This window comes from Puma concolor, chromosome E2 (assembly GCF_028749965.1).
Source record: "Puma concolor isolate L17-30 chromosome E2, mPumCon1.1.hap2, whole genome shotgun sequence".
Taxonomy (NCBI): domain Eukaryota; kingdom Metazoa; phylum Chordata; class Mammalia; order Carnivora; family Felidae; genus Puma; species Puma concolor.
Genome location: NC_141681.1, coordinates 53,702,209 through 53,820,769, shown reverse-complemented (window position 1 = coordinate 53,820,769; position 118,561 = coordinate 53,702,209). Strand labels below are relative to the sequence as shown.

At 59.0% G+C, this 118,561-nt stretch overlaps 6 protein-coding genes and 1 long non-coding RNA gene across 15 annotated transcripts; 3 read left to right on the top strand and 4 right to left on the bottom strand.

The window, feature by feature from the left end:
* The first annotated feature begins 19,294 nt into the window (after positions 1-19,294).
* LMTK3 (lemur tail kinase 3) lies at positions 19,295-37,030 on the top strand. Its single transcript, XM_086690286.1, is given in 18 exon segments — positions 19,295-19,391; positions 19,514-19,626; positions 20,578-20,711; positions 20,967-21,117; positions 21,638-21,714; positions 22,186-22,304; positions 24,641-24,728; positions 25,070-25,218; positions 25,695-25,779; positions 25,867-25,988; positions 26,145-26,294; positions 26,871-27,903; positions 27,905-27,976; positions 27,978-29,382; positions 32,011-32,426; positions 33,700-33,835; positions 34,204-34,341; positions 36,891-37,030. Coding segments are annotated over 17 exon segments (4,368 nt in total). The 5' UTR covers positions 19,295-19,391; positions 19,514-19,550; the 3' UTR covers positions 36,908-37,030.
* Positions 37,031-42,147: 5,117 nt separating this feature from the next.
* CYTH2 (cytohesin 2) lies at positions 42,148-49,816 on the bottom strand. Of its 2 annotated transcripts, none has more exons than XM_086690284.1 (12): positions 49,602-49,816; positions 48,638-48,785; positions 48,482-48,548; positions 47,906-48,024; positions 46,865-46,945; positions 46,260-46,372; positions 46,014-46,162; positions 45,429-45,540; positions 43,179-43,255; positions 42,791-42,862; positions 42,520-42,674; positions 42,148-42,424 (listed from the first exon to the last, which is right to left on the bottom strand). In XM_086690284.1, exons 1-12 carry the CDS (start codon positions 49,618-49,620, stop codon positions 42,337-42,339), a joined length of 1,200 nt encoding a protein of 399 aa, XP_086546410.1. In that variant the 5' UTR covers positions 49,621-49,816; the 3' UTR covers positions 42,148-42,336. The 2 variants fall into 2 exon arrangements, with proteins under 2 accessions (XP_086546410.1, XP_086546411.1); XM_086690285.1 differs by lacking the exon at positions 49,602-49,816 and adding an exon at positions 49,064-49,157.
* A 1,662-nt stretch (positions 49,817-51,478) lies between these two features.
* On the bottom strand, positions 51,479-60,978 carry KCNJ14 (potassium inwardly rectifying channel subfamily J member 14). The gene is made up of 3 exons (XM_086690281.1): positions 60,489-60,978; positions 55,377-56,130; positions 51,479-53,934 (listed from the first exon to the last, which is right to left on the bottom strand). The coding sequence occupies exons 2-3, from the start codon at positions 56,076-56,078 to the stop codon at positions 53,338-53,340; spliced, it is 1,299 nt and encodes a 432-aa protein (XP_086546407.1). The 5' UTR covers positions 56,079-56,130; positions 60,489-60,978; the 3' UTR covers positions 51,479-53,337.
* Positions 60,979-61,096: 118 nt separating this feature from the next.
* Positions 61,097-67,220, bottom strand: GRWD1 (glutamate rich WD repeat containing 1). The gene is made up of 7 exons (XM_086690280.1): positions 66,954-67,220; positions 66,629-66,746; positions 66,313-66,475; positions 64,129-64,342; positions 63,843-63,985; positions 63,182-63,379; positions 61,097-62,066 (listed from the first exon to the last, which is right to left on the bottom strand). The coding sequence occupies exons 1-7, from the start codon at positions 67,138-67,140 to the stop codon at positions 61,749-61,751; spliced, it is 1,341 nt and encodes a 446-aa protein (XP_086546406.1). The 5' UTR covers positions 67,141-67,220; the 3' UTR covers positions 61,097-61,748.
* A 1,751-nt stretch (positions 67,221-68,971) lies between these two features.
* Positions 68,972-107,384, bottom strand: GRIN2D (glutamate ionotropic receptor NMDA type subunit 2D). Of its 3 annotated transcripts, XM_086690278.1 has the most exons (14): positions 107,201-107,384; positions 106,061-106,348; positions 102,621-103,111; positions 98,123-98,742; positions 94,094-94,208; positions 93,496-93,707; positions 93,071-93,239; positions 92,438-92,591; positions 89,929-90,054; positions 89,495-89,724; positions 87,981-88,141; positions 71,279-71,466; positions 70,828-71,060; positions 68,972-70,621 (listed from the first exon to the last, which is right to left on the bottom strand). In XM_086690278.1, the coding sequence occupies exons 3-14, from the start codon at positions 103,083-103,085 to the stop codon at positions 69,287-69,289; spliced, it is 4,008 nt and encodes a 1,335-aa protein (XP_086546404.1). In that variant the 5' UTR covers positions 103,086-103,111; positions 106,061-106,348; positions 107,201-107,384; the 3' UTR covers positions 68,972-69,286. The 3 variants fall into 3 exon arrangements, with proteins under 3 accessions (XP_086546404.1, XP_086546403.1, XP_086546405.1); XM_086690277.1 differs by lacking the exon at positions 107,201-107,384 and having other exon boundaries at positions 106,061-106,437; XM_086690279.1 differs by lacking the exons at positions 106,061-106,348; positions 107,201-107,384 and having other exon boundaries at positions 102,621-103,282.
* On the top strand, positions 92,967-97,839 carry LOC147573716 (uncharacterized). 6 transcript variants are annotated; one of them, XR_015244991.1, is made up of 4 exons: positions 93,922-95,424; positions 95,543-95,590; positions 95,994-96,238; positions 96,517-97,839. It is a non-coding gene; the product is annotated as an uncharacterized LOC147573716 (long non-coding RNA). The 6 variants fall into 6 exon arrangements; XR_015244990.1 differs by having other exon boundaries at positions 95,539-95,590; XR_015244989.1 differs by lacking the exons at positions 93,922-95,424; positions 95,543-95,590 and adding an exon at positions 92,967-93,133.
* A 1,596-nt stretch (positions 107,385-108,980) lies between the features above and the next one.
* KDELR1 (KDEL endoplasmic reticulum protein retention receptor 1) lies at positions 108,981-116,242 on the top strand. The gene is made up of 5 exons (XM_086690282.1): positions 108,981-109,311; positions 110,019-110,119; positions 110,414-110,572; positions 114,102-114,354; positions 115,459-116,242. The coding sequence occupies exons 1-5, from the start codon at positions 109,221-109,223 to the stop codon at positions 115,491-115,493; spliced, it is 639 nt and encodes a 212-aa protein (XP_086546408.1). The 5' UTR covers positions 108,981-109,220; the 3' UTR covers positions 115,494-116,242.
* The last annotated feature ends 2,319 nt before the right edge of the window (positions 116,243-118,561 follow it).

The following is a 118,561-nucleotide window of genomic DNA, read 5'->3' as shown; positions in this document are numbered from 1 at the left end:
GGTCTGTCTCTGTCTCTCTCTCAAAAATAAAGATAAACATTAAAAAAAATTAGAAAAAGAAAGAAAGAAAGAAAGAAAGAAAGAAAGAAAGAAAGAAAGGTATCCAGAAGGTGGTCTGTCCCATTTGGGACAATACACCAGCCTCTCGGGCTCTTCAGCTCGGGGAACAGCAAAATAGAAGGGCCACGTAGCTTATGCATTTCACAAAACTCTCTAAATTAAGGTTTTTGCATTTCACACTATGTAAATTTCACCCCGTTTGAAAAAAAAGATGCGACTGTGGACCAGCCCCGAACTCGAGGGAAGCCTATGCTTGTTGAAGGGTTGGGGTGAAATGTACTGATTTCTGCAACTCACTTTTAAATGAATCAAAAGATTAGATGCATGTTGTGATATTGTGATCTATTGATTCATTCATTTAAGGAGGGGGGGCAGACAGAGAGAGAGAGAGAGAGAGAGAGAGAATTTTCAGCAGGCTCCACGCTCCCTGACTTGGGGCTCGATTCCACAACCCTGGGATCATGACCTGAGCTGAAATCAAGAGTCACACGCTACCCTGACTGAGCCAGCCATCCTCTAGCGTGGGATTTATAATAAGAAATATTCATGGGGCGCCTCGCTGGCTCAGTCGGTGGGGCGTGTGACTCTTGATCTCAGAGTTGTGAGTCCGAGCCCCACGTTGGGTGTAGAGATTCCTAAAAAAAAAAAAATTAAGGGGCACCTGGGTGGCTCAGTCGGTTGAGCGTCCGACTTCGGCTCAGGTCGTGATCTCGCGGTCCGTGAGTTCGAGCCCTGCGTCGGGCTCTGTGCTGACAGCTCAGAGCCTGGAGCCTGTTTCAGATTCTGTGTCTCCCTCTCTCTGACCCTCCCCCGTTCATGCTCTGTCTCTCTCTGTCTCAAAAATAAATAAACGTTAAAAAATTTAAAAAAAAATTAAAAACTTAAAAAAAAAAAAAAGACATTTGTATTTAGTCCCTGTTCCTGGCACAGCTCCCAAAAGCCTTGGGATTCCCTAAGCAATACCCAAATGAAGGCGTTTCAATACTCATCATAAGCGGCTTTCGACCACACTAGCATATGCTAATGAAGTGACTTCTGGAAAGGGCCTAAGGATGGGGCATGGTTGCCGGGGAGATTCATGGGAGGAACTTGTGTCCCACCCCCTCACCTCTGGGGAAGAGAGAGAGGGGGGCTGGAGGTAGGATCAGTGGCCAAGGGTCACCAAGGAGCTCATCAATCATTCGTACGTAACGAAGCGTCCGTAAAACCCCCAAAGTTGGTGAACACACGGAGACTGGGGAGAGAATCTGGCCTGGAGAGATCATGGAAAGGCCCGCACCCTTTCCCCACGCCCGGCCCTACGCGTCTTTTCCATCTGCTGTTACTGAATTATACCCTTTTATAAAAAACCGGCGACCTAGTGAGTAAAATGCTTCTGTGGGTTCCGTGAGCTGCTCTACCAAAATAATCCAGCGCAAGGAGGAATCATTGGAACCTCCGATCAGCGAGTCAGAAACGTAGGTGACATTGACCTGGACCGTTAGTGTCTGAAGTTGGGGGAGGGGCAGTCGGCCTTGCAGGACTGAGCCCTTAACCCGAGGGTTCTGACTGTGTCCAGGTAGATAGTGTCCGAATTGAAATTGGAATTGATGTCAGAAGATCGCATACCCACTAGAATAGCTACAATTTAAAAGACCAATGCTGGCAAGGATCTGAGGCAATCAGAGCTCTCTTGTACCGTCGAGGGGGTACAAAGTGGTCCAGCAACATCGAAAAACAGATTGTCAGAGCGCCTGGGTGGCCTAGTTAAGTGTCCGACTTTGGCTCAGGTCATGATCTCGCGGTCTGTGAGTTCGAGCCCCGCGTCGGGCTCTGTGCTGACAGCTCGGAGCCTGGAGCCTGCTTCGGATTCTGTGTCTCCCTCTCTCTGCTCCTCCCCCACTTGCGTTCTGTCTCTATCTCTCTCTCAAAAATCAATAAACATTAAGAAGATTTTAAAAAAGAAAGGAAAACAGTTTGTTGGTGTCTTACCTAGGCAAACATACACTTCTATGACCCAACAGTGCCAGTATTTACCCAAGAAAAGTGAAAGCAAGTGTCCACACCAAGACTTGGACCCAAATGTGCATGGCAATCGTGTTTGTTATAACCAAACACTGGAAACAACATAAACGTCCATCAACAGGTGCATGGGTCAGACCGACTGGCCCATCCAGACCACAGAATATGCCTCCATACTGAACAAACTACTTATACGTGAAATAATGTGGACAAATCTCAAAATAATCCTGCTGAGCAAAAGAAGCCAGACCAAAAAAAAAAAAAAAAGAATATTCCGTATGATTCCGTTTATATAAAAGTCTAGAAAATGCAGACTGATCTCTGGTGACAGAAAGCAGATGGGTGGGCGCCTGGGGACACAGATTGGGTAGGAAGGGATAGGAAGAAGGAATTACAAAAGGGCAGAGGATACTTCTCGGGGTGACAGATGTGTTCGCTGTCTGGAGTGTGGCCATGGCTTCACAGGGGTGGATGTGATGTTAAAACTGACCAAGTTGCGGGGCGCCTGGGTGGCTCAGTCGGTTGAGCGGCTGACTTCGGCTCAGGTCATGATCTCGCGGTCCGTGAGTTCGAGCCCCACGTCGGGCTCTGTGCTGACAGCTCAGAGCCTGGAGCCTGTTTCAGATTCTGTGTCTTCCTCTCTCTGACCCTCCCCCGTTCATGCTCTGTCTCTCTCTGTCTCAAAAATAAATAAATGTTAAAAAAAAAATTAAAGAAAAAAAAAAAAAGAGGCTCTGCCTCTTTAGAAAAAAAAAAAAAAAACTGACCAAGTAGCACGCTTTCCAGTGTGCACAGTTTATTGCACGCTAATTATACCTCAGTAAAGCTGTAAATCAATAAATGAAAACCAACTCATTGAACTGTGTACTTTAGAAGCTGAGCCATGTACTTTTTTATCGTCCGGGATTGTGTGGTTGCAGGTACCTGGTGCCTGAATCAACCTGACTTGCACAAAAAAGACCAACACACAAACTTGCAGCCAACAGAAAAGTCCTGGAAGTCGAGTGCGCCCGGCACAGTGATGAAAGACGACTCTACTGTCTTACCAACTTCAAAGTTGCTAAGAGACTAGATCTTTACTGTTCCCATCACACACACACACACACACACACACACACACACACACACACACATACGCGCGCGCGCGAAAAAGAAATGATAATAATGTGACGCGATAAAGCTGTTAGCTAACGCAATGGTGGAAATCACGTTGCAACATAAAAATGTAGCAAATCAACACGTGGGTCCGCCTGAAACTTACACAATGTAATGTAAATTACATGTCAGTTGCATCTCGGCTTAAAAACTGGACGGAGAGATAGGTCATAAAGCAAACAGAGTGAAACATTCTATACTGAATCGAAGGGGGGGGTGTGGGGTGAGTATCCCTTTGATTTTTCTGCATGTTTTAAATACTTTATATTAAAATGGGGGTGAGGACGCCTGGCTGGCTCAGTAGGTTATAAAATATCCGACTCTTGATTTCTGCTCAGGTCATGATCTCAGGGTCTGCGGGATCAGGCTCCCTGCTGACACCTCGGGATTCTCTCTCTCCCTCTCTCTCTGCCCCTCCCCCACTCGCTCGGGCGTGCTCTCCCGTGCTCTCTCTCAAAATATATAAATAAACATGTAAGAAATGGGAGGAAGGGAAAACTGTTTCTCCACCCATAACACCCTGACACCAAAGGTGTTGGGCGTCCCCCCTCCCCCACCCCCTGCACCAACCAATTCTCCATCTCTCTGGACACTAGCTGGGTGTCCAACACTCCAATTCGATTCTGACACTACCCAGAGTCACCGCGGACCCCACGGGTTAAGGGCTCAGTCCCACGAGACTGGCCCCCACTTCAGATGCCAGTCCCAGGTCCCGGGCTGTCACCCGCACTTCTGCCCCACCAGGTATAAAGAGCAGGTTCCCTCGACCTCCTCCTCAGGTTGGGCAATTTGCTATGGCAGCTCGCAGGACTCAGGGAAACATTTTTCTTAGGTTTATCAGTTTATTGTAAAGGATTTTATAAAGGATACAGACGAAGAGGAGCACAGGGCAATGTCCAGAGGGTCCGGAGTGTGGGAGCTTCTGGGCTGTGAGGTTGGGATGTGCCACGCTCTCCCGGGGTGTGGATGCATGCATCAACCCAGAAGCTTCTCGACCGGCTGTGTTCAGGGTTCTGTGGAGGTTCTGCTACAGAGGCATGATTGGTTAAAGCATTGGCCACTGGTAATTAAGGTGGTTTCTCTTCCCGGAGATTGAAAGTTCCAATCTTCTGATCCCAGGGTTGTCTCCTCTGGCCTCCATCACTCAGGAAATCCCATGGGCTTTAGAAGCTCTTATGTCAGGAAACGGGCCAAAGAGCAAATACGTATTTCTTATAGCTCAGTCTCACAGCGGGACTTCCCAAGGGAGAAGAATCTGAAAAGATTGAGCAACCAGACATAACAGGTGACCTTTGCTAAGCGCCTGGTTCATTTATTTATTTTCTTTCCTCTTTCTTTCTTTCTTTCTTTCTTTCTTTCTTTCTTTCTTTCTTCCTTTTAATGTTTATTTATTTTTGAGAGAGAAAGACAGAGACAGAGCTTAAGTGGGGGAGGGGCAGAGAGCGAGGGAGACACAGAATCCAAAGCGGGCTCCAGGCTCCGAGCTGTCAGCACAGAGCCCGACGTGGGGCTGGAACCCATGAACCGTGAAATCATGACCTGAGCCAAAGTATGACGCTTAACCAACTGAGCCACCCAGGCGCACCTCTCTCTCTCTCTCTCTCTCTCTCTCTCTCTCTTTTTAGGGAAACCTCTCTAGGCGCCTGGGTGGCTCAGTCAGTTAAGGGTTGACTCTTGATTTCTGCCCAGGACATGACATCACAGTTTGTGGCTTTGAACCCCGCATTGGACTCTGTGCTGACAGCTCAGAGCCTGCTTTGGATTCTGTGTCTTCCTCTCTCTCTGCCCCTTCCCCTTCCCAAAGATAAATAAATAAGCATTAAAAACAAAAAAAAAAAATCTCTACTCCCAACATGGGGCTGGAACTCACGACACTGAAATGAAGAAAGCCAGGCACCCCTGGGGTCCTGGTTCAAACAAACCAGCTTGAAAGACCAGTGGGGACACTTGAATATGAAGCAGGAACTCAATGTTAAGGAACTACTATCCTGCTTTGTGGGTACCCCGGGGGCGGGGGTGGGGGTGGGGCTGTCTTTGTGTTTTAGGGTCACACACGGAAGTATTGAGGGGTGAGAGGTCATCGTCTGGGGTTTGCTTTAAGACACCTCAGCACTCAGGCTACAATAATGCAGGATTTCATAAATCACGTTGACTGGGAGAAGCCGGGTACCAAAGAGCACACACTGTGTGATTCCATTTATAGAAAGTTCTAGAAGGAGTGGGGCTTCTGGGTGGCTCAGTCAGTTGAGCGTCTGGCTTCAGCTCAGGTCACGATCCTGTGGTTCGTGAGTTCAAGCCCCGAATCGGGCTCTCTTGTCAGCACAGAGGCTGCTTTGGATCCTTCTTCCCCCCGACTCTCTCTGCCCTTCCCCTGCTTGTGCTCTCTCTCTCTCTCTCTCAAACACACACACACAAACATATAACTGGGGGGAGGTGGCAGTGCCCAGGGACGGGGGATGTACAGCTGTGACCCTTCAGTACAGGATTCCAGGCAAACCCGTGGAGAGGCACCAGGTTTGGTCAAGGGACGGAAGCAGGTGCAGCAGGAAGCCTGAACCACAGTCTCTCTACTTACTGGGGGTTTTTGCAGGCAGGCCCGTTTAGGATGGGCTGGTTCCTATAACTCCGGTGGGCTTTGGGGTCCAGGGATGGTCTCCAGCCCCCTGGTACGGTCCTGGGTGATTTGGGGCATGGGCAACAGTGGTTCGGTATGAGGGGTGGATAATAGGGGTGTCTGGGGGGCTACGGGCTCGGGATTGGTTGGTTCGCATCCCAAAGGCGGGCTAGTAGGCACATTGTTGTCTTTAAGGATCAGCTAGCTCGGACGGGGGACAGTCTCCCCTGGTCTGTAAGGCACCCCAAAATGTCAACCAGTCACGAGACATAGGAAAACGTTTCGACGATTAGTTCGCCTGTACGTGTGGTGGCTCGCATTGCAAAAGGGACTTGGTGGGTGTCATTAAATTAAGGATCTTGAGATGGGGCGATTATCCTGGATTCTCCAGAGGGGTGGGCCCAACACGATCACAAGGGTCCCTGTGAGAGGGAGGCACAGGGCGATCTGACACACACAGAGGAGGACGTGGTGTAGTGAAGAGGGAGGCAGAGACTGGAGTGACGTGGACAAAGACGTAGACCCTTCCCTGGGGTCTCCAGGAGGAACCGGCCTGCCTTGATTTAACCCCGTAACACTTGTTTCTGACTCCCGGCCTCCAGAAAACAGAGCTTGTGCGTGTTTCGTGTTCAGTTATTTATTCTGAGCGAGAGCGAGAGCCAGATTGAGATTCCCAGGCGGGCTCCGCGCTTTCAGCGCAGAGCCCCGCTCAGGGCTCGAACTGAAGGACTGAGAGACCGTGCCCTGAGCCCAAACCAAGAGTCAGATGCTCGGCCACCCAGGTGCCTGGGATAAGTGTGCGTTTTCAGTCACCGGGGTCTGTGGTGCTTTGTTGTAGCAGGTGTAGGAAACTAACACGGTCTATTTCAGGGTTGAAAGAGAAATGGGGACCCCCCCCCCGGGGAGCCAAGGTTAATTGTGATGCTCCCAGCCTCTGGCATCAGGGACCCTGTCATCTGCACTGGGGTCAAGGGGCTCACAGCCTCTTCCTGTGTAAAGTCACTGGCAGGATGGGGGGAACAGGGCATCTGTGACCTGTATCCCCTTCCTCAGACTGGAGCAGGGGTGGGTGGGGGGGAGGTGAGAATCTGGACACCAGGCCAGGTCACCCTTAACACACTGGGGACTCACCAGAGGGGGATACAGGCATTTTTTTCCCCCCATCGGACCAGAGGTGTCTCGACGGGGTTTCCGGAAAACGGGGTGCAAGCTGTGTTTTTTCGATTTTCATGAAAACACGGGCTCAAAACGGAACACCTGTCAGTGACGAAGGAGGAAGACAGCGCCCGCCTCATGGAGGACCCACGTGGCGGGGTCTACGGAGGACAGGTGGACACCAGCCCTCTTCCTTCGGAATTTCTGCCTCCCCGGATCTCCCTAGAGAAGCCCATGAACGTGAACCCAAGGCAGGACTGGCAAGGATGCCCATCGCCGTGTTGTTATCACGGCAAGGGAACTGGCCACACCCGGGGGCCGCCGGGAAGAAAAGAATTAAATGAGCCCAGACTTTGCGAACGAACGGGGCCCTGCCTGTGGCTCAAGTTGCAAACCGGTTCTAGCGACAGACTCAGCCCTTGGAGGCGTGTAAACTGACAATGGGACGAGACGTTAGGGAACAACTCATACAGCACCGTGTGCAACGCTTAGGTGAAAACCCTCTACGGAAGCATATATTTTTAAAATTTTTTTAAAAAGATTTTTTGAATGTTTATTTATTTTTGAGAGAGAGACAGAGCATGAGCAGGGGAGGGTCAGAGAGAGAGGGAGACACAGAATCTGAAACAGGCTCCAGGCTCTGAGCTGTTAGCACACAGCCCGACGCGGGGCTCGAACTCACGGACCGCGAGATCGTGACCTGAGCCGAAGTCAGATGCTTCATCAGACCAGTGAAACATCATCGATACTCACACTTCTTTCTTCCTTTATGCTAAATGTACAATAAACCCTCACCTTCCGAGTCCTGCATTCAGACTGTAGGCTCTGTCTTCCGCGGTTGCGCGAGCACAGAGCCAGAAGGTGACCTGGGGACGCCTGGATGGATGTATAAATGGCACCAAGATCGCCGGGAACAGAACAATGTGGTCCTCCAGAGGCTGTCAGAGATGTGCCATCAGCCAGCGGGGAACATTTCAGCCGCAGCTTTGAAAGCTAGGTCGAGTGTCACAAACAGTCAGTCATTTTAATTGTTTTAAAGCCAGCTCCACACTCAGCGTGGGGCTTGAACTCACGGCCCCAAGATCGCCGGCTGAGCCAGCCAGGTGCCCCTGACATTTAGTTACTTTAGTTTAGTTTAGTTTGACTTATTTATTTTGAGAGAGAGAAAGCGAAAGTCGGGGAGGGGCTGGGAGGGAGGGAGGGAGAGAGAGAATCCCAGGCAGGCCCCGCACCGTCAGCACAGAGCCCCACACGGGGCTCGAACTCACGAACCGCGACATCATGACCTGAGCCGAAGTCGGACACTCAACCGACTGAGCCCCCCCTCCCCCGGCGCCCCAACATTCAGCTATTTGAAACCCTTGTGATAGGAGTCCCAGATTGCAACAGACAACCTCCAAGGACACCCCCAATGATAAGGAAGTGACTGGTGGTCTAGGGCACTTAACAAGCCCACCTAAGCGTCATCAACCCCCACTCAACTATTTATTATTATTATTTTTTTATTTTTGAGAGAGAGAGAGAAAGAGAGTGGGGGAGGAGCAGAGAAAGAGGGAGACCCAGAATCAGGCTCTAGTCTCTGAGCCATCAGCACAGAGCCCGACGTGGGGCTCGAGCGCACAAGCCGGGAGATCATGACCGGAGCCGAAGTCGGACAGTCAACCGACTAAGCCACCCAGGCGCCCCTAAATGCGCAGGATTGTAAAAGAAACCAACCAATAAGACGGTTATCAAACTATTTAAAAGATGCGGTCTCCACTAACAGGTGAGGTAGGAGAACCAGCAGCAACTCTAAATTTCAAAGTGGTGAAGAGGGTAAACAGCGTTTCAAATATCGGTGGCAGCTGGGATGTGATTTGGAAACATCTGTGATTTCTCCTCGCTGGAAGAACAGATTCCCGAATCAACAAAGTCACAGGTGATCGCCAGTGCTGCTGTGACCTGTCCCCTACATCTGTAATTGTACGAGTTATCTGCCCCGTAACAAAACACTGCAAAACTCAGTGTCTCGAGACGATAGCCGTCACTGAGTTTGCTCCTGAATCTGCAATTTGGGTGGGGCTCCATCGGTGGAGACAGCTCAGCCTTGAACCCTGGGGCAAGTCCTCTGGGAACTGGGGGTGGGGGGGGGGGAGGAAGAGCCCTCTTTGAAGCCGGCTCCCTCACTTGGCCGGCAAATTGGTGCTGGCTCTTGGCTGGCCAACTCAGCTGGGGGTGGAGGTTGGGGGTCCTCACGTCCTCTCCGTGCCGGGCCTTCCTCATGGATTCTTGGGCTTCCTCCCGGCATGGAGGCTGAATTCTAAGCAAATCCGTCCCCAGAGAGCAAGGCGGAAGCACACGGCGTCCTTCATGGAGTCTCAGCACTCACATGACATCGCTTCCTTCCAGCCCTATTGTCTGAGGTCGTCACCCAGGTTCAAGGGGGTAGGACACAGCTTTCATCTCCCCGTGGGGAAAAGCATGTGAAATGGGAGGTGCTGGGGAGGTCATCTTTGGGAAATACGATCTACCGCCCAAATCGGGCAAAATGCTAGATTTCAGTGGGAGGTCCCTGCCAAGAAGGACGTGATTCTTTTTTCTTACCCAAGGTCAGGGGCTCCATGAATTTGATCTACGAGCCTGTCACGGGTCCCCGGACCCCACGCTAAGAACCCCTGAGCCAGAGTTAGGTGAGTTCGGGCCGACAACTTCTAGGAGGGTGGTTGAGGCATGATCTTATAAACATCAGCTCTAGAGAAGGTTGTTCCTTTGTTCAACAAATATTTATTGAGCTGACTGACAGCTAGGAGCCTGGGGCCTGCTTCAGATTCTGTGTCTCCCTCTCTGTGTCCCTCCCCTGCTTGCACTTGGTCTCTCTCTCTCTCTCAAAAATAAATTAACAGTAAAAAAATTAAAAAGATCTCTCATGATTGGCCTCCCTTAAGATACAGAGACTTCATATTGTTACCAACGTCAATTCTCTCCTTCCTTAGTCATAGAACTCCAATTTTATCGGAGACAGAAATATGCCCACTTAAAAAGACAGCCTTCCCCAAGCCTCCCTTGCAACCGGTGGTCAATGAGATATAAGCGAAAGCTGCAGGGTGGAACTTCTGCGCAAAGTCCTTAAGAAGGACACGGGCAGCTGGCATGTTCCCTTTTGCCCTGCTCTCTCCCAACACCACCACCTCCTTCCTCCTGCCTGGAATATGGGCATGAAGGTTGGCGCTGCAGCAGCCATCTTGGACCACGAAGCAACCTTGACGATGGCAGCCTCATCCATAAGGTTGGTGCAGAAAGTTGGAAGAAGCTGGTCCTGGTGGCTCTGTGGACTCCTCCGTGTCACCTCCAGACGGCTGCTTTCCAGACTTCTTTAATACGAGTGAGAAAGAAGCACCCATCTTACTTAAGCCGCTGCTACTTCTGGACTAACAGTAGCTACACAATTCCTAACCAATGCGCCTGTCGCACTGTCCCATTTGATGTACGAATACTTTCTTCCCGTAAAGGCTCCAGAGATCTGTTGTACAACACAGTACCTACAGTCGACACTACAGTATTGTGGGGCGCCTGGGGGCTTAGCTGGGGAAGCGTTCGACTCTTTGTTTCGACTCAGGTCGTGATCTCAGGGTTCCTGAGTTCAAGCCCCGCGTCAGGCTCCGCGCTGACAGTGCGGAGCCTGCTTGGGATTCTCGCTCTCCCTCTCTCTCTCTCTCTCTCTCTCTCTCTCTGCGCCCCTCCCCTGTGCTCGCTCTCTCTCAAAATAAATAAATAAATTCAAAAGGTAAATCCATACAATTTCAAAACAATACGGTCTTGTGGACTTAGGACTTTGATCGTGGGGCACCTGGGTGGCTCAGTAGGTTAAGTTAACCGACTTCGACCCACGAACCGTGAGATCATGACCTGAGCCACAGTCGGATGCTTAACTGACTGAGCCACCCAGGTGCCCCCGGCCTTCCAAGGCTAAAACGGAGGAGCAGGCTGTATGCCCCGACCCTGGTCACCCCGGTCAAGGGCCCCTCCCCGTCCCATAGATGCTCAGCTCCTTGGCTCAGCAGAGAAGACTTGCTGGGAAACTTACCCCTGGCCCTCCTTGGGCCCTTCTCCCCTGTCACCCCAGCCTCACCCCTCCAGTCACTACCCACACGATTCCTGAGTGCCCGCTGTGCACAGGCACCAGGGAGAGAGCCGGAAACAAGATAAGCCAAGAGCCTGCCCTAATGGGCCGCCTAAAGTCAGGCAGGGCTAAACACAGTGAAGAAATGGGCTAAGGGCCAGGGGAAGGCGAGAATTGGGTCTGCAGCTTTGGAGGCCTGGGAAGGGCACATGTGGGCGGAGGCCTGATTGGAGCAAGGAGGTCAGCCAGGTGGAGATTTAGGGGAAGGGCATTCCCTAGAGGAAAAGAGCCCGTGCAAGGGCCCTGGGGCAGTCTCCTACTTACACTGTGTGATTCAAGGAATAAGAATGACACCTGTGTGGCCGGAGGTGGGTGAGGGAGGGGAAGAGGGCCAGAGATGAGGGCAGAGAAATATTTAAAGGCAGGCCATTTAGGGCCTTGTGGGCCATGGGAAGGAGCCAAAGGGCTTTTACTCTGAGTGGGATGGGAGCCACAGAAGAACTGGGAACAGAGGGGGATGTGAGCTTAGGCGTTGGCAGGCTTTCCTGGCTGCCGTGGCAAGAAGAGACTGCGTGTTTGTGTGTGGGGGGGGGGGGGCAGGAGGGAGGGAAGGCTACTGTAATAGTCCGAGCGAACCTTTGCTGGTGGGGGCAGAGACGGTGAGAGGTGGTCAGGCTCTGGGAATTTTTTTTTTTTTTTGATGTTTATTTATTCTTTGAGAAAGAGAGAGAGAGAGCATGAGCAAGGGGGGGGGGGGGGGCAGAGAGAAGGAGACACAGAATCCGGAGCAGGTTCCAGGCTCCGAGCTGTCAGCACAGAGCCCGACGCGGGGCTCGAACTCACGGACCGCGAGGTCATGACCTGAGCCGAAGTCGGCCGCCCAACCGACCGAGCCACCCAGGCGCCCCTCTGGGAATCTTTTGAAAGCAGAGCCAGCTGACAGATCAGGTGTGGGGGTGTGAGAAGAGACAGGACCTGACAAGGACTATGAGGCTTTGGGTGCAAGCCACCGACACGGGGAGGCAGTGGGTGGGAGGGGTCGATGTCTCCCGAACGTCCCAAGCTGTCTCACGCCTCGGGGCCTTTGTGTGCCCCCTCCCCCTGGCCTGGCATGCCCTCCCTTCTGCACTCCCCACCCCCACCCTCAGCCTCACCCCTGCTTCTGTTACAGCTGAGCTCAAATGCCAACCTCTCCTGAAGCTTCTCTTTAAGACTCTGGCTCAGCACCGAGTGAGGTGACTGGGGAGGGGCCGTGGCCTTAATCCAGCAGCAAACGCATCAACAGGAAATGACCTTGAATTCTTTTCTTCCTTCAGCAGATATGTTCTGGGCCAGAAACTCCGGCAGGCACCGGGAAAAGATCAGGGAACAGGAGAGACAGATCCCTGCCCTCGTGGGGGCTCTACGGGGAGAGAAGACACTAACCGAAGTAAAGAAGGGAAAGATCTAGTGTGTCACATGGTGATGGAGACAACAGAGGGATTCTGTTGGGGGGGGGGGATGCAGTTAGTCATAAGGCAATCAGGGAGGGCTTCACTGAGGAGGTGACATTGGAGCGTAAACCGAAAGGCGGTGAGGGAGGAGACAAGTGGATACGGAGGAAGCGAGGGCGGCAAGTGCAAAGGCCCTGTGGTAGGACTGAGCTTAGGACATGGAAGGAACCTGGAAGTTTGTACGGCCAGAGCACATGAGTAGGGGAGGCAGAGTAGGAGCGGAGGTTCAGAGGGAATGGAGGGGGCTGGGACAGCCTTCAGGGCGTTGAGGGCCACTTTGACCCTGAGTGAGTGGGAGTCACGGAAGAGTTCTGAGCAGAGGAGGGATGGGATCTGATTCCAGTTTCAGCAGGATCACCAGAATCCCAGCAATAAAAATGGACGTCTGTCGAGCAGTTCCCATTAACCAAGAAACGTGTGACCAGCTTTGCACAAATGATGTCAGCGGAAGACCCACTCGGTCTGTCCAGCTGTTCGACGCCCCCCCCCCCCCCCCCCCGCTCCCCGCCCGCCGTGAGCATTCTAGACGCTTCCCTCTCCCTCAGCCCCCGTGCCCAAGCCATCACCAACATCGGTACAGTCGCCTGCCCAGACAATTTTAAATGTTTCTTTATTTGTATCTAGAGAGAGAGAGAGAGAGAGAGAGAAAGAGGGCACAAGCAGGGGAGGGGCGGAGGGAAAGAGAAAATCTCAAGCAGGCCCCACGGGCTCGACCTCGCGACCCCCGGGGACCACGACCCGAGCCGAAATCAAGAGTGGGGCGCTCCCCGACCCAAACACCGTTCAAAGGCGCTACTGAGACAGAACTCAGACGCCACACAATTGGCCCACTTGAATGGTACAAGTCAGTGTTTTGTGAGTAATTCACCGAGCTGTGTAAACACCACCAGAATCCATCTGAGCGCATTTGCATCGCCCCCCCCCCCCCCCCCCCCCGTGAGAAATCCCTGATCTCTACCCCCCCCAACCCCGCCCCCCAGCCCATCCCAAGGGAACCACTCACTTACTTTCTCTCTGATTGGCCTCTTCAGGACCTTTCCTGTAAAGGGAGGCCCACAATACGCGGCCCTTTGGGTCTGGCCCCTTGCCCTCAGCACCGTGTTTTCAATGTTCATTCGTGTTGTCAGCGCCCGTCGCTAATCCACTCCCCTTTGTGTGGCCGAATAGTCCTCCATTGTCTGGATCTGTCACACTTTGTTCCCCCCCCCCCCCCCCCCCCCCCCCGGTCCTCCGCGGGCTGGCGGACATTTGGGTGGCTCCCACATTTGGGCTGTTCTGGATAATGCTGCTGGGAACGTTCGGGAACAGGTGTTTGGGTGGACAGGTGCCAGTCCTCAGGGGTCATTACCTAGCAGCGGGACGGCCGGACCGGGAAGGGATTCTGTTTTCACTCCGGAGGAACCGTCAGAGGGTCCTCGGAGGCGGCTGCACGGTTTCCCCCCAGCCGGGCGGGGGGGGGGGGGGGTGGTGAGGGCCCCGATGTCTCCGCATCGTCGCGGACGCTGGTGGTTGTCCTCAAGCCCCTTGCCCCTCTGCACTCCCAGCGCCGGTAGCGCGCGAAGCACCTGCCCCTTGACGTCCCCCGGTCCCCCCGGGGTTCCCGGTTTCCACCCTGTCTTTCCCCCGCGCCACCGGCAGGGGGAGCCCGCAAGCCCTCCCCTCCTCCCCTCCCAGGTCAGATCCCGTCCCTCCTTCTCTCAGAACTCTTCCATAACTCCTCGCTGGCCGAGGATAAACCCAGACTCCTCGCCGTGCACACTCCTCTGACATGACTCCCGTCCCCACTTGCCTACCCACTCAGGCCCAGCCGCCTTTCACTTCTCCATGCCCCAAGGACTCTCCAGCCTCACAGCCACCCTCCGTGCTATTCCCTCTTTGCCCTGCTCTCTTCCTACCTCTTTCTTTTCCCTCTCCGGCCCGGACTTCACTGTCACCTTCCTAGAAAAGCCTCCCCTGACTCCTTCCCAGCCTGGATCGCACTCCGTCATCCTCACCCTCAACGCATTCAGCACCGTTTGGACTTGCTAGGCCATCTGAGTGACCGTTCGCCCCGTGGCCACCGCCACCCAGGGTGGGTTTCCACGAGGATGGGCGGGCATCAGTGCCTGGCCCGCGAGGAGAACAAACTATCTGTTCCCACCTCACCCCCCCTCAACAACCCCCTCCTACCTTCCTCTCAGCATGTACGGTTCCCTCTGCCCAAACACACCATTCCCTCTACCTTTTCTCTGGCTGACTCCCACGGGGCCTCAGTTTCATGTGACTTTCTCTCAGGGAGTATCTATCTCAAAGGTTTATTTCTTTGAATGTTTCATTGTGTATTTGGAAGGGGGGGAGGGGCAGAGAGAGCGAGAGGAAGAGAGAGAGAAGCCGAAGCAGGCTATATCTATCAATATTTACCATATTAGAAGTTGAAGCCAATAGGCGAGTCGGTTGAGCGTGGACTTGGGCTCAGATCACGATCTCAGGGTTTGTGAGTTCGAGCCCTGCACTGGGCTTTCTGCTGTCAGCACGGAGCTTGCTTAGGATTCTCTGTCTCCCTCTCTCTCTGCCTTTCCCCCGGTTTGATCTCTCTCTCTCTCTCAAAAATAAACAAACTTAAAAAAAAAAGAAAGAAATTAAAGCCGGTAAGTGATTTAAATGGAGTATTATTGCATTTTATTTATTTATTTTTTTTTTTAATTTTTTTTTCAACGTTTATTTATTTTTGGGACAGAGAGAGACAGAGCATGAACGGGCGAGGGGCAGAGAGAGAGGGAGACACAGAATCGGAAACCGGCTCCAGGCTCTGAGCCATCAGCCCAGAGCCTGACGCGGGGCTCGAACTCACGGACCGCGAGATCGTGACCTGGCTGAAGTCGGACGCTTAACCGACTGCGCCACCCAGGCGCCCCAATATTATTGCATTTTAAAATAACAATAACAGAGGCGCCTGGGTGGTTCGGTCAGCTAAACATCCAACTTCAGCTCAGGTCATGATCTCGCGGTTCGTGAGTTCAAGTCCTACTTCCGGCTCTGTGCGGACAGCTCAGAGCCTGGAGCCTCCTTCGGATCTGTGTCTCTCTCTCTCTCTCTCTCTCTCTCTCTCTCTCTCTGCCTCCCCCCCCCCCCCATGCTCTGTCTCTCTCTCAAAAATAAATGAACATTAAAAAAATTCTTTTAAAGAACAGTAACAATAATCAACTCTTTGCAGTTACCACCTAAACCCATGTTAATAAAAATAGTAACTTTTCCACACAAACAAAAGCATGAGTGAGAAAAGCGGCACTGTTTTGACCATTCTGCAGACATCTGTAATGTCTGGCTCAACAGAAGACTCGTCCCTTGCGTTTAGTCACGATATTGCACACGGTGTGGCTTCCGGAAAACTCTAGCACACACTCACGAAGGATTGAGCGAGAAAGGCAGGCGATGTGTCAGTGTCAGTGTGAAAATAATTTGGGGGACAGCCGGCTGGCTCAGCCGGTTAAAGCACGCGCCTCTCGGGGTTATGGGTTCCAGCCCCACGTTGGGTGTAGAGCTTACCTAAAAAAATAAACTTAAAAAAAGAAAGGAAGGAAGGAAGGAAAGAATTTTGAACTCTCCGGTCCCCTGACAGGGTCTCGGGGACCCCGAAGCACACTTTGAGACCCGTTGGCCTGCTGGTCCATGGTTTTGACATCAATAAACCTCCCAAAGCAGAAACTTGGATCTTCAGTTTGGAGGCAGAATTCGGCCTAAACAGACACACAATCTTAAGTTACTTCTCCCTGGTAATGGCACCGTCCGTAGATTTCACCACGGAAAAAGGGACGGCAGCCAGACTACCCCAGACCACAACGGGACCGTTCAGGAGGGACAGTGTGTGGATTCCCACGGCCTTATTAAAATCTAAAAATTCCCAAATCCAGGATCACCTGGCCCCAGGGCTTCAGGTGAGGGATCCGTCAGAAATAGAAGTTCCGTGCATGGATGTTCCCCCCCGCCCCCCAACCCCCAGCGATCAGACACTCTGCTATGTTCTAGCTTATTCTGTTTTATGTTCCCATAGACCTCTGGAGGTCACCCCCCCACCCCACCCCCAAAGCTCACAGCTCACAGCTTGGAAAACTCTAGCGGAACTTCCAGAAGCCCCTGTGCCAAGCCCCCTCTGCAGGGCTGGGAACGGGTTTGACTTGCTCCTTGCTTGCAAGCCCGAATTCTGGCGTAGGGCCTGGCTCTGTACCCAGTAGGCATTTAATAAATGTTTGCTGGGTGAGCAAAACAACACATATCGAGCCAGGGACAGGGTTGGGACGGCAGCCCCGTCTGTGCCGCTCCCTAGGACTCAAGAACCCTGTCCTCGTCGTTCCCAAAGACCCAGGCAGCGGACCGCCGGCTCCCGCTACGGCTTTCTCTCCGGGAGGCGATTAACCCGAGCCGCCCTTCTGGATGAAACCGGAACTACATTTCCCACAAGCCTCGGGGCGGGGACTACGCTTCCCATAAGCCTCTGCTCTCGCCAGGTTCTGTGCCCTTCAGCCACCGGGGCAGTTAATTGCCTCTTTTTAGAGCTTCCCCCAACCCCCTCCCCCCCAGCGCCAATGTCGTTCTCTCTCCCCGCGTAATGATTAGTTCACCGTCCAGCCGTGGTTCCGGGGCCCTCTAACCCCCACGCCTCCTCGCGCGATGAACGTGCCTCAGTTTCCCCAGGGAGACAACCCCCCGCCCCCGGCCCCCCGAGAGGCAGCCTCTCTCCCCCCACTCCCCACCCCCCCAATCCCGGACCCCTGATGGGGAGGGCTGTGCGCGGCGGGGTTCGTGAGCCGCGAGTCCCTGCTGCTCCCCTGGGGGGGGGGTCTTGGGTCCCCGCTGGGAGGGGGGGCGGCGGGGACGGGGGCGGGCGCGCAGGGGAGGGGGGTGTCTGGGTCGCCTCCGCGGTGCGCTGCGAGGCTGCGTCTGGGCTGCGCAGCTCCCGTCCGGCCTCACGCGGGAGGGACGCGTCGCAGGTGCTCCCGGACGGCGGGGACGTCCGCGCGCGGGGTGGGAGTCCGTGCTTCCGGGGTGTCTGCAGCTCGAGGGGGTGTGAGCCCCCCGACGACGCCTTGGCCTGGCACGCGATGTGTGCGTCCTTGTCTGTTTTGGCTGCGGACCGAGTTCCAGTACCCAACTCGGCCACTTCCCGGCTGGGCGCCTTGGGGCTAGGGGACCGCACCTCGCTTGGCCTCAGTTTCCGCATCTGTACGATGGGGACGATAAAAGCACCCGTCTCAGAGGGCTGGCGTTGAGGATGAAAACGTCATACGTGTAAAGCGCCGAGAACAGTGCCTGGCGCAGCGTAAACGCTCAGACGAATAAATAAATAAAACAAAACTCTGATTATGTGTCCTTGGTGCGAGGCAAGTGTCTCTGGTTACGTGATGGCTGCGTAACCTCACAGGAGACGTGGGTATCTGTGAGGTGCGCGTCTGTGTATATGTAAGCGCGTGTCTGCATCCTGGTACGCGTTATGCGTCTGTGTGTGTGTTTATGTGTGTGCTGTGTGGACAGGACGGGGTAAGGTGTCCTTGTAACCTTGTGTGAAATACAGCGTGTATATGTGTGATGAGTCCGCGTGTTCAGGGAGGCGACCCTGTATTTGATGTGTGCCCACGTTGTGTGTCCGTGCGTTTATGCAGAAAGTGTGTGTGACTGAGCACGTTGGGCTATGTATGATACGCGCCCGGAGGCGTCAGCGAATGATGGACCGGACTCGCGTGGCTTTGTATACCTGTGTGATGCTTTGGATGCGTTGTGTCTCCAGCCGTGTCCGAGTTGCGACTGTCGGCGTGTTTCGGGGTGTGTGCCACGTGGGTCTGTGTGAGAGCCGTGTGTCCCTTTCGTGTAGCTGTGAGGATGTGTGTGGTGTGCGTTTTTGTGCCTGGGACACACAGGTCCCTCCGCGCACCTGCTGCGTGTCTGTGCGTATTCGCGCGTGTGATACGTGCATCCATGTTAGCGTGCGGCATCTGTGTGTCCACGGGTCTCTGGGAGAGTGATGTCTGTGTGTGTGTGTGTGTGCGCGTGAGAGATGTGCGTGGCTGTGTGTCTGTGTGCGTGACGCCGGTGTCTACGGGTGTTCTTTGTTGCCCGTTTGTGGGACGTCTGTGTGTTGTGGCCGTGTGCCTCGGCATGTCACCGTGGCGTCCGCGTGGATCTTTGTCTGTGGCGTACTTGGTGGCGCGTGCGGGTCTTGGCGATGCCCTGCTGTTCCCGTGTGGCAGGGCGCATCTGTGCCGGGGGCCGGCCTGCCTGTGCCTTCCCCGTGCAGCCCGTCGTCCCTGCGTCTTTGTGTGTGACGTGTACGTGTCCCCGTCTGCCGATGGCTGTCCACCTTTGTATGGGATGTGCTTGTCTAGGAGGGTCTCTGCGACGAGTGGCAGGCGTGTGTGGGCTGCGTGTACCTGCCTGACAGCTGCATCTTGGCGTGGAGCACACGTGTCCGTGCTGGTGGCGGTCCCGGCGGTGTCCCGGCCAGGCACTGTGGGCCCTGCGCCCCCCGCAAGGGTCTGCTGGTCCCTGTCTGTCCCTCCTCCTCCCCTCCCTCCTGGCAGCCAATGCAACTGGGGAGCCAGTTGCCATGACGACGCTCCATCCTCCCTCCAACCTCCCTCCTCCCACCCTTCCTCTGACAGGCTCTCTGCTCCCCCAATCCTGGCTGCCCTCGGGGGCGGGGCCCTCATTCTTCCCCCCCCCATCCTACCCTCTCCCCCCCCCACCCCAGCAACCCCGGCTCCCCAGCTCCTCTCCTCTGTCCGCCTCTCCATCCCTTCATCTGTCTGTCCCTTCAAAGAGGGGGAGGGGGGTACCTGAGCCAGTAAGCAGCCCCTCCCTCCCCCTGTCCTGCGTCTCCTGCCCCTCTCCTGGGCCGGGGGGAGGCCAGGGTCGCGCGGGTCCCCATGGCTGGGGGCTGAGGGCCCGCCCCCCCCTCCTCCCCAGCCGCCACCACCTCCACCTCCCTTCCATCCTCGACAAGATGCCTGCCCCCGGCGCCCTCATCCTCCTCGCGGCCGTCTCCGCCTCCGGCTGCCTGGCGTCCCCGGCCCACCCCGGTGAGTCTGTCTGGTCTGTCTGGCCATCCGGCTGTCCGGCGGCCCCCACCCCCACCCCCACCCCGGCCTGCCCGGCGGGGTGGGGGGTGGGGGGGGGCTCTGTCCGCGGCGCTCCGGCTCCGTCACCTGCCTGCGCGTCTCCCCGCAGCCGAGCCGGGGCCTGGGGAGCCGCGGGGACGGTGCGTCCGTCAGCAGGGCCTGTGGGAGGAAGGCTGGGGGCTGGGTGGGGAGGGGGTCCGTTTGGGCAACATGTGTGTGTGCACACGCATGTGTGTGTGCAGGTGTGTGCCGGGAGCCGGGGAGGACGGGGCCGCTGGGGAGAATTGGGGGCAGCGGGGAGGCATTTCTAAGGGGGACACGGCATAGGAGGCTGGCTCTAGCTTTGGGGGAGACCCGGGGCTGGCGGGGTTCCCTTCTCAGGGGCTTAGGCTGGGGGCAGAGGACATGTGTGCGCCCCGCGAGTGCCTGGAAGAGACAGGCCTCAACGCCCGGAACTAGGGGGTTCCAGCGTGGGACAAGAATCTTCTCCCAGCCTGCAGTTGGGGGCTCGTCTTCTTGCCCAAATAGGGGGGTAACGAGACTGGAGCGTATTTTAAATTCTGAGCGCTCCAGACTCCACTGTTAGACGTCTTTCCCTCAGTCCTCACTGGAATCCATCCAAGCCTGCGGTGAGGTGATTGGGGCGGCGGGGCGGGGGGGGGGGGGGTCCCAGCTTGGGGCTAGAGGAGGGACCCCACCCCCAACCCAACCACCTGAGAAGGCCTCAAACTACAACTCCCACAATGCCCTGGGCCATCCGGCTCCTCTGCCAAGGAGCCCCTGGTTGCGGAGCATTATGGGAGTTGTAGTCAATGCCGGCCAGGCTGGAGGTGGTGGGGGCGGGGGGGGGGCATGGAGGCTGGGAGCTTGGGGCTTGAAGCCGGGACCCCAGCCCAGCCCTGATGCCCACAGATGGATTCGCCCTGGGCCGGGCCCCTCTGGCTCCTCCCTACGCCGTGGTCCTCATTTCCTGCTCCGGCTTGCTGGCCTTCATCTTCCTCCTCCTCACCTGTCTGTGTTGCAAACGGGGTGATGTCGGCTTCAAGGTGAGGTGCATGCGGGGGATTCACGTGGGCAGGAAGACCCCAGCGAGGCCTTGTCCCCCCAGGCCCAGTCGTTGGTGGGGGAGAGGGGCAGTAAGTCTGGGAGCACCTTCTGGCCTGGAGTTACGGCAAGAACCGGAGCCTTGGGAAGAAAATCGAGGGACAGCTCCAAGAAAGATGGGAAGGCATCCTGACCAGAAGGATGATGGCGTGTCTCAGCCCCGTGTTCTCCCCACCCCTCACCTCTCCCGGCCCCAGGAGTTTGAGAACCCTGAAGGGGAGGACTGCTCCGGGGAGTACACTCCCCCGGCGGAGGAGACCTCCTCCTCACAGTCGCTGCCTGATGTCTACATTCTCCCGCTGGCTGAGGTCTCCCTGCCGATGCCTGCGCCGCAGCCTTCACACTCAGGTACGCTCCGCTCTCCACACCTTGACTAGGGTCCCGTGGTCCCAGGGGACAGGGTGGAAAGCCCTGAGGGTCTCCCCTCAGGGGCCAGGGAGCTGAGGTCCCAGGCAGCCAAGGGGAAAGGCAGAGGTGGGAGCCGCAGGATCTTGGAAGCAGCCTCCAGGGAGTCAGAGACCATCTTGGTGGAAGCCATCGATTAACCCCAAGCCGGATGTGGGGATTCTTGTGGGGCCATCGCTGGTGAGGTCAGCCTAGATCTCAGTCTCAGAGGCAGCCAACGGCAGGCTGAAGCCACGTCATAGGATCTTGAAAGGCCAAGGGGAAGGACTGATTGGATGCTGGGAGCTCGTGGGCAGCCAATGAGGAGGCTGAGCTCCCAACAAGGAATGTTGGGGCAGCCAATGAAAAGAGATTGGTATCTGCTTTGACCTCGGTCCACACTGAGTTGGGGGAGGGGTGTCAGTGGCACTTAGGAGGGGAGAGAGACTAAGGGGGGCTCCCCTTTTTGCACCCCGCCCCCCAGACATGACCACCCCCCTGGGCCTTAGCCGCCAACACCTCAGCTACTTACAAGAGATTGGGAGTGGCTGGTTTGGGAAGGTGAGTGGGGCTGGGGGTGGGAGGCCGGGGGGGTCCGTACAATTCAGGGCTGTGCTCCTGTTCTGTGTCCATCCCCCCTGCTCCCACCACTTGTCATCTGTCCCCTGCCCCTCAGCCCACCCGGTGCCCTCACCTCTGTCCGCCTCTCACCTGCTCCCACCTACCCCATCGCCCCCACATCTGTCAGTCGGCGCCTCCCTCCTCACTCCATTGACCACTCTGCCTCGCCACCTGGCTCTCCACGCGTCCGTCTGTCCATCTTTCCATCCGTCCCTGCATCCATCGGACTCTGGGCCCGTGAGTCTCTCACCGTGCGTCTGATGGGGGACACGGGTGGTGGGATCTGAAGGGAGAGGCTGGAACGGAGGTGGGGGCGGGGGGACACTTGGAGCCAGGCACTGGGCTGGAGGCGGCCCTGGGGACGGGGCTGGGGAAGCTGCAGGCACTGACCCCCGGGTCCCCCTTGACCAGGTGATCCTGGGAGAGATTTTCTCCGACTACACCCCAGCCCAGGTGGTGGTGAAGGAGCTCCGAGCCAGCGCGGGGCCCCTGGAGCAGCGCAAGTTCATCTCGGAAGCACAGCCATACAGGTATTGGGGGCTTTTCTGGGGACGTGGGCCCGGGAGGCCCACAGATACGGGTCTGGTAGCGTTTGGGAGCGGGCGGAGTATGGCTCGGGGTCAAACCTGGCTTGAATCCCGGAGGTACTTCTTCCTGGCTGTGCGACTTGGCGGACAGGATCGCCCTCTCTGAGCCTCAGTATCTTCATCCAGAAAGTGAGTCCAGGAAGCCCACACATTCTCAGGGGGGCCTTGAGGAGCTCTGTTGCGCCACCCCCCACCCCTGCTGTATGGTTAGGTCTGGAAAGGCAGGACCCTGTCTGACCCGCCCTTGCTTGGTCTCCCCTCCACTCTAAGGGCTTCTAGAAAAAGCACTAGATAAACATTTGCTACATAAATGCTTTGCGAGGTAGCAGTTGCCCTGTCATGGAAAGGATATGTATACAGAGGCCCTTCATCAGACCGTTGTAAAAGCGGGGTGTACCCTGAGAGATTCAGACACTGGACTTTATCACCTTCATGTTCTAAACCTCTCATGGCTCCCTATTGCCTGCAGGACAAAGTCCCACTCCTCTGTCCAGCCCACAGGCCTTGCAAGGCCTGCCCCTGTCCCCTTCCAGCCCCTGGCCCCCCTTGCCCCAGCCGCCCCGACCTCTTACTGATCCTTTCCCAGATCAGTCTCTTTCCTGCCTCAGGACCTTTGTTTTTGCTGTTCTCTCTGTCTAGAATATCATTCCTGGCTCACCCACCCGCAGCCCCAGATGGTGGGCTCTTTTCCCGTCCTCAGGTCTCTGGTCAGAAAGACCTTCCCTCACACACACACACACACACACACACACACACACACACACACTCCCACATCAGGAGCCCCCCCCCCCCAAATGATCCCTCACGTTGATTCATCCGTTTCCTTCATAACACGTATCCTAGTTTGTCATTGGTTTCTTCCGTTTGCTTGCTTGTGTGGCTGCCTCTCCCCAGACCCATGCTGGCAACCACTAGCCACATATGGCTGTTTACATTTATCTTAAATAAAATGAAATCAAGTTAAAAATTCATTTCCTCAGCTACACTCACCACACATCTCCAAGGGCTCCGTAGCCGCACGTGGCCAGGGGCTCCCCTGTTGGGCAGCTCGGATCTAGAACCTTCCCGCCTTCACGGAGGGTTCAGTTGGCGAGGGCAGGGCAACACGGGACAGCTCCGGGGTCCATCGGCCCTTTGTAGACGTTGGCGGAGGGAGCCAGAGTCCTGAGATCAAATCCCAGCTCAGCCACCGTTACTAGCTGTGGGACCCTGTGCGAGTCGCTTCCCTCTCTGGGCCTCCATTTCCTCTTGGATTAGATGGGAAAAATTATCCTGCCCCGCAGGGTTCCGGGGGTGGGGGGTGGATTTGATCGCAGAAGTGGCCCGCCTTGTCCCGGATTAGCAGGTCTGCGCGTCCGTCAACATCCGCCATCCTGAACCTCGCATTCAGGCCTCCAGCCGTTTTTCAAGTCCCCGGCACGGGCCCTCTATGAACACGTTTGTCTCCCGATTCCCCGCCAGACCCCCGTGGGAAAATAACCCAGCACACACCTACCCGGAGCCAGGCCCTGGGCTGCAAGCCCGGAATGTTTTAATCTCCCTGCGGACCACCCCCCACCACCCCACCCCACCCCGGCCCCCGCCCCGGCGGAGGAGCGGGGTCAAACCCTTCACTGCGCACCTTGTTACGCAGCCCCTGTCTAGGCACTGGGGACACGGCCACGTGAACAAAAAGCCCCCAAGTGTCTTGTCCTAGTGGAGCGCACCCCCTAGTGGAGGAGAGAGGCAATTAACAAAGGAAGAAAGAAATTTTCAGAAGAAAATGTCAGAGGCTGACAAGTGCCACCAGGAAAGAAGGCAGCGCGTGACAAGAGAGGGGGGCTATGGATGGTCACGGGAAGGGGGGTGATCTAGTCAGTCTAGGAGGACTCAGTCCCGCAAGCCTTGGGGGAAGCATGTTCCGGGCAGAGGGACGAGCCCGCTGCAAAGGTGGTGAGGCCCGTCCGAGAATCAAACCAGAGAAGGGGCTGGGGGAAGGGGCTGGGGGTGGGGGGGGAGGGTAAGGTGAAGAGGAAGGAGGGCCAGGAGGCACCTGGGGGTCTGGCCTGGGAACTGGGGGGGATAGTGGGGCAGCCCTGAGATGGGCCCCTGGGGAAGGAGGGTGCGTGCGGAGGGGGGTGTGAGTGTGGGTGTGTGGCCGGAGACCCGAGGTGAAGCAGCCGAGACCAAAGAGGTCGAAGCAACGTGTTGGTTCAGGGGAGGCCGGGGTGGGACAGAGGTCGGCGGTGGGGGGGAAGGGGCTGTTTCCTGACCCTGCCCCCTCCCCGCCCTGGCCCCAGGAGCCTGCAGCACCCCAACGTCCTCCAGTGCCTGGGCGTCTGTGTGGAGACACTGCCCTTTCTGCTGATCATGGAGTTCTGTCAACTGGTGAGGGTCTGCGGAGGGTGGGCAGAGGGGAGGCGGGGGGGGGGGGGTCTGGACGCGCTGGGGGCTGCGAGCCAGCCTAGGGTCCTAGGAATCTTTCCCAATAACATGGCTTGAAGGCTTACTGTAGACGAGCACCCCCTCAGACGGCCTGCGGCCAACTAGCATGCGAGCTGGGTTCTGTGGCTAGGCCCTCTTAAGTAGCGGGGGAAACTGAGGCTCAGAGGGGCCGCCCACTGAGTGCAGAGGTCGCCCCCCTCCTCGCCTCGAATCGGCTGGATGTGTGGGGGTCCTGGAAGGGGGTGGTGGTGGTGGTACTGACTCCACCCACCCCTTCCTCCCAGGGGGACCTGAAGCGTTACCTCCGGGCCCAGCGGCCCCCTGAGGGCCTGTCCCCTGAGCTGCCCCCACGGGACCTGCGGACACTGCAGAGGATGGGCCTGGAGATCGCCCGCGGGCTGGCACATCTCCACTCCCACAACTACGTGCACAGGTGGCTGCCGGGGAGGGGAGCCGCGGGGAAGAGTGTGCAGGGGTACTACTTAGGGGAAGGAGGGGAGGCTACGGGGGTGGGAGGGAGGGCCAGGGCGAAGGGGCTCAACGACCGGAGAAAGCGTGGTGGGGTCGGGAGGGGAGGAGCTACGGAGGGGAGGAGTCAGGAGAGGGGCGGGGCCATAGAGGCCAGGGGGAGGAGCCATGGAGGGGAGGGGTGAGAGGAGGAGAGGGGGCGGTATCGGGAGGGGAGGAGTCATGGAGGAGAGGGGGAGGAGTCAGGAGAGGGGAGGAGTCCTAGAGGAGAAGGAGGAGTCAGGAGGGGAGGGGGCCTGGGGAGGAGGCGGAATCAGGCGAAGAGGTGGGAGGAAAAGCGGCAGGGGGCGGAGCCTGGAAAGGGGGCGGAGTGTGGGCGAGGCGGACGGTCTGGCCCAGGCGCCCTCCCCTTCTCACCTCCCGTCCCGGCCCCGCCCCCAGCGACCTGGCCCTGCGCAACTGCCTACTGACCTCCGACCTCACCGTGCGCATCGGAGACTACGGGCTAGCCCACAGCAACTACAAGGTGCGGGCTGCCGTCCATCGGGGCGGGGGGCGGGGGGCGCGCCCCCCTCCCCCACGCCTGACCCCGCTCCGGCCCGCCCCCCCCCAGGAGGACTACTACCTGACCCCCGAGCGCCTGTGGATCCCGCTGCGCTGGGCGGCGCCCGAGCTCCTTGGGGAGCTGCACGGGACCTTCATGGTGGTGGACCAGAGCCGCGAGAGCAACATCTGGTGAGGGGGCCCCGGGCCGCGCGGAGCCGAGGGCGGCAAGGAGGGTGGGAGGGTCACGGGGGGGGGGGGGGGCGCTAGGGCTGTGGAACCCCCCAACCCCCCGCCAGGCGGGGCTGGGCAGGGCTCTGACCTCCCTCTGCCCTCGGCTCCCCGCAGGTCCCTGGGGGTGACCCTGTGGGAGCTCTTCGAGTTTGGGGCCCAGCCCTACCGCCACCTGTCAGACGAGGAGGTCCTCGCCTTCGTGGTCCGCCAGCAGCACGTCAAGCTGGCCCGGCCCAGGCTCAAGCTGCCCTATGGGGACTACTGGTGAGGGCAGGGCCTGACCCCGGGCCCATGACCCCCATCCCCCCCCCGCCCCCTCCCCGCCCCCGATGTCCCGGAGCCCCTCACCTCCGTGCACACCGCCCGCGGTCTCACTCGTGACTCGCTACATACGCCCCCACCCGAGGAGCGGGGACACCCCCACACCTTTTGCCGGCATCTGCTGCTTGGAGGGGGTGAAACTGAGGCGGGCAGGGGCTGAGCTGGTGCTTGAAGCCTAGTTTCTCCACTCCTGTTTGCTTGGCTCCGATTCCAGGACCCACGGCCCAAACAGGAAGGCCGCCTATCACTTTCTCACATCCCCTGCTGTCTCCTCTTCTGGTTCTCTGTCCCCCCTGGTCGCACCCCCATCTCTATCACACACACGCGCGCGCGCACACACACACACACACACACACACACACACACACACACACCGGGTCTCTGTCCCCCTCTCTCTAGATCTCAATTCTCTTCTCCAGTCTCTCCCTGCGCCCCCCCCCCCCCCCGCCCACCCGGAGCCCTCCACCCTCTCGCCGGGACTCCTCCCCACTCCCCTGTGCCTCCTTCCCTCTCCCCCAGGTACGACATCCTTCAGTCCTGCTGGCGGCCACCTGCCCAGCGCCCTTCGGCCTCTGACCTCCAACTGCAGCTCACTTACCTGCTCTCTGAGCGCCCCCCACGGCCCCCGCCCCCCCCACCCCCACCCCGAGACGGTCCCTTCCCTTGGCCCTGGCCCCCGCAGCACAGCGCGCCCCGCCCGGGGACCCTCTCCTCACCGTTCCCCCTTCTGGATGGCTTCCCTGGGGCCGACCCCGACGACGTGCTCACGGTAACTGAGAGCAGCCGTGGCCTCAACCTTGAGTGCCTGTGGGAGAAGGCGCGGCGGGGGGCCGGCCGGGGAGGGGGGGCGCCGCCCTGGCAGCCGGCGTCCGCGCCCCCAGCGCCCCATGCCAACCCCTCCAACCCTTTCTATGAGGCGCTGTCCACGCCCAGCGTGCTGCCCGTCATCAGCGCCCGCAGCCCCTCTGTGAGCAGCGAATACTACATTCGCCTGGAGGAGCACGGCTCCCCCCCAGAGCCCCTCTTCCCCAATGACTGGGACCCCCTGGACCCAGGAGTGCCTGCCCCCCAGGCCTCCCAGGCCCCTTCCGAGGTCCCCCAGCTGGTGTCCGAGACCTGGGCCTCCCCCCTCTTCCCTGCAGCTCGGCCCTTCCCGGCCCAGTCCTCAGCATCAGGCAGCTTCCTCCTGAGTGGCTGGGACCCCGAGGGCCGAGGCGCCGGGGAGACCCTGGCGGGAGACCCTGCCGAGGTGCTGGGGGAGCGGGGTACCGCCCCGTGGGCAGAAGAGGAGGAGGAGGAGGAGGAGGGCAGCTCCCCGGGGGAGGACAGCAGCAGCCTTGGGGGTGGCCCCAGCCGCCGGGGTCCCCTACCCTGTCCCCTGTGCAGCCGGGAGGGGGCCTGCTCCTGCCTGCCTCTGGAGCGTGGGGATGCCGTTGCGGGCTGGGGGGGCCACCCCGCTCTTGGCTGCCCCCATCCCCCAGAGGACGACTCGTCCCTGCGGGCAGAGCGGGGCTCCCTAGCCGACTTGCCCCTGGCCCCCCCCGCCTCGGCCCCCCCCCGAGTTTCTGGACCCCCTCATGGGGGCGGCGGCGCCCCAGTACCCCGGGCGGGGGCCACCTCCCGCTCCCCCCCCCCCCGCCGCCACCTCCCCGGGCCCCCGCGGACCCGGCCGTGTCCCCCGACCCTCCCTCGGCCGTGGCCAGTCCCGGCTCAGGCCTGTCGTCTCCGGGCCCCAAGCCGGGGGACAGCGGCTACGAGACCGAGACCCCTTTTTCCCCCGAGGGAGCCTTCCCAGGCGGGGGGGCAGCCGAGGAGGAAGGGGTCCCTCGACCGCGGGCTCCCCCCGAGCCCCCCGACCCGGGAGCGCCCCGGCCACCCCCAGACCCGGGTCCCCTCCCGCTGCCGGGGACCCGGGAGAAGCCGACCTTCGTAGTTCAAGTGAGCACCGAGCAGCTGCTGATGTCCCTGCGGGAGGACGTGACAAGGAACCTCCTGGGGGAGAAGGGGGCAAACCCCCGCGAGACGGGACCCAGGAAGGTGGGGAGAGGTCCCGGGAACAGAGAGAAAGCCCCGGGCCCGAGCAGGGACCCCACAGTCCTGGGCAGCGGGAAGAAAGCCCCAAGCCCGACCGAGGACCCGAGCCTACCCGTGAACGGGGTGACAGTGTCGGAGAACGGGGGACAGAGAGCCCCAGGCATCGAGGAGAAGGTGGCGGAGAACGGGGCCCCAGGGACCCCCGAGAGAGAAGAGAAAGCGCTGGAGAAGGTGCTGGAGAATGGGGAGGTGACACCACCAAGGAGGGAGGAGAAAGTACTGGAGAATGGGGAGCTGAGGTCCCCCGAGAGAGAAGAGAAAGTGCTGGCGAATGGGGGCCTGACACCCCCAAAGATCGAGGAGAAGGTGTCAGAGAATGGGGGCCCGAGACTGCCCAGGAACACGGAGAGGCTGCCGGAGACTGGGCCTCGGAGAGCCCCAGGGCCCTGGGAGAAGGGGCCCGAGAGTGGGGTGTCAGCCCCAGAGACCTCGCTGGAGAGAGCCCCCGAGCCCGGCGCGGTGGCCTTGTCCCGGAACGGCGGGGCGACAGCCCCTGGCCCCACTGGCCCAGCCCCCAGGAGCGGGGTGCTGGAACCCGGGACCGAGAGGAGAGCCCCCGAGACTGGGGGGGCACCGAGAGCCCCCGGGGTTGGGAGGCTGGACCTCGGGAGTGGGGGCCGAGCCCCAGTGGGCATGGGGACGGCCCCCGGCGGCGGCCTCGGAAGCGGCGCGGACGCAAAGGCCGGATGGGTAGACAGCACGAGGCCACCGCCGCCACCGCCGGAAGCACAGCCGAGGAGGCCGGAGCCAGCGCCCCAGAGAGCCAGGCCGGAGGTGGCCTCCGAGGGAGAGCCCGGGGTCCCAGACAGCAGGGCCGGCGGAGACACAGCACCCAGCACAGACGGGGACCCCCCCAAACCCGAGAGGAAGGGCCCCGAGATGCCACGACTGTTCTTGGACTTGGGACCTCCTCAGGGGAACAGCGAGCAGATCAAAGGTGAGGAGGCTGCTGGGAGCAGGGGAGCGAGGTTGGGGGCCGAGGCCCGGCTCCTTCCAAGATGTACAGCGGGGCTGAGACCCTCAGGCGCCTGGGTGGCAGACAGGTCAGGCTGGCACTAATGGGAGGAGACCTTGGAGCCACGCCGCCCGGGCTCCAGTCCCTCTCCAGCCCCGTGGCCTTGGACAAACCACCTTCCTTCTCTGTGCCTCAGTTTCCCTGCAAAAGTGCATGACGAGGATAGCGTCCACCTGATAGGGCCGGGAGGCTTAACTGTTAGGCCTTCTGAAGACGTTAGCTCAGCGCCAGCCCTAAGTTCCTCTGCTTTATTATTGCGATTCACTTAGACCCCGGGGTCTCAAGCTCAGATGCCCACGGGGGCCAGGCAGGATGGGGGGGGGGGAGTGGAAGGAGTCGTCTGGGAGAGGTGGGGTGGGAGCCGGGGGGCGGGTCGAAAGGCGGCCCCTTCTCAGCTCCCCCTCGGGAACGCCCACCTGGTGTGGCCAAATCTGCCCCTTTCCCCTTTTAAACCAGAGCCCCGGGTGTTGTAATGGCCGACACCAATTCCAGCGAAGCCCATCCTCGCGCTGGGTTGCCAGCGTGTGATTCCCTGGTTTAAACTTTCCACCAAGGGGAGGCATCTATCCCGGGTGCCGGGCCCTGAGCTGCCCAAAGCTGGGACCCGGGGAGCTTCACACCCTGCCCTGTCTCCCCCACCCCACCGTGCTACGGGTGCCCTAAAAGCAATAGACGTGCCTTTTCTGGAAACGGAGTCGGGGTAGGAACGCAGAAAATGCTTGGTCACCGAGGGGGACTGATTTAAGAGAAAGATAAACCGCCCCTGTTTAGATATGAACAAAGGGACTGTGGTTCCACCGGGATCACCCGCAGGACTGATTTCCTTAAATAGCGCTGTGCAGGTTATACATGATGGGACCCTGTGGCAATCTCACGGCCACACTTGGGGATAAGGTTATCATCTGTTTACCAGAGGAGGCTGCTTCCTGTTTATCGGGAGGGAAAGGTCAGGGAGGGAGCTGGGCACGGAACTTTGCCTTCCTCGAAGCCCGCGGTATTAGAATGACACGACTTCCTTGAGATTGTTGTGGGCAATTTGCAGCCAGCTGTGGCAGGAAAGACCCCCCCCTCCCACCCCCAGGCAGCATGAAAATGTCAGGAGCTGGGCACCTAAGACGCCTCAGAAGATCGGTGGGGGACGGTGTTGCTGGGTGGGAAGATGCTGGGAATAGCTTGCCTTTTTTTTTTTTTTTTTTTAAACTGTACTCATCCTTCAAGACCCCACTCAAATTTCCCCTTCCCTGGGAAGCCTTCCTGATTTCCAAAGGCTATCACCCTGTCCTTCCTGAGAGCTCCTTGAGAGCTCCCTCACAGCCCCCAACCCCATCGCCCTGAGATGGATGGTCAAGGAAGGCCTCAAGGAGGTGACTTTTGAGCAGATGTGAAGGAAGTAAGCTGGGTGGACATCTGGGGGAAGGGTGCTTCGGGTGGAGGGCACTGAGCTGGGCACTGACTTGGCATGCTCGGGGAACAGCAAAAGGCCAGTGAAGCCGAATGGAGGGCACGGAGGGTGGAGAGTGACCCGATTCACGTCCAGCCTTTCTCCCTGCTCTGCCCTGACCCTCCTCTCATCCCCGCCGCTGCCCGCACGGGGCCCGTCACATCATTTACTTCTGCATTAATGGACGAACGGGTGGCCCCTGCCCATTTACCAGTGCGGAGACAGAGGCCCAGAGAGGTGAATCTGCTTGCCCTGGGGCACACAGCAAGCGACCCGGGACCTGAAAAGTCCTTGCCTTCCAGCAGGCTGAGATGAGGGAGTCTTAGGGCAGAGCAAAAACCTGGATGGAGATGGTTAGACACCCCAGTTTTTTGGTCTGGTACTTGAGGGCCAGAGAGGGAAAGTACCTTGGTCAACATCACGTAGCAGGGAACATTCATTCATTGATCCCACAGATACTGGCTGAGTACCTCTATATGCTTGGGGATGCAGCCAGAATGAGCCCAGTTCAAGTCTCTGTTCTATGGCAAGGCGCACACGAATCACAACACCGCAGAAATAGTCACATGCTGAGATAATCTGCTTGGAAGCAGCGGTGCTTGGTGCTATGGGGTGCGGAGCGGACAGCCTTGCCTGACCTCCTGGGAGAGCTCTGAAGGCTTGAAAGCCCAGCCTGAGCTGGAGGAGGAATGGGACTTGAATTAGACAAGGAAGTGCCGGGCAGAAGGAACAGCCTATGCAAAGGCTCAGAGGTGGGAGGAATGGGGTGGGGGGAGGGGTGGCCCAAGGGGCGGGATGGAGGCCGAGTCAGAATGAGGTGTGGACGGAGGAGCCCGGAGAGGGCAACAGGGCCAGGGCACTCGGGCCTGGTGGGAGGCGCAGCGAAGTTGGGGCTGTGTGATGTGAACACTGACTGGGGAGTCAAGGAGAGGGTTAACCCCTGGAGGAGGGCGTGGAGAAAGGCCCCAGAGCCGCAGCCTTTCGGTTCACAAGAGGGGAAACCGAGGCTCCTAGCGTGGCTCGAGATTGCCTGAGGATACACAGCTAGGCAGGAGGGCATGCCTCAGTTTCCCCGGGAGCAGCGGCTCACCGGGTCTCTCCCCTCGCAGCCAAGCTCTCGCGGCTCTCTCTGGCGCTGCCGCCGCTCACGCTCACGCCGTTCCCGGGGCCGGGCCCGCGGCGACCCCCGTGGGAGGGCGCGGACGCCGGGGCGGCTGGCGGGGAGGCCGGCGGGGCGGGGGCGCCGGGGCCGGCGGAGGAGGACGGGGAGGACGAGGACGAGGACGAGGAGGAGGACGAGGAGGCGGCGGCGGCGGGCGCGGCGGCGGGGCCGCGGGGCCCCGGGAGGGCGCGGGCAGCCCCGGTGCCCGTCGTGGTGAGCAGCGCCGACGCGGACGCGGCCCGCCCGTTGCGGGGGCTGCTCAAGTCTCCGCGCGGGGCCGACGAGCCCGAGGACAGCGAACTGGAGAGGAAGCGCAAGATGGTCTCCTTCCACGGGGACGTGACCGTCTACCTCTTCGACCAGGTGCGCGGCCCCGGGAAGGGCAGGGCCTGGGGGCGGGGCCGGGGCGGGGCCATCGGGGTGAGGGCGGGGCTGGGGAAGAGAGTGGCCCAGGGAACGGGGCTGGACTTGGAGGACGGGGTAAGGCCTTGGGTGTGGAGACGGGGCCTGGGAATGGGGCGGAGCCCGGAGGATGGGCCCAGCCCAGGGCGGGGTTGAGGCCTGGAATGAGGAGGGCGGGGAGGCCTGTGATGGGGGAGAGCGCGGGAGGGCCGGGGTTGGGGGGGGGGGTGTGGGTTGGAGAGTGAGAAGGGATCTAGAAGGAAGGCGGGGGAGATGCCTGGTAGTCAGGGCAGGGCCCGGAGAAGCTGTAGGGAGAAGGCCCGGAGAGGATTGGGGCGTGGTCTGGACGACGGGGGCGGAGCCAGGTGAAGTTTGGGTCTGGGGTGGTCCACCCGCGCGCGCTAGTGGTCGAGGCAAAGGGGCCGGCTCAGGATGAAGCGGATTTTACCCACGAGGGGCGGGCCGTGGCGAGGCTGCAGGTAGGGCTGAGGAGAGGCGGCTTGCAGTGTTGAGATACTAAGCGCAGGAGGGGTGGGTTCAGAGACGGACGGGGCTAGAGAACGGGGGCGGGGCTTGGATTGGTGGCCTGAAAATTGTAAGGCTGGGAGGATATTGGAGAAAAGAAAAAAGAGCGGGATGGCGCTTATGGACTGGGGCCTAGATGGGTCTGGATGGGTCTGGGTGAGCCTGGAGCGGGGCACACCGGGCTGCGGTCCTGAGATGAGAGTCAGGAGCGTGCGCCTGGGCCTCAGAAGAGAAGGGTGGGGCTCGGAGGGCTGGAGCGGGGCCACTTCAGGGGGCGAGACTTAGAGGCTCGAGGGAGGGTCGGGGTGTGCAGGATACGGTAGGGGTTCGGAGCAAGGTCCCGAACTTGGACGCCTGTGGCCGAGATGTCGGAAGTAGTTAGGGGTCATGGAGACGAGGCAGCATTTATGGAGGCAATATTGGTTTAGGGGGCTCCCAGGGAATCATTGAGTTAAGGAGAGAATACCCGTGGTGGGGTGCTTAGCTGTAGGCCGGGGAGGGGCCTGCGGCCGGGGGGGGGGTTTAAGGCTGACCTGAGGCTTTGAAGGCAGAGTAGGGGCTCCAGCCACCTCCAAAGAGGGTGGGTGCGACTGTAAATTGGGACACCTGAAGCCCCAGAGATGTTAGCAGGCTTTGTTGCTCCTTGGGAATGCAGTGGGTGGGATGCGACGGTTCGCCCCCTCTCCCCTCCCCTAATCTACCTCCACAGGAGACGCCAACCAACGAGCTGAGCGTCCAGGGCCCCCCCGAGGGGGACACGGACCCGTCAACGCCCCCAGCGCCCCCGACGCCTCCCCACCCCGCCACCCCCGGAGATGGGTTTCCCAGCAACGACAGCGGCTTTGGTGAGGGGCTGCGTGGGACCTGGAGTGGGCGGAGCAGGGGCGGGGCCTGGAAGGGGGCAGAGCGGGGGCGGGGCCTGGAGGCGGGGCAGAGCGGGGGCGGGGCCTGGAGGCGGGGCAGAGCTGGGGCGGGCCTGGAAGGGGGCCGAGCTGGGGCGGGGCCGAGCTGGGGCGGGGCCTGGAGGCGGGGCAGAGCTGGGGCGGGGCCGAGCTGAGTCTGGGCCGCAGGGACGCACTGCTGGAGGCAGGTGCCTGAGGACCCGCTGGGTTGGAGGACTGGAGCTGAAGTTGAGGGGCTCCAAAAGCGCCCGAGGGTCTGACCGCATCCTCTCCTCTTCTCCCTAACCCCCCCCCCCCCACCCCGCTGCTAGGAGGCAGTTTCGAATGGGCGGAGGATTTCCCCCTCCTCCCCCCGCCAGGCCCCCCCCTGTGCTTCTCCCGCTTCTCCGTCTCGCCTGCGCTGGAGACCCCGGGGCCCCCCGCCCGGGCCCCCGACGCCCGGCCCGCAGGTACAGTGCTTCAGACCCTCTGGCCTGCTCCTCCCTCTGCTGGTCTCTCTCCCCATCTGTTTACCCACTTTCTCGTCCCCATGTCTGAATTTCCCTCTTTGCCCCCAGTCTCTCTCCTCCCCTCGCAGTCGACCCTGGCTATTCGGACCTGAGACCCCACCCAACTCTGGTACCAGCTCAGACCAGGCAGTGGTCATCAGATGGGCTGGGGTAGTCGCGCCCCTTCCCTGAGCCTCAGTTTCCCCTTCTGTAAGGATCCCTTCACAGACTTGCTCCTCTTTGCCCCGTCTCTTGCCTGGCACCTGTCAGATCTTGATCCCACATCCGTTTGGGGACGTGGGTTGATCAGAAGCAGACAAGGAGAGAGAGGAAACCAGTGTGCTTCAGAGCTGCTTAGTTGAACCGAAGCGGAGAGAACATGGGGTAGATTCTAGTCTCACCCCCATTTTACAAATGAGAAAACTGAGGCACAGAAGAATGCGGAGCCAGGATCCAAACCCTGCTACCTGCCCTGAGTCAGTTTCCTTTTTTTTTTTTTAAGTTTATTTTATATTTTAAAATTTATTTATTTAAGTCACCTCTTCACCCAGCGTGGGGCTCGACCTCACGACGCCCGAGATCAAGAGTCATAGTTATGTTCCACCGACTGAGCCAGCCAAACACCCCTGAGTCAGTGTTCCTTTCCTGTATTTCACATACGCCAAAGAGCTAATCCTCACCCTCATCTTGGGAGAGGGCCACCACACCCTTAGTTTCTGACGGTCCCCAAGCTAAGGCCTATTTTACAGAGGAGGGCACAGCAATGTCTCTCCCGTCCGAACTGGGTCTGGAGAGATCAGACTCCGGCTCTCTGCCGCCCCCTGCTGCCGCTCCTGAGAATAGCCCTGGATGCCGAGCTCACACCGCTCTGGGCAGGTGCAGGTGTTCCCAGAGGAGAGAGCGAGAAGGTAGTAGGTGCAACCTTCCCCTTTCAGGGAGGGTGACAGTCCTGCTCCCCTAGATCGTGCCTGAGTCCAGCTGTTGGCCCTGCTACTCCTCGGCTGTATAACCTAGAGGCAGTCACTCTCCTTCTCTGTGCCTCAGTTTTCTCATCTGCAGAATGGGGACGATCACAGCTCTAACTCTGAGGGTTCTCGAGGGGATTCAATGGTTTAACCCTACGCGCGCGCGCGCACACACACACACACACAGCACAGCCTGGTCAAGCAGCAGGGGTCTCTCCCTGCGCTTAATGAAGTCGAAGTTCACCGAGCATTTGCTAAGCACAGGTGCCGCGCTGGGCACGGGGTGGGGGTGGGGGCACTGATTCCATGCTGAGCAAGATACATGAGCCCCACTCCGCCCTACCCAACCCAGAGACACTGACCCGCCCCCCCGGGGCCACATGGTGGCGACTGGAGGCTGGGAGGCTAGACAGGAGGCCAGGGCGAGCGTCCAGGCGGGAGAGGAGAGAACAGACAGGGTTTGGGGCGGGAAGGACGGGGCTGAGGGCAGACTCCAGGTGCCACCTCAAATGTCACTTCCTCCCAGAGGTCTTCATGGGGACGGGGCGAGGTGGGTTCCAGACATGGGGACACTGCCAAGTGGTGAGTCAGGGCTGAGGCCAGCAGGGCCAGGATGCCAAGATGACTTCACCTTTAATCACCGGGAGAGGGGAGGGAGGGCCCAGTTGTGTGAAACCCTAAGTCCCTTCACTGTGGTGGGCCTGGCAGGCAAGCTGCGGAACCTGTTTCCCAAGGCCGCGGTGTGGGGTCCAGGCCTGGCCCCCTTTCCGCCCCCCCCTCCCGCCCGCAGACCCCCCTCCCCACCCCCCTGTGCTCCGCGTGGCTCTGCCCACTTAACCGGCGTGCCCTGAGTGATGCCACCTGCCCCAGCGTCTCTCCGCTCCTTCGAAAAGGACACGAGGGTCATGCTCCCCTTTTAAAGAGAGGGGAAACCGAGGCTCAGGGACAGGAGTGAGGGCCATAGCTTGACCCTCGGGTCACTCAGGTAAGAACTGCGGGGTGGAGAGCGAGGGCACACCCTGCGTGGCCCTGGGTGAGAGCCACCACCCCCCCCCCACCTTGGTTTGCCAGATCTGTGGAATGGGTGGGGGGCTTCCGCGGGGACAGGAGGGGCCATGCAACAGTTAGGTGGGAAGGCACTTTGCGTCAGGCCCTGTGCTGGGCCCTGGGGCTGTCTGGAGAGCTTACGTTCTAGGGAGGCAAACAGACGGACAGGAAGCTAGCAGAGGATGACTGGGATCCAGATAGAATGACTGGGGGGAGGGGTGGGGTCACGAGGGGGGTGACTGCTTGACCCAGAAGGGCCTCAGAGGAGGGGGTCTGCCTTACCTGGGAAGGGATAAGGAAAGGGCATTCGGGGGGGGGGGGGGCAGCCATGCAAAGGCCCTGGGGTAGGATTGTACTTGGAGCCGAGGAGCCAGGAGGCCAGCGTAAGGACAGAAATGGGACCCAGTGCGGATCTTGCTTTCCACTCGGAGAGAGACAGAAGCCTTGGGCCCGTCTGCCCGATAATTCGCTTTCGGTCTCCACTCCCTCCGTCCTCAGGCCCCGTGGAGAACTGACTCCCCGAAGACCCCACCCCCCCGCACCCCCGGAAGAGGGGCTGAGGGTAGAATCCTCTGTGGACGACGGAGCCACTGCCACCGCCGCAGACGCCGCCTCCGGGGAGGCTCCTGAGGCTGGGCCCTCCCCCTCCCCCACCATGTGCCAAACGGGAGGCCCCGGCCCCCCACCCCCTAGCCCCCCGGACGGCTCCCCCGAGCCCCCCGACCCCCTCGGTGCCAAATGAGGCAGGCAGCCCCTCGCCCCTCCCTGGAGAGCCGCCTTTCTTGGAACTGAACTGAACTCTTTCGGGCCTGGAGCCCCTCGGCACAGCGGAGGCCCCTCCTCACCCACTCCTGGCCCCAGAGAGGCGCTGCAGGCTTCGGGGACCTGGACCCCCCCCCCCCCCCATCTCGCGTCTCCCCTCCCCCTCCCCCCCCAGCCCGGCCCCTGGAGGGGCCTCTGGTTCAAACCTTCGCGTGGCATTTTCACATTATTTAAAAAAGACAAAAACAACTTTTTGGAGGAACGGCGGGCCTGTGTGTCTTGCGGGGCAGGGCGCGCGGGGGAGGGCCCGGGAGAAGGCGCCTTCCGCCCGCCCCCTTCACAGACGGGAATGTTGAGGCCCAGGAAGGCGGAAGCGCCCTGCGGTGCTGAGGCTGTGGCTTTGCTTCTCTGGACCCCGGCTCTGCCTGGTGCTGGCCGCACTGACCTGGGCGGCAGCCTCCGCGTGACACGAGCCGCGTTGACACAAGGTGGCTGGGGTGGGGGGGTGCTGGAGAGGGGGTGCTCGGGAACGACCTGCCGGCACCCACACGGCCCCTGGCCGCACATCTCAGAAGCCTCCGAGGCCAGGCACTACCTCCCTGCCCACCGTGGCCTTGCCTAAGTTTACCTGTGTCTCCGTGTGGCCGCCCACCTCCCATGAGACGTTCCCGTCTCTCCACCTGGGCCCTTCTTCCTAATTCTGTTGGAGTTTCTCCGGCTGTACTGTTTTCTCCTCCTCTGTGCCTCCCCGTCGCCTGCCTGTCTCTATTATGTCTTTCTCTGCCTTTGTGTTTACCCCGATTCCTTTTCCTCCGTTTCTCCTGGGCTCTTGGACTGATTCTGCCTCCCCGGGGTCTGCCTGTGCCTCTCTAATCTCCTGGCTTCAACCTGTCCCCCGTCACCTCCCTACTGCAGCCATTGGCATATTTGAGGGACTCACTTGAGACCCGAGGGAAGGGCCCAGGGGTGGGGGTCCAGCTGGGAGGCTGTGGGCTCCTGGCTTAGGAGTTAAGATGATGAAGGCGTTAGGGTCACTTGTAAGTCTGGGGGATGGAGAAAGGGAGGGGGGGGGGCCCAGGATCTGAGGGAGGAGGGGCTGGGGGCCTGATTCCTGGGTCTGAGGGAGGAGGGGCTAGGGGTCTGGACTCCTGGGTCTGAGGGAAGAGGGGGCTGGGGGTCAGGACTTCAGGGTCTGAGGGAGGAGGGGCTGGGGGCCTGGACTCCCGGGTCTGAGGGAGGAGGGGCTGGGGGCAGGACCCCTGGGTCTGAGGGAGGAGGGGCTGGGGGCCTGATTCCTGGGTCTGAGGGAGGAGGGCCTGGGGTCTGGACTCCTGGGTCTGAGGGAGGAGGGGCTGGGGGTCAAAACTCCTGGGTCTGAGGGAGGAGGGGCCGGGGGCCAGGACTCCTGGGTCTGAGGGAGGAGGGGCTGGGGGCAGGACCCCTGGGTCTGAAGGAGGAGGGGCTGGGGGCCTGATTCCTGGGTCTGAGGGAGGAGGGGCTGGGGGTCTGGACTCCTGGGTCTGAGGGAGGAGGGGCTGGGGGCCAGGACTCCTGGGTCTGAGGGAGGAGGGGCTGGGGGCAGGACCCCTGGGTCTGAGGGAGGAGGGGCTGGGGGCCTGATTCCTGGGTCTGAGGGAGGAGGGGCTGGGGGTCTGGACTCCTGGGTCTGAGGGAGGAGGGGCCTGGGGGTCAGGACTTCAGGGTCTGAGGGAGGAGGGGCTGGGGGCAGGACTCCTGGGTCTGAGGGAGGAGGGCCTGGGGTCTGGACTCCTGGGTCTGAGGGAGGAGGGGCTGGGGGCCTGATTCCTGGGTCTGAGGGAGGAGGGGCTGGGGGCAGGACCCCTGGGTCTGAAGGAGGAGGGGCTGGGGGCCTGATTCCTGGGTCTGAGGGAGGAGGGGCTGGGGGTCTGGACTCCTGGGTCTGAGGGAGGAGGGGCTGGGGGCAGGACCCCTGGGTCTGAGGGAGGAGGGGCTGGGGGCCTGATTCCTGGGTCTGAGGGAGGAGGGGCTGGGGGTCTGGACTCCTGGGTCTGAGGGAGGAGGGGCCTGGGGGTCAGGACTTCAGGGTCTGAGGGAGGAGGGGCTGGGGGCAGGACTCCTGGGTCTGAGGGAGGAGGGGCTGGGGGCCCGGACTCCCGGGTCTGAGGGAGGAGGGCCGTATTAGCTCACTAGGGCTGCTGTAACCACGTGCCACAAATCGGGTGGCTGAAACCACAGACACTCTCTCAGTTCTGGAGGCTAGAATCCAAGATTAAGGGCTCCGCGGGGGTCCTCAGGATCAGTTCCTTCTGAGGGTGTGAGGGACAATCCGTTAATGACTCCCCTAGCTTCCGGTGCTCTCCTGGCAATCTCTGGTGCTCCCCGGTGTGTAGGAGCCTCACTCGAATCTCTGCCTTCACCTTCCTGTGCGTTCTCCCCGTGTGTGTGTAGTTCCAAAATTTCTCTTTGCGTAAGGACACTCGTCATACTGGATTCGTGCCGGCGTTAATGACCTAATCTTAACTGATTGCATCTACAATGACCCCATGTTCAACTAAGACCACATTCTGCGTTACTGCGGGGTTAGGACTTCAACATCCTGATTCCAAGGGGGATAGAATTCAACCTGTAACGAGGGGGTTGGGAACTTGGGGTCTGGGGAGAGGTGGGAGCCGGAAACCAGAATTCTGTCTTTGGGGAGGAGATGGCCTTGGGGCAAAAGCGGACGATTTTGAGCTGATGGGTCTGGTTTGGATGGTCCACGGGTGATTCCAGCTTAAGTTGGCCAAACCGGAACCCCGGATCCCCACCCCCCACCCCCACAACTCCCTCTCCGACCATCTCAGGAAACGGCATTGGGGTTCGCCAGTGGCTCAACCCAGAATCCCTCAGTAAATCCTGCGGGCTCCTGTTCCCAACTCTCCGCCTCCGCAGCCACACCCCCTTGCCCCAGGGGAACCGCACAGCTTCCTAACTTCCCTCCCCACCGCTGCCCCTACTTACCTCCAAATTATTCTCTTGCAGCAGCCAGCCTCAAGCCAAACACATGGCTTGCCTGCTTCATACCCTCGAGTGGCTTCCATTAGCTAAAAATACACCCAGAGTCCCTACCGTGGCTGACTGGGCACCAAATGATCAAGCCTGGGTCCCCTCTGAATGCGTCTCTTATTCACTCCCCCCCTCAGTCACGTCATACAGGGACACCTGCTGTCGGGGACTCCCAACACACCGTGCCTTTTCCTGCTCCTGCTCCTGCCGTTCCCTCTGCCTGTAAAGCCCTTTCAGGGCCTCTCCTCCGAGTCAACTACTTTCCCGACTAGTAGACAGTACCTATGGGTTCATTGCCTGGAGGAGGTCGTGGTGGCACCCTCCATTCACCCCAAGACCTCATTTCTCTTCTCCTTGGGCTGCTGACTCCCATTTCCCTGGAGCCTTCGGGAGGAATTGGGAACCCCATTTCCCATCAGTTCCTGGGGGCTGAAGCCCCTTTACCTCTTTACCCAACTTGTACAAGGGTAGCGACGAGGCTAAAGTAAACCCCACATTGGAGCCTTGGGAAACTACAACTCCCAGGAGACCTCGAGACTGGCTCTCCCGCTGGGGGGGGGGGGGGCGCCGCACAGCTTGCTGGGAATTGTAGTCCGAGGGTCTCGCAGGAAGGAAATAAGTCCCATGGGGGGGGGGGGGGTTGGCCGAGCGGTTTTACTGCTATGGGGGTGGGGCTCCGAGCAGGTGAATGCCTGTGGCCAAGGGCAGAGCCAGGCCCAAGTCCTAACACTGGGGGTGCTTCCCATGTCACCTGGAGCGCTGCTAGGGGTTTGACGCTTCAAGGACACGGCATACCAGAGGGAGGAACTGCAACTTGGACACCCCTGGGGGCCAGACTTCCCTCACCCGACCTGGTCCTGGGGCCTGCCCCAAGTTGTAGTTTCTGGCTCATCAGTCTCAACTGCACTTCTGGGCTTAGGAGAGTGTCCCAACCTGCCAACTCACCCCCTCCCCCACTCGGGATCTATATGCCTTTGTTCTTTGGGGACACCCCACCCCTCAAGGCCGACAGACCTTGCACTTGAGGGGCTGTTGGGAGTCCCAGGGAAGGAGATAAAATGCAGATTCCCTGCACTATCCTGGCTTGGTGCAAAATGTCCTCCAGCAGGTGCTTCTCCAATGGCTGAGAACCTGGCTCGGTGGGGCCACAGTCTTGCCCTCTTGGTCCCAGGGTCCCCCAGCCCAACCGCCACTCTCACCCAGGCCTCTTGCTGAGCCCCAGGGACAGCCCACCAGCAAGGTCTTCCTCCTTCTCTTTTCTGGACTCATCCGTCCCACGTGCTCCCGGTGTAGGTGGGCCCCATAGGTCGGCCAGGTCTCTAGGGTTCCTTCCGGAAGCACTGGCCCAGCTCCGGGCCCCAGCAGATACTATACGCCGCCCTTCCAGGACCACAAGCCTGGCAACAGCAAAGGTAAGGACCAGCACCTGCCTGGCTCCCGGTTGTCCAGTAATGTCCAGAATGAATGAACGTCAGGCCTTGCCCCCCCTAGAGCCTCCACTGGCCCGCGTGCCAAACGCAGTACAGTTCTGGGGCGCCCGGATGGCCCGGTCAGCTGAGCTTCCGGCTTCACCTCAGGTCACGATCTCCTGGTTCATGAGTTCGACTCCCACATTGGGCTCTCTGCTATCCATGAGAGCCCGCTTCACGGATCCTCTGTCCCCCTCTCTCTGCCCCTCCCCGGCTTGCGTGCGCTCTCTCGAAAAAATAAAACGTTAAGAAAATTATAAATGCCACGCAATCCTAACTCAGCACTAACTGCCACCAGTTAAACTTCTGCCTTACTCCAGCCCCACAGGCTTGGAGTGAAACCGGAAGGGACTGATGGGGCCTCCCACCCTCCGTTAGTATCCCCGCCTCACTCACGCGGGGTGGGGGGGAGGGCTCCTGGCCCCGGTCACCCGTGGGCGACCCCCAGCACCCCGGCTGTTAACCCCTCCGTGAAATGAGGGGTCCGAGGCCGCGAGTGGTTAAATAATTAATAAGATTACCAACGGTGTGTTAATTACAAAGAACGAGAGTGGAGCTAGAGGTGGTGCATTTTCCAAACGGAGAACCAGGATTGGAGAACCAGGATCCGCGGCCCCGGGGCCCAGGGGTCCGGCCACCCGGGCGGGGGCAGCTCCGTAATAAATAGTGGGGGTGGGGGCGGGGGGTCAGGGCTGCTCTGGCTTCTTCTTGACAGAAATCCGCTTCTTCCTCGCCGCCAGCATCTCGTAGAAGGGGTCCACGCTCACAGCGGCCCTGCGGACGGCGTGGGGGGAGGGGGTCCCGGGGTGAGGGCCGAGGGGTCCCGGCCCCGGCCCTCCCTGCCCGGGGACCCCGGAGCCCGGACTCACTGGATGGACTTGATCCACTCCTCCTTCTCCTCCTGTGTCGGGGCTGAGATCCGGTACACCACGTGGTTGCCCTCCACCACTCGGCCGTCGGCCTCCGTTTTGCAGGCTTTGATGAGCTGCCCCTTGTTGTTGGGGATGTAGAGCTCGAAGCAGTTCTGCGGGGACCCGAGAGCGGACGAAGGGCAGGTAGGAGCCGGCCCCAGGCCCAGAGGAGCACCCCCCCCTCCCCCCCCCCCCCCCCCGGAAGGGGTGCGGGGCCGATCGACCTTACCGGTTTCCGGGGGTCATCCACTTCGCGGATGCTCAGATTCTCCAGGGGGATGATACCTCGGGGCTCCTTGTCCTGAAGGCACAGGTCGGGGGGGGGGGGCTCACACCCCCAATCCTCGCCCCAGCCCCTCCTCCAGAACCGAGTTTCATTAGTGGCACTTTGTTAACGGCGGCCCTAGGGCGCTGATAGAGCCCCTCCCCCCTCAGACCGGGAGTCCCGTCCCCCAGCCCCCTCCTCCCTCAGACCCAAGAATCCAGGCCCCCAGCCCCACCCCGCACCCAGACTCAGGAGATCAGACCCCCACCCCTTCCTCCCTCAGCCCCGTGAGTCCAGACCCCCCCAGCCGCTCCTCCTAGGACCCCGGAGCGGAGCCCGGCTCTGCCCTCACCGTAGTGTACTCAAAATAGTAGAGGCAGTTGTCTGTGAGGATAAACCAGCGCCGCTTCCACGTCTTCACCCGGCCCCCTGAAAGGGAAGGGGTGGGAGGGGGCCTGGGCTCAGCGGGGGGCGGGGCCTCTGGGAGGGCAGGGCGGGGACTGAGGCGGAGCGAGCGCAGGGAAGGCGGGGCCTGGCGCAAAGCGTTGCGTGGGAAGAGAGGCGAGCAGGGACGGGCGGTTAGGGCCCCCAGGACCCCCGCCCGCCCCCGGCGTGGGGCGCCACACTTTCTAAGCCTGTCTGTCGGCCCAGGGCCCAGGAATCCAGGTCCCCAGCCCCCTGCTTCGGGGCCCCGAGGCCGGGGCGGCCCCCTCCCCGATGTCATGTCTGTGGGGAGCAAGGACGGGCTGCGTACCTACCTCCTGGGGCAGACAGCGAGAAAGCAGGCAGGACCAGGCGAAGAGGAGGGAAGGCAGAAGAATGGGGTGCCCCCAAAAGCCGCAGGCGACAGAAATGGGGGGAGCGAGGGAAGGAACGCATGGGGAGTAGGAGACAGGAACAGCAGAGAGAAACACGCAGAGATGGAGGGAGGGAGGGAGGAAGGGGGGAAAGAGAGGGAAGAAAACCAGTTACATCGACATGACCCGCTCCCTCCCAGGGGGCCTTAGATCCTGAGCCCCACCGTGAGCGAGCACCTCCTGGCATCGGGCCTGGCTCCAGCCCACCCCTCCCCCCCCAAAACAGGTCCCAGGCCAGGAGGGCCCTCCCCGAGGAGGTCATCCCCCGCGAAAGGGAGAAGACAAAACCCCCAGTCCTTGGCCTGAGGCGGGTGGGGGCGCTCAGGTGAGCTGTAGGACCAACTGGCTGTGTGACCTTAGGACAACCTCCTGCCCTCTCTGGACTGCAGTCCGCAGACCCACTTGGGCCCACACCTTCCGGCTTCACGGAGACCTGTCTCCGAGTGCCTTGTCGTCCCCAAAGGGTGAGGAACAGCAGTAATGGCTCTCATCGGGCATCTTGGTGAACACAAACCACCACAGGCCCCCTTTGCTGCACACGCTTTAGCTTCTGAGGGAAGAGAGGCCTCTCTCTAACCGCCACAAAGGGAAAAAGTGCACTCAGGTAGGAGATCTGGGGCCGAGGCCAGTCCTGTCCTGTGGCTGTCGGATGGCGGCTGAGCCTCAGTGTCCTCATCCGGGAAACGGGAAGCTTCCCCGCTGCCGGGGTGGGGCTGGAGGGGGGCTAGTCGCTGGGGAACCTCCGGCTTGCCTCTCTCCTGGCCTCTCAAGGCCAGGGGCACCAGGTGGCCTCTGAGGAGTCTAACCTCCCCCCCACCCCATCGGCCTCTCCTGGAGCTGAATCCGGAATCCATCTACCCACTGGTGGCGGGAGAGACTGGTCTGCCCTTTTTATGTGGACCAGGACACCTGGGCACCCAGTCAGGGACCTGCTTGCTGTTGGAGAAGCGAGGTCTTGGCTTAGGAGCACAATCCCACGTTTGGGGGAGCGGGAGGAAAGCCCTGCTGTGCCCCCCACCCCCACCCTATGCTGGGCCCTCCAGAGGCCCCAGCTTCTCCACTATCCCTGCTGGAGCGGCCATTCACCGCCTCTCCACTAAAAAGCCACAGCTAGCGCTCCCGCGGCGCCCATCATTACCAGCCGGGGCTCCCAGCCAGCGGCTCGCAACCTTGACTCTGCACTGACAGCACCCGGGGGAGCTTTTAATGTGACTGACAGCCCATCCTGCCCCGGAAATCCTGCTTTCATGAGGCTGTGGCTTGGCTGGCGGGGTTTTAAAAGCCCCCAGGGAAAGCTCCCGTGAAGCCATGGCGGAGAAACCACTCCAATCCTCAGATAACCCGACGCGAGGGGCACCCGGCTGACCCCTAACTTACCCTGAGTCTGCTGGCGCTGTGTGTGTTTCCAGGTGGACTGGCCCCACCCCGCCCGTTCCGTCCCAGCCGGGGACTCTTTCGTTCATGAGCACAGAGCCCAGCATTTTATTCGGTGCTCCCTAACCCCTACCCAGCCCCCTAAGTATTTCTGGGCCCCCTCCTCTCTGCCAGTCCCTGTGCTTGGGCCCAGCACACAGGCCTAATCTTATTTTCAGCCCCATTTTTCAGATGTGGAAACTGAGGCTCAGAGAGGTCAAATCGTTTGCCTAAGATCACACAGCAGGTCCACAGGGAGGTCAAGTCCAGAGCCAGGGGCCCCCTAACTTCTCCCTGCAGAGACGGCCAAGCGGGGTCAGTAGGGGACGTACCCAGCTTAAGGAGCCAGCCCTCCCGATCCGGGTTGAAGAAGGTGTGGGTCAGGTCATTCCCATCATCCTCAGGAATCTTGAAGGGCTCGTTTCGGATGCTGTCGTAGAGGTTCTGAGGGGCGAACGGGGGCAGTCGGCAACTCCAGGCCCCGGAGCCCCTCCCGGGGCTGCCTGGCCATGGGGGGGGGGGGCTCCGACAGCTAGGGAGGAAACGGGGACCACAGGGGGAGCGGCTCAGGGAAGAAGGAACGGGTGGGTCAGATGGGTGGAGGGGGTCCTGGAGCAAAGGAAGTTGGAGAGGGAGAAGAGACGCTGAGCTGCTGCAAAGGCCCGCAAAGTTCTCGAGAGACACAGAGACTCCGAATGAGCCGGAGGGCCAGAGAGAGACAGCAGAGAGAACCAGAGAGACAAAGACCAAGGGAGCCAGGGAGAGACGAAGAGAAAGGAAATGGACAGGTTGACGTGATCCCGCTGGACGGCTCAGGCACCAGGGGACCCGTAGGGGTGAGGGGGGAGGGGGGGTCAGTGGTGGGGAAAGGGACAGCAAAGAGGGGCTGCAGGGAGGGGGGGTAGAGGGGGCCTGACCCTGAGCAGCTCCTCAGGCAGGTCCCCACCCTCGTTGATGCCCCGGTTCATGGCCACAAAGCGCTCCAGGCCTGGCTTGTCCCGGACGTTGGGGTTGTGGAGGCTGGTGTTCAGCATGATCACGGCGAAGGACAGCACGTAGCACGTGTCTGTACCACAGACAGTCAGGTGGTGACGACACGGGTAGGTGCCCCCACCCTCCCCGCCGGCCCCTCCTTCCCAGGCCCCAGGAGTCTGGGCCCCAACCTGTGGACTGGAAGACCCCAGGGTTGCACAGGCAGTATCGCTGGGCAAACGCTTCCATCATCCGGTCAATCTTCTGGGCCTCCCCGGGGAGGCGAAAGCTCCAGAGAAACTGCCTGGGTTGGAGAGGAGCCGGGTGTGGATGCTGGCCGGGAACTGGCAGAACCCCCCGCCCTGCTCTCAGTCCCTGTGTTAGGAACCAGCCAAAAACAGCCCTGCGGCCTCAGCAGCTGTCTCAGGTATGGATCCAAGCTGGCCCATGAGCACTGATTGGCCTGGGGCTTCTGGTGGATTCACATGGAAGAAACCCTTCCTTTCCGCAAAGCTTGCGGTCACCAGAGGCTTCTGCTGCCCTGTGAGAGGAGGGCCTACAGACAGCAATGCCAACACAGGGGAAGCACAACCAAAAGACAGAGAAGGTTGGCCTTCTGGCAGCATAGGAGTCCCTGGATACAGCTATGCCTGAAGGAGGCCCTACTGTGGACTTCGGTGTTACGGGAGACCATCGCTTCAATTTTTGTTTCTGTCTTCGTTTTGAGCAGGGCTCGTCGTGTGTAAAGAAAGCCCTGACAGGTACGCTCCTGCCCTTCCGACCCCATCCCTCTCACCTGAGGGCCTGCACCAGGTTGAGGTCAGTAAACTCGTGCAGATCCACGAAGGCATGGAGCACTGCCAGGTTCAGCTCTTCCCTGGGAGGACAGGGACAGAGTCACGCACAGGAAGGGGACTGGGGAGTCTGAGCCACCTCGTCTGCGCCGTGGCTGCCTCTGGAGCGGGTGACAGTTTTAGCCTGGCCCCATCACAGGCCTGACACCAGGGCAGGAATACTCAGAACATGCCCTTGGGAGGACCATCTTTTGTGATATCATCCTGGATTAGCCGAACCTTTGCACAGTTAAGAGAGACACGGCAAAAGTGTGCTCCACCTAGGTGATCCCCCAGCTTCTGGAGACGTCCAGAAATGGTCCCCACATCTCCCAGGTGTCCACAGATGGTCCCCATGCACCCCAGACGTCCACAGAGGGTCCCTAGACATCCCCAGAGGGCTACCATGTCCCCCAGATGTCCGGATGGTCCCCACATCCCCCAGATGTCCGTGAAACAATCTCCATGCACCCCAGATGCCCACAGACGGTCCCCAGACACCTCCAGATGGCCCCACACCCCCCCAGGTGTCCACACAATCCTCAGACAACCAGACACGCAGATGGCCCTGTGCACCTCAGACGTTCAGGTGGTCTCTATGTGCCCCAGGTGTCCACAAATCCCTAGGTACCCCAAACATCGCAGATGATCCTCATGGCCCAGATGCCCAGGGGTCCCTGTGCTCCCTAGATATTCACAGATGACCCCAATGCCCCCTGGCTGTCCCTGTAGGGTCCCACACAAGCCAGCTGTCTACACGTGCCCACGATACCCACAGATGTTTTTCACGGTCCCCAACATTCCAGACATTCAGAAGATTCCCATGCCCCTCCCCGGGTTCCCCCAGGTGGTCCCCAGGCTTCCACAGACCCCTGTGTCAGTCCGTTCTGTCCCGGCGCGGGGAGAAGGCTGGTCTATCAGGGCCCTTCCTTGGGAGAGGAAGTGGGCGGTGAAAGGGCAGGAGCTGGGCGTGGGGGACCATGGGAGCCCCGCGGGGGTCTCACCTCTCCCCCAGGTAGTCCCCGATGGCTGTCTTGTTCAGGCCCTCGCCCTTGTACAGGAAGCGGGCGATCTCCTCGGGTGTATTCTGCAGAAGTTCGTTCTCCACCAAAAACTGGATCCCCTGGTGGGTGGGGGCGGGTGGTCTCAGCACAGGGGGCCGGCGGAGAGCCACTCCCCACCCCCTCCCCGGCATCCACCCCCGCCTCTGCCCTCCACAGAACCGGGCCAGCTTTCGTTTTCAGGCTTGGCGCAGGTCCTCAAATACCCCCGCCTCAGCCGAGCCTCTGCGCCTACTGTTCCCTCCGCCTTTGCCTGGTGAATCAAGCACCAAGAGCAGGGTCTGCTTCCCCTTGAGCCTCCCAGGCAGAGGGCACAGCACGCGCGAAGGTCAGGAGGCGGCAAACGCCCGGTTAGTGTTCGGAGAACCAACGGACGGCCCAGATCTGAACTCCGGGGATCAGGACCACGTCTGTCCGCCTCAGGCAGACCTTTAACTATGGCGCTTCTGGAACCTGAAGGTGCCAGAACCTTCGGCCCGGGTGTCTGCCTGGCTGATCCCAGCCCTGTGGCCCAAGCACCTTCTTGGGATCCATGTTGAACTTCTTCCTGCCCATTGCCATCTTCCGGTTCCGTTGCAAAGTCTTACTGCAGAACAGAGCAGGGGATGGAAGGTCAAAGCCTGGGCATTCCTGGCCGGGCCTCGTGACCCCCAAGTTCCCCACCCCAGCCCTCACCTGCCCTCATTGGCCTCCAGACCCTCCACCTCGCTCATGGCTTCACTGAGCTCCTCCCGAAGGCGCTGGATCTCCACCAGCAGCTCCTGCTTCCGCCGCCGGATGTTCTCCAGCTCCATCCGCTCCTCCGGAGTCAGGTCTGGGGGCTCTACGGGTCAGAGTCAGGGATTGGCGGTCAGTTCTGGGACTGGGAGCCTGGGTTCCTACAATCTGGGGGAGGACAGGGCTGGGGCCGGCAGGATTCCCAGGTTGGAGAGGACGAGGATGAGGGTAGGGCCTCCTCTGTCTGCTGGAAGAAGGGGCTGGAGGTCTAGACAGGGGGATCTAGACTTTCAAGTCCTCGGGGAGGAGGAGGCTAGGTAGGGGTCAGCACTCCTGAGTCTGAGGGAGAAGGGGGCTGGGAGCCCGAATTGCTGGGCCCATTACTTGGAAGGGGGGTGAGGCCTTGGTTTCCTGCCTCCATTCTTGGCGAGGTAACTGGGAGCTTGGGTGTCCGGACTCCTGGGTCCATGAAAAGTAACTATGGCAGGGAGAGCTGTTGACAGCTTGTAAGAGTTGCGGCAGGGGGGCGGGGCATCGAAGGCTCCCGCCCCCGCCTTAGCGGGATCTCTGCAGCCCCCAAGATTTCTCCCCACCCAACCGCCCCAGAAGCCCCCCTCCCGGCTCCCAGCAGGCACTGGGCTCGCCCGGCCCTTCCAGCAGGAATGGTTCCACCCCGGCCTCGCCTCCGCCGCTCCATCCCGCCCCCTCCCGCCGCCACCGGAAACAGGCTCGGCCCAAACAATGGCCTGGAACGCCCTGCTCTCGGGGCCCGCCGGAAGCCCGTCCCGCGCCCCGCAAGAACGAGGCGACGACGGGGCCGAACGGCTCCGCGCAGCGCGCGCCGGGAGGGATTTTCGCTGCGGAACGTTCGGGTCGAAAGGCTCCATCCGCTCCCGGCCGGCCCCGCCCCTCCCCGACCTACCATAGACACCGTCCTCCATGGCGGCTAGGAAGGCCCGCGGGGAGTCCGGGGCGGTCCCGCCGGTCGGGCCTGGATCCGCGTTGGCCCGCGGGCTCGGGTGAGCCCGCTCAAACGCCCCGGGAGCCACCGCCGCCTCCTCAGCGCCAGTCCTCAGCGCTGAAAAGACTCTCCCTTCGCCTCCCAACCGCCCCGCCAATAGAGACCGCCCCTCGTTTTGACACCGCCCAATCCACGGCGGGCCCTCTCGTCTGCCCCGCCCCCGACCCCGAAGGACCGTCCTCCAGGGCCAATAGGCACAAAAGGAGACGACGTAGCACGGTCCGGCCGGAGGTAGACGGTCTGTGGGACCAATCGGAGTGCGGGCAGGGAGCCGGGTGCCGCCTCCGAAACAAAAGAAGGCACTTGGCTGGTTTGCCCGCCAATGAGAAGGCTCGGAAAGGAGTTGCATGGAGGTGGGACTATGGGCCAGCACAGAGAACTGCGCCTGCGCCAGGGCTCCGGGCGCTAGGATGCTAGTCCAACGGAGGCCGGCCTCTAGTAATAGGTTGCTGGGGAGCGGCACAGTGTTAGTCTCGTTGCTAGGGGGCGGGGCCACAAGTGTCGGCTGTTCTGTTCCCGTGAGCCACACCTCCTTGGCTGGCTTAGCAGGTTTTTGACCGCAGCGGTTGCCAGGCAACTGGGAGCAGCTTGGGCCCATCTTTTGGCCTCCAGTCTCCTGGTACTGGCCGCTCCGATCTCCAGATCGGACACCCTTCACCCTTCTCAGGACCTTCCCGTCCATTTAAGTCTCTTGAGAGTCCCGGAGTGCTGAAACAAAAGACTTATTCTTTCTTCCAAACGAAAACGCTATCGGGTATCTGTCACGGAGAATGGGACAACAGGGGAAGGCCAAGTATAGTGAAGGCTCCGCCTTCCTGGCGCCTTCTGCCTCTCGGGCTCCTCCCTCTCGCCCTCAAACTCCTCCCCTTATTTTAGCGTCCTCTCCCCCCCCCCCCCAAACAACCCATTTTCCTCAACATCCTCCCATTTCTCTGGTTCCTTCCCCGCTCTGACTCCCCTCACTTCAGGCCCCACCTCTTCTTAAACTCCTCCCTCCTCTCGGAGTGTCCCCCCCCTACACACACACACACACACACACACACACACACGATGCCCTCCCCCCGCCCCCTCCAGCCTCTCATTTCCATTCCTTGTAGAAAAAGCAAGGGCAGGCAGCTGGCCGGGATGGAATAGTCTGGGCATCCCTGTCATGGGCGGATCCCTAACTGCGTCTGAGGTGGTGTCTGCGCCTTGTCCTCATTCGCCGTCCCTGGGCTAGGCAGGTGGGGATAGATTCAGGGCCAGGACCTGGTTAAGCTGACAGATTAGACACGGAGCCTCTTAATCCCCTCACTGACCTTTATGAGCGGCCCACACCTTGTCCTCCCCAGTGGAAACCCAGGCTGTGCCGGCCGGGCCCCGTTCTCTTTCCTTCCAAACAGAACCCTCCTCCTGTCCCTTCACCCTCAATTTAACACCCTTCTCCGTGCCTGTGTTCCCATTACCCCCCGTCCCTACCCCCAGACACCCTGCACTGGGAGAACAGCTAGCTAATTAATCCCATCCGGTTTTTAAGTGGGGATTTTGAAGGATAAAGGGAGGTGGGGAAGCCAGAAGCGGGGACCTGGGTTGGTGCAGCACTTGGGCAAGCTAATGGGCAATGACAGTGCCTGCCCTCAGTCCTGGGACACGGGCAGGAAGGTGTCCTCCTCCCTGGCGCTGGATCCTTCTGCAGCTGGCTCGCAGCCTGCTGGGCACTTAGGTAGATGGCAGTATGGTGGGGGTTGGAGGACAGGAGCGAGGAACCACACCCCAGAAGCACACTCACAGACACGCCACCAGGGCTCCCAGTGATTTAATCTGGGGTACAATTCTCCCCCGAAACACACACTTTCTCTCGGCATTCAGAGCGACCTTCTCCTTCCCCAGCCCCGAGCTGGACCAGAGGGAGGAGATTCTGGCCCTCAGCCACAGCCTGCCCTGTCATTCACACATCCAAGTTCAGAGCTGACCTCCAAGAGCATCTCCCCTCCCAGTCGCCCCTGGAAGGCCATGCGTTCCAGCAGCAGGGGGAGCTGGGAAATCTACAGGACGCTCACCCCCACCCCTAGCCGTCCCCTTCAGTGAAGTGAGGAATCATCCGGTGGAAAGGTCCTTTGAGAATTTCAAGTTCCAATGCCCCATTTTTACAGATGGGGAAACTGAGGCGGGGAGCGGGGAGTGATTTGCCCAAAGTCACACGGTACATGGTGGCAGAGTTGGGATTTAGAGCAAAGCTTCCTGGATCCTTGTAAAGGACTCTATTCCAATTAGCTTAAGCTCAATTTCTAACCCTCTTGTAGGAACCATGGGAAAATATAGATAGATATCTGTATTTATATTATATATATAATACACATATTTATAACGTCTTTAAGAAATAGACACACATCACTAGGTGCAGGATTCCAGAGCACTGTAGACTCATCAGCCTTGGGCCTCTCCTCTCTGCCCAACAAGCAGCCCTGTTATCCACAGGGTCTCGTCTGGGTCCTCCCTTTCTCGGTCAGCCCAGAAATGCTGTCTATCAAATCCCGAGTCCACTTCCTAGAATGGCCAAGTTCTAGGAGCTGACTAGAACTTTCCAGGTTTTAATAATGGACAACTCTGGCTCCCCAGAGCTTTGATTCCCTTTGGCATTAACAGAACCACAAAGAATCATCAAGATTCTCAACTGCATTGGGCAAACTGGAACCAACAAATCTCAGACATCCAGAATCGCCAGTCCTTCCTTGACTCTGTGATCAACCTAGAGACACAGAATCCTGATTCCTTTGGACATTCTAGAATGGCACTTAAAAAAAAAAAAAAAAAAAAAAACAACCTGTGGATCATTAAGAAGCATTGATTATCTCCTTGGTTGGATGTTCTACAGCAGGGGGTCTGGAGTTATCTAATATCAAGGACTCCCAGTCTGTCACGTTAGCCCTTCCAGACCCACAGACACTCTGTTGTTTTGTGCATTCTAGAAACAGAACTCTTGAGTTTCCTCAGCATTCTAGGTCAAACCTATTCTAGAACCACCAGCGCTTGCCTCTGCGGTCAATCTAGATTCACAGAATCTTAACTCTTGGGCCTTCTGGAACCACAAGGTCTTCTCTTGACTTGCAGTCAACTTTCTGTCATTGGCTAATCAAGACGGTCTTGAATTCTTGGGGCATTCCGTAACCCTCCCTCCTTAACGTGGTCTAGGAAAAAGTGATTTGCTGCTTGGTTAACTGAGTCTAGAAGCAACAGTCCCTTGAATCTTAAGTCAATCCAGACCGACAAACTCTTCATCTGTTGCTGTCCCTGGAGGAGGTATATACCGCTGATTCCTGACCCTGCTCACCAACCAAACCCAGCCATGTAGAGGAATCTAGAACCACCGGTCTTTGCCACTTAGGTGGTCCAGAATTCTGGATCCCTCAGCTCTGGGGAGACTCGGGAATCAGGCTGATAAAGGGGTCTCGAGAGGGAGCATGGAACGCAGAGGAATTAAGATCCAGTATGTCTGGGGTGGGCCCACTAGGCATGGGAGACCTTCACCAGCTAATAATTTACCCAGCAGGCCTGTCGGTCTTGGGAAACACCTGCCCCCATCCCAGGAGAGGACCCTCGCTCTCTCCACCTTGCTATTTCCGGGAAGGGGGTACAAATCGGGAGACACCAGCTGGCATCACGGGGGCAGGGTCAGTGCCAGGGTCGGTGTGAGTACTTGGGGGCTGGCAATGCCATCTTCTGCCTCCGCTCCGTCCTCCTCCTTGGCCTCCTCCTCCTCCTCTTCCTCCTGGCAGCAGCTCAGTGCAAGTTCATTCTCGTAACAAAATGCAGCCAGAGAGCCGGGGAAGCTGGACTTGGGGCTGTGTGAAGCCCGCTCTGCCTGTTCATCCAACTCCTTGGCGCTGCAGACTGGTGTCCCTGGGACCTCGTAAGTGCGGTGGAAATGGCGGTAGTCGACCTCGTACTGGGAGCCACGCTGGAAGAGGACCGGCTCAAAACGATGGCCCCAGAGCAGCTCACCAGGGAGGTAGGAGGAGCGACACTGTGTGGTCATGGCCGTGGCCTCAACCATGCCCTCAAGAATGACCACCAGCTCAAAGTCAGCCCGGGCCAGCTCGGCACGTCCTAGTTCATACAGAGGACTGGCGGAGTCGATCTCGTGCACGATGGTGATGGGAGACACGAGGAAGATTCGATCAGTGCCGCCATCAAAGCCCACGTCCACATCCTGGTGATCCAGGGGAATGTACTCACCCTCCGGGGTCACTCGAGGCTGCAGCGAGAAGAGAGGGGCCGAAGACAGATGGCGGGGAGCGCAGGGATGAGTGGAGACAGAGATGGCGAGATTAAAGGAACGGAGGAAGGGGAGGAGAAACAGGCAGGGGTGGGGGGGAGAGGGGAACATGGACCCAGAGAATAAAGAGAGACGGAGAGAGACTCAAGGGGTTTGGGGATGGAAACCCGAGAGAGAAAAAGAGAGGGGACAGAGGGACAGAATGATATTGGCATAGAGCCGCAGGACCAGCCCCCGAGCAATCTGGGGCTATCTGTCCCCGCAACCCAACTACAAGCCTCTCCATACCAGTGTGTGTGTGTGTGTGTGTGTGTGTGTGTGTGTGGAGGGGCAATGCAGTCCCCAAACCAGGTATTGGTAGTTTCACCCCACCTACCCTGACTAGTTCCATACCCAACCTCCTATGTCAGCACCCCACAGACTTCGGGGAGAGAGAGTATCCCTCCTAGTCCTGAATCGTAGTCTCAAACAATGGAGAAGGAGCCCCCAGAGGCTGCTGGGAGTTGTAGTTCCCACCGTCATTCCGTCCTCCCTCTGACCGAAGTCCAACCTTACCCCAGGCTTCTTAAGTGTCTTTACTCGGGCAAGGACAACTACTGCCCTAGAATTTGGGCAGTCTGACCACACTTGTAGAAACAGTAAGACGCCTTCTTCAGGGCACCAGAGGGAGCCGCTACCCCAGGGGGCCAAGGGGGATTGTAGTTGTTGTTTTGGTGATAAGGTGTTTTCCAGCCCTTTACTCCTCTGAGCAGGAGGCTGGGGGCCAGACTGAGCCACTGAGATACGGAATGAAACCTCTCACAAATGCTGCAGGACCCCAGGCCCAGAGACCACGGAGTATTGTGTTCCGTGGCTCTGCAGTCCCTTGGGCCTACACCTGCCACAATCCCACGGGGGCCTGGTCTCAACACAGGCTACTCTCGGTACCACTGTGTCGGCTGGTTATTGTTAACCTGAACCACGGTTGACGCCACCCACAAAACGCCATCACCTGCTCAGACCGTCCTTTCTGGGCACCTCCCCTGCCCACAGACGCTTCTGGGAATTGTAGTTGAGAGCCTTTACGGCCCAGGTGTGGCTCTCTCAGGTCTAGACACCCCACAACCCCACTGGGGGCCCATCCTCAACCCACGGTGAGCTCTTCGCGTCTCAAGATCTGTTTCCAGTCCAGGTCGCCAGTTAGAACTGGTCACCGACCTCCCTCTGGGGTTTACATCGCCTACAACCGGTCCGGGAAGGAGCCTCAGTCCACAAAGAGGGGGAAGCAGGGTCCCCGCCCGTGAGACTGCTGGGAATTGTAGTCCACGCGCCCTCCGGGCCCGACGTACGCCCCGCCCCCGAGCCTACGTCTCCCACCCCCCACCCCCCACCCACCCCCGCGCAGGGCCCCGCCCCCGCGCCCCCGGCCTTGGCCTTCCCACCTGCAGCAGCTGGGCCCGCACGTGGGCCTCGACCAGGTGGCTGCGGCGCAGGTTGCCGACGCGCCACATGAGGCAGAGGCGGCGGTCGCGCAGCGCCACGACGGCGTTCTCGCTGAACACGAGCGTCTCGTTGCGCTTCTTGGGCTTGGCCATCTTGGCCATGACGGCGCCCACGACGAAGGCGTCGAGCACGCAGCCGGCGATGCACTGCAGCACGACGGCGGCCACGGCGGCCGGGCACTCCTCGGTGACGCTGCGCACGCCGTAGCCGATGGACGTCTGCGTCTCCAGCGCGAAGAGGAAGGCGGCCAGGAAGCTGGCCACGTGCGAGAAGCAGGGCGCGGGCGGCGGCGGCGCGGCCAGGTCGCCGTGCAGCGAGGCGATGAGCCAGAAGGCCAGGCCGAAGAGCAGCCAGGAGGCGAGGAAGGAGCAGGAGAAGAGCAGGCACATCCAGCGCCAGCGCACGTCCACGCACGTGGTGAACAGGTCGCTCAGGTAGCGCGCGCCCTGGCCGCCCAGGTTCACGAAGCGCACGTTGCAGTGCCCGTCCTTCTTGACGAAGCGCCCGCGGCGCCGCCCCGCCGGCGACGCCACCCACCCGTTGCGGCACAGCCCCGGCCCGGCCTCCTCCTCGTCGCCGGCCCGGCCCTCTCCTGGCTCCAGGGCGCCGCTAAGGCGGCGCAGGGCCCTGGCCAGGCCCATTGGGCGGGGACACCCCCTCCACTTGGCCTAGTAGGGGGCGGGCGCCCCGAACCTGCGGAGAGAGACACGGGAGGCGAGGTCAGGGGCGCCAGGAATGGGTGGGCTCATCGGCCGGGCGTGCTCCCTGCGCCTCGGCGGCCTCGTCTGACAGATGGGGGGGGGGGGGGGGGCACATCATTCACCTGGAAAGCCAGAACGGGACAGCATCAACGACAATATTAATAGGAGATGCTTGTGGGGCGACCCCGGCAACAGAACCGCAGGCGTGACGGCGTTCGAGCAAGCGCCCCGATGATTGGCGCAGACGCCTGGACAGTGCTCGCCGGACCCCGTGGTGAGCACTTGACACGAATCGACATACTTGAGCCTTAGGCCAGTGTGGACGTTACCGTCCCCATTTTATAGATGAGGAAACTGAGGCACAGAACGTTTAACTTGCCCACGGCCACAGTGGAGCGAACCAGGATTTGAGCGTTAGCAAATCCAGAGTCCACAAAGTGGTAGCCGCTTCTCAACGTGGAGTCCGCAGGGAGAGATGAGCCCCCGGCTCCGAGGTCACCGATGGTTCCCAACCACGCTCAGAAAGCTGAGGCAGGGAAAGGAAAAACGGTGGATGAACGGAAGTTCCATCAAAATTAAGGGGCACCTGGGTGGCTCAGTTGGTTGAGCGTCTGACTCTTGGTTTTGGCTCAGGTCATGATCTCGTGGTCTGTGGGTTCGAGCCCCGTGTCGGGCTCTGTGCTGACAGCTTGGAGCCTGGAGCCTGCTTCGGATTCTGTCTCCCCCTCTCTCTGAACCTCCCTTGCTCATGCTCTGTCTCTATCTCAAAAAAAAAAAAAAAAAAAAAAAAAAAAAAAAAAACTTAAAAAAAAGAATTTAAAACTTTTGTGCTTCAAAGGACACTATTGGGACAGTGGAAAGACAAACCGCCATGGGGAGAAAATAATTGCAAATCCTGTATTTAAGAAATGTGTATTTGAAATATACAAAGACCCGTTACAATTCAATCGTAAAAAGATAACGCGATTTAAAAATAGGCAAAGTATCTGAGTGGACATTTGTCTAAGAAAGATCTACAAAGAGCCAATAAGATAAGCACAAAAAGCACAAAAAAAAAGGTGCTCAAGGTCATTAGCCTTCAGGGAAATGCAAACCAGAACCGCAATGAGACACTGTCGCCACCTTCTTGGGAACATGACAGATACTGGCAAGGACGTGAAGTGGGCCCCCTCCTACCTACTGGTGAATGGAAAATGGAGTCACTCCTGTGAAAAACAGCCTGGCGGTCCCCTAAATGGTTAAACAGTCGTGCCTGGGTGGCTGGGTCAGTTGAGCGTCCCACACGGGCTCAGGTCATGATCTCGCGGTTCACGGGGTCGAGCCCCACGTCGGACTCTGTGCTGACAATGCAGAGCCTGGAACCTGCCTCGGGTTCTGTGTCTCCCTCGCTCTCTGCCCCTCCCCCGCTCATGCTCTGTCTCTCTCTGTCTCTCAAAAATAAATCAACATTAAAAACAAAACAAAACCCGAAGCACGGACACACTGGGGCACGGATGAACCTCGAAAACATCATGCTAAGTGAAACCAGCCGGGTGCAGGAGACCACGTGTCGCATACTTTCGTTTATATGTCTCGATGGACAAATCTGTACCTTGCAGACTAGTGATAACTAGGGCTGGGGCGATGGGGATGGGATTGGGGCGTGACGGCCAGAGGCCACGGGTTTTCCTGTTGGGGTGCTGAAGCTGTCCTCCATTTGACTGTGGTGATAGTGGCACAACTCCATGAAAACACTAAAGAAACACTGAGTTATACATTGAACGTGTGCACTGTGTTTTTATCTGAATTCTATTTTTATTTCTCGAATCTTATTTTTGAGTAATCTCTCCACCCAACGTGGGGCTTGAACTCACGACCTCGAGATTAAGAGTCACGCGCCCTACCACCTGAGCCGGCCGGGCGCCCCGTATCTGGATTGCATTTCAATGAAGCTGTTGCAAACAAAACAAAACAAAACCAAACCAAAAAACAAACCCACGCTCAGCCCTGACCCTCAGATCTTGGGCAAGTCCTTCTGAGCAGTTTCCTCAACTGTGACATGGGGGAAGTTGGACTTTTTCCAGGTCAGGAAGGGCCTTCTAGTCATCACAGACCAAGGGCCCAATCCTGGTTCAGTTGCCGACCCACTGTGTGCCCTGGGACCACTGGCCTCCTTTCAGGAGCCTCATCTGTGGAAAGACCCTGGGCTCCCGAGTCAGGCGGTTCTAGGCTGAATCCCGGCTCAGCTACTTACTGACTCCAGAACTGGGGGGCAGGTCGCATACTTTCCCCAGCCTCCGCTCCCTCATCTGGGAAGTGGAGTCTCAGGGGCTCAATAGGGTGAAGGAGAGAGGAGGGAAGGAGCGGGACAGGGACCTGGAGGCCTCGTCACCCCACCCCCAGCAGCTGCGGAGGAGGGACTTCTAGAACCCGTCTGGGCTGGGGGCTAAACACTTTGGTATCGGTACCGGCAGTATTTACCAAGCACCTATGTACCGTGTGCCCCCTGGGCCAGGCTCCGATAGCCTCATGGGCTTCTCGGAAGGTCAATGTTAAGTTCGACACCACCCTCCCACACCTCACTAAGCTCTGCACCTGCTGTCCATGACCACCTGGACGGCTCTGCCACGTCCAGTGGTTAGCATACCCATTCTGCGGAGGTCGGATAGAGCGGACCGGGCCTGGCTGCGTCAGGCATCCATGATGTAGCCCAACCCTGACTCTTTCTCGCTCTCGACAACCCTGGGAGTTGGAGGTCGTCCTTCTGAAGAGGGGAAACTGAGGCTAGCCGCTCAAGGGGCCAGGTTTGAAGCCAGGCTCTGACGTTTGCGTTTGTGGCCCTCTCTGGCCCAGAAGTCCCTACTAGGCACTGGTTCCATCAGGGGCCACCGAAGTCAGGGGAGGGAAGGTGGACCCCAGACTGGGTCCCCTCATACCCAGCCACCCACCTGTGACCACAACCCTGGGGCACGGGAGGCTTTGCTTTTCACAGTGAAGCAAACAGAGGCACTGAGGTCCCTCCTGTGTCTCGGGTCCCTCAGCTGGTGAGTGGAAACCCCGGACTGCCATCCAGGTTTCTCAGCTGCCAAACCCTGAGCGACGAACCACGGACAACCTCAGCAAGGGCACGCTTATTGCCCAAGCACTTACTATGTCCTTGGCCTTGCAGGAGAGCAGGGGATGTCTGCAGCCCGCCCACTGGACTCCACCTGACCCCGCCGCTCACCTCACCTGGACTCTTCTGGAAGCTGGGAAGTCCAAATCATTGCCCCGCTTCACAGGTTTGGGGACTAGGCCCGGGGACCTGGCCAGACCCCCGCGGTGCCGAAGGAGGGGTGCCCGTTTGGGTCCGGAGCCTTTCCGAGCCGGGACTCTGCCTCCTAAATCCCACCCTCGGCCCCGTGCGGCAGGGGTGACCGTGCCCGGTTCACAAAGTCGACGGGGGCCTTCACCTGCAGAGGGCCCTGTCTGCACCCAACGTGGCCCAGCTCAGAGGGTGGATGGGACACAAGGCTCAACGTCCCCCCCCCCCCGCCCACCCCCCACCCCGCAGAGGCAGGACAGGAGGGAAAGGATCCAGAGCCTGTAGTCCCCTCCCCCCATCCTCCCCCTGACCTGCCAGAGCAGCTTAACGTTTCCATATAAAGGAGACGCAGGGCTTAAGGTGTGTTAATTTGGTGTCAAAGTCACTGTTTAATCTGGGGCCAACGAGCTCCGCCCCCTCCACCCCAACCTCCCTCCCCCTCAAAAGAGAAGCATTTTCACACTCTGCCCAAGACCCTGGGTGGTCCCCCTCCACCCCCTCCACCCCAACAGGGTCTGGACAGCAGGCTGGAGGGCAGAGATTGACGGGGCGGGGCGGGGCGGGGCGGGGTGTGTGGAGACAGAGAGCGAACCAAGGCAGAGGCTCAGAGTGGACAAGGAGGGGTGCTGAGAGGGAGCCCAGAAAGAGGGGAAGACAGGCCCCACAGGGGGTACAGGGACCCAGAGAGAGAGGGACAGACACCTAGAGGGAAGGGGACAGAGACACGGTGGGAGGGACAGGCAGACTAGGAGCAGCTGGGCAGGGAAGAGGTCTCAGGAAACGGGGAGCTGGGGAGCCAGGCTCGCGGACAGGGACAGGGCAAGAGAGGGTGGGGGTGAGGGGGAGAAGGCAGAAAGCGGAGATGGGGTCAGAGACGGAGGCGCCGAACTGGGAGTGGGGTGGTGGGGAAGAGGTCGTTCCGGGGCTGGAATCGGTCACCGAGGGTGAGGCAGGACCTTCCCGGGGGAACAGCGAGGACGGGGAACGTGGGGCGGAAGGGCCTGGGCGAGGAGGGGTGGGGAGGCGGGATGGTCTCAGCCCCGGGGCCTCTGCGCCGAGGCACGTACCTGGTGGGGCAGCCCACCCCCATGCCCTCCGCCGGGGGATCCTCTGCCAGGGCCGCGGGGAGGCCTCTGTGGGTGCTGAGGGGCAGCGGTGTGTCCTGGGCCCCAGGGGCCTCGTGCCGGGCGCCCGACCTCTGTGTCTACAGGCGGATCAGAGGCCCGGCCGAGGGGGGGCAGGGGGTGGGGCCAGCTCAGAGCCGCAGAGGGGGAGCCAGGGAGGACGGCCAGGCAGGGCGCCTGGGCCGCAGCCCAAGCAGGCTGGAGAGGAGACGCGGTGGCAGACACAGAAGGGGGAGGGGGCGGGGAGACACGGGGAGATGGGGACACAGATGAGGGACCAGCGGGGGCAGGACAGAGATGAAGGGGGGCTCCTGGAGATGAAGCCTTAAGAAGTTGGGGGACGCAGGGGAGGGAGCCCCCCAGAGACCCGGACCAAGTTCCACACGGAATCAGACTGGGGGCAGGCAGGTCCGAACGGCACCCGATGGGCTAAGAGACCCGAAGCGGGGATTCCCAGTGGCCTCGCCCAGCGCGGTGGCCTCCGGACAGCTGGGTGACAGATTCCCGCCTCCTCCTCCAGCTTCTTCGTAGGGAGGAGCCAGCAGGATGAGTCTCATTCTGGTCCTTTATTGCCTCAGGAGCCCCTGACCTTCCTTCCTGCATAGCGCCCGCCTTGGATGCAGGAGGGAGGGAGGACCCACACAGTCCCCTGCTGGGACGTCCTGGCCGAACTCTGATGGCAGGAAAACAAAGAGCCAGACCGGATTCTGCTAGAGGAACCCACCCCTCAGATGTGGCCCACCCATCGTAAAGTGCCCGAGCTCCCCCGGGGGAGACCCGCGGCCGAGACCGGGTCCGCGGCTTACGGCGTCCACAGCAACACGAGGCCACACCAGGCTCACCTGGGCAACAGGCCAGAGTCCTCCGACAGCTGGGGGACGGAGGGGGTCACAGGGCAAAACCAAGTCTTCCGGTGGGAGGGGTCACCAGTCAAAACCGAGTCTTTTGCCCCAAGGGTCACCGGAGCAAACCAAGTGGTTATTTTGAGAGTCACGGGTCAAAGCACAGCCTTTGGCAAGAGGGGTCACGGGACCAAAGCGAGTCCTCTCCAAGAACAGCGAGTCAAACGGAATCCATCATGGCAGCCAACGGGCCCAACTGGGTCCTTCTCTCGAAGGAGGGCTGGTGCACCGATCCGAACGCGTCCCTTCCAGCGGAACCAACTTCGACCCCAGTCCCCAGGCGAAGGCACGGCGGGCCTCCTCAGACGCTGATGGTGCGGAAGACGGTGAAGCCCGACAGGGCGGTGCTGACCAGGACCCCGGGGCACTGTGGGTGCCAGTGCAGCTCCTTCAGGTCGGTCTCGCCCTGGTGCACGAACAGGAGCTGCTGGGGAAGGTCCGCCAGCGCGGGGTCCGTCTCCGCGTCGCCGGCCTCGGGGTCCCGTTCCACGGCCAGGTCCCACTGCGTGATCTGGTTGTCCGCGCCCGAGGCTGCAAAGACCCCGCTGTCCTGGGGGTGCCACTCGACAGAAGTCACGGGGGCCACGTGCTGCTTGAAGGTGGCCACTGGGGAGCCAGACTACGGGAAGAAGGGAGTCGGGGGCTCTGAGCACCTCGGCCTGACTCCCAGGGCGACCCAGGCCGAGCCCTCACCGCTCTCCCGCTGGAGGGGTGCACCCGGGCTCCTCCCCTGGACTCCCAGATTCCCCGAAAGGGACAGAGGGCAAAGCAGAACCGGTAATAAAGACGTAGCGTCTCAGGGGCTGCCGGGAGCTGTGGTTTCCCCTGCCAAGAACCCCCTCCGAGCTCCGGCTCACAAGATCCCCGGCCTCGGTCCTCCCTGGGCATGCCTCAGTTTCCCTTCCTATACAAGAGGAGGGTTCTCAAAGCGCTCCCCCTGCTGATTCTACAAAGGCCTTAAAGGAGGAGGAAGCATGGCTCCCAGGCTCCGGAGGCAGCCGATGAAAAGAAAAACAGCACTTGTGTGGTACGCTAAAGCAAAGGGAATTCTAAATCGGAGAAGTGGTTCCGAAGTCCCAGTGGCCAATCAACTTGGCCATGCACTTTCCTTGGGGGCCGGAGCCCGCTTCTAGAAGCTTCCTCAGGGCTGGCTCTACAGGAGGGGAACAAAGACTCCGTCCTGGTGGTCCCGGGCAGGCACAGCGCCACGCCAAGTGCCGGCTCCGTCCACAGGGAAGCCGGAGACAGTTTCTCCTGCCCAGAACCCCTCTCAGCTCTACGAAGCCAGTCCTCGGCTGGGTGGTAATGTCCTATCCGCTCCCGTTCTTTCTGTACCTCAGTTTCCTCCCCCGTAACGATCGATCTGGGCTCCCATTCTCAGTGAATTCCACAGAACCCATTAACAACGAGTCTACAACTCCTCGCGGCTCTGAAGTCCCGAGCCACACGGCCCACCGCGCTGCGCCCCAGGCAGGTAGATGGGAATCGCGGCCTCTGCGGCCACCCGGCCCCTTCTGTCCCCCGTCACCTCTCCAGCCGGCGGAACGAGCGACTCCACGCCAGCCACAGCCTCCCCCCCCCCCCCCCCCGGGCCTGTTTCCTCATCTGCACCCCACCTTGACAGGCCTTCCCGGCTCTGGTGCAGACAACCGTCCGAGGGAAGAAGCCTGCAAATCCCAGCGGCTGCCGGGAGCAGGGGCTCCTCCAGCCCCAGACGTCCAGCTGGGGAGATACCTTGAACTGCCGCAGGTCCCAGATCTTGAGGGCCCCGTCGTCCCCGCCGCTAAGCAGGAAGGGCTCCCGGCGGCTCCAGCTGATGACGTTGACGTCCCCGTCGTGGGCGGTGGCCGTGGTGAGCATGCAGGCCTTGCCGGGGGCGGCCCGGATGTCCCAGATGCGAATGGAGGCGTCAGCCGAGCAGGAGGCGAACACCTGGACAGGGCGGGGTCTGAGTGACCCTGGTGTGCCTGCCACCCAACTCTGGAGACCAGGGGATGCGTGGTGGGCTACCCTTATTTTATTTTTAGAAGTTTGTTTTTGAGAGAGAGGGAGAAACGGAGAGGGAGAGAGAGAGAGACAGAAAGACAGAGCGAGAGAGAGAGAGAGAGAGAGTGCACGCGCGTGCGAGTGAGCGAGCAGGGTAGGGGCACGGGGGGGTGGGGGGAGACAGAGGATCCGAAGCAGGCTCGGCGCTGACAGCAGCAAGCCCAACACGGGGCTCGAACCCACGAACCGTGAGATCAGGACCTGAGCCGAAGCCGGACGCTCAGCCGACTGAGCCCCTCCCAGGCGCCCCTGCCCTCTTTTTCTGTGTTCTGCCCCCGCCCCATTAGGATCTAGCCCCAGTCCCCCCCTCTTACAAGACCCAGGAGTCAGACCCCCAGCCCGCCCTCACCGTGTCCTCAGTCGGGGACCACTGAAGGTCCTCCACAGAGCGCGTGTGGCCCACGAATGGCCGCTGGTCCACGTGCCAGGAGCCGCCGTCCACAGGCGTCCAGAGGTGGATGTTCTTCTGACAGTCACCAGTCAGCAGGCGCCCTGGAGACAGGAGTCCGGAAACCGGCTGGCCCCGCGCCCCCTCTTCTCCCGACAGTCTCAGCACCCACCCCTTCCTACAGACCCCCCGCCCTCCCACCCCTGCCCCACCCAGGGCCGATTCCCTGCACCCCAGGGACACCCACCAGACACACGGGGGGACCAGTCCAGCGCAAAGCCCTCTCCCATGTGGCCAGCGAAGGCAAAGATGGGCTTCACCCGGGCCTGCTCGTCCCGGAGGAAGGTCGCCAGGGCCTGTGGGTCATGTACCACCTGCAGCAGCCGCCGCAGTGCAAACACCTCCACCTGGCCCTTCTCTGACCACACAGCGGCCACCGGCTCGTCGCCCAGCCAGGACACCTGTGGGGGGCGGGGGGGGGGGGGGTGGGGAAGGAGAAGGGAAAGGGAGGCAGGAGGGACGGGAGGCTCAGGGTGGTGGTGACCACAGCTCCTGGCATCCCTGAGAAACGGACCTGCAGGTCCTCAGGACCCCCGTCCTCCCACAGCTGGGAGCCTGGCTCCCAGAAACCTTTGCAGGGAAGAAAACGACAGCCTGCAGGACCGGCCTGGTACCTGGGACAACTGCCCACAGTGGGCGGCAGTGATGGTGAGGCCGCAAACTCCTTCCAGAGGCCTGAAAGGTGTTCAGGGTACCCCGTTTTTTTTGTCTTGTTTTTGTTTTTTGAGAGAGAGAAAGAGCGTAAGCAGGGGAGAGGGGCAGAGGCAGGGAGAGAACCCCACGACCCTGGGATCATGACCTGAGCCGAAATCAAGAGTTGGGATGCTCTACCGACTGAGCCACCCGGGCGCCCCAGACTACCAGTCTTTGTAACTTGCTAAATGTCGGTGGGTCCCAGGCCTCAGTCCTTGGGCCTCTTTGCCTCTGTCTGCTCGCTAGGAGATCCCGTCCGGCCTCAAGGTTTCCAGTAGCCCCAAGCCCTGACCTCTCTGGACTCCAGACTCCTATCGACACCGACCGTCCAAACTTCACACGGCCAAAGCCAAGCTCCTAATCGCCGTCTACAGGCTCCTCCTCCCCGGGGTTCCCCACCTCAGGCCCCGAACCGTGGGACTCACTGACTTGTCCTCACGGCCACCCCGTGCCGGCTACACTCAAAACCCACATCACTTCCAAGCCCTCCTCACTACGTCTACTGTCGTCACTCCTGGCCACTCCTGTCATCCTTCCCCCTGCGTGATGGCCTCCCCGTGAGACTATTCTTCTGCCCTTGCCTCCGTGCGGTCTATTCTCCACACAGCACTCAGGGGGATCTCTTTAAAACACAAGTCAGATCCCAACTGTCCTCCGCTCTAAACCCTCCCGTGGCTCCCAATTTCTCCCCAAGTGAAGCCAAGTCCTTACCCTAACAGGTAAGGCCTACAAGCCCTCCACAACCCATCACCTCCTCTGTGTCAACCCCCTACATGCCATCACTCTCCCTCTCGTCCATTCGCTCTGGCGGTTGCACTGGTCTCCCCGATTTCCCTCGCAATTCCTCAAACGTGCCACGTTTGCCCCAGGGCCTTTGCACCTGTTTCCTCTGCCTACAAACCCTTTCCCGACAGAGATCTTTGGGTTCACTCCCTCACTTCCTGTGAGTCTCTACTCAAATGGCACCTTATCACAAATACTTCCCTGACCCTGACCGCACTATTTAAAACAGCAAACCCACTCTATAAACGTCCTAATTCCCTTACCTTGCTTTTCCTCTTCTCTGTGAGGACGCACTGCACATTTACTTAGTTTCTTCTCGTTCCCTTCCCCCGCTAGCATTACGTTTCATGAAGCCAGAGAACTTTCGCTCCGTGAAATCCCCAGGGCATAGAACAATGCCTAAAACATGGTAATGATATAATGGGGACCCACAGCAAGGGCCGTGGGCCAAGCACTGCCCTGAGTGCCGTTCATACATCGTCTCGTGTAATTCACACAGCGGCGCGATCGCAAGGTGCCAGAACTCAGCAGCACGAAAGCGGCCCCACAGCCCAGGACATTTCCTGAGCAATAACACAAAACATGTGTCACACTACACCCAGGTGCTGTCTCTGGGCACCTGAAATAACCGTACGCTGTTCCATTTTACCCTCACGTCAACTCCATCAGGCCAGCTTTGTAACCTTCGCCATTTTACAGAAGAGGAAAGAACATAAAAACTCGCCCCGGGTTGCTTCTAGCACATAGCGACAATAACGACAGCAGCTAAGACGTACATGAGCCAATGCATATAAAGGAACGTGCCAGATACTTTCCTAAAAGCTGGAAGGCATGGACAAGGGGGTTGGGGTTGGAGGTCAGACAATGTAGAGCAGGCTCCTGGGTCTGTATCTACCCGGACTCGGTTGATGCCGCCATAGTGGGGCACCATAGCCAGCTCCAGCTGAGGCTTCCGCTCCTCCTCCTCCTCTTCATCTTCCTCCTCCTCCTCCTCATCGCTGCCCTCCGATGGCGGGGGTTTTGTCCCATGCAGATTATGCATCCGAAGCATCATCAGTCTGGGGGAAAGCGTGGGGTGAGTGAGGCACGGGATGCCAGGATACTCAGAGAGAAGGGGGAGAGAAGCCGGAAACCTCGATTTCTAGGTCCTGGGGAAGAGGGAGCTGGGGGTTCAGACTCCTGGTCCTAGGAACACCTCAGATTTCACTCACCTGTTGCTCTGGGCGCTCTCCGCCTGGGTCCCAGCGCACAGGTAAAGTGTAAGAGGAAGCTCTGTCCGGCTGTCTCCCAGATGATCCCGGACTATGTCGAAGCTAAGACAGGGGGCGCCTCGGGATAAAAAGAGAGGTCGCAAAATTAGAACGGGACAGAGATCTCAACACCCCCCTCGCGTGTGAAGTTTTCATCCGTCTTAGAGCCCAGTCTTCTCTCTCAGAGTGCCTCGTAAGTTAAAGACTCCGGACCAGACCCGCTCGGGAGTCAGGATTCCAGTCCCCTTCCTCCTCAGGACCCAGGAGTCCCGGTGCCCGGCCCTACCAGTCTGCGCTCGGTGGTACAGCACGTAAGCCTCCTCGTCCATGACCAGCTCCTCTCCTTCGCGGAGCGGCGGTCCCCGCCCGGGCAAGTAGACCTGGGCAGGGCCTTCGGTCCTTGCGTCGCTGGACTCGGCCTCCATGGGTTCCCCGGTCCCACACGTGCGCCGCCTCCCCTTGCGCGCCGCCATCTTCGAAGCCTCTCACCGCCGGCGCGCAGGGAGGACGTCACTTCCGGGTTGCTGTTTCCTTCTTCTGAGATCCGCTCGGCTGCACGGTTGCCTTGGAAACCTCCGAGCTCACCAATTAGAGAGGGCGGCGGGGAGAGGGTGAAGGAGAACTAAGGCAAAGGAGTCCTAGCCTAGCGACCGAGGCTTGCGGATTCGGAGAAAGTACACCCTTCGCGTGACTTTGCGGCGCTTTTCTGCGGAGCGGTGGCAAGGCCTCCTGGGAGTTGTAGTTCTGTACGAAGCCAGTTTTCTCCATCTACTGGAGGAGTCCTGAGCCCCGACTCCATCTTCCACCTTGGACTCCCATTGCTTTCTTTCCGCTATATTATTCATGTATGCAAATAAGAGTTCTCACTGGCAAGAAGACTGGGCTCTTGCTCCCTGAGGACCCATAAAGCCGGGTTCCTCTCCCCTCCTTGTTATGATGGCTTTAATTCACTTCAGACTGCTTTAGTGTAGACAGGATGATATTATGTGTAAGTCAGTCGGTTGAATCTACCCTCTTGGGGCAGTCAATTGCCTAACCAGGCGTTCACATTGCAGCTATGGTCAGCGAGCACTTAATCAGAAAGTCAGCCCTCTGGAGACCGCCGTTACAAGCGCTTTGGCTCTCTTTATCCCTCATCGGCAATGAAATGTTAGAAATAGATTCTCATTGGTGAGATTCACGGCATTCGAGATAGGTGGATTGGCTGGGATATACTAGACTCCTCGCTTGCAAGAACAGGATATTAAGAATCAAGCAAGAGGCCTTGTCTGTGGCCATAGGAATGGGACCCTAGACTTAATCCTAAAGTGTTTTGATCCTGGATCTTTCTGGAGTTCTCTGTCCCGCCTTCTCTCTGGGTCTCTGTCCTCCCTCGCACCATCTCAGTCTTCTTCTTAGGATCTATTCTCACAGCCCCTTTCTGGGTCTTTGTCTCCCATCTCCTTCCAGGGTCTGTGTTCTGAATACAATTTTCTTTCCGCCCTCTCTTCCTCTGTGGGACTTTTCTCGGTTTCTGTTTCCTCCAGGGAAGTTTGAGGGGGGCTGAGACAAACACGGAGCTCACACTTGGACTGAGGAGGCATAAAAACATGGTTTATTCCAAACACTGCAATGTGTAACAGGAGAGTGGGAGGGGAGGTTGGTGGTGGGTGTGGATTCCCAGACCGTCTCCTCCACAACCCAGCTCCAGACCCGGCTGGAGATCTAGGAAAAGGAGGCTTGGGGGGGGGTGTGGGGAGGGGGTGTCTGCTGGGTTTTCGTTGAGAGGGTCACAGATAAGGGCTGGAGTTGGAGAGGATGTGGTTGGTGGCACGTGGGGCTGGTAGTGAGGTGCGACAGGGGGGGAGGGTTTGGCCCGATGTTTGTTGGGATCAACGCTAGGACAGGGGGAGGCGGGGCTTCCGTTGGGAGTGTCCGAGGTCAAAATTGGGAAAAGCGACCTAGGGTGGGGAAAGGAGGAGGGTGTGTCACGGTATGACGTCAAGGGTCACAGTCTGGTCGGGGCACAGTCGGGGATTCGGGTCACAGTTTGGGGTCAGGGGTCACAGTCTGGGGTCGGATGACCATTTTTAGGGGTCGGAAGTCACAGTCTGGGGTCAGGGGTTTCTGTGTGGCGGGGCCAAGGTCTGGGGTCACAGTTTGGCGAACGCGTCTCACAGTTTTGAGTCCCAATGGATGAAAGGTTAAAAACGGGCTTCCCCGGAGGCGTGGCCGGGGCCGGGGAGCTGCACAGTGATGTGGGGGCCACGGCCCCGGGCGTGGGGGTGGGGCGCGGGCGCGGCGTGTCCCCACCCCCTCCCCCACCTCCCGCCCCATCTGGTGACGTTAAAAAGCCCTTGTCGGGTTTAAGAACAAAACAAAACAAAAACAAACCTCCAGTGGGCTCCGAGACCCCCACCCCCTCCCTTTCAGGCTGGGTGAGATTTGGGGGAGGGGGGGCCAAATCCCTTCCGGCTCTTGGTGCCCCCAAAGCGACGGGGCGCAGGACGCTGCTCCAGGCGGGGTCCGGCCAGGTCCGACTTTTCCTTCCCAACCCACGCGGGTCCTGTCTGTTGCGCGTGCCCCCTCGGGCCGTGGCCTGCGCTGACCGAGGGGGCGCCGGGGCCCCCCTGGGCCGCGTCATACCTCGGACTCGAGGCTGGAGAAGTGCGCCGAGCCCCTGCGGGTACCCAGGTCCCCACCCCGGTGTCTCCGGTGGGGCGCGGCGGGCAGCGGCGGCCCCCAGTGCGCGGCGTGCGGGCAGCGGCGCGCGTGGCGGGAGGGCCCGGTGAGCCTGCGCGCGGGGGCGGCGCGGGGACACGAGCTGAGGTCCTCGAGCGAGCGCGAGGTGGGCGCCGGCGGCGGGAGGTCCCAGCCCCCCGCGGCGCGCCGGTGCCGGTGGTGGTGCGGGGCGGCGGCGGGCGCGCGGTGCGAGGCCCGCGGGCGGTGAGGGTGCGGCCGCGGACACCCGCAGCGGGCCCGGCGCCGGGGCGGGGGTCCGGCGGCCCAGGGCGGGGGCGGCGGCGCCCACCAGCCGCCGTCCAGGCCGTCGTGCGAGCAGCTCAGATGGCGCGGCGGCGGCAGCAGCTCCAGGCTGGCGCAGTGACGGCAGTGCCAGGCGGCTGGACCGCTGCGCGGGGGCAGGTAGTCCCAGCTGCCGGCGCGCCAGCCCCCGAGCTTGTCGACCGACCAGTAGCGGCCGGGCGGCGGCCCGAGGCGCTCGGCGTACGGGTAGGGGAAGTCGGCAAACCACCAGGGCTCCAGGCCGCCCAGCGACGCGCCGCCCAGGCTCTCCGAGTCCTCCGAGTCCGACGGCGACGGCTCGAGGTCCAGGTAGGGGCAGGGGGGCGGCGCGGCGCGGCACGGGGGTGGCGCGGCCTGGGCCCCGCCGCCCGCGCCCCCCGCGCCCCCCGCGCCGCCCGCGCCGGGCCCCAGCAGGGGCTGGCTCTCGGGGTCGGAGCGCGGCCAGCGCGCGGGCGCCGGCGGGCTCTCGTCCTCGTAGGCCAGGCGGCACAGCGGCGGCCCGACGGCGGCGGCGGCGGCGGCGGAGGCGGGGGGCGCGGGCGGCGACGGGAAGCCGGGGAAGGCGCCGGAGGGGGGCTCGGCCGGCTCCTTGTCGCGCACGATGGCGAAGTAGGAGGGCGGCGGCTTCTGCGGGGGCTGCGCGGCCGGCGGGGACAGCGGGCGCCCCGCCGCGCCCCGGGGCGCCGCGCGCGCCTCGCCCACGCCCAGGCCCTGCGGCTCGATGGGGCCGTAGTAGCGGTGGAAGCCGTCGGCCAGGCCCGCGCCCCCCGGAGGCCCGGCACCTTTGGCGCGGCGCCAGCGGTCCACCGCCGCGCGCTCGCGGGGCACGAAAGGCGCCGGGCCGGGCGCGGGCCGCGCCGCCGGGTACGCGGGGCTGGGCAGCGGCTGCGGCGGCGGCGGGGGCTTGGCCGGCGGCGGGGCGGCCTCCGCGCTGCAGCAGCTGTACATGCCCTGCGGGGGGCCGTGAGAGAAGCAGGGTCAGCGAGTGGGGGGCGGGGGGGGGGGGACGGCGGGGAGATGCCCGGGACCGCCCGCCTCCCCTCCAGCCCTCCCGCCCGGCCGGGACCTCGAGCCAGGTGTCTCCCACTGCGAGGCAGCCCTGCCTGCCTCCCCGCAGCCCGCAGTCCGCAGCCCGGCCTGCCTCTGTCCCCGCGTACCCTGGAGAAGGCCAGCAGGAAGTCCATGCGGTGGGTGGGCCCCAGGCAATGCCGCAGGCGCCAGTACACCAGGTGCTCCCAGGCGAAGACCAGCAGGGAGAGGCCCATGGCCACCAGGAGCATGTAGAAGACCCCCGCCATGTTGTCGATGTCCAGCTTACTGCTCATCACCTCGATTTTGTCGTTGTGGCAGATCCCAGAGAGCCACAGCCGCTCCAGCATCTCGATCTCATCTGGAGAAAGGGGGCAGGGGGCATGGGTCAACTTCCAGGGGCACCCTCCTCGGACCCTCTTCTCTGATACAGGAGTCTAGGCGCCCGGCCCTCTCCTCCCTTAGACCCTGGTGTCCTGATCCTCATCCCCTCCTGCGCCAGCGACCCAGGGCTCTGCCTCCCACCCCCACCCCCACCCCCACGCCCCACCCCCGAGGCATCCCTGTGCGCAGCCGCACCGTCCCCCAGGAACTGCAACAGAGCCAGGTCGATCGGGCGCTTCCAGCGGGAGCCCTTGTGCAGGGCGATGCCGTAGCCCGTCGTGGCAAAGACCTTGCCCGAGCCGATGGTGACCAGCTTGCAGCCTTCATCCTTGCGGGCCATGTAGTTGAGCACAGCCGCATCATAGATGAAAGCGTCCAGCTTCCTGGGGAGGGGGTGGGCAGGGGGCATGAAAGGCAGGGTCAGTCCCACCCAGATGCTCTCACGGCCCTCCCGGAACCCCCTCTCACCCCTAACAGCCTCCAACTGCCCCACATCCTGACTGGTGGTGAACTCCAGAGCAAGCCACCGCACCTCTCGGTGCCTCCGTTTGGAGCTGCAAAGTGGGGACAACATCAATACCTCCCTTCCACGGTTGCCGCAAAGGTAAGTTGATGGCTTGGTGCAAAGAAAGTGCTGGAGAACGTTATGTTCAGCCTTCACCGCAGCCCTCCAGAGAAGGTTCTGGATACTCCTCCATTCTACAGAGGGCTGAGGCTCAGACAGGGGACTCCTGCAAATCATAATAACGCTAACGATCGCTTGTATCGTGCCGGGCGCCGTGCCATCGGCGGTAATAACACGTTCAAGGCTCTCAGCGCTCCTGCGAGGTGGAAACTTATCTCCATTACTCAGATGGGAACCGCAGGCCCAGATGCGCACCTTACTTACTTGGCGTGCCTCCTCCCGGTAGGCCCCCAGTTTCTAAACCTTGAGACGAAGACAAGCAGGGAGAGAGAATTCCCCCTCACGGATGAATACCCGATGGCGCACGCGCCCCGCGTCCCCTCCTTCGCAACTGCAGCCCTCCGCGTACTTCTGTGATTATCCGATGAACCCCAGCCTCTCCTCGGAGACTGTGAGCCCCAGCTGGGACACATTCCAAGCTGTGACTCAGCACAGTTCCTGGCACACCCACAGGGGCTGTAAATATTTGTGGATCGCATGGATCAGTGGATAAAGAAGTCCACGCTGTGTCACTATTCGATGAAACAAGATCTAGGCCTATGATCTGACATGAAGATGTCCAGGGCATATCCGTGAAGAAGAAAAGAAAAAAAAGAAAAGAGTCATAGAGGCCCATATAGAGCATAACTCCATGTTAATTTTTTAAAATTTATTTTAGAAAGAGAGAGTGCACGCGGGGGAGAGGGCCAGAGGGAGAGAGAGAATCTTAAGCAGGCTCTGTGCTCCGTGCCGAGCTGGACTCGGGGCTTGATCCCACGACCCTGGGATCACGACCTGAACTGAAATCAAGAGCCTTGACGCTCAGCCGACTGAGCCACCCGGGTGCCCTTCCACATTAATTTATTATTTAAAATAAATGTTTGAAATGTTGATTTACTTTGAGAGAGCGAGCGAGCGTGGGAGGAGCAGAGAGAAAGGGAAAGAGAGAGAATCCCAAGCAGGCTCCGTGCTGTCAGCACGGAGCCCGTCGCGGGGGCCCGGACCCCTGAACCACAAGATCATGGCCTGAACCAAAAGCAAGAGTCTGATGCTTAACCAACTGAGTCAAATCTCCGGTAAAGCCCTCTCTACATCCTCACACATGAGCACATCAATGCCTTGTGTACCTGCCTCTGTACGTGCAGAGAAATGAAAGAAAAGGGCAGAATTAGTCCGCAGACCCCAAGTGGAGAGACGGACAGCAGATCCCCTCCCGCCCCCCCGAACAGATTCCAGCCAAAGCAAACACTTGGGGGAGGGGGGAGGCAAAGAATTTGAAGCTCTGGAGACGAGCAGAAATCTGGGGGAGGGCAGTCAAGATCCCACGATTGGAAAATGGGGTTTTATATGGATTCTAACAGGCAGGGAGATCCCAGCTGACATCTGGAAACTTTATATTTATATATATATGTTGTGATATATATATATATCACAACTGCCTTGTAGGCAAACTGTAATTTCCCTGTAGGTTTCTCTTTGTTTAGGAAAATGCCCTTGGGGGCGAAAGGTGAATCGCCTCCCTGTCTAAGTAGAAAGAACTGTAGGTTTCCAGAGTCAGGCTGAAGAGGGGGGATGGAGGGAGGGGCTTGAGGACTAGGGTAAAATGTAAGGAAGGTCTCCAGGGGTCCTTGCGGGGAGGAAGGGGGAGGTGTGGGAGGAGGTGGGGAGAGACCTGGGAGGCATTGTGGACAGAGTCAAAAACCAAGGCTTCCGGGGCGCCTGGGTGGCGCAGTCGGTTAAGCGTCCGACTTCAGCCAGGTCACGATCTCGCGGTCCGGGAGTTCGAGCCCCGCGTCGGGCTCTGGGCTGATGGCTCAGAGCCTGGAGCTGGTTTCCGATTCTGTGTCTCCCTCTCTCTGTGCCCCTCCCCCGTTCATGCTCTGTCTCTCTCTGTCCCAAAAATAAATAAACGTTAAAAAAAAAAAATTAAAAAAAAAAAAAAAACAAAAAAAAACCCAAGGCTTCCAATGGCGGGGAGGTGTGAGAGGCTTTCAGGAAGAGAGGATCTAAGAGCCTTCACTTTTAATCCTTTGCTTAGTCTTTTTTTTTAAGTTTGTTTATTTATTTATTTATTTATTTATTTACTTATTTATTTATTTATTTATTTATTTATTTATTTATTTATATATAGAGAGAGAGCAGGGGAGGGGCAGAGAGAGAGAGAGAGAGAGAGAGAATCCCAAGCAGTCTCCACACATCAGTGCGGAGCCCCACTCGGGGCTTGAACTCACAAAACGCAAGATCATGACCTGAGCTGAAGTCGGCCACTTAACTGACTGAGCCACCCAGGGGCCCCCTTTGCTCGGTCGTTTAAAAAAAAAATAAAGTTTCTTTTTAAATGCTTATTTATTTTGAGAGACAGACAGAGCACAAGTGGGGGGTGGGGAGGAGCAGAAAGAGAGGGAGACACAGAATCCACAGCAGGCTCTAGGCTCTGAGCCATCAGCACAGAGCCCGACGCAGGGCTCTTAACTCATGAGCCGCGAGATCATGACCTGAGCTGAAGTCGGACGCGCAACCAACTGAGCCACCCAGGTGCCCCCGCTCAGTCTTTTTTAAATTTTATTTTAATGTGTATTCATTTTTGAGAGAGGGCATTGGGGAGCCCTGCATCTCTTTGCTTTCCTGTTTATTCCTGCCCCCCATCGCCAGAGGGATCTTAACATTTGAGTCACAGCTTCCGTGCCTTCTCAGCTCACTAGCCTCCGCTGTCTCCTCACTTCACTCAGTAACCGGGGGTCTCCTCGCATTACAAGAACCTATGGCAGCAAACAGGAAGTTCCTGGACCACTCCAGCACACTCCTGCCTCAGGATCTTTGCACTGGCTGTTCCCTCTGCTGGAACAGTCTTCTCCCAGATAGCCGCCTGGCTCCACCCCCTCACTTCCTTCAAGTGTTGTCTCAAAAGACACCTGTCTGAGCACCTTCTTAAATACTGCAACCCTTAGCTTCCTCCCTAGGTCTCCGAAACTCACGCCCCCGGCAGTGTTTTTGTCCATAGCACGTATCCCCTTGTAACTATAATATGTTCTTGGTTATTAAGTTTATGGTTCACCCTCTTCCCACTGGGCTTGAAATTCCGTGAAGGAACAGATCTTGTCCGTCTGGTTCACCGCTGTAGCCACAGGGTCTGGAACAGCACCCGGCATACAACAGGTGCTTAACAGAGTGGCTGAATGAATGAATTCAGGCTGGTAGTTAATAATGTATATGTGTGCATAGACACATAGTTTAATTGATAGAAGGGGAATGAAAAATAATGCTTACTGTATGGAAAGGGGATGTGAGGTTTCCTTTTTTTTGCCCCACCCCCCCTCAATGCGGGTGAGGAATTGAACATCCTTCACAGAATGGGCTTCCAGAACTCGCTGGGAGGAGAAGCTGTGTTTCTTGTTTTATTTTTTTAAGTTTATTTATTTATTTGGGGGGGAGGGGCAGAGAGAGGGAGGGAGAGAATCCCAAGCAGGCTCTGTGCCAGGTGGGGATTGAACCCATGAACCCTGAGATCATGACCTGAGCCAAGATCACGAGTCGGACGCCCAAATGACCGAGCCACCCCGGTGCCCCTTTTATATTTCTTTTTAAGGGGTGCATTTCCTTTCTCTTCTTGTGAGCCCCTGTGCCCTCTGTGGTAGGGTGGGCCCACGTTTGTGAGCCAGCCAAAACCATGTGAGGCCGCCAATTTCCTTGTACCTCTCTGTAGGGATGGAATTTTCTAGTGCTGTCCATGGTGGTAGCTGCTAGCCAGGTAGGGCTATTTGAATTTAAATTGGAATTAAGGTTTAAAAATTTGTTTCCGGGGCGCCTGGGTGGCTCAGTCGGTTAAGCGTCCGACTTCGGCTCAGGTCACGATCTCACGGTCCGTGGGTTCGAACCCCGCGTCGGGCTCTGTGCTGACAGCTCAGAGCCTGGAGCCTGTTTCAGATTCTTTGTCTCCCTCTCTCTGACCCTCCCTCGTTCATGCTCTGTCTCTCTCTCTCTCTCTCTCAAAAATAAATAAACGTTAAAATAAAGAAAGAAAGAAAAAGGAAAAGAAAAATTCAGTTCCTTAGTTACACCAACCACATTTCAAACGATCGCAAATTGGTGGCTACCACACTGGACTGCGAAAGTCGAGAACATTTCCCTCTCTCTCTCTCTCTATTTATTTAAAAAATTTTTTTCATATTTGTTTATTTTTGAGAGAGAGAGACACAGAGCCTGACACGGGGCCCGAACTCATGAACCTCGAGATCATGACCTGAGCGGAAGTCGGATGCGCAACTGACCGAGCCACCCAGGCGCCCCTATTTATTTATTTATTTATTTATTTATTTATTTATTTATTTATTTTTGGGGGGGAGGGGCGGAGACAGAGGGAGAGAGAATCCCAAGCAGGCCCCTTGCTGTCAGTGAAGAGCCCCACACAGGGCTCGCTCTCACGAACTATGAGATCACGACCTCAGCCGAAATCAAGAGTTGGATGCTCAACTGCTGAGCCCCCAGGCGCCCCGTAGAACATGTCTACTGTCGCAGTGAGGGCTATTGGAGACCGATGCTCTAGGAACACGTATGTGTCTGTCTCCCAGACTAGAGTGGAAGGTCCAGGAGAGCATGATGAAAGAACGTAATAGATACTTATTGGAGGGGCACCTGGGTGGCTCCATCGGTGAGGCATCCAACTTTGATTTTTAGCTCAGGTCATGGTCTCAGGGTTCGCGAGATCGAGCCCCATGTCCTGGCGGCGTGGAGCCTGCTTGGGATTCTCTCTCTGCCCCTCCCCTGCTGTCTCCCTCTCTCAAAATAAAAATAAATAAACTTAAATAAATAAATAAATAAATAAATAAATAAATAAATAAAATCCTTACTGGATGAATGGATGAATGTCTTTTAACTTTCATATCATTAGGGGTTATTTTTTTTTTAATTTTTTTTAGTGTTTATTTATCTTTGAGAGAGACAGAGACAGAATGCGAGTGGGTTGGGACAGAGAGAGAGGGAGACGAATCCGAAACAGGCTCCAGGCTCTGAGCTGTCAGCACAGAGCCTGACGCGGGGCTCGAACTCAGGAGCTGCGAGATCGTGACCTGAGCCGAAATCGGACGCTCAACCGACTGAGCCACCCAGGCGCCCCAAGGGGGTTATTTTTTAAGGGAGATGATAATTCAGTATTTGTTTTCCTTGTTTCTCTCCATGTATATGATACATATACACGTGCATACATATATACGACCACTCTAAGAAAAAAAAAATACTGACATTGGGAATTCCCCAACAAAAATGGTCCAGGCAGATCACCTACAGTGACGTTCATAGCCAAAAACCCCACTCGTGTAATCACAAGCCCTCCGCTTCCAGAGTTTTGGACTTCCCTCCAAAATATGAACAGACAAAAACAAAACAAAACAAAAACACACGTATGACCAGACTTCTAGGGATTACTAGATATCAGTAAAGCCTCAGGAAGAAAGATAGAAAGGAACCCAACAAATGGGAAGGGGCGGCGAGGGGGAGACTTGGAGCAAACAGATTACGCAGAGAGGAGAAAATGTGAAAAAGACAAGATACTGTAACTTCGAACCATGCGTGTTATAAAATAGGACACTGTAAGTAATACTATGAAATTGAGAAAGTAGTATAAAAATTCAGAGATAAAAAAAAAAGAGTTCTTAGGTGGGGGGCACCTGGCTGGCTCGGTTGGAGGAGCATGTGACTCTTGATCTCAAGGTCGTTAGTTCAAGCCCCACATGGGGTCTAGAGATGATGAAGAGACATAAGTAAAGTTAAAAAAAAAAGAGTTCTTGGAAATTGAACATATACTCACAGAAGTGAAAAGCTGAATAAAGAGTGGAGGATAAGGTTAGGAAGAGCTCTCGGGAAGTAGAGCGGAAAGATAAAGAGCTGAAAAAATAAGAGAATGAAAGGAAGAGACAGTTCAGGAAGCCCGATACCAAATTAATAAGAGTTCCAGAGAGAAATGGAGGGAAGGGGGAAATCACAACTGAAAGAAATCAAGGAAGTTTCCCAGAATGAATGACAGGAGGACACCCTTGAGAGGTCCAGCGATGAAAATGAACGAAGACGCTTCACTGAGAAATGTCAACACACTGAGAAGAAAAACAGGTGACACACAGGCTTACGGATCAGAATGATTTTGGATTTTTTACCAGTAACACTGGTAATTAGCAGACAACAGAGCGACGCCTTCAAAATTCTAGAGGAAGGGCGCCTGGGTGGCTCAGCCGGCTAAGTGTCTGACTTCAGCTCAGGTCATGATCTCGAGGTTTGTGAGTTCGAGCCCTGCGTTGGGCTGTCTGCTGTCTGTGCAGAGCCTGCTTTGGATATTCTCTCCCTCTTGCTTTCTTCCCCTGCCTCGTTAGCTCGCTCGCTCTCTCTTCCTCAAAAATAAATATTAAAAAAAATTAGAGAGAAAATGACCTCCAGCCCAGAATTTTATACCCAGCCAGAAGGCCTACCAAGACTAAAGATGTTTTCGACATGCAGTGTCTCTAAAATTTTACACACACACGCACGCACGCGTGTGCGCCATGTGCCTTTTGTCAGGAAGCTCAAAAGAACAAGAGAGAAAAATCCAGGAAGGGTGAGGTTTAGGATGTGACAGAATCCAAACCAGGGGACCGGTGAAAGGATGGGGATAGTAGCTATGCAGCATGCCGGAGCAGGTCAGAGGCCACGAGGGAAGCTTCGTCAGTATGGTGAAATTAACGGAGTACCTGATGCAAATGAGCATGTGAAGAAGAGATTCACATAGTTAAGAGCATTTTGAATTAACAAAGAAAACTCAGCCACTAAGCAAGTGGGAAAAAAAAAAAGAAAGACAATGATTAACTCCAGGAAAAACAAAGAATTGTGTAGGAGAGGAAAGTAATCATGGTTTACTACTTCTGGCAGCTGTGGGAGCATTTACACAGTCATAACATATAAACACTGCATTTTCATCTAGCCAGAATCACAGTGTGGGAGGCTGGAGTAATTTGAATAAGAGTATGAGTATGTGTCTCCCATAGTAAGAAGTGAATGGAAAATACCCGAAATTGAAAAATCAAGAGGTAGCCATACAAACACGGTATTTCGAGACAGGGACACAAACAGCAAAATGATACAATAAATGAGGTAAACGCAGATTGCTCTGGGGCGGGCGAGATGGGAAGGGTAGGCAGATGGGACACTGTTGGCTTTCGCTAAAAAACCAGAGAGATCTTGTATTTGACTCTGCAAACTATGTGGATGTCTAACTCCGATAAAAATAGAACTAAGGGGGGAAAAGAGTAGAAAGGAATACTGGGGAGAAAAAGAATTCTGCCGAAGCAGGAAGTCAGAGCGAGAGGTGACAGTGAGAAACGCAAGATATTCTTTGTGAGTCCAAGAGGCTTCTGGGGAGGGGCACAAAGAGGGTGATTCTGGGATTTTTGCTGCCCACCCGAGGCAAGGTAGTCTAGTGGTGGAGGGGCTGGGCTCAGAATCCAATGGCCAGGGTTCAAATCCGAACGCTGCCACCAGCAGCTGTGGGACCTTGCTACGCCTCAGTTTCCTCATCTATAAAATGGGAATGATAATCTTCACCTCTAAAATATCATGGGTTGAGGGGCGTCTGAGTGGGTCAATCGGTTGAGCGTCCATCTTTGGTTCGGGTCATGAGCTCATGGTTCATGAGTTCGAGTCCTGAATCGGGCTCGCGGCTGTCAGTGCAAGCCTGCTTTGGACGCTTTGTCCCTCTCTCTCTCTCTTTAAAAAAAAAACACAAATAAATAAATAGGGGCGCCCAGGTGGTTCAGTCAGTTAAGCTTCTGGCCCTTGATTTCAGCTCTGGTCATGATCTCACGGTTCATGAGTTGGAGCCCCACATTGGGCTCCGCTCCGACAGTATGGAGCCGGCTTGAGAGTCTCTCTCCCTGTCTCTCTGCCCCGCTTATGCTCTCTCTCTCTCTCTCTCTCTCTCTCAAAATAAATAAACTTGAAAATAAATAAATAGTAAACATTAAAAAAAAAAATGAAGTCTTCTGCGTTGAGTCACCTTTCCCAACAGTTGTACATGGAAGTCCTGCCTTAGTTAGAGGTAGGGTCTTTACAGAGGTGATCAAAATAAGGCGGGCCCTGATCCAACAAGACGGGTGTCCCCACAAAAAGGGGGGAATTTGGACACTGAGACGCGGAAATGGAAGACGACGTGAAGACACGGCGGGAAGATGCCCAGCTACGAGCCATGGGGAGTTCCTTCCCTGGCCCTGAGAAGGAACCCGGAGCACCGGGAGCCTCCAGAACTGTGAGGCCACAGACTTAACGGGAGCCCCAGAAAGCTGAGAATGACCTAATTGCATGAGTTAGAGCAGAACTTGATGTAGAACAAACACTAGAGTAAATGAAAACGAGATGGGAAGGATCCAGGCCTTGGCAAGGATACGGGACCAGAGGAATGCGCTGCCGGTGTGGAAGTTGACCCAACCACTTTGGCAGATGTCTAGAAGCATCCTTCCTTCCTTCCTTCCTTCATTTATAAAGTTTATTCATTTATTATTTCTGAGAGAGAGAGAGAGAGACAGAGAGAGACAGAGAGAGACAGAGCACAAGCAGGGGAGGGGCAGAAAGAGAGAGAGGGAGAAGCCAAAGCAGGCTCCGAGCTGTCAGCACAGAGCCCGACGCGGGGTTCGAACTCACGAACCGTGAGATCGTGACCTGAGCCGAAGCCGGACGCTCCACCGGCTGAGCCACCCCGGCGCCCCAGGGAAGTATCTTTTAAAAGCTAAGCATACACCTCCCTACGACCCTGTAGTTTGCGCCCATGTGTGTTGACCCAAGAAAAATGCATGTGTACATCCCCCCAAAGACTTCCACAGGGATGTTCCCAGTAGAGGGGGTGCCTGGGGGGGGGGGGGCAGTGAGTTAAGTGGTTTCAGCGCAGGTCATGACCTCACAGTTTCTGAGTTAGAGCCTCGCCTGGGGCTCTGCGCTGACAGCGTGGAGCCTGCTTGGGATTCTCTCCCCCCTCTCTCTCTGCCCCTCCCGTGCGCGCGCGCGCGAGCACACACACACACACTCTCTCTCTCTCAAAATAAATAAATAAACTTAAGAAAGAAAAAAAAAAAAAGAATGTTCATAGAACCTTCCTAATGGCCGAATACTGGAAATAATCCAAACGTTCCCCAGCGGAACAGAGCTCGGGCGAAACAGGCCAGACACAAAAGCTACCATATACGCCCCGTGCGCTTCTGCTTACGGGATATCCCAAACCAGGCAATGCTAATTTACAGTGACAATCTAGGGTGACCAGAGAGGGACTGGAAATTTGCCATACCCTAATCTGGGTGTGGTCGCCCGCCCGTCCGCATTTGCATGTGGGACACAGACAAATCCTTGAGCTTCACGCTTAGCTTGTGCATGTTACATCTCAACAACAACAGCCCCGACAACACAGAGATGAATTACAAAAAGACACAGGTTGGAGCCTCAAGCAATGGAGGGGGTTGTTGGGGGGCGGGGGTTGTGGCTGACATTTGGGTGAACAAAACAAAACAGAACAAAGCAGGTGTCTATCCTGGTCCGAAGTCAGGGGTGGGATAGATTTGGGGTCCTTTTTTTGAGATGGGGCTGCTCTCCAAAACTCAGGAACCGAGTGGATTCTCTGGACACGGGGTCCCCCTGAGTCACTGCATTCTTGCTCCCCGAGGAAAGAGACCGACAACAAGAGGCATACCTGGATAAGTCCAAGAGGAAGGCAATGCCTCTGATTCCCAAGGAATGGGGCCTCAAGCCCCCCGGAAGTAGGGGTTGGTGGGCAGAGCCCGGGGAGACCGCCCCACGGTGCAGAACAGAGGGAGAGGATCTCGAATCCCCCAGGGTCTCCCTAGAGGGAGGGGCTGAGGACGAATGGTTAGGAGAGGGGAGAGGGCGTGATGAGTCAGCTGGCTGGCTGGGTCAGATACCCTGGGGGTGAGTAAGGAAGGGAGAAAGTCCCAGGGGGCTCGGGGTGGGGCCCAGGGCTTGTTCCTAAGGTTCACTAGGAAAATCTGCATTTACGTGATGTAGGCCCGGCGGCCCAATACGGTAGCTACGCGCCGCGTGGCTATTCTGGGCCCTTCAACGCGGCGCGTCTGATCTGAGATGCGCTGAGTGTGAAACGCACCGAGGCTCCTTGCGGGGGTGCGGGGCGGGGGGATTATGTAAAAGGTCCCAACCATTTCCATACTGATCGCACGTTGCAATATTTTGACTATACCTGGTTAAGTAAGACGCACTGTTAAAATTAATTTCACCCGTTTCTTTTTACGTCTTTTAACGCGGCCAGGAAACACTTCCTAGCAGCAGGCGGCAGCGCGCCTCGAATTCCGGAGGAGAGCGGGGTCCCAGCCCTAGACATTCGGATCTGAGAGGCCAGCACGGGGTGTGTGTGTGGGGGGGGGGGGGGGGGGCTTTTCTGGGAACTCGGGGGAGGAGTGGGTTCCGATTTGGGTCGATAGGTTATGGAGCTGGGAAGATACGCTCGGGCCGGCGAGATGTTCCAGAAAGCGAATTAAATCCGGCGAAGAGGAGCTGGAAGCCAGAGTGACCCTGAGAAGCACCGGAATTTGCAGGATTCTTGGGAAGGGAGTTTGGAGCCAACGTTCCAGCGATCCTAAGGGGCGGGGAGACCCTGTATGACCTCCGGGGGTGGAGCGAGCAAAGGAGAGGAGGAAGCTGGAACTAGTTCCAGAGAAGGAGGAGCAAGAGGGCGGCAAAGGAGGGGCCCCCTGAGGGGCTCCGTTGGCTCAGATCACGATCTCACGGTTCGTGAGTTCGAGCCCCACATCGGGCTCTGCGCCGACAGCTGGGAGCCTGGGGCCTGCGTCGGATTCTGTGTTTTTTTTTTTTTTCTCTCTGCCCCTCCCCCGCTGACGCTCTGTCTCTCTCAAAAATAAAAATAAAAGTAAAATAAAATACAGAAGACGCCGAGGAGGAGACGAAGGAGGGAAAGGAAGGGAAGAAAATGGAACAACAAAAGAGGTAAAAACAGGCGCCTGGCTGCCTCACTCCAAAGAGGGCGCGGCTCTTGATCTCGGGGTCGTGAGTTCAAGCCCCACCTTGGATGCAGAAATTACTAAATAAATAAATAAATAAATAAATAAATAAATAAACAAACTTAAAAAAAAAAAAGAGGTCGAAAGACTTCTGGATCTACACTGTCCAGAATGGCAGTCACCAGTCAGGTGTCACTCTTTTGCACTGGGAATGTGGCAACTCCAAACTCAGAGGCACTGTGCGTGTAACACGCCTCAAAGCCCCCAAACGGGGGAAAAAAAAAAAAAAAGAACCCATCTCATTAATGTTTTGTGGCCATTGATTTTCATATTACTATGGAAAGAACATATGGGGAAGAGTGGGGTAAACATCACTAAGATTACTACCCCGTTTCTTCGAGTGTGGCTGATAGAAACATTTAAATTACGTGTATGGTTCCCCAGCTCTGCTCTAGGGGGGAGAAAAAAAAAGGCAGGAAGAAACTCCTGGAATCATAAACAAAGGTTAAGGAGGGGTGGGGGAGAGCGCTTCCCTTTCCACCTTGTTATTATTTTTTTTAATGCTTATTTATTTTTGAGAGAGAGAGAGAGAGAGAGAGAGAGCGCGCGCAGGTGCACGCAAGCGGGAGAGGGGCACAGAGAGAGGGAGACAGAAGATCCGAAGCCGGCTCCAGGCTGACAGCAGAGAGCCTTTAGTGGGGCTGGAACTCACAAACCATGGGATTGTGACCTGAACTGACCGAGCCACCCAGGTACCCCTTTACCTTAGTTTTAACAACAAGCAAGTGTCGGGCAAAGAATACCGTTAAGGAGAGGTTAAAAGACGGTTGGGGGGAAGGGAAATTTTGTTCAAGAAGCTGGGGAATGTGAAGGCGACAGGCGGTCGTGCTGGGCACAGAGACAGGGGCTCTCCTCCAGATGGGGGAGCCCTGGGAAGGGTGCTGAGGGGTCCACCAGGGAACCCCCTGGAAAAGCAGGAGGCCGGTGTTCTGGAAATGAGCACCAGATTTTGTTCGCCAGCAGCTTCCCAGAGGTTCACCTTTGAGAACCTGTGCGGCGCAGGGGCGTGGCGGCCCAGGAACCACGTGACCAGGTCCCACCCTGGCCGCCGCCGGTTGGCCAGGCCAAGGGCACCCGACTCCTCGCCGGACCGGCGGGATTCTCACTGGCGGAGCTGTGAAATTGAACCGAGGCCGCGCCAGGGCTCCCGCCGGACCCTGGAGCTGAACACCCGCAGGGAAACTGCGGGCCCTACAGCGTCCGTGGGCACAGCCGAAGCCAAGATCTGTGCAGAGAGCCTGAGATGACAGCCAGTGGCCCCTGAGAGGACAAAACCGAGAAGGCGGACAGGAATCTTGGTTCCCCCCTTGGTCCCCGGGGGGATTGTTGACTCCATGTTATGAAGGCAAAAATTAGGGCTCAGAAGCTGAATTGCCTGGCCCAGGGCCCACGGCAAGTAAGGGGTGGCTCCCATCTGAAGCCAGGGCCGTCTGATTGTACGGTCAGGGCTGTTGAACACCCCTGGGGGCGCCTGGGTGGCTCAGTTGGTTAAGCGCCCGACTTGGGCTCAGGCCATGATGTCACCGTTTGGGAGTTCACGGTCCGTGAATTCGAGCCCCGCGTGGGGCTCTGTGCTGACAGCTCAGAGCCTGGAGCCTGTTTCAGATTCTGTGTCTCCCTCTCTATGCCTCTCCCCTACGCACCCTCTGTCTCTGTCTCAAAAATAAATAAACATTAAAAAAAATTAAAAAGCTTTTCTTTTTCTTCCTTTTTTTTTTTTTTTTTCCTGTGCTATTCTGTGTCCCAACACCTCTGCCCATGATTCTCCAAACTCAACACACCCCTCAGACCTCAGGCAAGGGAGTGCTGTTCTGGGCCCCCAGCTTTTGAGGACTCTCCCCGCCCCACCCCCTATTGCCAGAGGGGTCCCTGGGGCCAAGGAGTTGTGCCCACGCAGAATCCACACTTCCGGTTGGAGAGAGATTATGCTCTGAGAACTGGGGGTAGAAAGAATAATGCCCCCCCAAGATACCCACACCCTAATATTTGGAACCCGCGAATATGGCAGATGTGATTAAATGAAGCATCTCGGGATGGGGAGATTATCCTGGATTATCTGGGCGGACCTACTGTAATCGCCAGGACCTTTCAAGAGGGAGGGAGGAGGGTCCGTCAGAGAAGAGATGACAATGTGACCAGTTTCAGGGACGCAGGGCCAGGAGCCAAGGGATGCGGGAGGGATGGAGGTGATGCGGAAGGCAAGGAAACAGATTCATGTGGGGGGACAAGGAGTCAGGTTCTCTCCAGGGCGGAATTCTGACCTTGAACTTGTTTAGCCTCTCTGTTTGTACTTTTTGTTTTTAAGTTTACTTATTTATTTTGAGAGAGATAAAGTGCGAGTGGAGGAGGGGCAGAGAGAGAGAGAGAGAGAGAGAGAGAGAGAGAGAGAATCCCAAGCAGGCTCCATGCTGCCAACACAGAACCCGACATGGGGCTCGAACCCACGAACCGGGAGATTATGACCTGAGCAGAAACCCACAGGCGGACGCTTAACCGACGGAGCCACCCAGGCGCCCCCAAAGTCTCGGTTTAAAAAGAAAAGCCTGTTACCCAACACACCTCGAGTTCGTGGCGCTTCAAGGGGGAGGGTGAAGGAGAAGGGGGGTACAGATCTCTGCAGGGGTGGGGCGTGGGGCAGAGAGAACAGCAGTGAAGAGACAGGAGGGGAAAGAAAGAAGAGGTGACTCATGAGAAGGTGCTCCCGTTCTTGGTATCAGAAGTGAGAGGTCTGCAGGGGAAGGAAGCCCCGAGCGGACACAGGCAGAGGTGGAGACAAGAGACAGTGTGACCCCCCCCCCCCGCCAGGGGTCAAGACAGACGGCGGAAGGACAGCCCCTGAGAAGGAAAAGATACACGGGAGAGGCTTCTCGGTGGCAAAACACAAACTGCACAAGGGCAGGACTCCGGCGGACGGCTTGGCTGGCACAGTCTCCCTTTGCGACCTCTCCCTCTGCCATCGTCTACAACGGCGGCCCGAAGGCTAACGCACTCAGTTTCCCAGCCTCCTCTGCAGCTAGCAGTGACCATCTGGCACACGCCCGCGAAACAGCCAGAAGTTCCCCCAGAAAGGCATACTCTCCCCCCACTAAAAAGGCAAGGCCTTGCCAGGAGGAAGTCCTCCACAATTTCGCGCTTCCTCCGCCTTCTTGCCTGGAACCAAGGCTGCAGCGCGGCAGCAGCCATCTTGTGACCAGGAGGCAATCACAGTGAGCAAGAAGGTCTAGGCTGGAAGGATGGCGGAACGAATACGTGGAAAGGGCTGGGATCGTTGATGGTATCTTTGAGCTGTCATGCCCGCCTTGGACTTCTTACTGAGAGAGAAAAAGACACCTCTGTCTGTTTCCTCCTAAGGATTCATGCAACTTACCTCTTGTGTTGTCTATTGTTATCCAGTGCAGGAACTGTGCCTGGCACAGAGGTGGTGCTCCTTAAAACATTTCAAAAGGAACGAATGACTTGCACGTTCTCACAAAGACCTCGGTTTCCCGTCTGCAACAGGTTCTGAGCGTCCCATCCCCCACCCCGCCGCTTTGCGATGCGTACCCAACATTTTCCTTCAACCGGATCGGTTAGCTTTCTTTTCAAAAATTTCAATCGAGACAGAGCGGTAAAAAACAATTCAGTTAGGAGTGGCTACTTGAGGTGTGAGCAGAGGGTGGGCCTTGGGGACGGTGACCCAGAGGACGCGATAGCTTCCACCCTGGTCCCGCTGATGCCCGACCATCCACTGGCCACAGGGCAGCCAGAAGGGGCATTTGCAAACAGAAATCAGATCACACCCTTCCCCTGCCTAAATTCCCCCCTCTTCATGGCTTCTCACTGCCCTTCGAAGAAAACCCAGCCCTGACCTCAGCGTCAGGTCCCACACCCGTGTCTCACTCTCATCTTCCCCTCGGTCAGCTCTCTGCCCTACAGCCACAAGACCACTCCTGTCTCAGGCCCTTTGCACAACCTGTTTCCTCTGCCTGCAAGCCTCTGCCTCCGTAAGTCCACCCGGCTAACCCTCACGTCCTCTGGGGCTCTGCTCCAGTCACCTCCTCGGAGAGGCCCGCCCTGAACACCTTGGTGAATATGTCCCAATTCAGACGCGCCCTAACTCACCCGCACTTTCTGGAGCAATCATACTGATTTCTCCATTTGTGTGTTTCTGGTTCATTTCCCATCTCTGGACTCTAAGCTCCCCCAAAGCCGGGATTATGGTCTGTTTCTTCACTAGCCTGGCATAGACTAGGGGCTAAGGAAATATATGCACTTTGAATAGTGCAATCGAGGAGGAACAGGGAAGACAGTTACTGTGCCCAGCTTTGTTATAACCTTGGTCTGTACTTTGGAGCCTGAACTTAACTTTATCCCTGTGATTTGGGAGGCTGAAGTTAAAAATATATATATATATATATATATATATATTAAAAAGACAAGGGGCGCCTGGGTGGCGCAGTCGGTTAAGCGTCCGACTTCAGCCAGGTCACGATCTCGCGTGATCTCGCGTGATCTCGCGTGAGTTCGAGCCCCGCAGTCGGGCTCTGGGCTGACGGCTCAGAGCCTGGAGCCTGTTTCCGATTCTGTGTCTCCCACTCTCTGTCCCTCCCCCGTTCATGCTCTGTCTCTCTCTGTCCCAAAAATAAATAAACGTTGAAAAAAAAATTAAAAAAAAAAAAAAAGAAAAGAAAAGAAACACTAATCCAAGTACGGATTCTGGCGAGTTCGGGTCTAATGATCATACTGAAAATAATAATAATAATAACAGCAAACACCCACAGTGTGCCCAGCAGTACTAGTAAATAATATATTATACTAACCGATAATGAGAACCATAATCATTCTTATAACAACTTGATGGGCGCGTTCTCCTGTTATCCCCATTTTACAGAGGAGGAAACCGAGGCCCAGAGAGGTCGAGTAACTTGCCCGAGGTCACACAGCCGGGAAGAGCCAGAGCCAGGATTTCAAGCCTGGCAGTCTGGCCCCAGAATCTGTAGCTACTAGATCTCTGAAAACACCACAGGGACGCTACTTCTGGAAGGGGGAGCTCGCGCCCGCCGTCCACGACCTCTGCCCTCCAAGCTGGCCCACCCCTGGCTGACCTCTGAGGCTGATGAACGACCCCCCGGCCCCTCGCTATCTCGGAGCATCCTCAGGGCCCCCGGCGGCCCCCCGCCCCCCAGCCCGAGTCTGCGCTGACCCTGCCTTGAGCTGAGTGAGCGCTTCCTCTACGCGGGGCTGGTTGTAGCGCACCATGTAGCTATGCATGTCCGGGTAGTTGCTGCGAATGTTCTTCTCCGTGGACCCGTTGGGCACCGTCCCAAACTTCAGGGGCGGGTACTGCTCCTGGGGCCGCTGGAACTGGGGCAGAATGGGAAGTTATTAGGGCGCCCCCCTGGGGCCATCTGGGTCAAGGACATCCTTGACCCAGATGCTCTGTTCTGGGGGACGCCGGCCATCTGGCAGGCGCCCCGGTCCAGAAGCGTTTCTCAAGCGCGCTCACCACGACCCTTTTCGACTCCAACCCAGCAGATACATCCGCAGCTAGCTACAGATATGCGTGCATATGTGTCCACGCATGTATACGTCCACATGATCAGGAGTACTATGGGAATCTCTAACAGCCAGCATGGCCGGATCATAGTCCGATCAGAAGAGACGCTGGCTCCAGAGTTCCAGAAGGGTCCCAGAGGCCCCTGACGTGCCAGGCATTAACCCTTAACTTGCTGGATCATGGGAGGTCCCAGGGGCAGGCGCTTGGCACAGGGAGGGGGGGGCGGGGGGGGGGGGGCTAGAGGCGGTTGCTATGTACCGATCCGTTCGGAAACAGTTCACTCTTTTAACAACAGACGTAGCCACACAGGTGTGTGTTGGCCCAACGTCAAGTGCGTATACGACCAAAGCAAAGATGCAAACATATTACGTGTTCGGAAAAAAAAAAAAAAAAAGCTGTTGCAATTCACTGAACTGATTTCTCAGCCTTCTAATGGGTCACGATAGGTTCTAATAGGTCAGCTAACCACTCTGGTCTCCAAGCGTGCTCTGTATATCACCAGTCCCCAAACAAACCGTGATCGGTGATGAGGTGAAGTACAGACCTTGAGGGAGGGAGCACTTAAAGCAATTTTTTGGAGGGGAGTTTATTTATGTCTGTATTTTTGGAGGAAACTCTACACCCAACGTGGGGCTCGAACTCACGACCCCGAGATCAAGAGTCGCGCGTTCTGCCGACTGAGCCCGCCAGGTGCCGTGCCCCCAGAGCGATTGGCCAGAATGATGTTACGTCTGTTGAAACTGAGTAAAACTTTTAGGGTTTGAATGCGGCGCGTCTTGGTTTTTCCATTTTATGTTTCTTTTCTCACAATTCGTTTCTATGGTGTCTTACAAAAACACCGATCTGCACCGGGAAAAGGTCACAGATTAGCCCTTCCTCACGGTTTGAGGGAGGCACTGGTCTAGAATAGCCCATTTGGCATTGCTGCCCCCCACCCCCACCCCAGGACGTTTAGGGACACTCTCTCCTCCTGGGAATGTTTAAATAGAAACACAACCTTTCTCTTCCAGAAGGTTCTATTCTACCAGTTTGGAACTCTCTCCGGGAAAAGACTCCCAGGAATCCTCCCTGACCTCCCGGCGGCCAAACTCTGACCTGACCTCCCATCCCAGCCAGCTCCCCCCCCCGCCCCCCTCCCTCCCCCTTCCCCTGCCACACACCTTTCGGTCACTGAGCCCAGACACGGTGTCCACATACTCCTCCTGGATCATGAAGGCGGCCAGGTTGGCTGTGTAGCTGGCGAGGAAGATGACGGCGAAGAAGGCCCACACCAGCACCATGATTTTGCTGGTGGTCCCCCGGGGGTTCTCCACGGGCACTGAGTTATTAAACACCAGGGCCCAGAGCAGCCAGATGGATTTCCCAATGGTGAAGGTTGAGCCTCCAGGGCCTGCAAGGGGCCAGGAAGGGACCATGGACCCCAAATCCCTTCTACTCCATGAGGGAGCAGAAGGAACTACAATTCCCAGCGGCCCCCAAGGCCTCTTGGCACCTCCAGAGGCCACCACTCTACCCCCCCCCCCCAGGGGCTGCTGGGAAATATAGTTCCATCTGCGGTCCGGGTGCTCGGAGGTGATGGAGGAAGGGGACTCACGCTTGCCCGTGGCCAGGCTGCGGTTGTAGCCGACGGGACTGAGGTACTCGAAGATGAAAACGGTCACGGCGACCACAGTGAGGCACATGACGAACATCATCACCCACACGGCAGGGCTGTAGGGCTCTGGGGGCAAGGGGGTGTGGGGTCATGACTTGGCCAAGCCAAGGACTGGGGGACCACAGACATGAGAACATGGTGCATCAGAGATCTGACCCTGTCCTGCTCTGTCCCCTGCCCAGGCTCATCTCAGGGACCGTCTCAGTGTCCATCCAGACCCCTGGGAGACAGTGTCTCTCAAAGACCGCCACCTCAACCTCTTCTGTGGTTTCTGCCACCAAATATAAACGGTCTCCTAAACTGTTTCCTGAGCCTCGAGTCTCCACCTGGCCACCCACCAGGTTTCACACCGAGGCCAATGCCCAGGCCCCCCATCCTGGGAGCCCCGCCATCCATCCAGTCCAACCCCCGCCATTTGCCAGCTGCACACCCCTCCCCCCTCCCCCTCACCAGCCACAGCCTGTCCCCCCGACTTCTGCCCCCCCAACTCGGCCCCCCTCTCCACTCTCTCAGCCAACAAGCTCAGACCTCATTCTCTCCCCTGGACCATCTCCCCTGTCTGCCCTCTCCAGCCACCACCCCCCTCCCCGGCCCCTGCAGCCCTAGAGGATCCTTCTGCACCCAGAGGTGACCTGGCCTCCCCCCTGCCCATAGCCCTCTGTGGCTCCCCAGCGCCTCCGTGACAAAGTCACCGCCCCTCAGCCTCGCTTCCACGCTCCTTTCCGGCATGATCACTCTCTCAAGAACCCACTGCTTTAACCAGCCAGAACTCACAGTTCCAGAATGAGCCTCGCCCTCTCTGCCTTGTCTCCACCGCTCCCCTGACAGGGGCACCACCCTGACCTACCTACCAGACAAACTCGCATCCGTGTGTCTCCTCCTCACACCGCCTCCGGGAGGTTTCACTGACAATAAACCCAAATCGCCACTTCCCCGAGATTCCTACCAGGTGATCTGACCTCCCTGGGCCAAGCGCAAGCGGCCAGCACTGCCCCTGTCACAGCAGGGTCACCACCCGGACTGTCACTGCGGCATCCGGGAACGCTCTTGTTGCCTCCGCTGGGCAACGTCGTGGCACACAAGTACGACCTTGTCACTTCCCTGCTGAAGCAGGGGCCCCATGTGCCTCTCAGGGTGTACCCGCAGGGACCTTGGTGCAAAGAGAAGGCCACGGAGATGTTGTCGGGGGGAAATACACAGAAACGAAACACAAAGGAAGAGCTGTGCTGTCTCCCGGCCTTTCTGCTCCCAGGAGCTTTGCCCAGACTTCAGAGAGCAAGAGAGAACTGACGTGCCCTGCTGCCCTTGGCCTGATGTGCACTTTTCTTGCTGTTGTCTCCCAGTTCGGTCAGTGAGATCCCGACCCGGTGCGCCTCAAGGCCACCAACCCGCTGGGTGTCAGCTTCCCAATCGCATCCCAGGACTGGTTCCTTCCTTGTCTCACCCTCACTGTCATCTTCTTATCCCACACCCACCACCGCTCTGCACGGACCTCTGCCTTCCCGGGGGCCTCCGGCCTCCACAGGGCCTCCAGTGGGATGTTTTATAAGCCTAGATCTGATCATATGCCCCCCTCCCCCACCACCTATAGTTAAAACCTTGGCCGTCGCGGCAAGAGTGAAACCCCACTCTCCGACCAGAGCCACCAAGGCCCTTGCATCATCCACTCTGTTCCCTCTCGGTCCTCGCCTCCCATCCTCTCACGGCCACCTCCAGCCACACAGGCTTCGCTCCGTTTCCCAAACACTCCACACGCGTTCCCACCTTGGGGGTCTTTGCCCGCTGCTCCCCCTGCCTGGAACCGCCCTCCAGCCAGATCTCCACAGGACCGAGTCACCTCCCTAAAGGGGCCCTCCTGCCCTCCCCTGATGGCACCGACCCTGTACCTCTCCAACTCTTCCCCTGGCTTAGTTTCTCATCCTCTTCATCATCACCTGCAGTGATTTCGTCCCATGGATCCGTTTAAGAGATTATTGTCTGTCTTCCCCACGAGGCCAAGAGCTCTTAGAGGACAGGGATTTGCGTGCAGCCCCGGAGCCCGGCACATGATAGGTACTCGGTGAACACCGATAAGTGAATCGAGCGCTTACTATGTGCCATTACCAAGCTAATCTCTTTTCCTCATCTCATATACAGGGGAAGACTTGGGGCTTGTGGGGCCTGAAGCTTATACAATTTGGAGGGGTGTCTTTAAGAAAAAAACCATACAGAATTATGACTCCAAGAATGCAAGGCGCAGGGCCTTGAGGAGAATGTGCCCGAGAAGGTTCCTGAAGCTCCAGTGTCCTGGGCCTCGTGGTAAGATGGCTTCTCCCGTTTTACAGACTGGGAAACCGAAGCTCAGAAGCCATGCCAACTTGGCCAGTCACACCGCGGGGGCAGGCAACACCAGGTTGGGACCCGGGCACGCAGCTGCCCCAGTGTTGCCGTCCCAGGGCCCCGGGCTCACCGAGGAAGGCCGAGGGGGACACGGTGCCATTGCTGCGTGCCACCATCACACTGATGCCCGTCTCCACGAAGGGGACAGAGAAGTCCACGATCTCGGAGCGCTCCTCGTTGATGGTGAGGGAGCCGATGGCCATGTCGGCGCGCTGGTAGAACACCTGGGGTGAGGGCAAGGAAGGGGGTGAAGGAACCCGGCTGGCTCAAGCACATAGAGGAGGATGGTGGGCAAGCCCGGCCCCAGGAGACCAGAGACAGGGGGACAGAGAGGGTTAGGAGAGTGGATGAGGGGGACGCAGAGTGGGGCACGAAAGGCGGATGGGAGAGGCGGGGAACGGGAGTGGGAGGAGGTAGCCCCAGGCCCCGTGAGGCTCCGAGAACCCGCTCTCCGGATTTGGGCAGCATCCCCCTCGGCCCCGCCCCCTTCTTTCAGGGTGCCGCCCTCCTAGCCCCGCCCCTTTCGCCGTCTCGCGTCCGTCCCCGTGGCCCCGCCCCGCGGCCGAGGCGGGTCTTCGGGGGGCCGGCCCCGCCCCTTCCGAGCCCAGCTTCCCTCCTTCGGGCCACGCCCCTCCGGCCCCAGGGCTCTGGCGCCTTGGCCCCGCCCCAGCCCGGCTCCTCCCCGGACCGCATCCCGCCTCACCTCGCCGATCATGCCGTTCCAGACGCCGTCGATCTTCTTTCCGTGCTTGCCGTTGGTGACCAGGTAGAGGTCGTAGCTGAAGCCGATGGTCTGCGCCAGCCGCTTCAGGATGTCGATGCAGAAGCCCTTGCAGCACCGCTTTTCCGGGCGGGGGGCGTCGGGGGGAGGGCTGCGGGGGAGCGAGCAGGCTTGGGGATGCTGGGGACCCCCCACTTCAGACTCCCCCATGGGGTGAGGGTATGGAGGGAGAGCCAAGCAGCAGCTAAAACTATGGCTAGCGCTTTCTGGGGAAACTGAGGCTCGGAGGAGTTCCGTGACTGGTCCAAGGTGACTGGGCTGAGTGCCAAGGGAGGAGGGGGCTGGGGCCAGGGCTGCCGGACTTCAAGGGAGTTTGAAACTGGAACTCCTGGAGATCGGGCTGTCACCTGTGGGTGCGGTTGAGCTGGCTCCGGCAGGGCACGGAGTCTCGGATGCAAGTGCCACTAATGGGGTCGGCGGGCTCCACAATGACAAAGGGCCTCTCCTCCAGCGTGGCCACGGTGAGGTGCTGTGTGTCATCCACAGGCTGCAGGAAGCGGCCGTAGCGGGACCACAGCGGGTACTTGAGGCGGAGAGTCTGCTGCTCCCAGCTGCCCACCTTGGCCAAGAGAAGGGGATTCAGGCTTCCTTCCGGGGGTGGAGGGTACGTTCCAGAATGTTCTGCCCATCACGGCCCTCCTTCCTCAGAGCGCGGGCTCCCAGCTCCTTCTCCCTTAGATGCAGGAGTCTGGGCCCCATGAGAACCCACAGGTCTAGGCTCCCACTCCCCCCCCCCACCCCCCCACCCCCCCCCCACCCCCCCACCCCCCCCCCACCCCCTGCCAGGACCTAAAAGTCCAGGCTCCTCCCTCCCTCAGAGGCCAGAGTCCAGGACCTCAGCCCTTCTCTCTGCCAGGACCCAGGCGTCTGGGTCCCCACGCCCTCTCCCTCAGTGCCCAGGAGTCCGGACCCTCTCCCATGCCTGAGGTTGGGGCTGGGACTCACCACCTCCCAGGTCCTATCTCTGGTGAGGGAGATGACAACCAGAGAGGGGTTCACCAAGAAGCCATCCTCATTGAAGGAGTAATCCCGGTTGTCCCAGGTAATATTCATGAAGTACCTGCCCAGGAGGAAGGGAGGGGACATGTGGGTACCTGGACTGGCCCTAGGCGGGTGAAGGCAGAGAAAATCCCTTCTATGGACCAGCCTCAGCCCCTGGCTGGAGCCTCTCCCCCCAGATCCTGAACACCCAAATCTTCTTTTTCTTTGTTCGGTACTCTCTGCTCACTGCCCAGTGCCCCCTGAACAAGGTCCCAGACCCTCCGCCTGAGTTTGAGGTCCTCTTAGAGACCCTGTGTGTTTTGGCCCCACCTGCCTGTGCAGCCGCATCTCTGAACCCTTCCTACCCTCAAATTCTTTCTGCCCTGAGCCCTTTTTGTGCCTCACTAACACTGAATGCAAAGTGTCCCCCAGGGGGGCCTGGGTGGCTCTGTCGGTGAAGTGTCTGACTCTTGATTTCAGCTCAGCTCATGATCTCGCAGTTCGTGGGTTCGAGCCCTGAGTCTGGGCTCTGCACTGGCAGTGAGGAGCCTGCTTGGGATTCTTTCTCTCCCTTTCTCTCTGCCCCACCCCTGCTCATGCTCTCTCTCTCAGGAATAAATTTAACAACAACAACAACAAAGTGTCCCCCAAACGTATCAAGTGGCTTCCTATCTCTAGACCATTGTAGGTGCTGTGCTCTCTGCCTGGAAAATGTTTCTTCTGTCCCTTCTCACCCTGATTGATTCTTATGTCTTCAAGATTCAGCTCAAGTGTCCCTTTCTCTGGGGGAAGCCCCAGAGGGTCTCGGGACTCCCCGTTCACTATGCAATGGTACCTGTACCGTGAACGCCTGCCACAGGGCCTTGGTCACTGCACCAGACCCTCAGTGGCCATCCTCACGCCCCCTGCTCCCCCTGCCCAGGCCATCAGTCCCCAAGTGCCACCTCCCTGCCCCCCTCATCCCTCCTCTCCATCGCCCCAGGCTTCCTGGACCCCTGCCCCATGGCTCCCCAGTGCTCCAGAACAAAGTCCAGCCTCTCAACCTGGCATTCAAGGCCCTTATGGCCTGGCCCCCCTCTACCTCCCCAGCCTCATCACCCCCAACCCCTAATTCTCCCACCTTCATCCCCCCCTGAGCTATTGTGGGTCCAGCCACCTGCCTGAGTTTTTCTCCCTTCTGGGCCTTTGTACGATGCTGATATTTCTGCCTGGAATACTATTTTCTGGTGAACTCCGAGCCGCTCTTGGAATCCTGGGCATTTCTTATCACGTTCTACCTGTTTCATCACCTGCTGGTATGTTTTCTTGCTTGTCTTGTCTGTTCGCTGTTTTTGCCTCTGCTATGAGCTGGTAAGCTCTATGAGAGCGGGGACCTTATTCTAATAATACTATGTACTCTTGTGTCTAAGGCAGTGCTTGGCACACAGAAGACTAGGCAGTAAAGGGCTTTTCAATGAATGAGTGAGTTGAGCAATTCAACTGTCAGGTCTCAGCTCAGAGAGCTCCTCGTCTTGGAAACCTCCCTGACTCCATACGCAGACCCGTGACTGTGCAGCCTCGTTTGGAAGGCTGATTGGGGCCAATGGAATTCTTTCTTTGGGAAGACGTTGGCTGCGAGATTGGGGGCGGGGGGATGGGTGGTAGACAGGATGGGATGAACCGATGAGGGTTAGCAGAGAGCGGAGATTCTGCGTGAGCAGTGGGAAGAACCGGAGCGTGGCAAGTCGGGAAGGGGCGGGGGGGGGGGGGAGAGGCAGGGACCGAGAGAGTAAGAGGGACACAATCAGAAAGAGATTGGCCTCAATTCCTGGCGTCTGGGCTGCTGTGCGTGTTTATCTTGCCAATAAACCCCCTTTTCCCTCAGGAAAGTTGAATGAGTCTCTGCTCCCTGCAACCCGAAATGTCTTGGCCCAGACAGTAACTCCTGCTGGCGCTCCCACAATGCCCGCGCCACCCCCAGGATTGCAAGCCGCACACCGTGTTGTCATTATCCCGTCCCTGTCTGCCACCCCTCCAGGACCCTGTGTTCTTTGAAGAGAAGTCCATGGGCTTATTCATCTCTTGTGTTCCCAGAGCCCAGCACGAGCCCTCGTTCCCAGCGGGCGCTCAGTAAGTATTTATGAACGAGGGATGCTCGCCTCACCTCCTCGTCCCTGGCTCCTGTTCCCCAAGTCACCAACTTCACGTCACTCTCCCTAGGTTTTCTTCTCCATCCACCCCTCCTCCTAAGCTCCGCCCACCCCTCTTCCTAAGTCCCACCCACCCTCTTCCTAAGTTCCGCCCACCCCTTCCTAAGCCCCACCCACCCCTCTTCCTAAGCCCCACCCACCCCTCGTCCTAAGCCCCACCCACCCCCTCTTCCTAAGCTCCCCTCGCCCTCGCTTCAGGATCAGAGGGCTCTCCTTCCACTGTTCTGTCACCAGACTCATCATTGCCGACACTTCCTGCGGTGGAGATGCTGTTTCCCACCAAACCCTGTCCTCCTCTGGCCTGTCCAGCCAGAGTCCACGCTTCCCAGGCCTCCCGGCGGCCAGCGCCCCGCCACGCGCAGGAGGGACCTTCGAACTCTAACAGTTCGCACGGCGCAGGCGCCAGCCAATCAGAACTGCCGTCTCACCAATCTGCATGGACGCCACTGTCGCCAACCAACCAGGCAGCCCCGGGCGCATGACGTCATTCTCGCCAACGGAAAGGATGCCTTGTCCCTGCTGTAGCACTTGCCCCAAAAAGGAAATCGCTCGCTCCCCACTTCCTCTCTTTCCTCCTCAGGAACTAGAATTCAGACACGCCAAGGACGCAGCTTGGACCCCGCAAAGAAGGGGGGCAGAGCAACAGGGCGGGAGGGTCCTGGGTCCCTGAATGATCACCTGGGACAACAGAGCCTGCGATAGCCTGGAACACTCCTGTCTGGATTTTTTTTTTTTTTTAAGATTTTATTTTACTAAATTTCTTCAAACGTTTATTTATTTTTGACACACACACACACACACACACACACACACACACACACACACACACACACAGAGTCTGAGCGGGGGAGGAGCAGAGGGAGAGGGAGACGCAGAATCCGAAGCAGGCTCCAGGCTCTGAGCTGTTAGCACAGAGCCAGATGCGGGGGCTTGAACCCACGGACAGTGACATCATGACCTGAGCCGAAATCGGACTCCTAACCGCCACCCAGGCGCCCCTTTAAGATTTTATTTTTAAGTGATCTCTACTCCCCACGTGGGGCTCGAACCTACAACCCAGAGATGGAGAGTCGCACTCTTTACCGCCTGAACCAGCCAGGTGCCCCTCATTTCCGGATCGACAGAACAACGTGTACCTCGTTTGGGGCACTGAATTGTTGGGGTCATTTTGTTACTGAAATCCAGCTTCTACTCTGGATGCATTTCACCACATCTGAGGTGCCCGCAAGTAGAAGATGTAACTCGGGGCGCCTGAGTGGCTCAGTCGGTTGAGCGTCCAACTCCGGCCCAGGCCGATCGCCACACGATTGCCACGGTTCGTGAGTTCGAGCCCCCGCCTCGGGCTGGCTGCTCTCCGTGCAGAGCCTGCTTCAGCTCTTCTGTCCCCACCCCTCCTCTCTGCCCCTTCCCCGCTCGCGCGCTCTCTCCCAAAAATAAATAAATCCTTAAGATGTATCATTATGTCTATGTACCACAAGGAAAGAAAAACGCACTGCCAATTAAACCGCGAGAAGCCGTCAATCGTCAGGCATGTATTGATTTCAGAGACATTACGCTGTGAAACAAACAAACAATCGTCTGAAACTCGCGAACTGTTGTAATCACACACTCACTGTGTCTTGGGTGTTTCTTTTCCAAGTTACCTAGTGTAACCCCAGGAAGGAGACCCCACTGTGTCCACTTTACAGAAGAGAACACCGGGGCTCTGAGAGGGGCCGCGACCCGTCCGAGGCTGCTCGGCCGGCGAGCGGGTAGTCCGGCTCTAGAGGCTTCCCACAGCCCTCCTAAGGCAACCCCAGCTCACCTGTGTAGACTCTCCCCGCGGTGGGTGCGGTTCTGGGCACGACAGTCGTGGCCGAGCTCGGGCAGGAAGCCGTAGTCACGCAGCAGAGCCTGGGCGCCTCTGGCCACCACCGCCACGCCGGCCGCCACACGCCGGGCCAGGTCGTCCCGCCAGCCGGCCGAGCGCACCGCAAACAGCCCGGCGGGCAGTGGGGCGCCTCCTGGCAGCAGAGGGGGCTCGCCCGGGGCGCCCGAGCCGCCGCCTCCAGCCAGCTGGGGCCCCACCATGAACCACACGTAGCCAGGCCCGGTGAGGCCCGCCTCCTCCGCGGCCCGGAACACCGGCTCGGCCTCTTCGCGGGCGCAGAAGAGCAGGCGGATCTGGGCGCTGACGCTGCGGAGCTGGGCACCCAGCACGGCCTCGCCCGCTCCGGGGTCGAGCGTCAGGGCCCCGCGGTGCTCCCAGCCCACCATGCTGCCATCCGTCAGCACCTCGATGTAGGACAGGAAGGCCCGGTGGCCGGGGGCACGCGTGGTCACCGCTGCGAAGGACGTCCAGTCGTATTCCTCCAGCACCTCGAAAATTACCTGGAGCTGCTGCTCTGTGGAGGAGCCCAGCTGCAGGAAGGTGGAGCCCTTCTCCTGCGCGGGGAGGAGGGGGGTGTCAGGCCCTGTGACGTGCGGAGGCCACAGCTCCCAGCAGTCCCTGAGGGGCCTTCGGTTCCCAGTGGTCAAGAGGGATCTCATCTCCCGGCAGCTGACAAGGGCACCCCGGTGGCCTAGCTCTTCACCAGACCCCTCTGCCTGTCTTGCTGAAGCACAGAGCTAGGCCTGGGGTAGGTGTCGCCTGGCGACTGAGTTCTAGGCCTATCCGTCAAAGCTCTCTCGCCTCCCCGTGCACCTGACTCTCCTCCCTGCCTGAGCACCGGGGCAGAGGCCCCAGCAGAGAGCTCTGAGGTCCTCGGGGATTACAGAGCCGCAAGAGCGAGGAGCCTGAGTCCCTGAGACATCCCTTGGAGGAGAGCCCCCTGCGGTCAGGAACACCTGTTTGAGTTTTATACGCGTGAGAAACAGCCTTCTATGGGGCTGAGCCACCGAGACGTGGGGGTTTATCTGTTACAGCAGCTCACATCACCCTAGGACACGCCCAGCATCCAGGGAGGGAACTACAGTCCCCAGCCTCCACCGAGAGGGACTACATCTCCCAGCATGCAACGAGGGTGCGGAAGGTACCGTCACTCCCAGCGGGAAGCAGCTTTGCTGGGTGGATTTGCCCTTCTCTGATTTTTGCCTGCTACCTCCACGACTTTTTCCTTTGTTGGACAGTTCCTCAGTATTCTAAATGCAGTAGTGCCCTTGTCTCCTCTTTTTTCTTCGTCCTCCCTCCCTGGCGATCTCATCCAGACCCGCGCATTTAAATACTGTCTCCATAGGGCGCCTGGGTGGCTCAGGCGGTTGTTTGGCTCAGGTCATGATCTTACAGTTCCGTGAGTTCAGGCCCCGCCTCAGGCTCAGAGCCTGGAGCCTGCTTTGGATTCTGGCGCGCGCGCGCGCGCGCTCTCAAAACTAAACACTGGAAAAAGAAGAAAAAAGAACCAAAAAACTGCCTCCCGTGCTGTCCAATATGATAGCTGCTGCCCATTTAAATTAATTGAAGTTAAGTAACATTTAGCGCCTTGGCTGCACTAACCACACGTCAAGCTCTCAATAGCACACAGGGCTAGTGGCCGTCAGACTGGACCGGGCAGATATAGACCATCTTCATCACCGCAGAAAGTTCTACCACCCGGGACGGAACGTTGCTGGCTCCTATACAGTTACCACCTCTCTCGTGGACTTCAGACGGACCTAGCCCCCTTTCTTCTCAACCTCTCCTCTTGGATTTCCCAGAGGCATCTCAAAATTAGCATGTCAACACCAGAATTCTTGATCTTTCCCCCTGGCCTCGTTCCCTCTCTTCCTATCCTTATTCACCCAGAGGCTCAGGTCCCAAAGCTAAATTCTCCTTTCCTTCTCTTTCTCTCCTGCCCGATCCAGGCCATGTTCCAGTCTTCTCGGCTCTCCGTTCAAAACATAACCCCAGTCATCTGCTCTTCCACAGATGTTCTGGTCTGCCGCCTTATCACAACCCTCGTTGGCCACGTTCTGGCTTAGACAACTATAACAGCTTCCTGACCCCTCTCTGCTAACACTTTTTTTTTTTTTCCCCAATCTTCCAGTCCATTCTCCATCCAGCAGCCAGACAGAGTCAATCTTGTCAAAATACCAGTTGGATCAAATCCCTTCTGGATTGAACACCTTCCAATAATTCTACCTTCTAGTCAAAGCCAAAGTCCTCACTGTGGTCCACAGGCCCTGCGCGAACAGGTCCTCGTTGCCTCTCTGACCCCCCACCTCCCCACCACCCCCCACCTCTTTGTTCTTCCTCAAACACATCAAGTTCCTTCCAGCTTGGAGGGCTTGGCCTGTAGTAGCTGGCTTCTCTCTCTCTCTCTCTCTCTCTCTCTCTCTCTCTCTCTCTCTCGGGCACACTTTCCCCCAGCTCCTTCACGCTGGATGTACCGCTCCTCATTCGTCAGGTCCAGCTCGGTTATCACCTCCTCAGGGAGGCCTCCCCTGATTGCCATCTACTGAATGGAGCCCCATCCTCAGTCATTATCTTTCCTCCAGGACAGATTTTGGCATCTGCTATTTGCTTTCTGTCTCCCCATTAGAATGCAAACTACATAAGACAGCAGGGGGCGTATCTTTTTTTTTTTTTTTTTTTTTCTCCTTTCATAACTGTCTTCCCCAGAAGCTAAAACAGCCCTGGCACAGAGTCAGCCCTCAGTGACAAGAAGCGGACTTTCTTCCCAGGAGTGTGCCTGTGGTTATACGGGTAGGAGACTTGGGCGGTTGTCCTGAGGGGATGAGCCCCCCCAGCGTGCAACGAGAATCCCGAGAGGGCCTCATCCTTGGCAAGTGGAGATGTGCTGAGGGGATCACGGTCCCGGCATTCAGGGGAGGCATGATGGCCCTGCGAGGACCACGCCTTCTTCCATCCAGAGATACTGAAGGGACTATATTTCCCGGAAGGCAACGAGAGGGCGCTGAGCAGGGTCCCAGGTCCCGGGTGGCCGTAAACAGAGAGGCCCACACTTATCAGGGGCAATGGAGGCAGGAGGAACCACATCCCTCGGTAGGCGACAAAGGTGGCAGCCACGCCGTAATAAGAAATCACCTCGAAGGGGATCTGCCTGCAGATCTCTGGGCAACTCCTGTCTCAGAGAAGAAAGTTGGACAGAGGCCCTTCCCACAATGCTCTGGTCAGGAGAGAGCCACGAATCCCAGGATGTAATTCTGACCTGGTCACAAGGCCACCGGCCCTCTCAGCAGGGACCTGCTGGGGACTTAGGCTCCGCCCACTCAGATGGCCCCATCCACGGCAAATGCCACCTCTGTTCCGTAGGCTCCACCCCTGAACAGGCCCCGCCCCTTCTCAGGCTCCTCCTCTTAGCGGATCCCTTCTCCTTGTCAGTCCGCACACCAGACTTGGTCCAGTTCTGTCCTTTCCTACCAGAAGTCCGCTCCAGCTGGTCCCCCTGTGCCCTCGGGGTGCAGGCCTCTTTGCGGGGCCGCAGCCCGCTCCAGCCGCCGCCCCCTCTCCCCTGCAGGGTCCTGGGTTTGATCTTTCATTTCGGCTGGGCCTGCCTCTCTGGTGGCCCTTCATCCTCGCAGGCCCACCCTCCGGATCCTCTCTTTCCACACTTTACAACTGGGGCATGCCCCTGCCCAACCCCCATTCCGCGACTGTCTCCTTGTCTAGGCCCCGCCCCTTTAGTCCACAGCGTAGGCCCTGCCACCTTCCTGGCCTGGCTCCTCGCCGGCTAGCTCTGCCCCTTCCCTGACTACCTTCCCCGGCCCACCTCTCACTAACGACTCCTCCCCTTCTCCTGCCCCTCCTGTCACCGGATGGCTCCGTCCTTCTACCGCGACCTCTGGAGCCCATGCCCTCCAGGCCAAGCCCCTGCCCGTCCCTGGCCTCAGTACCCTCTTTCCTGGCCCTCTCCCTGCCTTCCTGGCCCCCGCCTCCTCACTAGACCTCACCCCTTCCTGAACCCCATTCCTTTCCAACCGACTCTCCCCTTGCCCACCCCAGATCCCACCCCGCCCTCAGAGCTTACATCCCGGGCGGGTCCCTGTTTGTAACCAGTCCCCGGCCCTCGCTGGCCCGCCCCGCCCCGCCTCTTCCCCGGGTGCCACTCCCCCCCCCCCCCCGACTCGCTTCTCCCGCAGACCCTCAGCCCTCCCCATACTCTGACCGTCCACGCCACGCAGGGCCTCTCTCAGACCCTGCTCCTAGGTCAGTCCCCCCGCGGCGCCCGCGCCTTCTGTATAGACCACGCCCCTCCGTGCCAACCCCGCCCCTTACCTAGATCTGACTCCACCCGCCGGCCCCACTGCGGCCCAGATGCGGACCCTCAGGCTGGGCCCCGCCCCCTGCGGCCGGCCCCGCCCCCCCCCCCGCGGGTCGCGCGCACCTTGGGCGTGAGCACGAGCGCGGCGCCGCCGTGCACGGCCACGATGGGCAGCGAGGTCTGCGCCGACAGGAAGTCGAGGATGGGCGCGACGGCGGGCGCGCGCGAGTCGTCCTCGAACACGACGCCGTGCACGCGCAGCCCCGACAGCAGGTCGCAGAGCTGCAGCACGAGGCTGCGCGGGTCCGAGCCGTTGAGCACCAGCGCCACCGGTCGCACGTCCAGGCCCGGGCTGCGCACGGCCGCCGCCACGGCCGGGCCCAGGCGCGCCGCCTCGGTCGCGTACGCGGGCCCCGAGAACACGAGCGCCACGTTGAGCGGCCGCGCCCCGCCGGGGCCCCCGCCGGGCCCGCCGGCCCCGCCCGGTCCCGGCGCCTCCTCCGGGAACGGGCTGGCGCAGGCCAGCGCCAGCAGCAGCAGCATCTTAGCGGGGCCCCGAGGGCCGCGGGGGCCACCGGCGCCGCGCATCGCCTGCGGGCCCCTCCGGGCGGCCTCTGACACGGGAGAGGGGGCGCGCAGAGCCGGGGAGACCCCGGGAGCGGAGAGAGACACACAGGAGGGGGAGACACAGAGATGGGGAGACCGAGACGGGGGGGACAAGATGCAGAGAGACACGGAGAAGGGGAGATACGGGGAAGGGGAGACGCAGGGAGAGGGAGGAGAGGGAAAGGAGAAACAGAGACGGGGGGGGGGTAGAGAGGCGCAGAGTGACAGAGACGGGGAGAGGAAGGTGGCAGAGATAAGCCAGAGCGACAGAAGTGGGGGGGGGGGGTGGAGTGACAGGGAGGCCGGGAGAGACGGCGGAGATAAGCAAGGAAGGCGGGAGGGATAGGAGAGGCGAGAAAGTTGGACAGAGGGCGGAAGACGGAAAGAAGCCCGGAGAGCCGGAGACAGACCCCACGGCCACCAAGAGACCCGGACACACGAGAGAGAAACAGCACAGGGATTGAGGGAGGAGGCAGGCAGAGCAGACAGAAAACATAGGAAGACAGAAATAGCGAGCCAAGGGAAAGGTCAAGACCCCCGCCAGGGAGGTGCCCGGCACAGACATGAAAGCAAGGCCAGGAAGGCGGGTGGCAGGAGGGATCAAAAATGAAAGGAAGAAAAAGTGAGGGGGAAAAAAAAAAAAAAAAAGAAAGGGAAAAGGGGTCAGGTGTGTGGGGGGAGAGAAAGAAGAGACAAAAAGAAATGAGTGGGGCATCCCAAGGGGAGAAAACGCCCCCAGGGCCTTACCCCCCACCTCGACCACAACCCCCAACCTGTTTTTGCCCCGTTACTCCTGTCCTATCTCCCTCCCCCCCCCCCCCCAACCCCGCACTGTTCTCAATGAGAGCTAGAGAGAGAGTCCCAGTCCAGGCTGGCTTGGGGGGTTGGGGGGCACAGCTGTGGAGAGCTGGGGGGGGGGGGTGGCGGGGGTCCCTGGCTCCCAGCCCAGAGCAATTTAGTAAATTAGAGGAAATACAGCATCTCTTCCTGTGTCCCCTGTTGAATGCTAGCTGCCTGGGGTGGTCGGGCTGGGAGCCCAGACTCCTGGCTCCTGGGTCTGAAGGAGGAGGGCACTGGGGGCCTGGGCTGCTGGTTCCCGGAGAGAGATTAGAGTCTGCACTAGGGGCTTCCTGAAGGGGTGAGGGGGTCCAGACAGGGAAGAGTTCTCTCTTGGCTGTCAATCAGGCTCCTATCCGGTTGCCATGGTAGCGCAGGCCTCCTCTACCCCACAGATAGCCAGGGTGGGGGAGAGGCCCACACCCCTTCCCCTGCCTGGAGGCCTTGCTCTGCCCCCCTCCACCTGCCTTCCCAGCGATCCTGGGCCACTGTCACCCCAGGGATGGGGGTGGGGACTCCCAAGTATGCCTGGCCCCCCCAAATCCTGGCTCCCCCCGGCCCCTCCTCTCCTCTGCCCTTCCCCAAGCAGCTGGCTCAATCAGCGCTCAGAATAGCCCCCCCCCACCCCAAAATAACCCACAGCTGTGGCCTGGCCCCCGCGGGGTTAACACTCGCTCTTTCCTCTTTTCCCCGTGGCTTCTCATCCCTCCGACTCTCCTCTGCCTCAGACCCTCCCCTGCTTGGCCTGGGTCCTAGGGGACCTCAGGGTCCTGCTCCCTGCGGAGGTCCAGGAGGACGGCTCCAGCCCCACCCTTCAGGAAGCTGGATGCCCAGTCCGCCCTCGGGGAGGGCAGGCGCCCACACCTCCAGGGTCTGAGACGTGGCACCCCCAGCAGCTGGGGGGCCTCTGGAGGCCCCGTCCACGACCTGTGCCTGCAGGGATCACATTGCCCAGGCTCCCAAGGTCCACCTCCTGAGACTCAGTCCCCAGGTCCATTCCCATGGGGCCAAAGAGCCAGCCTTCTCCCCCCCGCCTTGCCCTGTCAGAGACTCAGGAGACTGAGCCCCCAGCCCCCTCTTCCCTCAGACACAGAAGCTCTAACTTCTCCCGTAGAGACTCAAGACTCTTGGCTCTGGAGCCCAGGTGCTCAGTTCTGCCCTCTGCCAGGACCCAGGAGTCCTGGCCCCCTCCTGCCCCCCCAGACTGGGTGCCCAGCCTCCTCTATGTCCAGAAACCAGGAGTCCAGGCCCCTGGCCCTCTCCTCCCTTAAGGACCCGCTTTTTGTCTCAAGCCCCGTCAGTCCCAACATCCTGGGAGCTCCCCCCACCCAACCCCAGCCAGCTCCAGCTTCCTGTCACCCCACTCAGGTCCTCAGGCTGTCCCCCAGCTGAGGAAGAGGAGGGTGCCAGAGATTCCTGGGGTGTCCCTGTCTCCATCACTCCCCCCCCAAATCCATCACAGGAGAGAGGAGAGTCCACTTCGATCAACAGCCCGCCCCCCCCACCTCGCGTCGTGCTGCAGACGGCATCCCGTTCCCCCCCCCCCCCACCTCCAACACCATTCCTTCCCCACCCTAATCCTGGTGCCCAGAACAGGCTGGAAGGGTATTCCAGAACCTTGAGGAAGGGGTGGCAGCCTGGGGCTCAGGGGGCTCGGGGCCTGGATGCCCTCAAGGTCCTTGGCGGGGGTATTAATAGCAGACTCATAGCTCTGAGAAGGGAGGGGAAGAGCGAGAGGAGAGAGGGAGAGGGACGGCCGGCGAGGAGGGGGGGAGACCAATGCGGGCAGGGGGATACAGAGGGAAGAGGGATGGAGAGATGGGAGGCAGAGGGATTCGGGGCGTCAGGTATGCGGGGCTGGGGAGAGGGTGCAAAGTGTCCGAGAAATGGGGGATTAGGAGGTCTGAGGTGTAGGCACCCAGGAGAAAGGGGCTCAGAGAGGGGGCGGAGGAGAGATCCCAGGAGACAAGGGAGCTGGGGAGGGAGGGGCAAAGACCTCTGCTCACCGTTCAGTCCCCCTCCTTCCCTGAGGCCCCTGGCCAACTTTCCCGGTCCTAGCTCTGGGGGTCCGCGTTCCCACCCCCACCCCCCCACCCCTGCATCCCCTACCCCGGCCTTACCTTTTCATGACCCTGTTCTGTGGGGGGTATTGCGGGGGGCAGGACCGGAACCCAGAGTCCAGCGACCCGAAGATTCCCCGGAGGGCTCAGGGAGCCGCTGGGGGCCCAGGCCCTGGGGCGGCGGCGGCGGCGGCGGCGGCGGCGGCGGCGGTGGCGGTGGTGGGGACCTCCTGCCTGTCCCTGGCTCTGGCTGGCTCTCTCTCCTCGTCTTCGGGCCCGTCCTGCCCTGTCTGTCCCCCAAGGTTGCGGCCACCCCAACTAGGCGAGGGCGACGCTACACATGTTGCGCTGGAAGTTGGGCCCCGGACATTGCGGAGGCTGTCGGGGTGTCCTCTCGCCGCCCCGACCCCGTGGGGATCCCCCCTCCGCCCACCTGGGGTGCCCCCCCCTGCCGCTTCAGCCCCGGCTCCTCCCCCCTTCCATGTGTCCGGTCCCGCCTCTCCCTGGCTCATTCGCACCCCCACCCTTTGTGCCCTCAGCGCCCCCCCCACCCCCCAGCGTCTGTGTCTGTCAGTCTGTCTGTCTGGGTCACCTCTGAAGCCAGTGGCTGGTGTGTGTGTGTGTGTGTGTGTGTGTGTGTGTGGCGGGAGGCTGCCTGTCTAGGGAGCCGCTTGTCCCTTCCTCGCTTGGCCACCTCCAGACCCCCCCCAGCACCCCCACACTCAAACCCAGGCAGAAACACACACATACACACACGCACACACGCACGACCTCACTTCCCTGGGATTCCCCCCTCAACACCCCCGGAGCTTGAGGAGGGAGACACACACACACACACACACACACACACACGCGTGCGCGCGCGCGCGCGCACGCGGGGGTCCACTGGGGGCCGGGCTGCCACTGCCGTCCGGGGCTGTTCGGACAGACAGGAGGACACAGGCAGCTGGGGACGCCAGACGCCCGGCCGGACGCAGGCAGGAGGCTCAGAATCCAGGTACACACCATCCATCCGGGGTTGGGGGGGGGGGCGGCTGGGGGGAGGCAACTGGGGGGCCCGCGACACCCAGGCAGGAGGCTCAGAGTCGGTACAGACAGACAGACCCCTCCCTCCCTCCCTCCCTCGGCCGCCGCAGCCCTTACAGACACACCCCCCCTTCGCCAGCCCGGCCCCAGACACCCTGACACACAGATCCTCACCGGGCAGATGGCAGGCGCAGGAGAGACCCCTGGGGGCCGGGCGGACCCACCCAGGTCGACACCCCCCAGCTGGGCACCGGTGGCCGAGGGCGGCTGCGGGCGGAGGGTGGCGGCAGCAGCCGCCTCTTGGAGGAGCTGGAGCGGGAGGGACTCACACGCTCGCTCGCTCTGTTCTCGCACACACACACTCACTCGGGATGCGATTAACATTCAGTCCCCGTCTGCCCCTGCCGGGAGACCCACAGCCCCCCCTCTTGGCCTCCCTGGGGACCCCTCCTCCTGCCAGGGCGGGGGGCGGGGAGGGGACCTCCCCCCCCCATCGCCCCCAGCTCCAGGGCCTCTGCCTTCCTCCTGGGACGAGAGGATGAGGGGTCGCAAATAAAAAGGGAGGAAGTGTGTGTTGGGGGCAGGGGGAGGGCGGGCAGGGACCCAGAACCCAGCGTTGACACAGCCGCTTGGGACCCGGACTCCAGGGCCTGGGGGCTGCCGCCCTCTGCCCCCTCCCCACTCTGAGCCTTGAGAAGGCCCTTCCCAGGTCCCTGTAGGACCCATCTTTTGGCTTCTATTGCCCCAGAAGGCCAGGCTTGCAAACTGGGTCTCCCTCAGGAAGCTAGGAGGCCAGGCTCCCAGCCCCCTCCTCTCTCGGATCCAGAAATTCAAGTCCCCGGACCCCTCTTCCCTCAGACCCTAAAGTCCAGCCCCCCCTGCCCCCCCCCCCGTCCCTCCTCCCTCAGGCCCAGGCCTCTGGGCCCCTCCTCCAGGCCCAGTCCCTATTAGGCACCCAGACAACCCGACCCCCCCAGCTCAGACCATCCTCAGGGGCCCCCCGAGTCCAGGACTCATGGATGTCACCCTCAGGCACCCAATCCATCCAGGCCTCCGAGGAAACCAATACCCTCCTTGTATTGAGGCACCTTTGCCTCTGTCACCCGTGGGTACTCAAACATCCAGGACGAAAGCATTGTCTGCTTTCCTCCTAGACCCTCCTGGGAGGGTCCGCCAGGCCAGCTGCCCAGCTCCTGTCCCTCACGCTAGAGAGGCTGGGGCCAGCGTGCCCTAAAGCGCTGGGGCGGGGGGGGGGGCAGGGAGTGTAGTGCAGGACACCTGGGCCCCTGCGGGCAGACCCCGGAGGGTTTGTGTGGGTGTAGACGCCAGTGAGGGGGCAAGGCTGTGGGCTCCAAGCCGGGGTGAGGGCTCACATCCCTGAAAAAGAAGAGTCTGGGGGCCTGAACGTGTGGGTCCCAGAGGGAGGAAGGGACTGTGCATCTCGGTTCCCGGCCAGGGTGCTTGAGATACAAGTCTGTGGAGGTGGGACCCTAAGTCTCAAGGAAGCAGGGACCGAAATCTTGGGTCTGAGGGAGGAAGGCGGCTGAGGTTCCAGATCCCTGGGTCCTGGGGGATGGAGGTGCTGGGGTCCAGACTCCTGGGTCTGAGGGAGGGGCTGGGGCTTTGCTCTCTTGTCTTTTAGGTGGGTTGGAGCCGGAGGCCCCTGAAAAGGCCAGCGTCCGGGTCCTTGTCTAGGATGTTTAGAGCTCCCAGACGGCCCTCCCGAATCGCTGACAATGGCAGGGGCTGGGAGGCCCGGCTGCCACCCTTGCAGAGGCACAGACCGCCTGGAGGAGCCGGTGCCGGATTCGGGGGCTTCAGGTCCCAGGGACCCCGCAAATTCCTACCAGGCAGCCTTGAGGGGGGTGCCTTTAGCGCCCATTCCTCCAGCCGGGAGGTACGGGGTAGGGGGCGCCCGAGAGCCGGAACTCCGCCTTCGGGGGCGGAGCCTCCCTCCGGACTCCTCCCCCTCCCGCCCTCCTCCCTCTTCCCAGCTCCTGCTCGGCCTCCAGCTCCTGCCGCGGCTCCCCCTCCCAGAGCCCCCTCCCCGGAGCGGAGCCCACCGGAGGGCCTCTCTTCCGTTCCCCCCCCCCCCACCCCCGGCCCAGCCACCCGGCCAGAACAACAGCGCCGGGGGGCAGACCCCCAGCCAGCCTGCCTCCCTCCTGCCCAGCCCTGCCAGACCCCCCAAAGCATGAATCTCTTCCGATTCCTGGGAGACCTCTCCCATCTCCTAGCCATCGTTTTGCTACTGCTCAAAATCTGGAAGTCTCGCTCTTGTGCCGGTGAGACCCCCACCGGGGCGGGAGAAGGGGGAAGAGTGCGGGGGACATCCCAGGACTTGGGGAAGGGCTTTGGAGGCACGGGGGGCCGGGTCTCTCTCTCTCTCCCCCGCCCTCCCCCCCACCCCCCCCGCTGCCCACAACGGCTTGCTGGGGATCCCCCTTCCAGGTCCGGGGTCACCGGGGGGTCAGATCCCTTCCCCAGACTAGGGGTGCATATGGTGTGGTGGGGGTGGCTCCAGGCACCCCAGTCAGCCTCCCCTGGCCCTTCTCCGCTGGCCCCGGGGGGGTTCGGGGCTGGGAACGGGGAGCCGTGGCAGGCAGGGAGGTGGCTGGGAGTTGGTGACGTGGACCGTGGCGTCCAGGAAGGGAGCGGGAGAGCGGCGGCCGGTTCCCGGGGGGCTGAGGTCAAGTGGGGGCGCTTCCGAGCCCCGACCTGGGGTCCGGACTGTGGGAGGACCCTGAGGGGGCCGGGAGTGGCCATGAGGCCTAGCCTGGGACAGAGCCTCGGGCTGGAGTAGCTCCGGGGCCGGGCTGCCCCCTGGCTGTGGGCCGTGGGAAAGGGCCCTGCTCGGTCGGGGAGGGCTGGGGAGGCCTCCAGGGACGGCTGCCCTCCAGAGCCGGCTCTGGGCTTGTCCCAGGCCCGCCGGGCCTCGGTTTATTACCCCTCGCAGCCCGCCGTTAGCCCCCCCCCCACTTCTGGATCGCAGGGATTTCAGGGAAGAGCCAGGTCCTGTTTGCAGTGGTGTTCACGGCCCGCTACCTGGACCTCTTCACCAACTACATTTCCCTGTACAACACGTGCATGAAGGTAAAGGCTCTCCCCCCGCCCCCACCCCACCTGCTGGCCCCTCCTGAGCAGGGAGTCTGGTCCGGGTCCTAGGGAGGAGGGAGTGTAGATCCCAGACTTCTCCGTCCAGGGGAGGCAGGTTCCAGACTCCTGCCTGGGTCTGAGGGAGAAGGGGGCCGGAAGTGAGGACTCCTGGGCCTGAGGGAGGAAGGGGCTGGGGTTCCAAACTCCTAGGTTGGGGCCTGTTGGAGACTCAGGCCCCTTGCTTGGAGCTGAAGCGCCCTCGTCCTCACCCTCCCCGCCCCCCCTTGACAGGTGGTCTACATTGCCTGTTCCTTCACCACAGTCTGGATGATTTACAGCAAGTTCAAAGCCACGTACGACGGCAACCACGACACATTCAGGGTGGAGTTCCTCGTTGTTCCCACGGCCATCCTGGCGTTCCTGGTCAACCATGACTTTACGCCTCTGGAGGTAGGCTACCTGGCAAGGTCCCTGGAGTGTGGGGTGGCCGGACAGCTGTTGACAGTGGACCCTCTCAGAGGGTGGCTCAGACTTCCTTATTTTAGGACATACAGGTTCAGCACGCGGGTTCAGGAGTCAGATGATATTAAGGCAGAAATAACAGTAGCACTTGGTGCCGTTCGTGCGCGTGGACTCATTGCTTGGTACAGCGGACCCATTTTACAGATGAGGAAAATGACGCTTAGGGGGTCTAAGCGACTCATCGGCTGAATGGACAGCTCGGGAATCGGGAACAGGGGCTCTGGAGCCAGGCTACTTGGGTTTGAATCCCAGATCTGCTACTTTCTATTAGCGGGACCACGGGCATGTGACTTGACTTCTCCGTGCCTCAGTTTCCCTATCTGTAAAGTCGAGGTCAGGTCGCTGTGAGGCTTTTACGGATTACGTAGCATGGTCTCGTGGTGAAACGCGTAGACTCCGGAAGCAGAGAGTGGGGATGCAAAGCCAGCTTCTACCGCGTGGCAGATGTGGGACTTTGGGCAAGTCTGTAATGTTTCTGTGCCTCAGTCTCCTTGTCTGGAACACGGGATGGTCAATTCCTACTTCATAGGGTTCTTTTGAAAAAACTTTTTTAATGTGTATTTATTTTTGAGAGAGAGAGACAGAGAGAGAGAGAGAGAGACAGAGTGCAAGCAGGGAAGGGGCAGAGAGAGAGGGAGACCCAGAATCCGAAGCAGGCTCCGGGCTCCGAGCCATCAGCACAGAGCCCGACGCGGGGCTCAAACCCACAGACCGTGAGATCGTGACCCGAGCCGAAGTCGGACGCTCAACCGACTGAGCCACCCAGGCGCCCTCAACACATCTTTCTAAAAGCACTGTGCAGGCCAGACAAATATGACGGAGCTTGACTTGGGCCCACAGGTCCCAGGAATGTCCGAGGGAGGCTGCACTGTGCCGTGGCGGGAACCCTGGGATTGGCTGTAGACCGTGGTCTTTGTGAACGTCCCATCCTTACCACGTTTCTGGAGCACTTACCCATGTTATAGATGAGGAGACTGAGGCCGGGGGAAGGCACTGGGGCTTGCTCTTGGTGGAGGAGGCCGGACCAGAACCCAGGACCCCTGACTCCCACGTTTGCAGTTACCTCATTCAGAGGGGGGGAGGTCACTTGTGCAAGGTATTGGCGCCCACTGGGTGCCTGGCTCTGTGCTGGCTATTCTGAATCCCTCGTCGTCCTGTCTGACCCCTCGGCCACCTGGGGCGCAGACCTCCTCGTCCCCGTTTCTTGGAGCGCTAAGGTGAGTCTCAGAGGGGAGAGCTCGTAGGATTGGATCCTGGGCCCACCTGCTTTCAAAGTCCATGCTGTTAGTTGGTGCGTGCTAGTAAGAAACTTATTTTTGAATCCTCGAGGGAAACTATTCTTTAAGAATTCGGACGTCGCGTTCTCGCGGTTCATGGGTTCGAGCCCCGCGTCGGGCTCTGTGCTGACAGCTCGGAGCCTGGAGCCCGCTTTGGATTCTGGGTCTCCCTCTCTCTCTTTCTCTACCCCTCCCCCGCTCGTGCGCTGTCTCTCTCTCTCTCTCTCTCTCTCAAAAATAAACATTAAAAAAGAAAATCAGACATCACGAATAGATCAAATAAACACGAGGAGAACGTGACCTTCCGTCTCCTCTCACCTTATAATTCTCTTCCCCAAGGGTGACCCCAGGGATGACAGCTGGGTGTGTATCAGTTTAACGGGTGCGTTTTTTTGCGAGCCTCAGTCAACCTGAGTTGCTAAGAGCCGTGCTGGAGGATTCTGAGCGATTACTGGAGTCCTAGCACCAGTGTAGGAATCCATTTCTACCTACATTGGAGCTGTGCATCCTTGGGCCTCAGTCTTCTTATCTGTATAGTGGGGATAATAATAGGATTTACTACACAGGATTAAGACATAAGCCAGTTAATACCCATAAAGCGGTAGGGCAGTGCCTGGGATGTGGGAGGTACTAGGTAAGCGTGAGTTGTTATGAATACATCCTGAGGTCCCCACTTTTCTGTCCCCGACCAAAACGACTGAGGGGGAGCCACACCTGCCATCTGGCCTGGTCCTCTCAGGGGAGGTTTCGGTGGGTGTAGGGACCAAAAGTCCCACCAGGTGGGACTTTCAGATTGCCGAGGACTGAAAAGGGGCTGGCAGATGTCTGTTGCCTCTCCGTCCCCCTCCGACGCTGCCCTGTCCCGCTCACCAGTGATGCTGGTGACTGCTTCCTAAATGGGGGCCCGTGACGGACAAGTGAACAGGAAGCTTGTTCTCATTCACACATTCAGTCGTTCACCGAGTACGTGGCTGGCACTGTGGCCGCGGGGTGAGCTAGACGGAGGATCCTGGGCCTCACGGAGGCCGCTTTGTTCTGGTGAGAGCTGCCAGGGAGGAGCAGAGGGGGTGATGTGACCGTCCTGGGGGTAGGACCGGTCAGGGGAGGCCCCTCTCAGAGGTGATTGACGAGTGAGGCTGGAAGGAGGTAGGGGAGGCAGGTTGCGACAATCCGCAGGGAAGAGCTGAGGGGACAGCAAGTGCAAAGGCCCTGGGGCAGGATGGAGCTTGGGGGACCAGAGCGAAGGCCTGGGTGGCCGCACCCTGGAGAGCGAGGGAGGAAGTAGGAGATGAAGCTGAATTGGGTCCTGAGGGCCAAAGTTAGCAATTTGGATCTTATTCTAGCTGTGATAAGCAGCGGTGACTGGAGGATTTTAAGCCAGGGAGTGACAGGGTGCGATTTATGTCTCTGAAGATTGCACGTTGAATGTCGTCCCAACAAGGGCACGGAAGTCATCCCCATTTTATTTTATGTATGTATTTGGTTTTTTCTTTGTTTAAAAAAAGTTTTCTTATTTTTATTAAAAAAATTTTTTAATTGATTTGAGAGAGAGAGAGAGAGAGCGCGCGAGCGTGCACGGGGGGTGGGGCAGAGAGAGAGGGAGACACAGAATGTGAAGCAGGCTCCAGGCTCCGAGCTGTCAGCACAGAGCCCCACGTGGTGGGGCTCACTCGTGAACCAAGAGATCGTGACCTGAGCCGAAGTCAGATGCCTCACCGACTGCGCCCCCCAGGCGCCCCAATTCCCATTTTAGAAATAAGGAAGGAGAGGCTGGGAGAATCTGGGTCTCCTGCCCAAGGTCTCACAGAACGCAAGTCTCAGAGCCAAGATTCCGACCTGGTCTGCCTTTTGAAGGGGCAGGTGCTCGTGAGCCCTGCCTCCGGACCCTGGGTTCGAATCCCGGCCGCGCCGCTTACTGGCCCCGTGGTGTGGGGCAGATCTCTGGGCCTCGGTTCCTTCGTCTGGAGAATGGGGATGCCAGTGACGGCATCTCACGGGGTGGTCATGAGGATTAGAAGGGAGAAGAGATGCGCCACGGGCAGGGCAGCGTCTGGCACACGGTGACTGCCCAGCGAGCGGTCCCGTGTCGCCGCGCCCGCGCGGCCAGATTCCAGCCTCCGCCTTCTTTCCCGCCCCGTCCCCTCCCGCCTCATCTCCCCCCCCCCCCCCCCCCCCCGCAGATCCTCTGGACCTTCTCCATCTACCTGGAGTCGGTGGCCATCCTGCCGCAGCTGTTCATGGTGAGCAAGACGGGGGAGGCGGAGACCATCACCAGCCACTACCTGTTCGCCCTGGGTGTCTACCGCACCCTCTATCTCTTCAACTGGATCTGGCGCTACCACTTTGAGGGCTTCTTCGACCTCATCGCCATCGTGGCGGGCCTGGTCCAGACGGTCCTCTACTGCGATTTCTTCTACCTCTACATCACCAAAGGTAGCCGGCTGCAGGGGACCCCGCCCCGGGGCCCAGGCTCCGTCTCCGCGGCCCCGTCTCCCTCAAGGGTGGGAAGGTTCCCGTCTCCCAGGGTCTTGGGTCCCCGGCTCCCAGCCCCGCTGGGGATTCAGACCTCCAGCCACCCTCCCCCGCCGTGCGGCGGTCGCCTTGGCTCCTGCGTCCCGAGGGGAGACCAGCAAGGCATCAGGGGGCTGCCTTCTGGCAGAGCAGCTTCCTCCCTTGACCTCACGAAGGGCGGGCATCCCTCTCCTCGGCCCCTGGGCATACTGGGGAGGAAGAGACAGGACAAAGAGGGCAGCACTGGCCGCCGACTTTTCCTCTCTCGGAACCTGTCCTGAGGGTCCAGATCCCGGAAGGCAAAAAAAAAAAAAAAAAAAAAAAATCAGTTCCTATCTCCCCAACCCCAGCAGCGCTCCGAGAAGGGAGGGTCTGCTCCCTGTTGCTTGATCTCCGTCCTCACCCTTAGGGACTCAGGCCCACAAAGCTTCATTCATTCATTCATTCATTCAACCAACCCACCACCCACCCACCCGACCAACCCAACCAACAACTGTGTTGGGCCCTTCCTGGGGCCCCGGCCACGGCCAGGCTCTGGGGGTGCAGCGGAAGGAGAGAAGGTGGCCCTTCCCCTTCCCTGGGTTCCGACTGGGGGTGATGGTGCGCGAACAAGGAGAGGGAGATGGTTGCAAACAGGGAGAAATGCCGAGAGAGAAGGAAGCCAGGGATATGTGTCAGTGAAGAACAGGGGGCTGCTTTACACGGGGAGGTGGTCAGAGGAGACGACGGTGAAAGCAGGGACCCGGGAAATGAGGAGTCGGTCAGTGCGAAGGAAAGCGGGGAGGTGGTGGAGGGCGGAGGTGTGGAGGCAGCTGGCCTCCGGGTTAAGGCTGGGAGGGTGTGGGGGGGCACCTGGCCAGCGCTGCCAGACTCTTGGACCCCATCCTTCCGCGATCTGAGGCCTCGACCCGAGAGTCCTTCGAGGACCCTCGAGGACCCCCCGCCAGCCCAGCGTCCCATCCGCAGGGCCCCTTGGTAATGCTCCCCCCTCCCCCCCCCCCCCGCCCCTGCTCTGTCTCCTCGCAGTCCTGAAGGGGAAGAAGCTGAGTTTGCCGGCGTAGCCCTGGTCCTGGCCATCCCTCTCCTCGGCAGCCCGCGAGAGGCAGAGGAAGGCAGCGAGAAGACAAGAGCCTTCCCGTCCAGGGGTGACTTTTTAAAGAACCAACCTCTCCGCACTCCCCAGCCTCCCTCCTGCCAGGTTTCAGGGGGGCGGTGGAGGACCCGAGTCTTGGGGAACTCAGGACCTGGGCTGTTTGTAGTTTTTTTGCCTTTTAGAGAAGAAAACAAAGCAAAAAAAAAAATCTTTCCACGATTTAGTTTTTGATTCAGATGACTCCTTTCTCTTCTACTCTCTGGCCCCCTGATTTTTATAAACTGTTTCCGAGTGTCCCGTGGGGCGGGGCAGGGTCCGAGATCTTTTCCCTCCCGTCAGACCCCGGCTCCCTTCCAGATCCTCCCCTGCCAGCCCCGCCACTTGCCAAACACTAAATCTACAGACGCACACCCTTCTGACCTCCCCCCGCCGGCCATGAACATGGCGCCCCCCCCCCCCTCAGAAGTTCTGGAATGGGGAGAGGGAGGAGGGGAGGGACGGTCTCCCTGATTTTTCAATACAGTTTTTTTTCCCAGAGTTTGGTTTTTTTGGTGTTGTCCTCATTTTTTTGACAATTGAGGGGGGCGAGGGGCTGGGCGTGGCAAGGGGGCTGGCCCGAGGGTCAGTGTGGCTCGGCCGCCATGTTTTTGTACAGAATTGACGGTTGATTCTTTGTTCTCTTGAAATAAACCGAGGAAAATGATGCCTCTTTCGCTACTCCTTGACATCTCTCTGGTGTTTGTGGGGTCCCCCCCAGCCCCCGTCTCTGCTTCTGCTTGATGCCGTTGACAGTCTGGAGGTGACAGAGGCCTGGGAGGGGCAGAAAGGTGAGACACCCGGTTCCCCGAGACTCTGAGCCGTGTCCTCACTCCTCATGGCTGTGCTGGGGAAGAGGTTTCGGAAGAAAAAAAAAAAAAAATCTTGAAGATTCTCTTTACCTTGGCACAGAACCTCCTTGGCGCCTTTCCCGAATCTCAGGGTTACAGAGGGCCTTCGAGAGCGTGTGTTTTAGAGGTCACCAATAGGCAGCCCCTGTCTTACCCCTATTAGGCATTTTGTTGAGCTGCTCTATCTTTCTAGAAAGGGAAAGAAAGAAAGGAAGGAAGGAAGGAAGGAAGGAAAGAAAAGAAAGAAAGAAAGAAAGAAAGAAAGAAAGAAAGAAAGAAAGAAAGAAAGAGAAAGAAAAGAAAAGAAAGAAAGAAAGAAAGAAAGAAAGGAAGAAAAGAAAAGAAAGAGAAAGAAAGGGAGAGAGAGAGAGGCTGGCTCTGTTGCCAGCCTTTCAAAATCAGATTTTCACATCGAAATCTGGATTTCTGGCTCCTCTTGAAAAAAAATCTGTCACTCTGACAATGCTGGGTCCTCGCTTCCGGGTGGCAACAGATGGCTGGAACTGAATGGATGGGCTGTGGGCCTTCCACTGCCATCCCTGGGACTTGGCTGAGGGGTCGCCACCATTTATTATCCAGCCCCACGCTGTCGGGCTTTTTTTTTTTTTTTTTGTCGGTTGGTTTGGTTTGCTCGTGTGGAGTTAAAAGAAAAGGAAAAGATTTTCGACGTCTCCCTGCAGATCGGTTCACCCCCGGCCCGTGTCCTTCACGCGCTTTCCCTGCCCGGACCCCAGGAGCCTTCGGGGTTTCGCCTCCTGATTCAGTCAGACCCCCTCGATGCCTGCCGAGACCTTCCTGAGGCGTGTTGGGTTCTGCAGGCTGGCTCTGGAAGCTTCAGGGGGCGGGGAGGTGGCATTTCCCAAGCGTCAGCGCCGTGCAGCGCGCGTTCCACGCTTGGGTCCGTGGGACACTCGGGGCAGCCCTGAAGGGGGCGGGGCACTTCGTGGGGGAGGAAACCAAGGCTTCCAGGGCAGGTGGCGAAGGTGGGGTTTGTAGCGGGGCTCCCCAACGCCAGAGCCTGTGTGTTTGGCCACGGCTGTGCGGTTTTTCAACCGTTGTTGCTTCTTGTAGACCGGCGGGACCGGTCCCTCTGTTGAGAGGAATTGTGCCCAGAAGCCTGATATGGAAACTGCTTGGGTTGACTCAGGGCTGGCGGGTGGCACATCTCCGCATGTGGTCTGAAAACCATCAATCTAAATCTGGTCCGAGTCTAGTTTTCCAGCCAAGACCGTTCGGCCCGGAGCAATTAAGTGCCACATCCCAGCTTGTCCAGCGGGCGACGGAGTGGGGACTGGCGCTCAGAATCCCCGTTCGAACATCAGAACACTGCCCACTCCGCTGCCCTGCTGCCTTTTCCCCAGATGCCCACAGGGACCACGTCCTACTTATTTTGTAGCTTCAGGACTGAGCATGGGGCCTGCCACAGAGAAACCTCAAAAAAAAAAAAAAAAAAAAAAGGGACCATAGAACCCACGTGTGATCCCCCCCACGACTGGTGTCCCTTTGTCCGGTTTGTAAATGAATGCTCTGCAGGCCACAGTGGCCCTTGTGTGGGTGTGTTTTGTTTCGCCTGCATAACATTATTTTTTTTATTTTATTTTTTTTTGCTATTCGCTGGGAACTAAGTCCACACAAAAAGAAACGGATTTCTGATTGTTCTAGAAAAACCAGAAGGTTCTGGAGCTTTGCTGTCTGATACGGTAGCCATGCGCTCTGTGCAACCATTAGGACTTGAGATCTGGTGGGTCCGGACCAAGACATGCCCTCCGCCGATCTCGGCAACTTCGTACGGAAGAATGTCAAGAGGCCTCGTGTTTATACCAGTGACGTGTTGAAATGAAATAAGTGATATTTTGCATATACTGGGTTAAATAAGATACATGAAAATTAAGTTCACTGCTTTCAGCCGGCTTTTCTGAATTTTAAACTAGACAGTTTAAAATTCTGCCCCGGCTTGCATTACATTTTAATTGGACACCCCAGGCCCGCGGTGCCGAATGGTGGGTGCTGAGTGGAGGCTGCGGCTCCAAGGCACGGCCCCTGTCCCCATCAGTCCCTTACTGGGGGCTTCGCCCACAGGGGCCACCTGCTCGGCCTGCGACCAAATTCCAGTCGCCTCCTGTGTTGTAGAATAAAATCCCTTCCTCTT

Excerpts from the sequence above, each read along its gene's own strand:
- KDELR1 (XM_086690282.1), top strand. The coding sequence starts at position 109,221 with ATGAATCTCTTCCGATTCCTGGGAGACCTCTCCCATCTCCTAGCCATC. Across the intron at positions 110,573-114,101 it reads ATGACTTTACGCCTCTGGAG|ATCCTCTGGACCTTCTCCAT; the intron begins GTAGGCTACCTG and ends CCCCCCCCGCAG. Across the intron at positions 114,355-115,458 it reads CTACCTCTACATCACCAAAG|TCCTGAAGGGGAAGAAGCTG; the intron begins GTAGCCGGCTGC and ends GTCTCCTCGCAG.
- GRWD1 (XM_086690280.1), bottom strand. The coding sequence starts at position 67,140 with ATGGCGGCGCGCAAGGGGAGGCGGCGCACGTGTGGGACCGGGGAACCC. Across the intron at positions 66,747-66,953 it reads GTACCACCGAGCGCAGACTG|GCGCCCCCTGTCTTAGCTTC; the intron begins GTAGGGCCGGGC and ends TTTTATCCCGAG. Across the intron at positions 63,380-63,842 it reads GGTCCCCGACTGAGGACACG|GTGTTCGCCTCCTGCTCGGC; the intron begins GTGAGGGCGGGC and ends CGCCCTGTCCAG.
- CYTH2 (XM_086690285.1), bottom strand. The coding sequence starts at position 49,148 with ATGGACCCAGGAGTCCGGACACCCAAGCTCCCAGTTACCTCGCCAAGA. Across the intron at positions 48,786-49,063 it reads AGGCCTCACCCCCCTTCCAA|AGCCCCCAGACCTGACTCCG; the intron begins GTAATGGGCCCA and ends TCTGACCCGTAG. Across the intron at positions 46,946-47,905 it reads GGGGACTACCTGGGGGAGAG|GGAAGAGCTGAACCTGGCAG; the intron begins GTGAGACCCCCG and ends CTGTCCTCCCAG.
- GRIN2D (XM_086690278.1), bottom strand. The coding sequence starts at position 103,085 with ATGCGCGGCGCCGGTGGCCCCCGCGGCCCTCGGGGCCCCGCTAAGATG. Across the intron at positions 90,055-92,437 it reads GTCCCCCTCGGCCTTCCTCG|AGCCCTACAGCCCTGCCGTG; the intron begins GTGAGCCCGGGG and ends CCTTGCCCCCAG. Across the intron at positions 70,622-70,827 it reads TCCTGCTGGCCTTCTCCAGG|GGCATGTACAGCTGCTGCAG; the intron begins GTACGCGGGGAC and ends GGCCCCCCGCAG.
- KCNJ14 (XM_086690281.1), bottom strand. The coding sequence starts at position 56,078 with ATGGGCCTGGCCAGGGCCCTGCGCCGCCTTAGCGGCGCCCTGGAGCCA. Across the intron at positions 53,935-55,376 it reads TGCGGGCCCAGCTGCTGCAG|CCTCGAGTGACCCCGGAGGG; the intron begins GTGGGAAGGCCA and ends TTCTCGCTGCAG.